The 122,825-nt window shown below is 43.6% G+C and overlaps 2 protein-coding genes, 1 long non-coding RNA gene and 1 pseudogene across 7 annotated transcripts; 2 read left to right on the top strand and 2 right to left on the bottom strand.

Annotated features, from left to right (window-relative positions):
- Window positions 1-2,600: 2,600 nt before the first annotated feature.
- On the top strand, window positions 2,601-35,135 carry LOC140721069 (uncharacterized). Of its 2 annotated transcripts, XR_012097314.1 has the most exons (4): window positions 2,601-2,746; window positions 7,321-7,493; window positions 19,949-20,079; window positions 35,031-35,135. It is a non-coding gene; the product is annotated as an uncharacterized lncRNA (long non-coding RNA). The 2 variants fall into 2 exon arrangements; XR_012097313.1 differs by lacking the exon at window positions 35,031-35,135 and having other exon boundaries at window positions 19,949-20,397.
- A 681-nt stretch (window positions 35,136-35,816) lies between these two features.
- LOC140721068 (uncharacterized) lies at window positions 35,817-121,542 on the bottom strand (annotated as a pseudogene).
- On the bottom strand, window positions 69,089-75,659 carry LOC140721150 (uncharacterized). 2 transcript variants are annotated; one of them, XM_073036029.1, is made up of 2 exons: window positions 75,606-75,659; window positions 69,089-71,463 (listed from the first exon to the last, which is right to left on the bottom strand). In XM_073036029.1, the coding sequence occupies exon 2, from the start codon at window positions 71,145-71,147 to the stop codon at window positions 69,942-69,944; it is 1,206 nt and encodes a 401-aa protein (XP_072892130.1). In that variant the 5' UTR covers window positions 71,148-71,463; window positions 75,606-75,659; the 3' UTR covers window positions 69,089-69,941. The 2 variants fall into 2 exon arrangements, with proteins under 2 accessions (XP_072892130.1, XP_072892131.1); XM_073036030.1 differs by lacking the exon at window positions 75,606-75,659 and adding an exon at window positions 75,183-75,226.
- On the top strand, window positions 81,927-105,618 carry LOC140721067 (uncharacterized). 3 transcript variants are annotated; one of them, XM_073035932.1, is made up of 3 exons: window positions 81,927-82,066; window positions 83,858-84,004; window positions 102,363-105,618. In XM_073035932.1, exon 3 carries the CDS (start codon window positions 102,769-102,771, stop codon window positions 103,735-103,737), a length of 969 nt encoding a protein of 322 aa, XP_072892033.1. In that variant the 5' UTR covers window positions 81,927-82,066; window positions 83,858-84,004; window positions 102,363-102,768; the 3' UTR covers window positions 103,738-105,618. The 3 variants fall into 3 exon arrangements, with proteins under 3 accessions (XP_072892033.1, XP_072892035.1, XP_072892034.1); XM_073035934.1 differs by lacking the exon at window positions 81,927-82,066 and adding an exon at window positions 82,354-82,441; XM_073035933.1 differs by lacking the exon at window positions 81,927-82,066 and adding an exon at window positions 82,499-82,643.
- Window positions 121,543-122,825: the final 1,283 nt, after the last annotated feature.

The raw sequence follows: 122,825 nt of genomic DNA on the forward strand, positions 1-122,825 counted from the left end.
GTTTGGGCGCCCTGCATGGTCACTACTGAGTAGCACCCCCTTTGGCAAGTATCACAGCTTGTGAACACTATTTGTAGCCAGCCAACAGTCTTTCAGTTCTTGTCCAACCTGAAGTAAACCAAACTGCACCCCTTTGTCACCACTGGGAATATCTGTTTCTGTCAAGGTAACATACAAATTGTTCACTTTTGCTAAACAACTGACAATTGATGAAGTTCCTGTGTTTTCTTCCATTAATGTTGCTGCCTTACAGCAAAACTAATCCTCTCACTGTGTCAGAATCAGTGATTAAATCAGACCACAAACACTGTGCTTTCATCCCTGCACGTTATAACTGGAACCATCTCACTGAGGGTCTGATGGAGACATGGGATCACATCTCCCCTGCTTCTGACATTTCAAATACCCTCAGAATGGTTTTCTGATTCAGTCTGAAGGTTATGGTACATTCAGCTCGTCGTCAGACCTGACAAACCATGTCTTCCCACAGCTGGTTCCACCTGTTGGTGTGTCCTCTTTCCTCCACCTCCAGGGAAGCTGCATCTCCACACAAACTCCTCACTTGAGACGACTGTCTGTACCCGTGACACAGGAAATCACATCACTGTCACTCTCCTGATACCGTGTCTGACCTGCTCACCTCCGGGTATCCTCCATCAACAAGCCTCTTCCTCAGTTACCATCTGTGAGATTATTTAAAAATACAATCACTGTAGAACGATCAATCAGACAGCTCCTGTACCCCTCCATCCCGGACGATGGTTTGCTGATTAAAACTCTCTCTCCTCAGCCCCTTCCCTATTCCCTTTCCCTTTGCAAACTCCAGATATGCCAGCTGATCCGAACCCACTGTGAGGACATTTATATCTCACAGGAGGATGTGTTGTTCTCTGATACAGAGGTCACTGACACCACCACTCAGCCGGCCGGGCAGCATCTATCAGAGAGAAAAACCACACTCCCACCCCACCCCCCGCATAAAACAATGCAATCAGAGGTTTATGATCATTTTCAATATCAAAAGATTGTCCTGACACAAACTGATGAAATGCCTCACAAGGAAACAAAATGCTGAGCAATTCTTTTTCAATCTGGGCATAACCTGTTTCTGGATCAGATAATGAACGAGTTGCATGTGCCACTTGTAGCCGTTCCTTATCATGTTATGATCATTTTCAACATCAATAGATTGCCCAGAGGGAATCGGAATGAAAATGTTTGGACACTGGGAAGTCCCGCTCGGAGCGGATAGTTCAAAGGTTAATTTATTATCAAAGCAGGTGTCCGTAAACAATTCTTGAGCTTTTTTTCTTCTCCGGGAAACCACGAAACAAAGAAAGAGCATGAAAGTCGTTCAGAGAGAAAAATCAAACTCCCACCTCAACCCCCGCATCAAAAAGACAGCATCCCAATCATCAAACCCCCAAAATCCACCCCTCCCGCACAAAAGGGAACAATATCGTCGACCGCCACCCCCCCACCCCCCAAAACAACCCTACCCCGTACAACTGCGGAGGAGCCGGTGTCACCAGTGTAGAGGCGGCCGCATCGGGAGCAGCGGACACAACGGGCGACCCCGGAAGATTCACAGGTGAAGTGTCGCCTCACCTGGAAGGATGTTTGGACAACGGAGAGAGTTCGACCGTCCGGCCCTTTCACTGTGACGCCCTGAACTCCACATCAAATCCGTCCAAACGAATCTGGGTGAACTTTAATGACCAATAAATATAAATCCTCTCAGCGATCAGCTGTCTGAGTGATTCCCTGACTCTGAGAGGAAGGGGTATCTATGGTCCACACTGTCAGGGTGTTGAGTTTACCAGGAGACAAAGACTGCAGGGACGAGAGGTTTTCTGTTGACTAATACACTGTGTGTGGACCCCGCTGACAATTCTGGTGTTGTGACCCGAATCGAGACAAACACCACGCTGCCCACTCCACCAACAACACGGCACAGCCGGACACATAACAGGGGACTTTACATCCCACAACACTGGATTCAGTGATGAAACCCGTGATTAATGTTGTTTTCCCACCGAAAAATCCATTAAGGTGCTTTTAAATACGAGCGCTCCCCCACAGGTGACGTCACACAGCTTCTCCCCCCCCCCCCCACTCGCCTGACGTCACACATGGGCTCCCCACACCGGGATCTGCCCTGATGGGCGCGGTGTCTTACGTCACCCACGTGCTGCTGTGCTCGAGCTTTATCGGTTTAACGGCCGGGCTAATAAATTAAGTGTTTATAAACATCGACTGATTTAACTGAAACCTGCACATTTCCTGTGTGGGTCTGAATTGTGTGTCGGGATGGGATGGGAATCGAAATTATAACCCTGAGAACTCTGTGACCTGGGGCTGGAGGGAAAGGGATCGGGGAAGATATGGAGGGAAAAACTAAATACGTGTTTGGTGTAAATATGGAAATAATATAGGGAAATAATGAAATAATTTGGGAAATGCGGCGGTGGGTCGGGCAGTATGTGAAGGGGGAGGAACAGTCACCGAGTCACGTGATCCTGTGTTACAGCGGATCGTCAGCATTTTCCGAGGCTCCGTCCAACGCCCGTGACGCAATAAGCAGATTGCGCATGCTCACATTCCCGGGAACGGCAGTGTTGTTTTTTCGTTCTTTGTGAAAGCGGGTCGGCGGTGAGATCGGGATCGGGAGGGGGTTCTCGCCCCCTTGGATGGGGAGCCGGAGACGGATTATTCTCTGCGGGGCAGCAGCAACAATTTCCCTTCGGTGAGTATTGAAGCCGGTCCCGAGCGGGGATGTCTGACGTTGGGTGGTGAGTCAACTTTCCCGAATTCAAACAAGATCAAGCCTGCAGATGCTGGAAATGCGAGCAACACGCACAAAATGCTGGAGGAACTCAGCAGGCCGGGCAGAATCTAGGGGAAGAATACAGTCGACATTACCGGCCGAAACCCTTCGGCAGGACTGGAGAATAAAAGGTGGGGGTGGGGAGGGAGAGAGAAACACAAGGTGATCGGTGAAACCTGAAGGGGGAGGGGATGATCTTTCCCGAACTGGCGGCCTCGCCTCGCTTCCTTCACAGGATCTGCCGGGGTCGGTCCGGGTTGTGAGACCTTCACACCGAACCGTCTGAGATGAGCCACCGCTCAGCCCCTGTTGTTCTGGTCCTATTAGCACGATGAAGTAAAACATGTTTCCATATTGTTACTGACAGAGAATTGTATAATTTGTGTTCCGTGTGTTATCTGAATGTACTTGCCTGTGATGCTGCCACAAGTCAGTGTTTCTCTGTCCCTGTACCTTCCCGTACTTGTGCACTTGGCAATAAATTCAACAGGACCTGAGAAATCTCAGTGAGATTTGATTAGTGATGATCACCTTGGCAGCTCGGTAGGTCGAATGTATGAGACAGTACACTGTTAAATGCAAAACCCTGAAGAGTGTTGATGATCAGAGGGATCTTAGACTCCAAGTTCATCGCTCCCTGAAAGAGTCCGCACAGATTGATCGGGTGGTTAAGAAGGCAAATGGCGTGGTTGTCTTTATCATTGAGTTCAAAAGTTGGGAAGTTATGTTGCAGCTTTATAAGATTAATTAGGCCACATCTGGAGTGTTTTATACAGTTGTGGTCGCTCTCATTCTCTGAAGGATATCGGGGCTTTGGAGAGGGCGCTGAAGAGGTTTACCAGGATATTGCTTGGAATAGAGGGCCTGAGCTATAACGGGAGGTTGGTCAATCTTATGTTGTTTTCTCTGGAGCCGTGCCGGCTGGGGTGAGACTGAATAGACGTTTATAAGATTACCAAAGGATTAGAAGCAGTGTCTCAGAAAGGCAGCGTCCATTATTAAGGAACTCCAGCACCCAGGGCATGCCCTTTTCTCACTGTTACCATCAGATAGCGAGGTAAAGAAGCCTGAAGGCACACACTCAGTGATACAGGAACAGTTTCTTCCCCTCTGTCATCTGATAGCCAAATGGACATTGAACCCTTGAACACGACCTCACTTTTAAAACATATAGTATTTCTGCTTTTTGCACAATTTTAAATTTATTCATAGAATAATAGGAAATCTACAGCACAGTACAGGCCCTTTGGCCCACAAAGTCGTGCTGACATGTCACTACCTTAGAAATTACTATGGTTACCCATAGCCCTCTATTTTTCTAAGTTAATTTTTCTCCAGTGCCGCCAGGTTCCTAACCAAAAATCTTTGAAAAGACCCTATCATGCCCACCTCCATAAACATTGCCGGCAGCCCATTACACCACTCTCCACCACTCTCTGACTAAAAAAACTCACCCCTGATATCTCCCCTCTACGTACTCCCCGGCACCTTAAACCTGTGCCCTCTTGTGGTAACCAATTCAGCCCTGCGAAAAAGCCTCTGACTACCCACACGATCAATGCTTCTCATAATCTTATATACCTCTATCAGGTCACCTCTCATCCTCCATCACTCCAAGAGAAAAGGCCGAGTTCACTCAACCTATTCTCATAAGGCATACTCCCCAATCCAGGCAACATCCTTGTAACTTGCCTCTGCACCTGTTCTAAGGTTTCCACATTCTTCCTGTAGTGAGGTGACCAGAATTGAGCATAGCGGAGTGTGACCAGGGTCCTATATAGCTGCAACAAAACCTCTCGGCTCCTAAACTCAATCCCACAATTAATAAAGGTCAATGCACCGTATGTCTTCTTAACCACAGAGTCAACCTGCATAGCAGATTTGAATGTCCTATGGACTCAGACCCCAAGATCCCTCTGATCCTCCACACTGTGAAGAGTCTTACCATTAATGCTATATTCTGCCATCATGTTTGACCTAATAAATTGAACAACTTCAAACTTATCCGGGTTGAACTCTATTTGCGACTTCTCAGCCCAGTTTTGCATCCTTTCAGTGTCTCGCTGTGACCTCTGACATCCCTCTACACTATCCACAACATCCCCAACCTTTGGGTGATCAGCAAATTTACTAACACATTGCTTCACTTCCTCATCCAAGTCATTTATAACAATTACAATGAGCAATGGTCCCAGATATACATATACTGTAATTTTTATTATTTTATTTTGTGTTTTTTTTTCTTCTATACTATGTACTGCATTGAAATGCTGCTGCAAAGTTAACAAATTTTACACCACATGCCGGTGATAATAAACCTGATTATGAATCTGTGTGGACAGACGATATATTTTTCCTGGGGGTTGAAATGTCTAATACATTTAAGGTGAGACGAGATATAAGCGGCAAGTTTGTCTTTTTCCACAGAGTGGTTGGTAGCTGGACTCTCTGCCTGGCGTGGGAGATCCCACCAGTCACGTGATCCTGTTTGCCCCTCCCATTTATCCACAGATGTACAATCTCTTCGCTCATGCTCACTGTCTCCGGTTGGGTGGTGTTTTCCTTTCTGCTCAGTACTGAAGCGGAACGTCTGCGGGATTGGGAAAGGGTCCTCGCCTCCTGGGTCAGGAAGCCAGGGGTCAGATCGGGAAAGGGTCCTCGCCTCCTGGGTCAGGAAGCCAGGGGTCAGATCGGGAAAGGTTCCTCTCCTCCTGGGTCATGAAGCCAGGGGTCAGATCGGGAAAGGGTCCTCGCCTCCTGGGTCAGGAAGCCAGGGGTCAGATCGGGAAAGGGTCCTCCCCTCCTGGGTCAGGAAGCCAGGGGTCAGATCACTGTCTGCAGGCCAAAGATATCGTTTTCCCATCAGTGAGTATTGAGACCGATCCCGAGTGGGGAGATCCAATGTTAGCTGTGAGTGCCGAACTGAGGGCCAATTACTCATTTATTTTCCAATTATCTGGGCTCTTCAAAAAAATGTGGATTTCACTTAATCTGCATTGAACGATCCAAACCAGGAGCCCAGGCTATTTATTTCCACAGAGTTGAAATGGGAGACCCACCAACAGGTCACGTGATGCTGTTTACTGCAGATCTACCCCGCCCTCTGGTTTGTGACTCAAGATCATGTGGTGTGTGGTCAGAGTCCCCGGATGTGAGGTGATGCTTCCTCCATGTTGTCTTGGGGAATCTGATGTTGGCCACTGAGTCCCTTTAACTTCCCTCAAATTGTCTCACTTCCTGAGCCTCCTCACATTTGTCCTTGAGCTTTATGGCTGTTGTCTTCTCCTGGATTGGGGTGGATGGGAAAGAACGACCCAGGTTGTGGGGATCTTTGATTTCACTACTCTAGGGGGAGAATGGTTTCTGTGATCTACTGATCTGGATCCAAAGGTCTCTGCCACTCCTTGCAGTCACGAGCAGAGCAGTTACTGTGCAAAGCATGAAGTGTCCAAATGGGAAACTTTCTATGGTGTGTTGATAAACAATTTGGTGAGGGTTCAAAGTATATATGGCAATGTTTTTGTTGTTTGTTCTAACTTTGTCAATTTAAGATCCTTTATGCAGTAGTGTGTACTATTTATTCAGTATCTGTGTATTGCTGGAGAACCATAATTGATCGTCCTTGCTTTCTGCTCCACCTGGTTCCATCTGCTCATTCCCTGCCCATCTTGTTCAACCTCTGTCCAGTCTCTCTCCCAACTTCAGTGACATGCATCAACTATCTGGGTCAACCTTGGTCCACCCTGTATCATACCTCTGCAATGATATATATCGGCAATCTTTCTTGTCTTCATTGTGAAGTATTCTTTCACACCTTCGTCCTCACTGAGTTATTTCCTGAATCAGTTTTTGTCAGCTGGAAAGTTAGAGGGTCATCCGGTACCAGTTCTGTTGTGCATTGGTGTGGGAGTGCTAGTTTTTGAACTGTGACTGGCTGACACACTGCATCATATTACAATCAGCAAAGAGTACTGGGAGAGTTGCTGCTTGGACTCTAGTCCTGTGTTGGCTTTGACTTTGGTTACTGCTTCTACAGATGGGGCTGAATGGTCGTCCTTCTGCAATGAAGCAGAAATTTCGAGCAGCTGGACATTGGTTGTGGGGAAATCCCCGATTGCACTACCCAGTATGAAATGGGAGGACAATGTGTGAGACTCTCAGGGTCGGTGAGTGGCAGATTAAGCTGTGTGATTCTGTGAGGTTGGGTCCTGGGATATCATAGTTTTTGATCCAGGTAAAATGGTCGCGAGGATCGAGCTGCTTGTGCTTACGAGGTGTTGAGCAAGTATTTCTGGTCTGGGATCAGATATTTGGTTTTGGAGTTCCTTTGGAAGCAATGACTGCCAGTCTGAGGAGAGGATGAGTTCCCATTCCATCCTCACAGGGACAGGTTATGAGTAAATGGGCAGTTCCATTTTTACAACAGTAGAAATAGACCCGTGAGTTTGGTGTTCAAACTGTGTTAATGTGCTTCATTATCTCTCTGGTTAAAGTGAGAACTGTGGTGAGAGGTTTATTGGAAGAAAAACCCCAACTGGAAGCAAACCACAGCTGAAGACGAGGGAACAGCAACAAGTGAACCAGCCCGAGGACTGAGAGCATAAACTGGAGAGAACAACTCTGAATCAACTGACTCGGAGTTCTCATTGATTCAGTCGGAAGAAAGGTTGGTGAGTCTCATTTACTCAGACACTGGTCCTTTAGACATTACATACTTGTACAAGGGAAGGTAGGATTTAGTTGGAGTGGGACTGAATGTGCCCAGAATAACCAGTTATGCTTCTGTCAGACACAGTTGCAATCAGTCCAGGTCTGGTAATGTGCTTCCAGCAGCCCAGCCCTTTAAGACCACTCCCATTCTGTCGAAGTCGAATCCGGATTAAGTCACTCAGACAGGAACAGACTGTGACTGTTCCCACCCAATCCACGAATTCCCCTCACACCACTGATATATCTGTCCAGATACTCCCTACACAAGACAGGCTGGAGCCAAAAGTTATTTACTATGACAGCCCCTGAAGACAAGTTACAAAATAGTCATAATGGCTTACACACACAGAACAGACTGTCTTATCTCTGCACATGAGTGCACAAGGAGATAAGCATCCTGAAACTCTAGCTAGCTACCCTCAAGAAGAAATATGGCTCAGCATGGCTTAGTACATCTGTTGATCATCAGCAGTTCCTTTCAGAAAAACAGGATGCTATTGTTTAACGAAGTGTTAACCCTTTTACAGACTTTATCATTCCCTCCTTTACAGAGAAAGCAACCGAGTGGAGCTTTGACTTCTCAGTGGGTATAACATCAGTAGTTACAACAATGAGAGGTACAACCATTTGGACATAATGCAATATCATGCCCCAAATATTACCGAACAGGCCTTCGAAGAGCACCATTTCGACCCTTCGGTGAACCCGAGAAAATCCTGCCCTACTTTCTTGATGCTGTCAATCTCCTTGGCAGTGTGCTCGGAGAGGGATGTAACATTAGTAGCCTCATCAGGGATATAGGCGCAGCATTCTGTGTCAATAATAGCACAGGTTCCCCCTTTCTCAGCTAGGATACAATCTAAAGCCGACCGATTCTGTACAACTGTTTGCCGGATTGCAATCATTTCAGTGGATATTTCTGTTACTTGGGCCTGTGTTCTGTCAGGGCCCCTGCAGTATTGTGGCCAGCTCCACAAGTGCTTGTAGACAAATTGATTATCTCTCGTGAATTCCTGGCTACTCCATAGGAGAGAAAAGCGATCATCCAAAATCATTCAGTCTCAGTTATTCCTCTCCGCTGCTGGGCACCTGCAGGAATGGCCAAGATGCATGTTTCCCAGTGTCGGAAGTTCCGTTTGGTGGGGGCCTGAGATGCCATCCCTCAAAACATTGACAGCCACAGTCATCTCTGTCTGGACCACAGTTCCTCACTCTCTTCCCCAGGTGTTATTTGAAAAAGCACAGACTGAGAGTTCCTCACTGTAGTTGAGCGGGATTACTGACATTTGAATCATACTTTTCCCATACTGAGGAATTTCGGCACAAACCCAGCAGGCCCCTGGTTCTACCTGCTTGGCCCAGTTGTGACAGAGAGACAGAAAGGTGTTAACATAGGGGCCCCTGTGTGCTGGGGTAAGCCCTCTTAAAGACATAAACACCAACACCACTGTTACGGTTTAATTGAACCAGCAGCTATAGTCCACACCTGGACTTTGGTTTTGATGTTAAAACCACTGTCTTTATTCGTATCTACTTATAATATAACAAATTAAGCAAAATAATCAAAAGTTTAAAAGTGTTATGAGTACACATATGTGTAAGTATAACTCCCAAACCACTCAGCTCAGGGAATACCAAGCTGAAAGATGGTAAAGTATGAAATTCAGTTCATCCACGGAATCAATGACGAGAGAGAGATATTTGTAATCCAAGGTGAATGTCAAGAGAAGGCAATTACGTTGAATTCCACAAATTCCACAGTGGTAAAACAGGATAACAGTCGCTGTAGGTCTTATTCGTCGTCGTTCTAAATCCACATACAAATTATCACCAGAAGTAGCTTATTGCAGGAGTACTGTCTTCAGAAGGAACTACCACCCAGGCAAAGGTTAACACACAGGTAGATTCCGCAAGGTACTCCCAATCCAGATCCAACACACAAAGTATTACCGACAGTGATTTCCACAGAATATCCCTTCTCACAAGTGGTTACCACATCACACACCCGAATCCAGCTAAGGGTTAACAAAAGTGGTAGCCACGAGATACTCCAACAAAATCCCCATTTGGATTATACGAATCATCACCAACAGTGATTGGTCACAGGGGTACCTCTTCAAGTGAATTACCACCCCCAGGCAAGGGTTAGCACAAGTGGTCATCACAGGATACTCCCAAACCAACAGATCGACTCCAATGGATCAAACAAAGCGACAATCACACATTCGGTATACACTGAATCAAGAATCAACCCACCCTTGTGGGCATAGGAGAGCCCAAACAGTGACCTTTGGCCACTAGGTCCTTTGTTTCGAACCTTCCATCTTCTTTCTTTCTCTCTGACTGACTGTGTGTCCTTGCTTAAACAAAACAAACTGTGAGCTATGTAAACACAAGCTGCCAGCAAGTGTAAACATGCTGCACGGTCAAATAGTTCCAGCCCTCTCTCTCTCTCTTTGTAAGATTCAAACAGGAGCCGAGAAAGCTGGCGGCTGACGTTACTCAGGCAATATCTCTCAAAATGACAGTCTTCTTTCTTTCTCTCTGGCTGACTGTGTTTGTGACTGTCTTTGCTTAAATAAAACAAACTGCGAGCTATTGTTACGTACCCCATAACTGGGTCACTTACCTTCCTTACGACTGTACTTCCTTAGAAGGTTGGCGTCATTCAATGTCTGCAGTGAGATGCTGAAGATGTTCTATAGGTCAGTTGTTGAGAGCGCCCTCTTCTTTGTGGTGGCGTGTTGGGGAGGAAGCATTAAGAAGAAGGACGCCTCACGTCTTAATAAGCTGATAAGGAAGGCGGGCTCTGTCGTGGGCAAAGTACTGGAGAGTTTAACATCGGTAGCTGAGCGAAGGGCGCTGAGTAGGCTACGGTCAATTATGGAAAACCCTGAACATCCTCTACATAGCACCATCCAGAGACAGAGAAGCAGTTTCAGCGACAGGTTACTGTCGATGCAATGCTCCTCAGACAGGATGAAGAGGTCAATACTCCCCAATGCCATTAGGCTTTACAATTCAACTGCCAGGACTTAAGAACTTTTTTTTAAAGCTATTATTAATGCTTTTTGAGTTAGTGATTTAGATGCATATCATATTATTACTGAGTTAAGTATTGTATGTAATGAGTTTTTGCTACAACAAGTGTATGGGACATTGGAAAAAATGTTGAATTTCCCCATGGGGATGAATAAAGTATCTATCTATCTATCTATCTATCTATCTATCTTACCAGCAAAGATACAGAGGTCCGCTGAAGTCTGATGGTACTATTTTTAAAAGTTTTTATTTATAAAGGGGCACAAAAGTAAGGTTAATACAAACATTCAGATAATATACGTCGTCACTACTCAATCTAAAGCGCGGGTATAGTAATAATCAACAATAAGAAGTAGCTCTGTCGTTTGTCTAGGGGTAAAAATATTGTCCGATAGAAATATCAAAGTCTGGAGTTCATGCAGGTAGCCTTTTGGGGACCGCTGGATTTCACGTGTTGGAGAGAGAGAGAATTTTTGGTGAGAAAATAAACTTGCCAGCCTTTTGGACTCAAATCGTTGAATCGGGAACGTGGGTTCCCCGTTGTCAGTTCGAAGTCCTTTTTGGTGTTATCAGCCACTCGCTCCCCAGGCTAGGGGAAATGAACCACACGTGGCTTCCGAATAGCTTCCCATTATCACGGGAGCGATGAGCGATGGTGTCTCCTTCTGGTGCGTCGCTAGGGTACTGCCTCCTGCAGTCCCCTTTTTATCTTGACTTGCGGAGTTGTAGATGTCAATCAAGGTAGGGTGATACAATCCCCACCCCACATTGCCCGAGGGTGTCCATGTAGCCATGATAGCTGGCACGTAGCATAGAATCGCAATCCACAAAGGTGTCTCCAAGAAAGAATGGTCAAATCCGTTGCGTTGTCTCTCTCTCTTTTCCTGGGTCCAAGACCCGAATTAATAGCGATCTTGCGATTCTCAGGAAGGAGGGGGCTGGTATCATAACACTATATAAACACAAGCTGTGAGCAAGTGTAAACATGCTGCCTAGTCAAATAGCTCTGCCCCCCTCTCTCTCTTAGTAAGAATCAAACAGGAGAATATTAGTTCTGGGGTTGATCAGGATTTGAAGGTCGGGTCCTAATAATATGTCAAAGCTCGTCACATTCGATTTCGGTCATTGTCAGGCCAATCCATATTATTTGTATTAATAATGTTGGCAAACTTTGTAAGCATTGGAGCAGTAAATCATTATTAATGGGTATTTGTCCCCCCAGTTTAAAGGCTTGGTCTCCTGTGAAAGTGCCATAGCAGGCCACAAATCACATCCAGGGTCATTATGCCAGACATGGGCTCGGAATCCCATGTTTCCCTATCAGTTCAAACTTTAGACTGATGTTCCTACCCTTCCCTCCTATCTGGGCCGGCCTTGGTTTGCTTACATTGTTTTTCCTGCTCTCGTTTTCGGCGCACATCCACCCATTCACGCTCCGCTTTTAGCGTCTCCCAACCTTTGGCATTCCTTCTGCAGTACATACCTCTATCCCTTTCTCACATGCATTATTCCTCCAACTTGCTGATAATATACTGTTCCACTTTAAAGGTATGTCACATTCAGAATTTTTTCCAGTTAGCCGAGGATTTCCTTCCACGCTGCTGTGCGGTGTTGGGAAATCATGTACAAGGCAAGTTACAGCAGTAGTTTGCCATTGCCTTCTGCTGGGTGAGTTGTTTTGTTCACCAGCTCTAACCCAGCACAGATGAAAGTGTGCAAGGGAGTCGGCTGGATTCGAACTCGGGACCTCTCGCCTCGAAGTCCAACGCTGAAGCCACTAGGCCATCAGTGGCATAGCTGACAAAGTTCCATTTTACATCTGCCTTTTCCTTCCATTCCCTTTTCAACAATTTCCACTTCTTTCCTCAGTTCTTTTTCCATATCAGATTTACTGCTTGTTCTCATGAGGTAATAACGCAGGCTCCCCCACCCCCCCTCCGTCCGTGGCCACATTTTGAGTGCTGCACTCAACATTTGAAAATCTTTTTCCTTGTCTGGAAAACTCTCACATAAAATTGTGTAGGGCTGCTCCTGGCACACTCGTATCAATCGACTGCAATTAACCGATTATCTCTAAGTAATTTATCGGGCACAAAGCCTCCTGCTCAATTAACAATCAGATAAATTTACCCGGCAGGCACCTCCTGCTTAATTGATGAATTTACCTGACTTGTCTGCTTCCTGCCCACTTAGTAAAGTTTACCGAGTACCGCCTCCTGGCCACTTAATAAATTTTATCCAATACTGCCTCCTGCCCACATAGTAAAAATTTTGCCTACCTCATACAAGTCTCCCGACAGATTTTTTTCCCGATCCTGTTAAGGTATGTGATCAGCCTTGGGCGAGGCACCGTACGTCCAAAGGAACTGACGGTGAGTGACAAATGTAAAATACCTATTGGGTACCCGGTCAGTCTCCACGGTCCCCAGAGTGGTCCAGATGCTTACTCAGCCCATCTGCTCGGTGCTCTGCATATTGAGATCCTGTTCGTGATGCCAAATGTTAAAGCTGAATCTGAATAAAACTCGAGAGAACAGCTTCTTATTGACACCACAGTTTATTGCACATTCTCCTGCAGGAGTTTGAGCTCCTGTTGTCAAAGGGAAGGCACGTAAGCACTGCCACCATCTGACAAGTTGACTGACTTGGGTTACAGCCGTATATTTATTCATAGTACACCCCATGCATTACTATTGCAAGATGTTATTTGAACTGGTACGCCCACCAAGTGTGTTGGTGCAAATCTTAATTACAAATCTTAATTGCAAATCTTAACAGAGTTTGCTATATCGAGGTTTTAATTATGGATGGATGTACTGTCCAGTCCTTATCAGTCATTCCCTTTGCAAGGCCCTGACTTAATTACAAACAGATGTTCATTCCTGTCCTTATCAGCGAGTCTTCCTCCCTTTACTCAAATGAGGGTACAATGTATAATGGTATCAACTAACAACAGTACAGTATACAATGTTATCAGCTCTCAATGTGTCTCTCTGCAAGCCACAGAGAACTGGTAATGAGCCTGTCCTGGCTAACCACTGAAGACAGTGTTTACTTCGGTTCAAATATTCCTATTCAGTCCCAATTATTCTTCTAGCCAGAGGTTACATATGTTCAAAATGAATTTTTTTATATATCTTCAATTCCTCAAGAGGGTTCAGGGGAAATATTTATGTCCAATATAGAAACTGGTGTTACCTGTGTGTATTGTGGCAATGCAAGAGGTGCTGGAGAATTTGCAAGTGGAAAGACTTGGAGTAATATTTGCAAATCTGACTTTTTAAAGCATAATTTAGCAAGCAAACCACATATGGACAATGTACAAAAGCTCTGGTGAGAAAATCCTTCATTACCCGTTACAGGCCTGCTACATAGGTTGTGAGAGAGTGCAGATGAATTTGATCGAACTCGGGAGATCAAAGTACTTATCAACAGTGATTTGCTGGCTGTGAAACTAATTACCTCTCTGTATAAAATTCACTATGCACATGTCACTGGGTAAAAAAAAATGCACAGTACATGATTTATGTGCACACTGGTCATTACAAATTAGAGGGGACATTGGTGGGAAGGTGGGGAGACCTCCAGTGTCCCTGATTCCCTCACCAACAAGATGTGCATCCAGCTGCAGCTTGTAACCCAGCACTTTAAGGAGTTGGAACTGGAAGTGTATGAATTGTGGATCATCCAGGAGTTGGAGGGGGAGATAGATATGAAATGAAGAGAGGTGAGTTACACACAAGGTGCAGGACACAGGAAACTGGGTGAGAATCAGGAAGGGGAATGAAGTTAAATAGCCATTGCAGAGTACTCTTGTTGCTATCCCACACAACAATAGGTGGAACACTTCAGAAACTGTTGGGGGGGTGGGAGGGTAGATTACCTGACAGAGAACAGTCAAAGAGGTGATAGTGAATTCATTAGTTAGGGGAACAGAACAGGAGGGGACTAATATCCTAGCAGTAAGGCTTGCTAGTGCTAGTGTGGGTGGAGAGGGTGGTGTGGTTAAAATAAGATGCAGGGGAAATGGGAGCCAGAATGACAGAACAGATAGTGGAGAGGGTGAATTGAATTGAATTGACTTTATTCGATACATCCTTCCTACACATGAGGAGTAGAAATCTTTACATTACATCTTCACCACAATATGCAATTTGTAATTAATAGTAATATATAATAGATAGTTTGTAGATAGGACAGTCAATATAACATTGAAATGCAATTGTATCAGCATGAATTAATCAGTTTGATGGCCTGGTAGAAGATAATGTCCCAGAGCCTGTTGGTACTTTTGCTGTGGTACCATTTCCTGGATGGTAGCAGCAGGAACAGTTTGTAGTTGTGGTGAATTTGGTCCCTGATATCCTTTGGGCCTTTTGACACACCTGTCCCTGTAAATGTCCTGAATAGTGGAAAGTTCACATCTACAGATGCGCTGGACTGTCTGCACCACTCTCTGCCATTTCCTGCGATTAAGGGAAGCACAGTTCTCATACCAGGCAGTGATGCAGCCAGTCAGGATGCTCTCAATTGTGTCCCTGTAGAATGTCCTCAGGATTTTGGGTCCCCATCCCCAACTTGTTCAACCATCTGTGGTGAAAGAGGGCCTGCTGTTCTCTTTTCACAACACAGCCGGTATGTACACACAATGTGAGATCCTTGGTGATGTTTATGCTGAGGAATTTAAAGCTGTTCACCTTCTTAAACCCAGATCCATAGATGTCAACAGGGGTTAGCCTGTCTCCATTCCTCCTGTAATCCACAATCAGCTTTGTTTTTGTGACAATGAGGGAGAGTTTGTTTTCTTGACACCAGTCAGATGTTGTTCAGACCTCAGACAGAGTCAGCAATCAAATGATTGAGCATAGTGTGATGAATGTGCTGAGCTGTGTATATCACAATGCAAGAAGCATTGTAGGAAAGCCCGATGAGCTCAGGACAGGGAATTATGATATTGTAGCTATTATTGGAATTTGGTTGCACCCAACAGTCTGAGGGATTTAGAGGAACAACTTGGTAGAGAGATTGCGGACCATGCCAATAAACAAAGGTTGATTCAGTAAGTGATTTTAACTTTCCATATATTGAATGGGACTCCCATACTGTAAAAGGACTAGATGGGGTAAAGTTTGTCAAATGTGCCCTTAATCAGTATGTTGAATCTCTGATATAGAAGTGAACAATAAGCTGTTAGGAAATGATCCAGGGCTGGTGACAGAATTTGTGATCATAATGCCATGAGATTCAAAGTAAAGATGGAAAAAGAGAGGTCTGGATTACGGGTTGAGATTCTAAATTGGAGAAAGGTCAATTTTGATGGTATCCGAAACATCTGACAAGTGTGGTTTGGAACAGGCTCATTCCTGGCAACAGAGTTCTTGTAAGTGGGAGGCCTTCAGCAGTGAAATTTTGAGGATGTAGAGATTGGATGTGCCTGCCAAAATAAAAGATGAAAAGTTACAGGTGCAGGGAACCTTGCTTTTCAAGAGATATTGAGGCCCCAGATATTTTGTTCCTCCAAATGCCTCAGACTGTTGGGTGATACCAAGATCCATTAATGACTACAATATCAGGATTCCACGCCCTGAGCTCATCTGGCTTTTTTTTAAAGTTGTCTGCTGTTGGTTTCTAAAAGATTCCCAATAGTCTTTGCTCTTTTGTTTGCCCTCTCTTTGGCTTTTATATTGGCTTTGGCTTCCCATTTTAGTCATGGATATGTCCTCCTGCCTTTCCAATGCTTCCACTTCTTTGAGATGTATCGATAACTCAGCTCCCGAGTTGCTCCCAGAAACTCCAGCCATTGCTGCTCCGTTGTCACTCCTACCTTTTCCCATCCAAACAAGTTTGGCCAGCTTCTCTGTCATAGAAACATGGAGAAGTTCAGTACAGAAACAGGATATTTGGCCCATCTAGTCAATGCCAAAAACATTTAAGCTGTCTAATGCAAATACCTGCACCGGGACCATCACCATTTTCACCTTCCCCACTTACCCATGACCTCTGGTTGTCATCCCACACAACTTCAGTGGAAAAAGCTGCTTGCATTTACCCTATCTATACCCTCATAATGTTGTATACTTCTAAGAAATCCTCAAAGCAGTGTACATTTTCCTTGTTTATGTTTCGAGCCGTTTTTAGGTGTATAAGATGATGAGGGGCATTGATCGTGTGGATAGCCAGTTTTTTTTCCCCAGGTCTGAAGTGGCTAACACGGGAGGACATAGTTTTAAGGTGCTTGGAAGTAGATACCGAGGGGATGTCAGGGGTAAGTATTTTACACAGAGAGTGGTGGGTGCGTGGAATACACTACCGGCTACTTGTGTGAGAGTGTTTCAGTTACTGTGGGGCCAGGCACCCATGCAGCTCAGTGGGAACAGGGAATAATACCAATGGAGACAGTCAAACTGAGCCAAGTCACAGATTGGAGATGGCAGAAGTGCCCCATTCTTAGAGAGACAGGAAGAGCATCAGAGCATTCAATGCTCATTCCAGATACCAGCACTGTGCCCAGTTAGAAGATGATTTCTCCATCCAAATTGTGTTGAACTTCACTGTAACAGTGTGATGTCAGTTCACACCTTGACAACTCAAGTGATCTGAAATGTTGTCCTGCACCCATTGATGGATTTTTAAAATCTTTTTACAGGTTACAAATGACAAGAAATTTGTCTACGGAAATCTCGAATATAGTTTTGCTGTCTCTGTCCAGATAATTAAGAAATGGAGCAAGGGATTCACTCGATCATCCTTCCTGCTCAGACTGTGGGGAGGAATTCACACGGTCATCTGACTTACTGGCATGTCCATCATTTTAATCAGGGGGGAAACCATTCATCTGCTCAGACAGTGGGAATGGATTCAGTCGGTCATTTCAACTGAATGTATATCTGCAAGTTTACACTGGGCAAGGCCATTCACCTGTGCTGTGTGTGAGAAGGGATGCAGTCAGTCTTCCCACCTGTGGACACACCAGTCAGTTCATACTGGGCAGAGGCTGGTCATCTGCTGAATTTATGGGGTAAGGATTCACTCGGTCATCTGTCCTAATGGCTCACAAGCGAGTTCTCACTGGGGAGTGGCCGTTTACCTGTTCGGACTGTGGGAAGGGATTCACTTGCTCATCTAAACTGAAGATCCATCAAAGAATTCACACTGAGGAGAAACTGTTTACCTGCTCAGACTGTGGGAAGGGATTCACTCAGTCATCTGAACTGAAGGTACATCAGAGAGTTCACACTAGGGAGAGGCCGTTCACCTGCTCAGTCTGTGAGAAGGGATTCACCACATCATCTCACATACTGATTCACCTGTCAGTTCACACTGCAGTGAGAGATTTCACCTGCTCAGTCTGTGGGAAGACATTCACTCAGTCATCTAACCTACAGAGACACCAGCAAGTTCACACTGGGGAGAAGCTGTTCACCTGCTCAGACTGTGGGAAAGGATTCACTCGATCATTCAACCTGCAGAGTCACCAGCGAGATCACACTGGGGAGTGGCTGTTCACTTGCTCAGACTGTGGGAAGGGATTCACTCAGGCATCTCACTTACGGAGACACCAGTCAGTTCACACTGGGGAGAAGCCATTCACCTGCTCAGTCTGTGGGAAGACGTTCACTCAGTCATCCAACCTGCAGACACACCAGCGAGTTCACACTGGGGAGAAGCCGTTCACTTGCTCAGACTGTGGAAAGGGATTCACACAGTTAGGTAGCCTACAAACACACCAGTTAGTTCACACTGGGGAGCGGCCGTTCACCTGCTCAGACTGTGGGAAGAGATTCACCACATCATCTCACCTAGTGACTCACCAGTCAGTTCACACTGCAGTGAGGGATTTCATCTGTTCAGTCTGTGGGAAGAGATTCACTCAGTCATCTAACCTACAGAGACACCAGCAAGTTCACACTGGGGAGAAGCTGTTCACCTGCTCAGACTGTGGGAAAGGATTCACTCGATTATTCAACCTACAGAGTCACCAGCGAGTTCACACTGGGGAGAGGCTGTTCACCTGCTTAGACTGTGGGAAGGGATTCACTCAGGCATCTCACCTACGGAGACACCAGTCAGTTCACACTGGGGAGAAGCCATTCACCTGCTCAGTCTGTGGAAAGACATTCACTCAGTCATCCAACCTACAGACTCATCAGCGAGTTCACACTGGGGAGAGGTCGCTCACCTGCTCAGACTGTGGAAAGGGATTCACACAGTTAGGTAGACTACAAGCACACCAGTTAGTTCACACTGGGGAGCGGCCGTTCACCTGCTCAGACTGTGGGAAAGGATTCACCACATCATCTCACCTAGTGACTCACCAGTCAGTTCACACTGCAGAGAGGGATTTCACCCGCTCAGATTCTGAGAAGGGATTCACTCAGTCATCTGATCTGCTGGCACACCAGTGAGTTCCACTGGGGAGAGACCGTCGACCTGCGAATATGGGAAGGCATTCACACGATCATCTCATCTATTAAAACACCAGCGAGTTCACACCACAGATCATCTGCTCAGGCTTTGGGAAGAGATCCACTCAACCGTCGCCACCAAGGCTGCATCATTGTGTTCCACTGGGGAGAGGCCGTTCACCTGCTGTGAATATGGGAAGGGATTCACTCAGTAATCTAACCTTGTAACACACGACCGGGTTCACATTAGGGAGAAAGTTTCAATAAGCTGTAGGCTGGATATTTTTCTATCCCCATTGCTGAATGCAACTTCGAGAGTGACTGGGGAATCTAGTACAAGAGGGCATGATGTAAGGTTTGCAGGGCGCCCATTCAGAACAGAGATGCGGAGAATTTTTTTTTGTCAGAGGGTGGTGAATCTATGGAATTTGTTGCCACGGGCAGCAGTGGAGGGCAAGTCATTGGGTGTGTTTAAGGCAGAGATTGATAGGTATCTGAGTAGTCAGGGCATCAAAGGTTACGGTGAGAAGGTGGGGGAATGGGACTAAAGGGCAGATTGGATCCACTCATGATGAAATTGTGGAGCAGACTCGATGGGCCGAATGGCCGAATCTGCTCCTTTGTGTTATGGTCCTGTGTGATTTCTTTCTCATGTGTGTTATTCCTGTTCCTCCTTCTGTCCAAGGTCGTGTTAATCTCAGTGGGTTTGAGTGTAAGTAGTTTTTTCTAAACTTGTCATTTCAGTTCTTACTTATCTTTGTAAATTTTACTGATTGAAATGGGACTAAGATATTTTCATTAAAAAAAGTCAATGTCGGTATTGATGGAAGTGTTTATTGCCTTTGTTGTATTTGTTAACTATTGAGCTCTGTTCGGCAGTTTTTTAAAGCCTTGAAATAAATTTTGTCAAAGGTTTTCCCAATATTGCACTACTTTCTGTTGCTTTTGCTTGTTGATTTTTCAGATACGTGGTTATCACGAGTCCCGGTGAAGGGTCATGGCCGGAAATGTTGATTCCCATCCATAGATGCTGCCTGACCTGCTGAGCTTCTCCAGCACTTTGTGTGAATTTCTCTCGATTTCTTGCATCTGCAGGTCTTCCTGTTTCCCAGATATTTATATGTTTAGTGAAATAACAAGCCTGGCGTGGGGTTGTGTGGCTCTGTTGGTAAAATATTAAATAAAATCATTAAATAAGAGGTGGCATAGGGTTGGGCGGTGTAGAATCTGTGGGTAGTATCAAGGAATAGCAAATGTACAAAAGACCCTGATGGGAATTGTATAGTGACCCCAAAACAGTAGTAAGTGTGTGGTCCACAAATTACAATGAGAGATAGAAAATGAGTGCCAAAAGGGCAATGTTACAATAGTCATGGGGGATTGTCATGCAGGTGATTAGGAAAATCAGGATGGTGTTGGTCTCAAGAGGAGGAATTCCTAGAGTGCCTACAAGATGCATTTTTTTTTAGAGCAGCTCGTGGTTGAGCCCACTTGGGGATCAGCTATTCTGGATTGGGTGTTGTAATGAACCGGAATTAATTAGGTCACTTGAGTTCAAAGAACCCTTCGGGATAAGTGATCTTAATATGATCAAATTCACCCCGACATTAGAGAAGGAGAAACTAAAGTCAGATATGAATAAAAAGAGAATTATAGAGGCCTGAGAGAAAAATCGGTCAAAATTGATTTGGAAAGAACACGGGCAGGGATGAAAAAAGAGCAGCAATGGCTGGAATTTCTGGAAGCAATCTGGAAGTGACGGGATATACACATCACAAAGAGGAAGATAGATAGATTGATAGATAGATACTTTATTCATCCCCATGGGGAAATTCAACTTTTTTCCAATGTCCCATGCACTTGTTGTAGCAAAACTAATTACATACAATACTTAACTCAGTAAAAAATATGATATACATCTAAATCACTATCTCAAAAAGCATTAATAATAGCTTTTAAAAAGTTCTTAAGTCCTGGCGGTAGAATTGTAAAGCCTAATGGCATTGGGGAGTATTGACCTTTTCATCCTGTCTGAGGAGCATTGCATCGATAGTAACCTGTCGCTGAAACTGCTTCTCTGTCTCTTGATGGTGCTATGTAGAGGATGTTCAGAGTTATCCATAATTGACCGTAGCCTACTCAGCGCCCTTCGCTCAGCTACCGATGTTAAACTCTCCAGTACTTTGCCCACGACAGAGCCCGCCTTCCTTACCAGCTTATTAAGACGTGAGGCGTCCCTCTTCTTAATGCTTCCTCCCCAACACGCCACCACAAAGAAGAGGGCGCTCTCCACAACTGACCTATAGAACATCTTCAGCATCTCACTACAGACATTGAATGACGCCAACCTTCTTAGGAAGTACAGTCGACTCTGTGCCTTCCTGCACAAGGCATTTGTGTTGGCAGTCCAGTCTAGCTTCTCGTCTAACTGTACTCCCAGATACTTGTAGGTCTTAACCTGCTCCACACATTCTCCACTAATGATCACTGGCTCCATATGAGGCCTAGATCTCCTAAAGTCCACCACCATCTCCTTGGTCTTGGTGATATTGAGACGCAGGTAGTTTGAGTTGCACCATATCACAAAGTCCTGTATCAGTTTCCTGTACTCCTCCTCCTGTCCATTCCTGACACACCCCACTATGGCCGTGTCATCAGCGAACTTCTGCACATGGCAGGACTCCGAGTTATATTGGAAGTCTGATGTGTACAGGGTGAACAGGACCGGAGAGAGCACGGTTCCCTGCGGCGCCCCTGTGCTGCTGACCACCGTGTCAGACCTACAGTCTCCCAACCGCACATACTGAGGTCTATCTGTCAAGTAGTCCACTATCCAATCCACCATGTGAGAGTCTACTCCCATCTCCGTTAGTTTGTGCCTTAAGATCTTGGGCTGGATGGTGTTAAAGGCACTAGAGAAGTCAAGGAATGTAATCCTCACAGCACAACTGACCCCCTCTAGGTGAGAGAGTGATTTGTGCAGCAAATACGTGATAGCATCCTCCACTCCCACCTTCTCCTGATACGCAAACTGAAGAGGATCCTGGGCGTGCCTGGTTTGTGGCCTCAGATTCTGTATTATCAGCCGCTCCATGGTCTTCATCACGTGCGACCTCAAGGCAACAGGTCTGAAGTCATTCAACTCCTTTGGTTGTGGTTTCTTCGGTATCGGGACAATACAAGATGTTTTCCAATGTCTGGGTACTCTTCTCTGCTCCAGGCTCATGTTGAAGATGCGCTGTAGTGGTTCTCCCAGCTCAGTCGCACAGGCCCTCAGTAATCGTGGGGAAACTCCATCCGGTCCAGCCGCCTTGCTAGTACAGATCTTCCTCAGTTGACCTTCCACCTGTGCAGCCGTAATCCTGGGCGTGGGCAAGGTCTCCTGTGAGTGGCTATTTTCCTGTGAGGGAAGTAAGCCTGGTGTGGATTTCTGCGGTGAGGATGAGATTGAGCTGTCGAACCTGTTGAAGAAGTTGTTCAGCTGGTTCGCTTTCTCCACATCTCCACTTATGTTCGCCCCCCGCTTTGCACCGCATCCGGTGATGATCTTCATCCCATCCCACACCTCCTTCATGCTTTTTTTCTGCAGCTTTTGTTCTAGCTTCCTCCTATACTGCTCCTTTGCCCCCCTTATCTGTACTCTGAGTTCCTTCTGAACTCTTTTAAGCTCCAACCGATCACCATCTTTAAAGGCCCTCTTCTTCTGGTTTAGGAGGCCTTTGATGTGACTAGTGATCCAGGGCTTATTATTTGGATAGCAGCGAACAGTTCTAACAGGGACAACTGCATCCACACAAAAGTTAATATAGTCCGTTGTGCATTCAGTGACCTCCTCAACGCCCCCACATAGCCCCCCTTGCAGTACATCCCAGTTAGTAGTACCGAAGCAGTCTCTCAGGGCCTGTTCAGCTTCAGGAGTCCACTTCCTAAAAGAGCGTGTGGTAGTGGGATGCCTCATCACAATTGATTTATATCTGGGTTGTAACAAAACCAGGTTGTGATCAGCTTTCCCCAATGAAGGCAGTGGGGATGCACTATATGCCTCCTCTACGTTTGCATACAGTAGGTCAATAGTCCTATTACCCCTGGTGTAGCAATCCACGTACTGGGAGAAAGCAGGTAGTGTCTTGTCCAAAGTCACATGGTTGAAGTCCCCTGTAATTATCACCAGTGCCTCAGGGTGCTGTGCCTGAAGCCTAGCAACAGCGGAGCTGATGACGTCGCACGCTACCGTTGCGTCGGCACGCGGCGGGACATACACATTCACCACAATGACGCTTGCGAATTCTCGAGGCAGGTAATATGGCCTCATACTCACGGCGATCAGCTCAATATCTCTTTCACAAACGGAGATCTTTGTACTCACATGCCCGGGGTTACACCATCTTTCGTTAATGTAGACAGCGAGTCCCCTCCTTTCTTCTTCCCACGCTTTTTGGCATCTCTGTCAAATCTTACCGTAGTAAAACCAGGTAATTCTACATTTACATCCGGGATGTTAGCCGTCAGCCATGTTTCGGAAAAACACATTAAACTGCATTCCTTGTATTCTTTAACATTCCTTACTAATGAGGCTAGCTCATCCAATTTATTTGGCAGCGAGTTCACGTTCCCCATAATGACCGAAGGAACAGCGGGTTTATAACGCCTCTTCATCTCCTTCCACTTATCTCTGCGCAGTTTTCCAGCCCTGGAGCCGCGGAACCTCCGTTTAATTTCGTTCGGGATCTGGATCTGTTGCGCAACACTGACTTGCACCTTTCTCAGCGCAAGTAGCTGGTTTCTCGAATACAACTTTCTCTCCATCTCAATATTAATAAATACCAAACATAACATTAAATAAATACTAAACATAACACTATGACTAAAAAAAGAAAGAAACAACCTAAAAAAGAATGATCAATTTATCAAATCTCGGGAGCAGCTGGAAAAGGCTGCCGCTCAGGTCGGCGCCGGAAGTAGTATTCTAACGGTAAGGTGACAAAACCGTAGCTACTAAGAGAAACCAAAGACAACATAAAGACCAAAGAGGGCACAGAACAAAAATTACTAGGCAGTTAGAGAATTGGGAAGTTTTAAAAATGAACAGAATGCAACCAAAACCATTAAGAAGTAAAAGATGGAATACATAGATGAGCTAGCCAGTAATATTAAAGAGGATACCATTTTTAATTTCAGGTACATATTGTGTAAAAGAGAGACAGAAATGGATATCAAACCACTGGAGAATGATGCTGGAGAGGGAATAATGGGGTGAGGGTGAAAGGTGATGGCTGATGAACTGAATAAGTATTGTACTCACTCTTATCTGTGGAAGGCACTGGCAGGAATATGGAAGTCCCAAATGTCAGTGGTCAGAATGTGTAAAGTTACGTTATTCGGGAGTAAGTAGAAGGAAAGGCAATGGGCTGTGATTTTCTTTTACTGGAAGGAGAAATCGATATTCATGCCTTCAGGTTGGAGCTACGCAGATGGTATATGATGTGTTTCTCTTCGACCCTGAGGCTGTCAAGTGGAGCAACTCCAGCCATTGCTATTCTGCCATCATCCCTGCTAGTGTCCCCTTCCAATCAACTTTGGTAAGCTCTTCTCCAGTGCCTCCGTAGTTCCTTTCACTCCACCAATAATAATGCATCTTGTTTTACCTTTCCCCTCTCAAAGTGAAGGGTGAATTCAGTCATGTTATTATCACTGTATCCACATGCTCCCTTTACCAAAAGCTCCCCAATCAAATTTGGTTCATTCCAGAATTAACTTTTCCCTAGTGGGCACAATTGCAAAGGGAAGGTAGGTCACATCCGGAATTTTCAACTTAGCAGGCGATTTCCTCTGACGTATTGGGAAATCGTGTGCTAGGCTAGTTACAGCAATGGCTTGCCATTGTTGTATTTGCCTTCTGCCGGGTGAGATTTTTTTTAAAGAGATCACCAGCTCTTAACCCAGCACAGATGGGTGCCGGCTGGATTCAAACTCAGGACTTCCCGCCACTGATGCCACTACGCCACCAGCCAGCTACACAATTCCAAGCTGATCTAAAAGGCATCTCATTGGTATTTTCCAAATTCCTTCTCTTGAGATCAAGCACCAACCTAATTATCACAATCTACCTTCACCCATCACACTCATGGACTATTTGTCTCACTCCCATCGGGGGTAAATACACAGCGTCCTCACCAGGACTACCAGCCTCTGGGACAGCTCCTTTTCCCAAGCAGTAAAGCTGATAAATATCTCTGCCCACTAACCCATACTTCCACAACACCAAACACCTCTACTTTATCATTTCCTGTCTGTCATCTTATATGCAGGCATCCTATGCCGAGCGTCACTTTATGGACATACAATCAGTCCGTGCACAGTATATAAGCTGTGGATATATGTTGTTACTGTTGTGTTTTTGTGCTGTATTGGAGCCGGAGTAATAATTATGTCGACCTCATTTACACGTGTCTGCTGGAAATGGAATTAAACAACCCTGAATCTTGAATAAACATTTCAGCAGGCTGCAGCGTCACATTTCTGTCTCTCAGCGTTATTGCGGCAGAGCGCCACCTGGTGACAATGGAGTCCACAAATCAGGGGGTCCTGTTATTGTGGTAAATCACCATCAAGTGGCAGTGTTGTCCACAAAAGGGAGAGGTTTACAGCGATAAGAAGGGGTGTAGGGGCTGGAAGCCAACTGCAAGTGGATGAAGTGCCAGAGATGCCCCAAACCACTCTCCTCACCACTAGTCAGGGTCCCAAACAGTCCTTCCATTTGAGGCAACTTTTCAACATCGTGCTTGTTGGGATCATCTACTGTTTTCAGTTTTCCAGGTGTGGCCTCCTCGACATTAGTGAGACCCGATGTAGTCTCTGCATTCTGCACTCTGTCCCAATAAGATTCTGCAGATGTTGGAGATGCAGAGTAACAGACACAAAATGTTAGAGGAAGTCAGGAGGTCAGGTAGCTTCTATAGAGGGGGTAAAGCCAAAGAGAGATTTCCTGCCGAGACCCTTCATCAGGATTGGAAGTGGGGAGAAGCCGGAATAAGATGGTGCGGGGTGTGGAAAGAGTCCAAGCTGGTAGGTGATAGGTGAAGCCAGATAAGAGTGAAGGTGAGTGGGTGGGGGAGGTGGGAAATGAAGTGAGAGGCTGTGAGGTGGTAGGTGGAAAATGCAAAGGACTGAAAAGAAGGAATCTGATACGATAAGAGAGCGGGCCATGGGACAAAAGGAAGTAAAAGAGGAACCAGAGGGAGACGATCCGCAGTGGGGAAGAGAGAAGTGTGGAGACAGAATGGAGGAGACGGGCCTGTGGGTTGATGAAAAAAAAAGGTAGAGGTAGAAGTTAAAGATGTCGATGTTCATGCCATCAGGTTGTAAACTACCCGGATGTAATATGAGTTGTTGCTCCTCCAACCTGACAGTGCACTCATCATGTTAGTTAAACAATGAACCGGAAGTGAGAGTGGATTAATAATTGTCCCCCGGATCACTATTAAATCAATCCTCTCTCACCTTAAACCGGTGCCTTCTGGTTGTTGATTCCACAAAAATGTGGTAAAAGAAAAGTAAACATAGAAAACGTACAGCACAATACAGGTCCTTCAGCCCACAAAGTTGTGAGGAACATGTTCCGACCTTAGAAATTACTGGGCTTACCCATAGCCCTCTATTTTTCTAAGCTCCATGTACCTATCCAGTAGTTTCTTAAAAGACCCTATTGTAGCCGCCTCCACCATCGTTGCCAGCAGCCCATTCCACGCACTCACCACTCTCTGTGTAAATAACTTACCCTTGACATCTCCTTTGTACCTACTCCCCAGCAACTTAAACCTGTGTCCTCTTGTGGCAACCATCTCAGCCCTGGGAAAAAGCCTCTGACTATCCACACGATCAATGTCTCTCATCATCTTATACACGTCTATCAGGTCACCTCTCATCCTCAGTCGCTCCAAGGAGAAAAGGCCGAGATCACTCAACTGCGCACATTCCCCATTTCTGTACACTCATAGTTTGGAACACCTGCATAAGGTCACCTCAATCTCCTGCACTTCAAGGTGTGAAGTCCCAACCTGCCCAACCTCTCTCCAGAACTCAGTGCCTCGAGTATCGGCAGCATTCTCGTAAATCTTTTCTGCACTTATTCCAGCTTAGCGTCCTCTTTCCTATAACTGAATACAATAATCCAGACGTGGATACCCTAACAATATCCTAACCCTAATGCAACCTCACCGGCCTCTTCTTCAGACCATGAGCCATGAGATATCAGACAGGGGCTGGTCAGTCAATCGAGTCTCCTCCGCCATTCGTTCCTGTCCAATTGATTATCTCTCAACCCCATTCTCCTGCCTTCTCCCCATAATCTTTCAACATCCACTTAAAATACACTCAATGACTTGGCCTCTACTCCGTCCGTGGCAATAAATTCTAAAGATTTACCACTCCCTGATTAAAGAAAATCCTCCTCATCTCTGCTCTCAGTGGATTTCCGATACATTGAGGTTGTGACCTGTGGTCCCAGACTCACACAGTATAGTGTGCATCTTCTTCAGAGCCACGCTGTCGAGGCCTTTCAATATTTAATAGGTTTCAATGAGATCCCCTCTCTTTCTTCTATACCAGCGAGTACAGGGTCAAAGCCGTCTAACGCTCCTCATACGTTAGCCCTTTCGTTGCTCATGAACCTGCTCCGGACCCGCTCCAATACGAGCACATCTGTTTTCGCAGGTTGTAAACTGCTCACAATACACCAAGAGCGATCTGACCAATGCGTTTTAAAGCCACAGAGTCACATCCTTATTCTTATATGCTAACATTACAGTTGTCATCCTTCATCAACACAATCTGCAAGCAAACCTTTAGGGACTCCTGCTCAAGGATTCCCAAGTACCTCTGCACCTCTGATTTTTGAATTTTCTCCCATTTATTTATTTTTTCTCTACGCTCTTATTCCTTCCACAATTGTACATGACCGTACATTTGCATACACTGTACATTTCCGTACATTTCATCCACGACTTCGTTGCCCGTTCTCCAAACCTATCGAAGTCATTTTGCAGACTGCAGCTTTACTCCAAACTATCTGTCTCTTATCTGTATCAACTGCAAAGTTCTGTGGATGCTGGGAATCCAAGCAACACAAACACAAAATGCTGGAGGAACCTAGGAGGCCAGGCAGCATATATGGGAAATAGTAAACAGTCACCGTTTCGGGCCGAGACCCTTCGTCAGGACTGGGGGGGGGGGGGGAAGATGAGACGTCAGAGGAAGAAGTGTGGGGGTGAAAAGGGTAGAAGAAGTGGTCGGTGATGGGTGAAACTGCGAGAGGGGGAGTAGTGAAGGAGAAAAAAACTTAGGATTTTATTTCCTTAACGATTCTCGAAAAATCATTGCTAACGCCTCCACATCTCTTCAGCCACCTCTTTCAGATCTCTGGGGTGTACACCATCTGGTACAGTGAACCTATTTATCTTCAGACCATCCCAAGAACCTTCTCCCGAGTAACGTAACTTCACACATTCAGTCCACTGACATCTGGTACTTCCATATTCCTGCCGGGGTCTTCGAGAGATAAGAGTGATGTACAGTACTTATTCAGTTCATCTGCCATCACCTTGCACCCCCAGCCCATTACTACCTCTCCATCATCATTTTTCAGTGGTTCGATATCCGCTTACGCCTTTCTTTTACACTATAATTACCTGAAGAAACATTTGGTATCCTCTTTAATATTACCGGCTAGCTCACTTAAGTGTTCCATCTTTTCCTTCTTAATTATTTTAGTTGCATTCTGTTGGTTTTTAAAATCTTCCCAATCCTCCTACATACTAGTGATTTTTGCTCTATGCCCTCTCCTTGGTTTTTATGTTTTCTTTGGTTTCTCTTATCAGCCACGGTTTTGTCACCTTAGCTTTAGAATCCTACTTCCTCTTTGTGATGCATAGAGATTTGAGGGGCGAAGAACATCTCAGACTGAACTGCAGTCAGCTCGACTTCTTTGGTCTGCAGAGAATTCAAGGGAAACCTCTTCGCCCACAGAGTGGTGACTATTTGGAACTCATTCACAGGGAGAGTGAGAGGTGAACAACAGGGGAGGATTTGTAAGATCTGCTGTGGAACAGAATCACTGGCAGGGTCCAGCCGGCCTGAGTTGACTCTCTGCTGTACAGTAGGTGTGTAATAAATTCACTAAGTACCGGAGACAGCGTTTAATATAGAACTGATTTATTTGTCACAGATCTAGGCCCATTAAAGGTGAATATGCAGCAGAAGATACTCCTCCCGTGCCTGGTGACCCGGGTGCAGAACTGGGTGTGGTGAGCAGCACCAATAATTGCAGAGTTCAGCACTGACAGTCACTCTCGAAATTGCATTCAGCAACGCTGATGGATAAATATTCAGCATGCAGCTTATTGAAACTTTCTCCCCAGTGTGAACCCGGTAGTGTAACACGCTGTAAGGTTTCACTGCTGAAGTAACGGCCCCTCTGTAATGTTTCGCTGCTGAGGTAATGGTTTCTCTGTAGCAGCAATGTTTAGGTTACGACTAGAGGATGTAGGGTTTTCCAGTGTGGGGCTATCCAATGACAGAAATATTCTTTCTTGTGAGTCTGGAAGAGAGATTTTCACGGGTTTTTGCTGGCGAGAGATGAGAAGACATGAATGGAGAGAGTGGCCCTTTTTCTTTTTTTCAGTTTGTTTACTAACCCTATAAGCAAAGTAAGAATTATAGAGCTCAATCGTTTAATTGCATATTGTGTATCGTTTGTTACTTCGGGGTACTGATCTGTAACATGGGACACATCACACAGCATTCACCCAAATGAGATTTCTTAAGTTTGGTCGGGCTGGAGGTGGGGGGGGGGGGGGGGTGGTGGCTATCACCCCGTATATTAAACTGCTCTACCCAGTGTGAAGTCGCTGGTGTCTCTGTAGTTGAGATGACCAAGTGAATCCCTTCCCACACATTGAAGCCTGAGTTATTCTTCTCCGTCGAGGCTACGCCGTAGGCTCTACGTAGCCGCGTACCCGACGCTGCAACCTGGGCTGTACCGTATGCTGTAGCCTAACGCGCACATTCCTAAAAATGCAACTACGCATCGCAGCGACGCAGACTGCAAGAACTGTGATTGGTCCACTTGGTAACAGCCAGTTTCCTTTTTTTTCAATCTTTTTATTAAGTTTCAAATTTAATAAGCATAGCAATAATATAATGATACAAAGAGATTAGGATTACATTAATGTCGGTTAACATGTAAAAGCACAGATTCCAAATGACAAATATAGTTTAACCTCCCAATCTCATAGCAACTAACCATGAAAGAGATATCATATCAGGAGAAAAAAATCGTAAACTAGAAAAAAAACACTAAACTAAAAAAAACAGACAAAATTGGGCTGTCATATTACAACGGCTGAAATTATTTGGCATTAACTCTGCTCCTCTGAACATGAACAAAAACTTATTACACAAGATTCGGAAAGGGTCAACTTACATCATATGAAAAAATTGAATAAATGGCCTCAAAGTCTCTTCAGATTCAACCGAAGGATCCACAGTACCACTCCTAATTTTTTCCAAGTTTAGACATGCTATGGTTTGGGAAAACCATTCAAATGTAGTAGGGAGATTGGAATCTTTCCATTTAAGTAAAGTAGATCTGATGGTTATTAATGTAACAAATGCAATTAGACGACAAGCTGACGAGGATAAATGACTATAGTCTATCACCGGTCCTCCAAAAATTGCGGTAATAGGATGTGGTTGTAAATCAATACACAGAACTACTGAGATAATATCTCAAAATACCCTTCCAATATTTTTTTTAGACGAGGACTTATCCTTGTACATATGAGCCCACCTTAAATTGCATGAAGGCATGTCTGACACACACTGAAGAGGTATTTTCTAGTTCCAGAACTTTCTCCCATTTCTGTATAGGTAAAGGTATCCCAAGTTCTCTTTCCCACTCATTCTTAATTTTATCAGAAGTATCTAAGCGTATTTTCATAATTAAATCATAAATAAATGATATTAAACTCTTCTGATCTGGATTTAAACTTATTTTTTTCCGTAACTTCAATTTGATGTGATATCAGAACGGAAGGCAAAATAACATTCAAAGGTTTCTAATCTGTAAATATCTGAAAAAGAGTGATCCAGGCAAATTATTTTTTATTAGAAAACTGTTCAAAAGCCGTAAAAGATTATCCATAAATAAATCACGAAAACATGATATTCCCTTTGTTTTCCATAAAAGAAAAGCTTGATCAATTCTAAATGGTTGAAAGAAAAAAATAGATGTCATAGAACTTGACAGTATATATTTATTTGGTCCAAAAAATTGCCAACATTGAAACCATATTCCTATTGTATGCTTAATTATTGGAATTACCATTTGCTTATTAAATTTAGTAAGTGCAAAGGAAAGCACAGCCCGTAAAATAGAAGCCAATGAAAACTTCGGTCGAGACTCCCGCTCAAGGTTCATCCAACTCTTGTGTGCAAAACGTTAAATATCGAATATTAATTCCCAATAATAAAATCTAGGATCCGGCAAAACCAAGCCGCCTTCCTTTTTTTGATTTCTGTAAATATTTCCAATATAACCTGGGATTTCTATTCTGCCATATATATGCAGAAATTTTAGAATCAATAATATATAAAAAAGTTAGAGATAAAAATTGATACCGCCTGAAATAGGTACTGATATTTAGGTAAAATAATCCTCTTAATAGCATTAATGGAACCAATCAAGGATAAGGATAATGGGGACCATTTAGTAAACAATTGTTTAGCATGATCAATTAAGGGTAAACATTAACTTTAAATAAATCGTTGTGCCTCTTAGTAATTTTAATAACCAAATAAATACAATAATCAGCAAGCAATCTAAATGGTAACTGTCTATAAATTGAGACTTGCATATTTAATGGAGAAAGCACACTTTTATTAAGATTCAGTTTATAAGCAGAAAAACTACTAAACTGAGCAAGTTGTGTTATTACTGCAGGAATGGATTTCTCTGGATTAGAAATATATAGCGAAAGGTCATCTGCATATAGTGATACTTTACGCGTCCCATTCCCATGAGTAACGCCAAATATACTGGGTGAATCACGAATAGCAATTGCCAAGGTCTCCAGGCTAATATCTTATAGTAAGGGTTTCAAAGGACAGCCTTGACTAGTACCTTGGAAGAGCCTAAAGAAAGGGGATCTCTGATCATTAGTGAAACAGAAGCCAAAGATATATGTTATATCAATTGGATCCAAGATATAAATTTTGGACTAAAATTAAGTTTCTCAAGAATTTTAAACAAATATTCCCATTCAAATGTATCAAACGCCTTCTCGGCATCGAGCGAGAAAACACGTTCTGGAGTCTTAGATAAAGTAGTCTATACAATGTTCATTAACCTCCAAACATTACAATGTGTATAATAATTTTTAATAAATCCTGTCTGATGCTCGGAGACAATTTGTGGCAGGCAATATCTTCAACAATCTAATTGCTAATATTTGAGAAAGGATTTTAGATTCAACATTCACAAAGATATCACAAATCTGATGCACATTCAGTGAGATTTTTATCATTTTTAGGAATTAAATAAATAGATGCTTCGTAAAATGTTTGTGGTAACTTACATACAAATAAAGCATCTTTAAAATTTTTTACCTAACCAGGGAGAAAGTAAATCGGAAAAAGATTTTAAAAATTCAGCTGTATACTCATCCCGACCACGTGCTTTACCAGAATTCAATGAATAAATTGCATTCTTTATTTCCTCTTCAGTAATGGGTGTGTCTAATACTAAACGTTCATCAACTGATAATTTCAGAATATTTAATTTCCTTAAAAATTCATGCATTATGGTAGAATCATCAGGAAATTCTGATTGGTATAAATTGGTATAAAATTCTTGAAAAAAATTGTTAATTTCATCATGGTCAACCGTCAAAGTACCATCCGTTTAAGAACCCTATTAATTTGAAGTTTCGCCAAAGCAGCTTTTAATTGGTTAACCAATAATTTACCCAATTTATCACCAAATATATAAAATGACCCTTAGTTTTAAGTAACTGATTTTCAATCGGGGATGTTAATAACAAATGATGTTGCATCTGAAGTTCAACTCTCTCTTTATAAAGCTTCAAATTGGGAGCAATAGAATATTTTCTATCAATTTCTTTAATCTTATCAACCAATGTACGTATTTCATTATTAATTTGATTCTTCAATCCAGCAGAGTGTGAAATAATTTACCCTCGGATATATGTTTTAAAGGCATCACGTGATATCCCACTGAAAATTTCTTCCGTTGAGTTAGCTGAAAAGAAAAAGGCAATCTGTCCTTTAATGAAATTAATAAAATTTAAGCCGTGAAGTAAAATAGAGTTGAACCGCCATTGTTTAGTACCAAAGGTTACATCAGTTAACTTAACTGATAATTTCAAAGGTGCATGATCGGAAATGGCAATTGTATCATATTCACAGGCAGTGACAAATGAAACTAATCGAGAATCAATAAAGATGTAAAGGAATCTAGAGTAATTATGATATACATGAGAAAAAAGAGAACTCTTTTTCATTAGGATGTAAAAACCTCCTAATTTCTAAAATTCCAGAGTCAACTAAGAAGGAATTAATAAAAATAGCAGATTTGTTTGTAAGTACCTGATTAGGCACAGACTTATCCATCATACGTTTCAGACAACAATTAAAATCTCCACCCATTATTACCATATATTCATTTAAATTGGGAAGAAATGCAAAAAAGTGCTTAAGGAATTCAGGATAGTCAGTATTAAGTGCATAAATATTAACCAAAACTAATTTATTGTTATAAAGTTAACCGGTGTTTAATAGAAGTCTATCATATTGGTCTGAAATTGTATCATAGTGAACAAATGAAATCTAGGAGTCTATATAAAAAAAAGAAACACCTTTCACCTTAGTCGATGAGTTAGAGTGAAACTGTTGGCATTTCCAAAACCTAAATAAGTGCTGATTATCCTCCTTACTCACATGTCTTCTGCGCAAAAATAATCTGAGCATTCAGTCTATGAAAAACTCTAAAAATCTTCTTCCATTTAATTGGATGATTCAAACCGTTCGTATTCCATGAAACAAAATTAATAATGACAAAATTAATTAATAATATCCATTTTCCTTAAATAAACAATGTAGTATGTAAAGGGTTAACCACAATGCATAGGAAACTCACGAATCAGGAGGAGGGAAAATAGTTTAAAGAGGAAACGGAAGTTACGACAATACAGACATTTTTGTAGTTTCAATTCAGCCCAAAAGAAAAATACTAGACTAAAAATAGCCCTACCACCCCACCCACAAAGACCGAACACCTGGCCAATAGACAGCCAGACAACTATCTAAGAACCTCCCTACCCCCGTCTCCCTTGAGGCAGATCTCCAAATTTAAAAAAATAAAAAACAAACCACCCATAGTCAAAATATTACAAGAGGAATGTCAAGCAGATGTTAGAGAAAAACAGCCAATTGCAGACCATTTTAAAAGAAAAGGTCTTAAAAAATGACACAAAATACAATCTTAATAATATTTCAAGAAAAAGGAAATAATCAGCATATCAAAGTCATAATGATTTTCAAAAGCAAACAATTAAAAATAAAAAAAGTAAAACAATGAAGGAAAAAGAAAGAAACTTTAACATGGAAACATCATAAACATCCGAATGTCAAAACACAGTACAACTGTAATCAACCCAAGGGCAAAGTTCTAAAGTGTCCAAATCTATAAGCTGGCTGTTAACTAATAAACCAGATACACACAGACATAAAGGAATGGTAAATTTCAGAGACATCCAAGCTCAAATGTTGATCTTCAAAACATTAGACATCTGCGTTCAAGCTTACCTCTTTGAGAAATTGTTTTGCTTCATTCACGGATTTAAAGCATTTGAATGATTTATTGGGCAGAGCAACCCTTAGGTGAAAGGGATATAACAATGCTGGACAAAGATTCCTCTGATATAATTCTGACATCACCATTTTAAAATGCAATCTTTCTTGCATCACCTCAGGACAAAAATCTTCAACAAAATGAAACTGAAGATTCTCATGCTCAGTAACTCCTTTCTGATGAGCAATCCGAATGAAGTGCTCCTTAGTATTCACATTGTGACATCGAAGAATTACATGACGTGGTTTTGGTTTCAGCGCCCGATGAGTGCGGTTGAGTGCAGGAAGGGAAGAAAATACCTCCGAGCCAAAGACCTCCATTAAGAATTTTTAAGATAGTACACAGGGCCCATATGTCCAAAGATAAATTGGCACATATTTTTTCCTAATATAAGCCCTATTTGTGACAGATGTAACACAAAAGTGGCTACTCTGACTCAACTGTTTTGTTCATGTGTTAAGTTTAAATAATTTTTGGTGGGATGTGTTTGGAATATTATCTAAAGTTATAGATGCGGATGTTCAACGTAATCCACTTACAGCAATTTTTGGGATTATTCCAGAGGAAGCATTTTATCTATTTGATTTTGACATTATATGCTGTTTATATGTTTTTTTATATTATCTACTTGTTAAACTCCTCTTCCAATTTGTATATTCTTTATTTGGAAACCAATAAAAAAGATTGAAAAATGCTCTTAGATGAAGCATTGAGAAAAAAACTGAGTAAGATCCCGGCTCTCAATGTCCTCACTGAGTCTATTATTCACAAATTCAGTCTGTGGCTTCGACTCTCCAAATCAGTAATCTTGATTTTGTTCTGCTCCAGGGTTTGAGTGGTTGAACTTCATTTCATTTCCAAAGAATTCAATTTGCGATCTCTCTGTTTCCCAGCTTTAATAAACTCTGAAATTTGCCGCTGCTGTTTTTCGTTCTTCTTTTCAAGTGTTGCCAATATACCTTCGCTCTCCTTTAACCATAATTCCAAGGTAATAAATCTTTTATCAAGTTCTTCATCCAAAAGATTCTAGATAGCCAGTAAAGTAAGTTGCAACTTTTTAGGCTGTTCAAAGACATCTTCTTTCTTTCCATTTTCACTGCCTTCTTCCTCTGTAAGCCATTTCAGTCGATTAAAATTCAAATTCAAACATATAAAAGTGTTATAAACACTTTGATAAAGATATTAAAGGGGTGGTAAGTAAATTTAAAATGAACGGAGCAAAGCTGGAATGCAACCTACTCCATGTAGCGCCTCCATGAGAGTCCTTCGCCTAATGTAGCCTAACGCGCACATTCCCAAAAATGTAGCTACACGTCACGGCAACACAGACTGCAGGTACTGTGATTGGTCCACTTGGCAGCAGCCAGTTTCCTCCTGTGCATTTCCTGTTGCTTTGAAGTTGGAAGGTGGACTACATCAAGGAGAGGTTAGGTGAGGTAGTCAGAAAATATGTACATGTGCACGACTCTTCATTGGCAGACAATAAAAACTTGAAAATGGCATCAAAATCGTGCAAAGAAATTTCCACCAACATTGCTTTGGACATCGCGGACTGCACAAAGTAATGGAAAAACTGCTCATTTTTCTGCGTTGCAGTAATTTCAATAGAAGTAACACTTCTGCAACATTGATTAGCTCCAACTCCAACAAGACGTAGTCAGCAGTCGCCATTGTTCCCAACTCAACATGAGTCAATTCAACACAGTAGCACAGAACCCCAACACCAACTAGCGTTTTGGCAGAGCGACGCAGACACACGAACTCACAAGTAGAAATGCTCACAATGGCATAGCGTCTATGCAGAGGTATAATTCAGGCTTCAGCAGGTGAACGGCTTCTCCCCAGTATGAACTGACCGGTGTGCTTGTAGGTGGGAGGACTGAGTGAATCCCTTCCCACAGTCTGAGCAGGTGAACGGCCTCTCTCCAGTGTGAACTCTCTGATGTAACTTCAGTTTAGATGACAGAGTGAATCCCTTCCCACAGTCCGAACAGGTGAACGGCCGCTCCCCGGTGTGAACTCTCCAATGTACCTTCAGTTCAGATGACCGAGTGAATCCCTTCCCACAGTCTGAGCAGGTGAACGGTCGTTCCCCAGTGTGAACTCGCTGATGTACCTTCAGTTTGCATGATTGAATGAATCCCTTCCCACATTCTGAGCAGATGAAAGGCCGCTCCCCAGTGTGAACTCTCCAATGTACCTTCAGTTCAGATGACCGAGTGAATCCCTTCCCACAGTCTGAGCAGGTGAACGGTCGTTCCCCAGTGTGAACTCGCTGATGTACCTTCAGATTGCATGATTGAATGAATCCCTTCCCACATTCTGAGCAGATGAAAGGCCGCTCCCCAGTGTGTACTCTCTGATGTACCTTCAGTTTAGATGACTCAGTGAATCGCTTCCCACAGTCCGAACAGGTGAACGGCCGCTCCCCGGTGTGAAGCCGCTGGTGAACCAGTAGGGTGTATGACTGAGTGAATCCCTTCCCACAGTCTGAGCAGGTGAACGGCCTCTCCCCAGTGTGAACTGACTGGTGGCTCAGTAGCTGAGATGACTGAGTGAATCCCTTACCACATTCTGAGCAGGTGAACGGCCTCTCCCCAGTGTGAACTGACCTGTGTGCTCGTAGCTGGGCTGACTGTGTGAATCTCTTCCCACAATCTGAGCAGGTGAATGGTCGCTCTCCACTGTGAATTCGCTGATGTATTTTCAGTTTAAATGACTGAGTGAATCCTTTCCCACAGTCTGAGCAGGTGAACGGCCTCTCTCCAGTGTGAACTCGCTGATGTACCTTCAGATTGCATGACAGAATGAATCCCTTCCCACAGTCTGAGCAGGTGAACGGCCACTCCCCAGTGTGAACTTTCTGATGTAGCTTCAGAAAAGATGACCGAGTGAATCCCTTCCCACAGTCTGAGCAGGTGAATGGCCTCTCCCCAGTGTGAACTCGCTGATGTTTCTTCAGATCAGATGAGCAAGTGAATCCCTTCCCACAGTCTGAGCAGGTGAACGGCCTCTCCCCAGTGTGAACTCGCTGATGATTCTGTAGGTGGGATGACTGAGTGAATCCCTTCCCACAGTGTGAGCAGGTGAATGGCCTCTCCCCAGTGTGAACTCGCTGATGTACCTTCAGATTAGATGAATGAGTGAACCCCTTCCCACAGTCTGAGCAGGTGAACGGCCACTCCCTGGTGTGAACTCGCTGATGAGCCATTAGGTCATATGACCGAGTGAATCCTTCACCACAAATTCAGCAGATGACCAGCCTCTGCCCAGTGTGAACTGACTGGTGTGTCCACAGGTGGAAAGACCGACTGAATCCCTTCCCACACACAGGATAGGTGAATGGCCTTGCCCTTTAGATGAAATGTCCAACTGTATCTATTCCCACTGTCTGAGCAGATGAATGGGTTCCCCACCTGTTTGAAATGACGGGCGTGCCAGTCGGTCAGATGATCGAGTGAATCCCTCCCCACAGTCTGAGCAGGAAGGATGATTGTGTGAATCTCTTGCTCCTCTTCTTAAGTATCTGGACAGAGACAGCAAAACTGGCGTGTTGTGTTCGGGATTCCCGTAGACAAATTCCTTGTCATTTTTAACCTGTAAAAAGATTTACAAAATCCATCGATGGGTGTAGGACAACATTTCAGATGAGATCACTTGAGTTGTCAAGGTGTGATATGACATCACACTGTTACAGTGAGGTTGAACCGAAGTTGGTGAGAGAAACTATCTCCTGACTGGGCACAGTGCTGGGATGGATGGATGGATGGATGGATGGATGGATGGATGGATGGATGGATACTTTATTCATCCCCATGGGGAAATTCAACATTTTTTTCCAATGCCCCATACACTTGTTGTAGCAAAACTAATTACATACAATACTTAACTCAGTAAAAATATGATATGCATCTAAATCACTCTCTCAAAAAGCATTAATAATAGCTTTTAAAAAGTTCTTAAGTCCTGGCGGTTGAATTGTAAAGCCTAATGGCATTTGGGAGTATTGACCTCTTCATCCTGTCTGAGGAGCATTGCATCGATAGCAACCTGTCGCTGAAACTGCTTCTCTGTCTCTGGATGGTGCTATGTAGAGGATGTTCAGGGTTTTCCATAATTGACCGTAGCCTACTCAGCGCCCTTCGCTCAGCTACCGATGTTAAACTATCCAGTACTTTGCCCACGACAGAGCCCGCCTTCCTTAGCAGCTTATTAAGACGTGAGGCGTCCCTCTTCTTAATGCTGCCTCCCCAACACGCCACCACAAAGAAGAGGGCGCTCTCCACAACTGACCTATAGAACATCTTCAGCATCTCACTACAGACATTGAATGACGCCAACCTTCTAAGGAAGTACAGTCGACTCTGTGCCTTCCTGCACAAGGCATCTGTGTTGGCAGTCCAGTCTAGCTTCTCGTCTAACTGTACTCCCAGATACTTGTAGGTCTTAACCTGCTCCACACATTCTCCATTAATGATCACTGGCTGCATATGAGGCCTAGATCTCCTAAAGTCCACCACCATCTCCTTGGTCTTGGTGATATTGAGACGCAGGTAGTTTGAGTTGCACCATATCACAAAGTCCATATCACCATATCTGGAATGATCATCAAACTGTCTGATGTTCTTCCTGTCTCTCTAAGAATGGGGCATTTCTGCCATCGTCAATTTGTGACTTGGCTCAGTTTGACTCTCTCCATTGGTATTATTCCCTGTTCCCACTGAGCTGCCTGGCCCCACAGTAACTGAAACACTCTCACCGAAAAAGCCGGCAGTGCATTCCATGCACCCACCAGTCTCTGTGTAGAAAACTTACCCCGACATCCCCTTGGTATCTATTTCCAAGCACCTGAAAAGTCTGCTCCCTCGTGTTAGACATTTCAGCCCTGGGAAAAATCCTCTGGCTATCCACACGATCAATACTCCTCATCATCTTATACACCTAACAAAGTTCTAAACATAAACACGGAAATTATACATTGCTTTGAGGATTTGTTGGACGTATACAAAATGATGAGGGAGAAGATTGGGTAAATAAATGCAAGCAGCTTTTTCCACTGAGGGTGGGTGGGATGACAACCAGAGGTCAGGGGAAAGTGGGGAAGGTGAAAATTTAATGGGAACATGTGGAAAAGCTCTTTACTGAAATGGTTGTGAGAGTGTGGAATGAGATGCCAGAACAAGTGGTGAATATGAGCTCAGTTTCACCGTTTAAAAGAAGTTTGGATGTGAGCCTGGATGGTAGGGGTATGGATTTTTTATAAAAAGGGCCCAAAGGATATCGGGAACCAAATTCACCACAACCACAAACTGTTCCTGCCGCTACAATCCAGGAACCGGTACCACAGCAAAAGGACCAACAGGTTCCGGGACATCACCTTCCACCAGGCCATCAGACTGATTAATTGATTTCTATGCTTTCTAGACTGTCCTATATACAAACTAATTATTATAAATCAATTTCAATTACACATTGCACATTTAGACAGTAATGTAACGTAAATATTTCTACTCCTCATCCATATGAAGGATGTGCATAATAAAGTCAATTCAATTCACCATCTCCACTATCTGTTCTGTCTTTCTGGCTCCCATCCCCCCTACAACTTACTTAAACCATATCAGCCCCAACCCCCACTACCTCTAGTAAGCCTTACCACTAAGATATTAGTTGCCTGTTGTTCTGTTCCCCTAACTAACAAATCCACTTATCAGCCCTTTGACTTTCCTCTCCCCAACAGTTTCCAAAGTGTTCCACTTGTTGTTGTCCGGGCATGGCCATTGGAGTACTCTGCGATGTCTATTTAACCTCATTCTCCTTCCTGACTCTCACCCAGTTTCCTGTGTCCTGCACCTTGGGTGTAACTCACCTCTCTTCATGTCATATCTTTCACCCCCTCCTACTGCTGGATGATCTGGAATTCACCCATTTCAAGATCCAACACCTTAAAGTGCAGGGTTACAAGCTGAAGCTGGATGCACATCTTGTAGGTGAGGGCATCAGGGACACTGGAAGTCTCCCCTCCTTCCCTCCAATATTCCCTCTAATTTGTAATAACCAGTGTGCACATGAATCTTGTACTGTGCATTTTTACCCAGTGACAACATGTGCACAGTGAATTATATATAGAGATATATTCATTTTCACAGCTGGCAAATCACGGTCAATAGGAACTTTGATCTCCTCTGGGTTTGATCGAGTTCATCTGCACTCTCACACAACCTATGTAGCAGGCCTGTAATGGGTAATGAAGGATTTTCTCACCAAAGCTTTTGCATATTGTCCATATGTGGTTTGCTTGCTAAATTACACTTTAAAAAGTCAGATTTTCAAATATCACTCCACTTCTTCCCACTTGCAAATTCTCCAGCAACTTTAGCACCAGCACATGCACACAGGCATCGCCAGTTTCTGGACTCTACATAGACATTTCCCCTGAACTCTCCCCCAATGACTGACGGTGGTGAACTCAGTGATGGCAATGCCAATGAATATGAAGGGAAGGGCAGTAGTCTGTCTCACTGGAGTCTGGCACATTTGTGATGTGAAAGCTACTTGTTGCCCAAGGCAAAGGTGCTTTATATCATTACGTACCCAGAGAGGATGGGACAAAACATGTTCTCACCAGTAGAAAAGTCCAGAGCAAGAGGAGGTAGAACAAGCAACACACACAAAATGCTGGAGGAACTCAGCAGGTCGGGCAGCATCTATGGAAAAGAGTACTAATGCTGAATTCCTCCAGCATTTTGTGTGTGTTGCTTAGATTTCCAGCATCTGCAGATTTTCTCTTGTTAGTGATTGGAGGTAAAACAAAGGCGATTTTCTCAACTGGTGATGTAAAAGACCTGATTTAGTTCCCTTTCTCCGAGTTCCTAATCCTTGCATTTAGATAGCTGGAGCTCAGCTCTGTCTGAGAGATCCATCGGTTCCCATTCCCTCCCCGGGGCCCGTGTACGGATCATGGGGTTGAGAGAGAGGGGAGAGAACAGGACTGTCCCGGGATTGCGGGTCACGGTGTCCGAAATTCACAGGAATTATTCCGAAGTTGACGTTTAAGATAAAAACATGGAGAATCACTCTTACCTGCAACCGACATTTTCAAAGCCTTCTGTGTACTGCGCGCATGCGTGAAACTCAGGGACGTCCTCAGCCTGATGTCTGTGCATTTCATCGGCGCTTTAGCGCCGGCGAAATTCTTAACGCATGGCCCTATGGGTAATCACGGTGCCATTAAACATTTCTGCAAGCACCGGTTCAATGTCCATATCTCATTTTTTTTCGTGTGTATAGAAAAATCTGCAGCTGTTTTAATGCAGAAAGCGGCTCCCGTAAACAATATACTCAATATCAACGTGTATCTAATGCCAAAGTAAAATGCAGATATAAAACACAGGAGATTCTGCAGTTGCTGGGAATACAGAGACGCACTCACACAAAATGCTGGAGGAACTCTGCAGTTCAGGTAGCAACTAAGCAGCGGAGTACACAGGCTAGGCATGCTGAAGGGGCTCGGTCCAAACGTTGTCTATTTATTCCTCTCCACAATTGTTGCCTGACTGTTGATTTCCATCAGTATTTTGCAGAAATTAACCACCTTTTTTTTTGATCAACCAGTTTCCAAATGCTTCTAATCTTTCTTTTATAGCCACATCCTGCTGGTCTGATTCCTCCTCCTCCTGGTAAACTCTAGACCCCATCTCTCTCTGGAGCCTCAAAGCCCTGACTCAGGCTGGCAACACTTTGGTTTCTGACTCTGCACCATCGAAGATTCACTCACTAGTCTGCTGTCAGACTTCAGAGGTGCATTATGTAACAAGACTGCAGGTTCTTTTACTGAGAGAGATCGAGAGAGAGAGAGAACGTCAAAATCACAGTGAGCTCATCGTCTTATTCAGCCTGGAGAAAATCATGCAGGAAATTCATGCAGGTGTATAAGATGATGAGAGGCATTGGTCGTATGGATAGCCAGAGGCTTTTTCCCCAGGGCTGAAACAGCTAACACGAGGGGGAATAGGTTTAAGCTGCTTGGAAGTAGGTACAGAGGAAATATCAGAGCAAAGTTTTTTAAGCAAAGAGTGGTGTGTGTGTGGAATGCCAGTGACGGTGGTAGAGGCGGATACAATCGGGTCTTTTAAGAGACTCTTAGTTAGGTACATGGAGCTTAGGAAAATGGGTGGCTATGTGGTAGAGTAATTCTAAGCAGTTTCTAGAGTAAGTTACATGGTCGGCACAGCAATGTGGGCCAAAGCATCTGTAATGTGTTGTAGATTTCTATGTTTCCATGAAATTTATGGGAAATCTCTTATCCCACGGAGAGGTGACTAGTTGCAACCTGTCATCATAGGGAGGGTGAGAGGGGAACGGCAGGGATAGATTTTCATATACTGATATGGAACAGAAACATGGGCAGGAACCAGATGGGCCGAATGGCGTTTCTTGTGTACATTGTGAGTGTGGCAGAGACAGTAAGTACCTGAGACACGGGATTTGATACAGAACTGATTTATCTTTCACAGATACACAATATTAAACTGCAGTCTAGTTTAAGGCTAACATCAGTAGAACAGACTCCCCCAATGCTCAGTGACCGGGGTTCAGTCCTGGGTGCAATGAGCAGCCACAAGAACTGCAGAATCTGACAGTGACAGTCCCTCATGAACCTGCAGCTGCCTTCAGTCACCGTGATGGTTAAACATTTAACACGGAGCTGATTTGAACTTCCTCCCTGATGTTGGAGCGCTCAGACCGAAGATGTAGGGGAGAAGAAAAAAAAAAGATAATAAAGTTGTTTGCACAGTTAGGGATAAACAGAGAGGAAGAGGTGGAGGGTTTCTTAAATGCATCTATTTTAATGCTAGGAGCATTGTAAGAAACGTAGATGAGCTTAGAGCATGGATTGATAACTGGAAATATGAACGGGTCTATCTATCTATCTATTAGAGAAACATGGTTGCAGGAGGGGTGTGATTGGCAACTAAATATTCCTGGATTTCGTTGCTTCAGGTGTGATAGAATTGGAGGGGCAGGAGGGGGAGGTGTTGCATTGCTTGTCTGAGAAAATATTACATCAGTGCTTTGACAGGATAGATTACAGGGCTCGTCTAGGGAGCCTTTTTTGGTGGAATTGAGGAATGGGAAAGGTGTAGTGACACTTATAGGGTGGTATCATAGACCACCTAATCGGGAGCGAGAATTGGAGCAGCAAATTTGTAAGGAGATAGCAGATACTTGTAGTAAGCACAAGGTTGTGATTGTGGGAGATTTTAATATTCCACACATAGAAACATAAAAAAGAGATGCAGGAGTAGGCCAAAGTGAATAATGTCACATTTATCCACATTAAATTGCATCTGCCTTGAATTTGCCCACTCACCTAACCTAGTCAAGTCACCCTGCATGCTCTTAGCATCCTCCTCACAGCTAACACTGCCGCCCAGCTTCGTGTCATCCGCAGTCTTGGAGATCCTGCATTTAATTGCCTCATCTAAATCATTAATATATATTGTAAACAACTGGGGTCCCAGCACTGAGCCTTGCAGTACCCCACTGCTGACTGCCTGCCAATCTGAAAAGGTCCCGTTTATTCCCACTCTTTGCTTCCTGTTTGCCAACCAATTCTCTATCCACATCAATACCATACCCCCAATACTGTGTGCTTAAGTTTGCACACTAATCTCCTGTGTGGGACCTTGTCAAAAGCCTTTTGAAAATCCAAATATACCACATCCACTGGTTCTCCGCATCCACTCTACTAGTTACATCTTCAAAAAATTCTATAAGAATCATCAGACATGATTTTCCTTTCACAAATCCACGCTGACTTTGTTGGATGATTTCATCTCTTTCCAAATGTGCTATTATCACATCTTTGATAACCGACTCCAGCACTTTCCCCACAGCCAATGTCAGGCTAACCCATCTATAATTCCCCGGTTTCTCTCTCCCTCCTTTTTTAAAAAGTGGGGTCACATTAGCCACCTTCCAATCCTCAGGAACTAATCCAGAATCTAAGGAGTTTTGAAAAATTATCAGTAATGCATCCACTATTTCTTGAGCTACTTCCTTAAGCACTCTGGGATGAAGACCATCCTGCCCTGGGGATTTATCTGCCTTTAATCCCTTCAATTTACCTAACACCACTTCCCTACTAACATGTATTTCCCTCAGTTCCTCCATCTCAGTCCCCTACTATTTCCAGAAGATTATTTATGTCCTCCTTCGTGAAGACAGAACCAAAGTAGTTATTCACTTGGTCTGCCATGTCCTTGTCCCCCATGATAAATTCACCTGTTTCCGACTGTAAGCAACCTACATTTGTCTTAACCAATCTTTTTCTTTTCACATATCTATAAAAGATTTACAGTCAGTTTTTATGTTCTCTGCCAGCTTTCTTTTATAATCTTTTTTCCCTTTCCTAATTAGGCCCTTTGACCTCCTCTGCTGGACTCTGAATTTCTCCCAGTTCTCAGTTATGCCACTTTTTCTGGCTAATTTACAATCCCTAATTTCCCTTGTCAGCAACGGGTGCACTACCTTCCCTGGTTTATTCTTTTGCCAAACTGGGATGAACACTTCTTGTAGTTCATCCATGCAATCTTTAAATGCTTGCCATTGCATATCCACCGTCAACCCTTTAAGCATCATTTGCCTGTCTATCTTAGCTAATTCACTTCTCATACCTTCAAAGTTACCCTTCTTTAAGTTCAGAACCTTTGTTTCTGAATTAACTATGTCACTCTCCATCTTAATGAAGAATTCCACCATATTATGGTCACTCTTACCCAAGGGGCCTCGCACGACAAGATTGCTAATTAACCCTTCCTCATTGCTCAATACCCAGTCTAGAATGGCCTGCTCTCTAGTTGGTTCCTCGACATGATGGTTCAGAAAACCATCCCGCACCCATTCTAAGAAATCCTCTTCCTCAGCACCATTACCAATTTGTTTCACCCAATCTATATGTAGATTGAAGTCACCCATTTATAACTGCTGTTCTTTTATTTCCACGCATTTCTAATTTCCTGTTTAATGCCATCCCCAACTTCACTACTACTGTTAGGTGGCCTGGACACAAATCCCACCAGCGTTTTATGCCCCTTAGTGTTACACAGCTCTACCCATATCGATTCCACATCCTCCAGGCTAATGTCCTTCCTTTCTATTGCGTTAATCTTTTCTCTAACCAGCAACGCTACCCCACCTCCTTTTCTTTCCTGTCTATCCCTCCTGAGTATTGAATATCCCTGGATGTTGAGCTCCTATCCTTGGTCACCCTGGAGCCATGTCTCTGTGATTCCAACTATATCATATTATTAATAACTATCTGCACATTCAATTCATCCACCTTATTACGAATGCTCCTTGCATTGACACACAAAGCCTTCAGGCTTGTTTTTACAAAACTCTTAGCCCTTATACAATTATGTTGAAAAGTGGCCCTTTTTGATTTTTGCCCTGGATTTTACTGCCTGCCACTTTGACTTTTCACCTTACTACTTTTTGCTTCTACTCTCATTTTGCACCCCTCTGTCTCTCTGCACTTGTTCCTATCCCCCTGCCACATTAGTTTAAATCCTCCTGAACAGCAGTAGCAAACGCTCCCCCTAGGACTAGGAGGAGGGACAGCCCTCAGTGAATCCTGTGTATGCTCCCTGGAAGCCTCAAGAAATGATAATGATCATGAATCAGGCCCCAGATAGAAAAGAAAAACCAGCTCAGTTTGCTCAGTGTGTCCTCAGTACTACACAAATGTTTAATGCGACTCCGCAAGATTTATTCGGTCTCTGCTGCATGATTCTCTCAGCTGTTAAGAGCAGAAATGGAAAACAGAATTGAGATACCAAACCTATCAGGAGTTACAGGCGGGAAACCATAACGAGAATGAACAGACAGACCAGATTATTCAAGCTTTGGAAAGGACTCTCCAGCAATCTGTAAACATCACTAAAGTACCTGAATGCAAACCTAAGCCTGGGGAATCGGGACCAGACTATTGAGAGTGATTTGTGGCCTGCTACGGCACCTTCGCAGGAGACCAAGCCTTTAATGATGGGAATCTGTCCCCCCAGTTCAATGCCCTACTGCTCCAATGCTTACCAACTAAGTTAGCCAACATGATTAAAACAAATAATACGGATTGGCCTGACAATGACCGAAATCGAATGTGACGAGCTTTCACATATCATTAGGACCCAACTTTCGAATCCCGATCAACCCCGCAGGGAACTAATATTAAAGGTGAATATGCTCAGCGGGAAGAAGGGCGCGAGCGGGCTATATCTGAGGAACAGAAATGGGAACAAAAACCTACCAAGGGACAGTGGGGACAACAATCAGTTTAGAAATTGACAAGAAGATGCTTCCAACCATGAGTGCCAACCCTCAGGAAGAGCCCAATGTAATATTGCTAGTTGCTGGAAATCCAGTTCGTTAATGATTAATATGAGGGCAACCACAACACTCTCGATCAGGAAATAGTATTGGAAAAGGGATTCCAGCTATCAGATGTGTTACGTACCCGTGACACGTGACGGTGGTACCCTTGTCACGTGACTGGGGTTGAAGGTATACTGGACATGAGGTAATGGTGGAGTGATGTCATTTTCCCGCCAGTAGAGGTCATGTGACAGGTTTTTTCTACAGGGTATAAAAGGAAGACCCACCCTGTCAGGTGGGGCAGTTCGTGGCTGGATTTGCCAAGATGACTTCATATCACTGTGTGATTTAATGTGATGATGCAGTTTAGTTAAAAATGAAGTTTTATATAATGCCTAAAGTTTAAAAGGTCAGAGCCAACGGTTTCTTTGTTGATGGAGAGTGAAGTTTGGAAATGCAAATCGAGAAGAATCGATCTTCGACGGTGGATTGATTTCGACCTTGATCCTCATTCGGAAGGATTTCGTTTACTATTCTCATGATAGTCTCCGCTGGAAATAGCGGGAGATTGAGAATACTGTGGAAGAGAGGTCCTTTTGAACCGTTATATTTAATAAGATTCGACGTGGGAGTTCGACGCTGGGAATCGAAGGACATCGACGTGGAAGAGAATTTAAATCGCTTTAAAAAGTCTCTCCTTTTAAAAGTACCGTGAGCATTTGAACTGTCGGCATATCGTTCTAAAGAACTGTTTTCTTTCAGCATATCGCTTTAAAGAACTGTGTTCTTTTCAATACTGCTTTAAAGACTGTTTGGGACTGCAAAGCTATTAAGGACTGTTTGAGCAGCTGAGCTCGAATCATTGTTTGAGTTTGTTTACTTTTGAAGGGGGTTTGTTATCAGTGTTTAATAAACGTGTTATTTGTTATGAAACCCTTCGTCTAACTCATCTATAATTATTGTTGCCTGAATACGTAACATAAATATGGGGGCTACGTCCGGAATTGAATTGTTTGAGTTAAAATGCTTTTTGAATTTTGAGTCGGTGTTTTGGTAACGGGGATTGCTCGATTTTTTTTGTTTGATTGGCTTGTGAGTGGTATTCGGCAACGATGAATATTGATGAGTTTCTGGATTCGCCAGTCGCTGATTTGTTAGCGAAGGTGAAAAAAACTGAAGTCTCTGAAATTGCGAAGAGGTTGCATCTTAAAGGGATTTTGCCAACTACATCAAAAGCTGTAATACAGAGAAAAATCGCGTCTCACTATGTGGCTTCGGGTGCTTTTGAAGAATCGATTTTAGAATCGTTTCCAATAAGTAATATGGAGATGCAGTTGCAAATTGAACAAATTAGGTTGGAACAAAGTAAAGCAGAGTTAGAAAGGTGTAAATTGGAAGCTGACCAGAAGAAGAGGGAGTTTGAATATGCAATGGTGAATTTAAGGTCTGAGAAACAGTCTTCTGATTCTAGAAAAACGTTTGTTGCTAGCCAAGAAATTAAATTGGTCCCTCCATTTAGTGAAACAGAAGTGGAAAGATATTTTCAACATTTTGAAACTATTGCTCGGATGTCAGACTGGCCGAAAGATAAATGGTCAGTGTTATTACAGAGTGTAATCAAAGGCAAGGCACAGCGAGTTTACACAGCTTTAACTGCTGCGCAAGCATTAGATTATGATATTGTGAAAGAAAATATTTTCAAATCGTATGAATTGGTCCCAGAAGCTTATAGGGAAAGATTCAGGAGTTTGAAAAAGTCTGTGGAAAAGACTTATGTGGAATTTGCCTATGATAAAGCTATGTGTTTTGAGAGATGGGTTTCTTCTAAAAATGTAAATGAGGACTATGAGACATTGAAAGAGCTGATTTTGATGGAGGAATTTAAAAGAAGCATTCCTGTTGAAGTAAGGACCTTCTTAAATGAGAGGGATACTGATAAATTGCAGGACTGTGCTAGATTAGCTGATGAGTATGTTTTAATCCATAAGAATAAATTTCCTCAGGGTAGAATTTTTAAGAGGAAAAATAATATGGAGACTCAAGGTAAATCAGAAATTAAATCAGAGGTTAATGAGAAAGGTAAGGAGGAAGGAAAACCTGTGAAGGAAAGACAGTTTGGTGTTATTTGTAACTATTGTAAGAAGCCTGGCCATGTAATAGCTAACTGTTTCAAATTGGAAAAGAAAGAGAAGGAAGCAGTTCCAGATGCTTGTGTGCAACATACTGAAGCACCTGTAAAGTTACAGGGTTTGGTAAACACAAATGAGGATTTGTTAGAGTCTGACCAAGTTAGAAAGGGATATGATCACTTTATAACTGAAGGGTTTGTATCCTTGAAAGAGGGATCTACTCTGGTGCCAATAAAAATTCTTAGGGATACTGGAGCTTCTCAATCACTGATGTTGGATAGTGTGTTGAAGTTTAATGAAGAGAGTGATACTGGTGAGGTAAATTACATAAGAGGTGTTGGAAGTGATTTTATGCCTGTACATTTACATAAAGTAAATTTAAAGTCAGGGTTAGTTACAGGATTTGTTAAAGTAGGATTACAGCATAGCTTACCTGTGAAGGGTATTTCTTTATTGTTAGGTAATGACTTGGCAGGTGGACAAGTTTTTCCTGAAGTGCATTTGACAATGGAGTCAGAGGAACCAGAGGTGAATTCTAACACAGATTCTTCTTGTGTTGTGACTAGAGCTATGGCTAAAAAAATTGATGTGCAGAATGAGGTTGTTACTCATGACTGTTCAACTCAGGATTTGAGTTTTGAGGATGTGTCAGAGACTTTCTTACCTTCGTTGTTTGAACAAGGTTCTGGGAGTAAGTTTGACTATGAAGATTTATCTCTGTCTCGGAAGGAGATGATAGCAGAGCAGAATAGTGATCCTGAGATTATAAAATTAAGGGAACAAGCTTTACTAGGTAGTGAATTTGAGAAGGTGTCAGTAGGATATTACTTGGAAAAAGGAGTGTTGATGAGGAAGTGGAGGTCGCCTACAATTCCTGCAAGTGAGGAATGGAATGTTGTTTATCAGGTGGTTGTTCCTAAAGTTTATCGGAATGAGATTTTGACTTTAGCTCATAGTGTGCCTTTAGGTGGACATCAAGGGGTAAGGAAAACTGTGGACAAGATTTTAAAACATTTTTACTGGCCTGGTCTAAGAAAAGATGTGGCGATGTTTTGTAAGACGTGCCATACTTGTCAAATTGTGGGTAAACCAAATCAGGTTACACCAGTAGCTCCATTACAACCTATTCCAGCATTTGGTGAACCGTTTTCTAAGGTTATTGTAGATTGTGTTGGTCCCTTACCAAAGACAAAAACTGGTTATCAGTATTTGTTGACTATCATGTGTACTTCGTCTAGGTTTCCAGAGGCAGTACCACTTAGGAATATAAAAGCTAAAACTGTGACGAAGGCTCTTATAAAATTCTTTACTTATTTTGGATTGCCTAAGGAAATACAAACTGATCAAGGTAGTAATTTTATGTCTGGATTGTTTCAACAGATAGTTTATAAATTGGGAGCTAAGCAAATCACTTCGTCTGCATACCATCCAGAATCGCAAGGTGCCTTGGAGAGGTTTCATTCTACTCTCAAGAATATGATTAGGACATATTGTGTGGAGAATGAAGGTGACTGGGATGAGAGTATAAACTTAGTTTTATTTGCAGTAAGGGAATCGGTACAGGTATCTTTAGGTTTTAGTCCATTTGAACTTGTGTTTGGGCATAGAGTTAGAGGACCTTTAGCTTTATTGAAGGAACAGTGGATTAGTAAGGAAGTGCATACTAATTTGTTGGACTATGTTTTGAAATTTAAGGATAGGTTACATAAAGCTTGTAGCTTAGCCAAGGAAAATTTAAAGTTGGCTCAGGAGAAAATGAAAACTTGGTATGATAAGGAAGCTAGGATGAGGATGTTTAAGCCTGGAGATAAGGTGTTGGTTTTTTTCCCAGTGCAGACAAATCTTTTACAAGCTAGATTTCATGGACCTTATGAAATTGTGTCTAGAATCAATGATGTGGATTATGTAATAAAAACTCCAGATCGCAGAAGGTCAACACAACTTTGCCACATAAATATGATTAAACCATATTTTGAGAAACAATCTGATACTGTGACTGTTGTGGTTAGTGAGAATGAGTTGGATTTAACTGGGAACATGATAGATGATTCATCTGACTTTCATTCTAAATCTAACATTGTTTCTGTTAGGTTACCTAATTCGACCATTTTGGAAAATATGGATGAGAAATTAGCACATTTACAGCTAGAGCAGAAACAACAGATGAAGGAATTGATTTTTAAGTATAAGGATTTGTTTCCAGATGTTCCGAGAAGGACTACTATAGCTTCACATGATGTAGATGTTGGAGATGCCAAACCTATTAAACAACATCCATATAGGATGAACATGGAAAAATGTGAACTTGCTGAGAAAGAAATTGAATACATGTTAGAGAATGATATTATTAGACATTCTAACTCGAATTGGAGTTCGCCATGTGTTATGGTGCCAAAACCTGATGGTAGTATTAGGTTTTGTACGGACTATAGGAAGGTGAATGCTGTAACGAAAACAGATGCATATCCAATTCCTAGAGTAGATGATTGTGTAGATAAAGTTGGAAAAGCAAAGTTCCTTACAAAGATTGATTTATTGAAAGGGTATTGGTGTGTTCCATTAACGGACAGAGGTAGAGAGATTTCTGCATTTGTAACTCCATCTGGGTTATATGAGTATAATGTTCTTCCATTTGGGATGAAGAATGCCCCAGGTACTTTTCAGAGGATGATTAATTCTGTGATTCAGGGTTTGAAAGATACTGATGCTTATATTGATGATTTAGTGACAGGAAATGATACTTGGGAAGCACACATTATTGCGGTGGAGAAATTGTTTGAAAAGCTTTCAAAAGCTAACTTGACTATTAATTTAGCCAAGAGTGAATTTGGACATGCTACTGTGACTTACCTTGGTTATGTTGTAGGTCAAGGTAAGGTAGCTCCTGTTCAGGCAAAAGTTCAGGCAATTTTAGAAATTCCCACTCCGACCGGGAAAAAAAACTCTCAGAAGGTTTTTGGGAATGGTAGGATATTATCGAAAATTTTGTAAGAATTTTGCTAATGTTGCCCTTCCATTAACTAACCTTCTGCAGAAGAATGTGAAGTTTGTGTGGACGGTGTTTTGTCAGGAAGCATTTGAAAAATTGAAAACAATGATATGTGAACAACCTGTGCTTAAGGCACCTGACTTTGAAAAAACCTTTTTCATTAGCTGTGGATGCTAGTGATGAAGCTGCGGGAGCAGTATTGATGCAAAGAAATGAGGGTGATGAGGTTGATCATCCGGTAGCATACTTTTCTAAGAAATTTAATAAGCATCAAAGAAACTATTCAACAATAGAGAAAGAATTGTTATCTCTTGTTTTAGCTTTGGAGTATTTTGAGGTATATGTTGGTACAACTCAAAAACCACTTATTGTTTACACTGATCATAATCCGTTAGTTTTTCTGAGTAAGATGAAAAACAAAAACAGAAGATTGTTAAATTGGAGTTTGATGTTACAAGAGTACAATATTGTGATAACTCATATTAAAGGTAAAGATAATGTGGTTGCTGATTGTCTATCTCGATGTTGAATGTACAATGTAATTTTTGTTTTTTTGGAGTGTTTTTTTTTATTGTAACACTCCTACTGTATTGTATATTGTGTATGTTATATAATTTATACATTTGTTTTTTTTTTGTAAGTAATTGTTAAAAATTTTTGTTCTTGACAGACCAAAAATGTTTTTTTTTGGAGGGAGGTGTTACGTACCCGTGACACGTGACGGTGGTACCCTTGTCACGTGACTGGGGTTGAAGGTATACTGGACATGAGGTAATGGTGGAGTGATGTCATTTTCCCGCCAGTAGAGGTCATGTGACAGGTTTTTTCTACAGGGTATAAAAGGAAGACCCACCCTGTCAGGTGGGGCAGTTCGTGGCTGGATTTGCCAAGATGACTTCATATCACTGTGTGATTTAATGTGATGATGCAGTTTAGTTAAAAATGAAGTTTTATATAATGCCTAAAGTTTAAAAGGTCAGAGCCAACGGTTTCTTTGTTGATGGAGAGTGAAGTTTGGAAATGCAAATCGAGAAGAATCGATCTTCGACGGTGGATTGATTTCGACCTTGATCCTCATTCGGAAGGATTTCGTTTACTATTCTCATGATAGTCTCCGCTGGAAATAGCGGGAGATTGAGAATACTGTGGAAGAGAGGTCAGTACCTTTTGAACCGTTATATTTAATAAGATTCGACGTGGGAGTTCGACGCTGGGAATCGAAGGACATTGACGTGGAAGAGAATTTAAATCGCTTTAAAAAGTCTCTCCTTTTAAAAGTACCGTGAGCTTTTGAACTGTCGGCATATCGTTCTAAAGAACTGTTTTCTTTCAGCATATCGCTTTAAAGAACTGTGTTCTTTTCAATACTGCTTTAAAGACTGTTTGGGACTGCAAAGCTATTAAGGACTGTTTGAGCAGCTGAGCTCGAATCATTGTTTGAGTTTGTTTACTTTTGAAGGGGGTTTGTTATCAGTGTTTAATAAACGTGTTATTTGTTATGAAACCCTTCGTCTAACTCATCTATAATTATTGTTGCCTGAATACGTAACAGATGCTACAATCACTCTGTCTGGGTTCGAAGGCATGGAACGTACGTATTCACGTACCAAGCCACCGCAGGTGGAATTCCAGGGGAACCAGTGTGAGGTTTCATTTACAGTCACCACCAGACGGGGGTGTAATCTTGCAGGGAGAGACTTGCTCTGTCTGTTGGAAGTCGAGATTCTTTGCACAGACAATGCTGTCACCCTTGACAGGTGAACAACCGACAGCTTCCCCAGTTTCCCAGCCCCAAGTGGAGGGCTCCATTCCTTCTGTCAGCAGCCGACCCTCATGTGACTCTGTGCTTTGACCCTACGGGGTGCGCCACAGAGGAAAGCCAATATTATGCACCCCTCGACGGACAGAAGTTCCCAGTCACGGTGATTAGACAGGTTAAAGGAAGAGACGGTATTGCATTACTGCCGAATTTCCAGATTTCCTTTGGCGACAGACAGAACTGGTAGTTCCCCATACCACCATTAGGGTTTGCACTAGGTTCAAGCCAAAGAGCCCAGGGTTCCTGGCCTACACCCTAACGAAACAAGCCTCCAGCACCGAGGGAAACTGGCAAGACTTGGCCACGGGTCTAGTCCAATATGGGAAGGAGTCTGAGGTGAAGACGGGATATCTGGTAAGACAACCTTTTAATATTGACCGATCCCAAGACGCTGTACCCCATCTCTGTGCAATTTCAGGCCAAGAGGTCTGTCGCACCAACTGCCCCCTGTCCGGATCACCACGAAAGAAGGACAGACTTTCCCATCCATTTAGCAATATCCCCTCAATCCCGAGGCAACGTTTTATGAGGATGGAAGCTCTTTTGTGGATCCAGCAGGATAACAATATTCTGACTATGCAATAGTGATGGACAGTGAAGTAATTGAACAGGCCTCTTTTGAAGCAGCTGTCTCCGCCTAGAAGGCTGAGCTGTTTGCTCTGACTCATGCCTGTATCCCAGCAACAGACTAAAGTGGGAACATTTACACAGACTCCCGTTATGCATTTGGAATTGTACATGACTACGGGGATCTCCGGGAACGTGGGGATTCCTGACTTCCTCTGGCCACCCCATTAGTAATGCCACTTTTGTAAACAACTTACTCAGCGCTCTACAGCTACCTCGAGTTTTGTTCTTCTCAGGGGGACGCCTCTGAGGAGGAGTGAAAACTGTGGTCCCAGATGGGGTGCCAGAAAGACCCCGACCTAGGTTTTTGGATCACCCCAGTGGGACAGGTTTGTGTTCCTACACAGTTTTTACCAATATTGGTCGATTAGATACATAATTGAACACACCTGGGAAAGGAGGGAATGGTTGGTAACCTGTACCCTGCACACCGGGTACGAGTCCCTTGCCAGGTGGACCTTTTTGTGTCTACAAGTTGATTTTATTGAATTACCTAGAGTACATTGCTATAGATACTGCTTAGTTATTATAGCTGTGTTTAGTAGATGGGTTGAAGCTGTTCCAACTACCAATAATACTGTTATGACTGTTGTGAAGGTATTATTACGGGAAATAATTCCCAGGTACGGCCTGCCAGAGACGCTGAGCTCTGACAATGACCCACAGTTCGTGATGAAAGTAAACAAAGGCGTATGTAATGAACTAGCTATCAAGCAACAATTCCACTGTGTACACCACCCACGGGCCGCTGGCACAGTGGAGAGAGCCAATGGCACTCTGAAGAGTAAACTGGCCAAACTAACAGTGGAGACTGGACTCACTTGGTTGAAGGTCCTACCGTTACCCAGTTCCACATGAGGGTTACCCCACAGGGGAAAACAGGGTTGTCACCAGCTGAAATCATTTATGGATGGCCCATGAAGACACCCTGGGGACTAAGACCTTGTGTACCATTGCTCCCAGAAAGTCTATCAGCAAAATTGGATATTCATACCCGAGGGGAAGACATGGGGAAATATATATGCCAACTAACCAAAATGTTCCAAGCATACATTCACAGGTATGACAGGCTTACAAGGAAGAGAACTACTCTGCAGAGAGGAGTGACTATCCCACCATGGAACCTGGGATTTTTTTTCCTGATGAAGAACTGAGATTAAGGGAATCTTGGACCTCGGTGGAGAGGACCATATCAGGTGTTACTGACCAGTCCCACGGCTGTGAAACTGAAGGGGCAATCTCGGTGGATACATCATTAGGCACCAAACATGTTACTGAAGGAACTGAGTAGAAGGTCTCTCTCGGACTAATGGGAATGTATTGGTTGTTAGTGGTGTTCATGTTTATGTCTTTGAGAGGGCTCACCCCAGCATCCGGGGGCCCCCATGTTAACACATTTCTGTCTTTCTGTCATACCTATGCCAAACAGGTAGAACTAGGGGCCTGCTGGGTTTGTGCTGAAATTCCACAGCATGGTAAAACTATGGTTCCAATGTCAGTAATCCCGCTCAACCAGAGTGAGGAACTCTCAGCCTGGGCTTTCTCAAATAACATCCGGGGAAGTGAGATGAGGACCTGTGGTCCAGTCAGAGATGACTGTGGCTGTCGGTGTTTTGAGGGATGGTGTCTCAGGCCCCCATCAAACGGAACTTCCTACACTGGGAAACATGCATCCTGGCCATACTTGTAGGTGCCCAGCAACCGAGAGGAATAACTGAGACTGATTGATTTTGGATGATCGCTTTTCTCTCCTATGGAGTAGCCAGGAATTCACGAGAGATAATCAATTTGGATACAGCACTTGAGGAGCTGGCCACAATACTGCAGGGGCCCTGACAGAAACACAGGCACAAGTAACAGAAATATCCACTGAAATGATTGCAATCTGGCAAACAGTCATACAGAATCGTACAGCTTTAGAGTTTATCCCAGCTGAGAAAGAGGGAACCTGTGCTGTTATTGACACAGAATGCTGCACGTATATCCCTGATGAATCTACTAACATTACACCCCTCTCCGAGCACACTGCAAAGGAGATTGACAGCATCAAGAAAGTAGGGCAGGATTTACACGGGTGCACCGAAGGGTCGAAATGGTGATCTTTGAAGGCCTGTTTGGTAATATGTGGGGCATGATACTGCATTATGTCCTAATAGTTGTACATATCTTTGTTACAATTACTGTTGTACACTGTCTTTACCCACTGATAAGTCAATGCTGTTGTCAGTTGCTTTCTCTGTAAAAAGTTACTGCGTTGTTGATAATGTAATGATCAAACGGAGGGAAGGATAAAGTCTGTAAAATGGTTAACACTTTGTTAAACAATAGCAGCCTGTTTTTCTGAAAGAAACTGCTGATAATCAACCGATATGCTGAGCCATGTTTCTTCTTGCGGGTAGCTAGCTAGAGTTGGAAGATGCTTATCTCCTTGCGCATTCACATGTAGAGATAGGACAGCTTCAGTCTGTTCTGTGTGTGTAAACCATTATGACTATTTTGTAGTTTGTCTTTAGGGGCTCCAGCCTGTCATGTAGTAAATATCTTTGGCTCCAGCCTGTCATGTAGTAAATATCTTTGGCTCCAGCCTGTCTTGTGTGGGGGTATCTGGATGGATATATCTGTGGTGTAAGGGGAATTGTTAGTCAGTTAGTGGATTGGGTGGGAACAGTCACAGACTGTTCCTGTTTGAGCGACTAACTAAGTAAGCCCCGGGTGCTTGGAATAAAGAGTTTGTACCGTACGGTCTCTGAGTGACTTTATCCAGATTTGACTTCCACAGAATGGGAGTGGTTTTAAAGAGCTGGGCTGCTGGAAGCTCATTACCAGACCTGGAGTGATTGCAACTGGGTCTGACAGAGGCATAACTGGTATTTCTGGGCATGTTCAGTCTCACTCCAGCTAATTCCCACCTTCCCTTATACAGGTATGTAATGTCTAAAGGACCAGTGTTTGAGTAAATGAGACTCACCAAACTTTCTCCTGACTGAATCAATGGAGTCTCCGAGTCTCTTGAGGCAGAGCTGTTCTCTCCAGTTAATGCTCTCAGTCCTCAGGCTGGTTCACTTGTTGCTGTTCCCTCGTCTTCAGCCGTGGTTTGCTTCTAGTTGGGCTTTTCTTCCAATAAACCTCTAACTTTAACCAGAGAGACAATGAAGCACAATAACAATAAAAAGGAGAACCAAACATTTCTAGTAAATGTTACTAAGAACAAAACGTTGAAGTCTGATATAATGATCTCAGTAAACATTTTTTTATTGTCACTCACACATCAGAAAACAATATGGGATAAGGAGGAGCCATCATTCAGTCAGGAACAGAATTAGGTGATCCGATCCATCTGGTCTGCCCCACCATTTAACCACAGCTGATTTTCATTCCAACACCATATTCCTGCCTTCCTCCTGTAACCCTGAGCTACTCAGCAATCATGAATATGTTAATCTCTGTCATAAATATACCCAAATGGCAGCTTCAACCAGCCTCTGTGGCAACAAATTCCACAGATCAGACATCTTCTGGCCAAATTTTTTTCTTCACTCAGTTTTAAAGGGAAGCTTCTTTATTCCGAGACTGTGCTATCAGATCACAGTCTAATGGAAATATCCTCTCCATGTCCACTGTATCCAGGCTTTTCAACATTTGGTAGGTTTACTTAACCAAACATCCCCCACCACCCCCATTGTCCCTCTGAACTCCATTGAGCACAGGTCCAAAACAATCAAATGCTCCTCATACATAACGCCGAACATTCCTGAGATTATTCTTGTAAACCTTGTGCACAACAACTGTACTGAACACATTTCTAGGAATAACAAACTAATTGGCACCAGGGTAATTTGCAGGGAAAAGTTGTGGTTACTTTATTGTTCAACTGTCACAGAGTGAGCCATTTCCACTTCCACATTAAAAACGGTACATTTCAGGAAACATAAACCAATCCAGAGTGAATGTAATAAAAAGAAATTGTAATTACCAAACTGCTCAGTATGTAAGGAACAGCTGTGGGGAGAGGAACAATCTTTACAATTCAGGTTTATAACATTTTGTCAGGATGACTTCAAACATTTTCAGTTTTTAGTGCAGATCTCCAGCAACTTGAGATTCTGCCGGATTTCCACTACTTTATCCAGATCTGACTTCCACAAAATGCGAGTGATTTTAAAGGGCTGGGCTGCTGGAAGCACATTACCAGACCTGGTGTGATTGCAACTGTGTCTGACAGAGGCATAAATGGTTCTTCTGGGCACATTCAGTCTCACCAACTATTTCCCACCTTCTATTGTACGGGTGTGTAATGTATAAAGGACCAGTGTTTGAGTAAATGAGACTCACCAAACTTCCTCCTCACTGACTCACTGGGAACTCCAAGTCAGCTGATTCGGAGTTGTTCTCTCCAGTTGATGCTCTCAGTCCTCGGGCTGGTTCACTTGTTGCTATTCCCACATCTTCAGCTGTGGTTTGCTTCCAGTTGGGATTTTTCTTCCAATAAACCTCTCACTGCAGGTCTAACATTAACCAGAGAGATAATGAAGCACATTAACAATGAAAAGGAGAACCAAACATTTCTGCTTAATGTTACTAAGAACAAAACTCACTGAAATTTAAACATTGAAGCCAAATATAATAATCTCAGTGAACAATCTTTTATTGTCCCTCACACATCACAAAAGAATATGGGATAAGAAGGAGCCATCATTCTGTCATGGTAATACATAAGACACAGGAACAGGATTAGGTGATTTGATCCATCTGGGCTATAAACGTGCAGGAGCAATGTGTGGTTAAGTGCCATGCTCAAGGATACAACGCACTGCCTGGCCTGAGGCTCAAACTCATGACCTTCAGATTGCTTAACCACTCGGCCATGTGCACATCACAGAAACCACTCTCCCCCCGAGACTTCCCAGTCCCTCGGTAAAGCAGGCAGTGAAATCAAAGATCCCCACAACCTGCAACGTTCTCCTTTCTCACCCACCCCAGTCCGGGAGAAGACACAACAGCCAGAAAGCTCAAGGACAAATGTGAGCAACCTCAGGAAACGAGGTGAGTTGGGGGAAGTTAACGGGACTCAGTGACCAATGTCAGATCCCCCAACACAACATAGGGGAAGCATCCTGACCCACCCGGGGACTCTGAGCACACACCACATCATCTTGCATCGCTAAGTGAAGGGCAGGGCAGATCAACAGTAAACAGCCTCACGTGACCTGTTGGTGGGTCTCCCATTTCAACTCTGCAGAAATAGACAGCCTGGGCTCCAGGTTTGGATCGTTCAATGCAGATTAAGTGAAGTCTACACATTTTTGACCAGCCCAGATAATCAGAAAATAAATGAGTAATTGGTCCTCAGTTCGGGGCTCACGGCCAACATCAGATCTCCCAGCTTGGGATCGGTCTCAATACTCACCGATGGGAACGCGATATCTTCGGCCCACAGACAGTGATCCCGACCCCTGGCTCCCCCACCCAGGAGGTGAGGACCCTTCCCTCAATCCCACAGATGAGCGGAAAAGAAAACACCGCTCGGCCGGAGACAGTGAACATGCGCGAAGTGAGTGTCACATCATCCAGAGGGCAGGGCCTCAGAAACAGATGCACAGCTGTTGCCCATCTGCTGTTAAATGGGAGGGGCAAACGGGATCACGTGACCAGTCGTGTCTCCCACCCCAGGCAGAGTTTTCCAGCTACCCACCGTTCTGTGTAAAGAAACAAACTTGCTGCTTACATCTCCTCTCACCATAAATATATTAGACATTTCAACCCCCAGGAAAAATAGATTGTCTGTGCACTCAGAATCAGAATCAGGTTTATTATCACCGGTGTGTGTCATGAAATTTGAAAACCGTGCAGCAGCAGTTCAATGCAATACATATTATAGAAGGAAAAAAACAAAATAAAATAATAAAAATAAACAACTAAATCATTTACAGTATATCTAGGACCCTTACTCTTTGTGATTTTGATAAATGACCTGGATGAGGAAGTGGAGGGATGGGTTAGCAAGTTTGCTGATGACACAAAGGTTGGGGGAGTTGTGGATAGTGTGGAGGGCTGTCAGAGGTTTCAGTGGGACATTGATAGGATGCAAAACTGGGCTGGAAAGTGGCAGATGGAGTTCAACCAAGATAAGTGTGAAGTGGCTCATTTTGTTAGGTCAAACATGATGGCAGAATATAACATTAATGGTAAGACTCTTGGCAGTGTGGAGGATCAGAGGGATCCTGGGGTCCCAGTCCATAGGACACTCAAAGTTGCTACGCAGGTTGACTCTGTGGCATATGATATATTGACCTTCATCAATCGTAGGATTGAATTTAGGAGACGAGAGGTAATGTTGCAGCTATATGTGATGCTGGTCACACCCCATTGTGCTCAATTCTGGTTGCCTCACTATACGAAGCATGTGGAAACCATAGAAATGGTGCAGAGGATATTTACACAGATGTTGCCTGGATTGGGGAGCATGCCTTATTAGAATAGTTTGAGTGAACTCGGCCTTTTCTACTTGGAGCAACGGAGGATGAGAGGTGACCTGATAGAGGTGTATAAGATGATGAGAGGCATTGATCGTCTGGATGGTCAGAGACTTTTTCCCAGGTCTGAAATGGTTATGAAAAGACAGCACAGGTTTAAGGTGCTGGGGAGTAGTTGCAGAGGAAATGTTACGGATAAGTTTTTTTACTCAGAGAGTGGTGAGTGTGTGGAATTGGCTACCAGCAACGGTGGTGGAGGAGGGTAGAATATGGTCTTTTGGATAGGTACCTGGAGACACTGGAGAAAAATAAAGAAATACTAGCTTAGAAAAATAGACGGCTATGGGTAACCATAGTAATTCCTAAGGTAGGGACATGTTGGCACAACTTTGTGGGCCGAAGGGCTTGTATTGTGCTGTAGGTTTTCTATGTTTCTGTGAATAAATTAAAAATCGTGCAACAAACAGAAATACTATATATTTTAAATGTGAGGTAGTGTTCAAGGGTTCAATATCCATTTAGCAATCGGATGGCAGAGGGGAAGAAACTGTTCCTGAATCACTGAGTGTGAGCCTTCAGACTTCTGTTCCTCCTTACCTGCTGGTAACATTGAGAAAACCACATGCCCTGGGTGCTGGAGGTCCTTGATAATGGACGCTGCCTTTCTGAGAAACTGCTTCTAATCCTCTGGTAATCTTATAAACGTCCATCCAGTCTCACCCCAGCCGGCACGGCTCCGGAGAAAACGACACAATTTTGTCCAACCTCCCGTTAAAGCTCAGGCCCTCTAATCCAGGCAATATCCTGGTAAACCTTTTCTGCGCCCTTTCCAAAGCCCCGACATCCTTCCGAGAATGGGGGTGACCAGAACTGTATGAAACTCTCCAGATGTGGTCTAACTAGTTTTATAAAGCTGCAACACAACTTCCCGACTTTTGAACTCAATGCTTCAACTGATAAAGACAACCACGCCATTTGCCTTCTTAACCACCCGATCAATCTGTGCAGTCTCTCTCAGGGAGCGATGAACTTGGAGTCTAAGATCCCTCTGACCATCGACACTGTTCAGGGTTTTGCATTTAACAGTGTACTGTCTCATACATTCGACCTACCGAGCTGCCAAGATGATCATCACTAATCAAATCTCACTGAGATTTCTCAGGTCCTGTTGAATTTATTGCCAAGTGCACAAGTACGGGAAGGTACAGGGACAGAGAAACACTGACTTGTGGCAGCATCACAGGCAAGTACATTCAGATAACACACAGAACACAAATTATACATTTCTCTGTCAGTGACAATACAGAAACATGTTTTACTTCATCCTGCTAATAGGACCAGAACAACAGGGGCTGAGCGCCGGCTCATCTCAGACGGTTCGGTGTGAAGGTCTCACAACCCGGACCGACCCCGGCAGATTCTGTGAAGGAAGCGAGGCGAGGCCGCCAGTTCGGGAAAGTTCATCCCCTCCCCCTTCAGGTTTCACCGATCACCTTGTGTTTCTCTCTCCCTCCCCACCCCCACCTTTTATTCTCCAGTCCTGCCGAAGGGTTTCGGCCGCTAATGTCGACTGGACTCTTTTCCTGGATTCTGCCCGGTCTGCTGAGTTCCTCCAGCATTTTGTGCGCGTTGCTCGCATTTCCAGCATCTGCAGATTTTCTCTTGTTTGAGTTCGGGAAAGTTAAGTCACCACCCAACGTCAGACCTCCCCACTCGGGACCGGCTTCAATACTCACCGAAGGGAAATTGTTGCTGCTGCCCCGAGAGAATAATCCGTCTCCGGCTCCCCATCCAAGGGGGCGAGAACCCCCTCCCGATCCCGATCTCACCGCCGTCCCGCTTTCACAAAGAACGAAAAAACACTGCCGTTCCCGGGAATGTGAGCATGCGCAATCTGCTTATTGCGTCACGGGCGTTGGGCGGAGCCTCGGAAAATGCTGACGATCGGCGGCAAAACAGGATCACGTGACTCGGTGACTGTTCCACCCCCTTCACATATTGCCCGACCCACCGTCGCATTTCCCAAATTATTTCATTATTTCCCTATATTATTTCCATATTTACACCAGACACGTATTTAGTTTTTCCCTCCATATCTTCCCCGATCCCTTTTCAGCCACCCCCAGGTCACAGAGTTCTCAGGGTTATAATTTCGATTCCCATCCCATCCCGACACACAATTCAGACCCACACAGGAAATGTGCGGGTTTCAGTTAAACCAGTCTATGTTTATAAACACTTAATTATTAGCCCAGCCGTTAAACCGATAAAGCTCGAGCACAGCAGCACGTGGGTGACGTAAAACACCGCACACGTGAGGGCAGATCCCGGTGTGGGGAGCCCATGTGTGACGTCAGGCGAGTGGGAGGGGGGAGCTGTGTGACGTCAGGCGAGTGGGAGGGGGGAGCTGTGTGACGTCACCTGTGGGGGAGCGCTCGTATTTAAAAGCACCTTAATGGATTTTTCGGTGGGACAACAACATTAATCACGGGTTTCATCACTGAATCCAGTGTTGTGAGATGTAAAGTCCCCTGTTATGTGTCCGGCTGTGCCGTGTTGTTGGTGGAGTGGGCAGCGTGGTGTTTGTCTCGATTCGGGTCACAACACCAGAATTGCCAGCGGGGTCCACACACAGTGTATTAGTCAACAGAAAACCTCTCGTCCCTGCAGTCTTTGTCTCCTGGTAAACTCAACACCCTGACAGTGTGGACCATAGATACCCCTTCCTCTCAGAGTCAGGGAATCATTCAGACAGCTGATCGCAGCGAGGAATTATATTTATTGGTCATTAAAGTTCGCCCAGATTCGTTTGGACGGATTTGATGTGGAGTTTGGGGTGTCACAGTGAAAGGGCCGGACGGTCGAACTCTCTCCGTTGTCCAAACATCCTTCCAGGTGAGGCGACACTTCATCTGTGAATCTTCCGGGGTCGCCCGTTGTGTCCGCTGCTCCCGATGCGGCCGCCTCTACACTGGTGACACCGCAGTTGTGCGGGGTAGGAGTGTTTTTTTTTTAGGGGGGGGCGGTCGACGATATTGTTCCCTTTTGTGCGGGAGAGGTGGATTTTGGGGGTTTGATGATCGGGATGCTGTCTTTTTGATGCGGGGGTTGAGGTGAGAGTTTGATTTTTCTCTCTGAACGACTTTCATGCTCTTTCTTTGTTTCGTGGTTTTCCGGAGAAGAAAAAAAGCTCAAGAGTTGTTTACGGATACCTGCTTTGATAATAAATTATCCTTTGAACTATCCGCTCCGAGCGGGACTTCCTGGTGTCCAAACATTTTCATTCCGATTCCCACTGGGGAATCTATTGATGTTGAAAATGATCATAACATGATAAGGAATGGCTACAAGTGGCACATGCAAACTCGTTCATTATCTGATCCAGAAACACGTTGTGCCCAGATTGAAAAAGAATTGCTCAGCATTTTGTTTCCTTGTGAGGCATTTCATCAGTTTGTCTCAGGGCAATCTTTTGATGTTGAAAATGATCATAAACCTCTGATTGCATTGCTTTATGCGGGAGGTGGGGTGGGAGTGTGGTTTTTCTCTCTGATAGATGCTGCCCGGCCGGCTGAGTGGTGGTGTCAGTGACCTCTGTATCAGAGAACAACACATCCTCCTGTGAGATATAAATGTCCTCACAGTGGGTTCGGATCAGCTGGCATATCTGGAGTTTGCAAAGGGAAAGGGAATAGGGAAGGGGCTGGGGAGAGAGAGTTTTAATCAGCAAACCATCGTCCGGGATGGAGGGGTACAGGAGCTGTCTGATAGATCGTTCTACAGTGATTGTATTTTTAAATAATCTCACAGATGGTGACTGAGGAAGAGGCTTGTTGAGGGAGGATGCCCGGAGGTGAGCAGGTCAGACACGGTATCAGGAGAGTGACAATGATGTGATTTTCTGTGTCACGGGTACAGAAAGTCGTCTCCAGTGAGGAGTTTGTGTCGAGATGCAGCTTCCCTGGAAGTGGAGGAAAGAGGACACACCAACAGGTGGAACCAGCTGTGGGAAGACATGGTTTTGTCTCCATCAGACCCTCAGTGAGATGGTTCCAGTTATAACGTGCAGGGATGAAAGCACAGTGTTTGGAGTCTGATTTAATCACTGATTCTGACACAGTGAGAGGGTTAGTTTTGCTGTAAGGCAGCAACATTAATGGAAGAAGACACAGAAACTTCATCAATTGCCAGTTGTTTAGCAAAAGTGATCAATTTGTATGTTACCTTGACAGAAACAGATATTCCCAGTGGTGACAAAGGGGTGCAGTCTGGTTTACTTCAGGTTGGAGAGGGTTGTGGAGTTTTGAAATCAATGCCTTGCATCGTTAATTTAGCATGTCCGGAGTGGTGGATCACACAGCACGGAAACAGGCCTATGGCCGGCCATACCTGTTCTGACCATCCACTCACTGTTTACACTGGTCCCATTTATCAGCACTTGGTTCATAGCCGACTGTATCTCGGCAGTTTCAATGCTCATCCATTTCGGAAATGTTGTGAAGGGACCTGCCTCCACCACCACCTCGGGCAGTGTGTTCCAGATTTCAGCTACCCTCTGAGTGAGAAGTCTCTTCCTCAGATCCCTCTAACCCTCTTCATCCTCTGCTTAAATCTATGCCCTCTGATCAGTGACACCTCTGTCCCAGGATCGTGGCCGATATGGGCATCAGTGAGGCCTTTGATCCGGTTCACATGGTAAGTTGCTGTGGAAAGTCAGACCACACGGGATCCAGGGAGAGCTGGCTCACTGGATGCACAGTTGTCTTGATGGTAGGAAGCAGAGAGTGATGGTGGGAGGCTGTTTATTCAATCCGAGGCCCCGGCCTAGTGAGGTTCCCCAGGGTTACACCACATTGCTCTCATTATTCATTGATATTTAATTATATTTGCATTTGCAGTTTGTTGAATTCTATGCTCCACTTGATCTTTCATTGATCCGGTTATTATTCTAAAGATTTGCTAAGTGTTCCTGTAGGAAAAACAATCTCAGGGTTGTATGTAGTGACATATACGTAGTCTGATAATAACATTTACTTTGGACATCAACTATTATTGTCAACTGGATCAATAATTTGGTTAAGAATGTACAGGATATGGAGAGTAGGTTTGCAGCAAGTTCAATTACATTTTTCTGAAAGATATTAAGTATAATCTCTTCACTCTGTTTCCCTCTCTGCACTCAAACACCCCCTCCCCTTACTGTCTTCCCTCTCTGCCCCATCCTCCCTCTCACCCTGACATTGGACATACGTTCAGGGTGAAAGTGAATTATTTTTGGGGAATCTGAAGGGGAATTCTTCACTCGGAGGTTGGTGAGAGTGTGGATTGAGCTGCCAGTGGAAGTGGAGTATGTGGGTTTGATTTAGACACTAAAGAGGAATTTGGGTGAGGACGTGGATGGGAGGTGTATGGAGGCTCTGGTGCAGGTAGTTGGAACCAGGCAGTAACAACAAAAACAGGTCAGCATGGACTAGAAGGGCCTGTTTCGGTACGGCTGCTCTCTGTGACTCGAATAATATTCTCATTTGTAATTTCCACAGTCAGTACTTTGCTACTTATGAGTGAACCCAGAAATTTACTCAAACAAGAATTGAAAGACTCTTGGCTGGCGACAAAAAGTGTTCACAAGCTGTGATACTTGCCAAAGGGGGTGCTACTCAGTAATGACCATGCAGGGTGCCCAAACTTTTGCTTCGGGCCCTTTTCCGTTTTTGTTATTTTGAAATATGAAAAGATGGAAATAAAAGTGTAATCTTGCTTAAAATATATTTAAAAATGTGTCATCTTTAACTTTATGCCTTTTGTAATCAGGTCATCGTTTACTCGCTTAGCTATTCACAGTAACAGAAATTTTGAACAGGGGTGCCCAAACTTTTGCATGCCAGTGTATATATCCTGTGCCTTCCAAAAATTCCAGACATTGCTGTTCTGTTTTCATCCCGGCCCATGTTTTTTTAGATCAATTTTGACCAATTTTTCCCTCGTGCCTCTCTAATTCTCTTTATTCCACCTGACTTTAGCTTCTCCTTCTCTAATGTCAGGGTGAATTTGATCACATTAAGATCACTTACCTCTAAAGGTTCTTTGAACTCAAGTGACCTAATTAATTCCGGTTTATTACAACACCCAATCCAGAAAAGCTGATCCCCAAGTGGGCTCAATCACGAGCTGCTCTAAAAAAGCATTTTGTAGGCATTCAAGGAATTCCTCCTCTTGAGACCAACACCATCCCAATTTTCCTAATCACCTGCATGACAATCCCCCATGACTACTGTAACATTGCCCTCTTGGCATGCATTTTCTATCTCCCATTGTAATTTGAAGACCACATACTTACTACTGTTTGGGGGTCTCTGTACAATTCTCATCAGGGATTCTTTTTTACATTTGCTGTTCCTTAATTCTACCCACAGATTTTACACCTTCCAACCCTATGCCACTTCTTTCTAATGATTTTATTTAATATTTTACCAACAGAGCCACACAACCCCACTACCAGCTTGTTCTTGGCTTCTTTCAAGAAACATATAAGTATCTGGGAAACAAGAGGACCTGCAGATGCTAGAAATCTAGAGAGCCACACACAAACTGCTGGAGGAGCTCAGCATGTCAGGCAGCATCTATGGATGGGAACCAATATTTCGGGCCAAGACCCTTCACCAGGACTCTTGATACCCACATATCTGGAATATCAACAAGCAAATAAAATAGAAAGTAGAGCAAAATAGGGAAAACCTTTGACAAAATTCAGTTCAAGGCTTTAAAAAGAACTACCAAATAGAGCTCAGTAATTAACAAATACAACACAGGCAATAAACACTTTCATCAATACTGACATCGACTTTTTTTTAAAATAAAAATATCTTGGTCCCATTTCAATAAGTAAAATTTAGAAAGATAAACCAGAACTTAAAAAAGCTTTAGAAAAGACTATTTACACTCAAACCCACTGAGATTAACACTACCTTAGACAGATGGAGGAAGAGAAATAATATACATGAAATAAAAAATATCACAGAACAGTCAGATAAAACTTCTAGGTATATATATTTTCATCAAAAATGAACTGGATTCAGCACTCCATGTGTGTATATGCAATTGTGATAAGAAATACAGACCGGAAAACTTAAATGAGAGGCCAACTCAGAAAAATGAATCATCACTATGGAAGGAAACATTAATCAGTTGAACGAGTATGATCCTCCATGGGAGACATCCCAACGATCTGAGCAGATGAGATGGTGACAAAATTATACATTAATCAATACATTATTTCAGATAGGACAATTCATAATAACCATCCGGATACAATATTACAAGATAAACAAGCAGGAACAACTCCCTTAATAGATAAAGCATTTCCCAACACACACATGTTCCTCGACCAGTGGAGCACTTCACCACAGGTATTGTTCGTGTCATCAGTCAGACAAACAAAAGATTTTCTCTGTCAAACAGCTTCAAAATGTTTCTACTCTGACATTGCCACGCCCCACTTCTGATTTCCTTCTCCTCGACTTCTTCACTCTGCAGAAAACTCAAAGGAAACCTCTTCACCACAGAGTGGTGTCTGTTTGGAATCCGTCACCACTGGATGATGGATCCAGTGGTGGATCTCACCATCCAGGGAGAGCGAGAGATGAATAACAGGGGAGGATTTAAAAGGACTGTCGGGGAACTGAATCACTGGCAGCGTCCAGCTGGCCTGAGTTGATTCTCTACTGTACACTAGGTGTGTTATAAATTCAGTAAATACCAGAGACAGAGTTGAAAATAGAACTGATTTATTTGTCTTAGACCAAGAATATTAAACTCCAGTCCCATTAAAGGTGAATGTGCAGCAGAAGAAACTCCTCCCATACCCAGTGACCAGGGTGCAGGACTGGGTGTGGTGAGTAGCAGCAATAATTGCAGAGTTCAGCACCGACAGTCACTTTCAAAATTGCATTCAGCAACGGTGATGGACAAATATCCAGCTTGCAGCTCATTGAAACTTTCTCCCCAGTGTGAACCGGCAGTGTGTCACAAGTCTTACATGCTGTAAGGTTTCACTGCTGATGTAACGACCTCTCAGTAATGTTTCCCAGCTGAGGTAATGGTTTCTCAGTAGCAGCAATGTTTAGGCTATGACTAGAGATAACAGGGTTTTGGAGTGTGGGGCTGTCCAATGACAGAAATGTTCTTTCTTGTGAGTCTGGAAGAGTGATTTTCATGGTCTTTTGCCAGGGAGAGATGAGAAAATGCAAATGGAGAGAGTGGGCCCTTTTTCTTTTTTTTATTTGTTTTCTTTACTAACCCTCTGGTCAAAGTAAGAATTACAAAGCTCAATTGTTTAATCACATATTGTTTACTGCTATTTCAGGGTACTGATTTGTAGCAGGGGACACATCACACAGCATCCATCCAAACGAGATTTCTTAAGTTTAGCCAGGCTGGGGTCTATCACCCCTTATATTAAGCTGCTAGCTGAAGTGAGAGTTACGCAAGGATAATTCACTGAGTGAATCGCTTCCCACATTCACAGCAGGTGAACGGAATCTCTCCAGTGTCAACAGTGATACACATTTGGTGGATTTGGCTGAGAGAATTTTTTCCCAAAGTCTGAGCATGAAATCGGCCTCTACCCAGTGTGAACTCGCTGGTGTCTCTGTAGTTGAGATGTCCGAGTGAATCCCTTCCCACAGTCTGAGCAGGTGAACGGCCTCTCCCCAGTGTGAACTCTCTGATGTACCTTCAGTTGAGATGACGAAGTGAATCCCTTCCCACAGTCTGAGCAGGTGAATGGCCTCTCCCCAGTGTGAACTCTCTGATGTACCTTCAGATGAGATGACATAGTGAATCCCTTCCCACAGTCTGTGCAGGAGAACGGCCTCTCCCCAGTGTGAAATCGCTGATGTATCTTCAGTTGAGATGACGAAATGAAACCCTTCCCACAGACTGAGCAGGTGAACGGCCCTTTCCCTGTATGGGCTGACTGGTGTGACAGCAGGTGAGATAACCGATTGAATCCCTTCCCACAGTCTGAGCAGGTGAACCGCCACTTCCCAGTGTGAACTGACTGGTGTCTCTGCAGGAAAGATGATTCAGTGAATCCCTTTCCACAGACTGAGCAAGTGAATGGCCACTCCCCAGTATGAACTAACTGGTGTCTCAGTAGGTGAGGTGACAAAGTGAATCCCTTCCCACAGACTGTGCAGGTGAACGGCCTCTCCCCAGTATGAACTCGCTGATGTACCTTCAGTTGAGATGAGCAAGTGAATCCCTTCCCACAGTCTGAGCAAGTGAACGGCCGCTCCCCAGTGTGAACTCGCTGATGTAACTTCAGTAGACATGACTGAGTGAATCCCTTCCCACAGTCCGAGCAGGTGAATGGCCTCTCTCCAGTGTGAACTCGCTGATGTACCTTCAGTTTATATGACCGAGTGAACCCCCTCCCACAGTCCGAGCAGGAGAACAGCCACTCCCCACTATGAACTCGCTGGTGAGCCATTAAGGTGGATGATTGAGTAAATCCTTTCCCACACTCTGAGCAGGTGAACGGCCTTTCCCCAGTGTGAACTGACTGGTGTACCAGTAGGTAGGATGACTGAGTGAATCCCTTCCCACAGTCTGAGCAGGTAAATGGCCTCTCTCCAGTGTGAACTCTCTGATGTATCTTCAGCTTAGATGACGAAATGAATCCCTTCCCACAGTCTGAGCAGATGAACGGCCTCTCCCCAGTGTGAACTCGCTGGTGAGCCATTAGGTCAGATGACCGAGTGAATCCCTTCCCACAGTCTGAGCAGGTGAACGGCCTCTCCCCAGTGTGAACTCGCTGGTGAGCCATTAGGTCAGATGACCGAGTGAATCCTTTCCCACAAATTCAGCAGATGACCAGCCTCTGCCCAGTGTGAACTTGCTGAAGTACCTTCAGTTGAAATGACCGAGTGAATCCATTCCCACTGTCTGAGCAGGTGAACTCCCATGTAAAATGACGGGCATGCCAGTGAGTTAGATGATAGAGTGAATCCCTCCCCACCGTCTCAGCAGGAAGGATGATCGTGTGAATCCCTTGCTGCACTTCTTAAATATCTGGACAAAGACAGCAAAACTGGCGTGTTGTGTTTGAGATTCCCGTAGACAAATTCCTTGTCATTTTTAACCTGTAAAAAAGATTTACAAAATCCATCAATGGGTGTAGGACAACATTTCAGATGAGATCACTTGAGTTGTCAAGGTGTGATCTGACATCACACTGTTACAGTGAAGTTCATCCCAAGTTGGAGAGAGAAATCATCTTCTAACTGGGCACAATGCTGGTATCTGGAATGACCATCAAACTCTCTGATGCTCCTCCTGTCTCTATAAGAATGGGGCATTTCTGCCATCTCCAATCTGTGACTTGGCTCAGTTTGACTCTCTCCATTGGTGTTATTCCCTGTTACCACTGAGCTGCATAGGCTGCTGGCCCCACAGTAACTGAACACTCTGACGCAAATAACCTTTGTTAACATGCAGATGGGAATCTCACACAAATGTCTGGAAGCGCATTTCACGCACCCACCACTACCTGTGTAGAAAACGTACCCCAAAATCCCCTCGGTATCTATTTCCAAGCAGCTTAAAACTATGCCCCCTCATGTTAGCCATTTCATCCCTGGGAAATTTCAACCATAGAAACATAGAGCATTACAGCACAGAAACAGGCCTTTTGACTCTTCGTGGTTGTGCCGAACCATTTTTCTGCCTAGTCCCAATGACCTGCACCTGGGCCATATCCCTCCAAACCCATCTCATCCACATACCTGTCCAAGTTTTTCTTAAATGTCAAAAATGAGCCCACATTCACCACTTCATCTGGCAGCTCATTCCACACCTCCACCACTCTCTGAGTGAAGAAGACACCCCAATGTTCCCTTTAAACTTTTACCCCTTCACCCTTAACCCATGACCTCTGGGTTTATTCTCCCCTGGCCTCAGTGGAAAAAGCCTGCTTGCATTCACTCTATTTATACCCATCATATTCTTATACACCTCTATCAAATCACCCCTCATTCTCCTACGTTCCAGGGAATAAAGTCCTAACCTATTCAACCATTCTCTGTAACTCAGTTTCTCAAGTCCCAGCAACATCCTTGTAAACCGTCTCTGCACTCTTTCAACCTTATTAATATCCTTCCTGTAATTAGGTGACCAAAACTGCACCCAATTCTCAAAATTCAGTCTCACCAATGTCTGATACAACCTCACCATTACATTCCAACTCTTATACTCAATACTTTGATTTATAAACACTAATGTAACAAACCTTTGGCTATCCACACGATCAACATCCCTCATCATTCTATAAAATTAAAAAAGTCTCTAAACATAAACAAGGAAATTACACATTGCTTTGAGGATTTGTTGGAAGTATACAAAATGATGAGGGAGAAGATTGGGTAAATAAATGCAAGCAGCTTTTTCCACTGAGGTTGGGTGGGACAACAACCGAGGTCATGGGTAAGTGGGGAAGGTGAAAATTTAACGGGAACATGTGGAAAAGCTCTTCACTGAAATGGTTGTGACAGTGTATAATGAGATGTCAGCACAAGTGTTGGATATGAGTTTGGTTTCACCATTTAAAAGAAGTTTGGATGGGAGCCTGTATGGTAGGGGTATGGCCGGCTATGGTCCCAGTGCAGTTAGTTGCATTAGACAGCTTAAATGGAAGCATTGGAAAGTCAGGAGGACACAACCATGGCTGAAATGAGAAGCCAAAGCCAACATAAAAGCCAAAGCGAGGGCAAACAAAAGAGCAAAAACTATTGGGAAGCTTTTAGAATCCAACTGAAGACCACTAAACAAAATGTCAGATAAGCTCAGGGTGTGGCATTAATTACTGTACTCATTAATGAGTCTTGGTTGCACCCAACAGTCTGAGGCATTTAGAGGAACAAAATATCCGGGGTCTCAATATCTCTTGAAAACCAAGGTTCCCCGCACCAGTTACCTTACAACTTTTATTTTGGCAGGCACATACAAACTCTACACCCTCACTTCTGAAGAACTCCCACTTATAAGTACTCCTTTTCTAGAAAAACAGCCTGTCCTAATCCACACTTGTTAGATCTTTCTGATACCATCAAAATTGACCTTTCTCCAATTTAGAATCTCAACCCATCGTCCAGCTCTCTCTTTTTTCATATTTACTTGGAATCTTATGTCATTACGATCGCTAGATACAAAGTGTTTCCATACACTAATTTCAGTCACTAACACTGGATCATTTCCTAACAGTTTATTGCACACTTCTACGTTAGGAATTCTACATCCAGATTAAGAGCACATTTGACAAGCTCTTCCCCATTTAGTCCTTTTACAGTATGGGAGTTCCACTCAATATATAAAAAGTTAAAATCGCTTACTATATCAACCTTTGTTTCTTAGCACAGTCTGTGATCTCTACAAAGTTTGTTCCTCTAAATCTCTGAGTGTTGGGTGCAACCAAGTCCCAATAATGGCTACAATATCATAATTCCCTGTCCTGAGCTCATCGGGCTTTCCTACGATGCTTCTTGCATTGTGATATACACAGCTCAGCACATTCATCGCACCATGCTCAACCATTTGATTGCTGACTCTGTCTGAGGTCTGAACAGCATCTGTCTGGGTGTCTAGAAAGCAACCTCTCCCTCAATGTCACAAAAACAAGGGAACTGGTTGTGGATTACAGAAAGAATGGAGATGGGCTAACCCCTATTGGCATCAATGGATCTGGGGTTGAGAGAGTGAACAGCTTTAAGTTCCTCGACATAAACATCACTGAGGATCTCATGTGGTCTGTACATACCGACTGTGTGGTATGTGGCCGTATCCACATATGGTACGTATATGGTATTTATCCACCACCCCCCCAACGGTTTATAAAGTGGTCTACCTGTTGTTGTAGGAGATGGCCCCAAGGCTATTCTGCGATGGTTGTTTAACCTCATTCCCCTTTCTGACTCTCACCCAGTTTAATGTGTCCTGTACCTTGGGTGTAACTCACCTCTCTTGATGTCATAACTATCACCTCCTCTGACTCCCAGATGATCCAGAATTCATACATTTCCAGCTCCAGCTCCTTAAAGTGCAGGGCTACAAGCTGCAGCTGGATGATATCTTGTATGTGAGGGCATCAGGGACACTGGAGGTCTCCCCACCTTTCCACCAATGTCCCATCTAATTTGCGATGACAGGTGTGTCAAAACACCTTGTGCTGTGCAATTTTCACCCACTGACAACAAGACGTGCACACTGAATTTTAAATAGGGTGGTATTTCTTTTAACAGCTAGCTAGTATTGTATGTAGTTTTGCTACAATAAGTGTATGGGACTTTGGAAAAGATGTTGAATTTCCCCATGGGGATGAATAAAGTATCTATCTATCTATCTAAATCACTGTCGATAAGAGCTTTGATCTCATCTGGATTTGATCGAGTTCATCTGCACTCTCACACAAAATATGTCGCAAGCCTGTTGCAGGTTATGAAGGATTTTCTCACTAGATCTTTTGCACACCCTCCGTATGTGATTTGCTTGCTAAATGATACTTTACAAAGACAGATTTCCAAATATCACTCCACTTCTTCCCACTTGTAAATTTTCCAACTGTAATCGCCACAATACTGTAACACCAGTTTCTGTATTGTACATAAATATTTCCCCTGAACCCTCCCCCAAGTGACAGATGGTGTTGAACTCAGTGTGGCAATGCCATTGAACATAAACGGAAGGGCAGTAGTCTTTCTGTCTCATTGGAGTCTGGCACATTTGTGATGTGAAAGCTATTAGTTGCCCAGGACAAAGGTGTTTGATATCATTATGTGCCCAGAGAGAATGGGACAAAACATGTTCTCACCGGTAGAAAAGTGCAGACCGAGAGGCGGTAGCTCAAGCAACACACACAAAATGCTGGAGGAATTCAGCAGGCCAGGAAGCATCTATGGAAAAGAGTACGAATGCTGAGTTCCAGCATCTGCACATTTTCTCTTGTCTACAATTGGAGAAAGAACAAAGGTGATTTTCTCAACTGGTGATGTAAAAGATGTTTTTTTTTCCCCTTTCTCATTTAGATAGCTGGAGATCAGCTCTGTCCGAGAGATCCATCAGTTCCCATTCCCTCATCAGCCGGAAGCTCCCCGGGGCCCGCGTACGGATCGTGGGACTGAGAGAGAGGGAACAGAGCAGGACTGTCCCAGGATTGCGGACTATGATGTCCAGAGTTCACAGCAAATGTCCCTCAGTCGGTGTTTCAGATAGTAGCCCGGAAAATCATTCTTACCGTTACCGATCATCCGGAGGTCCTTTGTGTACGGCGCGCATGCGTGCTATTCGGTGACGTCATCGACCTTGATGCCTGCGCATTTGATCATTGCTTCAGAGACAGCGAAATTTTAAACCCAGGGGCTTATGGGTAATCGAGGTGCCATTAAACGTTCCTGCTAGCACCGGTTTCATGTCTACACCGCAGGGTTTTTTCTGTGTAGAAAACTTAGTAACTGTTTTAACGTAGAAAGCGGCTCCCAGAAACAATATACTCAACATCAACAGGCATTCCATTTATCTAATGCCTCTCGGACAACCCTCTTACAAAGGCAGATATAAAACACAAGAGATTCTGCAGTTGCTAGAAATACAGACACACAGACACACACACACACACACACACACACACACACACACACACACACACACACACACACACAGACACACACACACACACACACACGCACACACACACACACACACAATGCTGGAGGAACTGTGCAGTTCAGGTAGCAACTAAGCAGAGGAGTACACCGTCTAGGCATGCTAAAGGGGCTCGGCCTAAACGTCTATTTATTCCTCTCTACATTTGTTGCCTGATCTGTTGATTTCCTCCATATTTTGCAGAAATTAATCACCTTTTTTTCAATCAAACAGTTTCCAAATGTGTCTCATCTTTCATTTGTAGCCACATCCTGCAGGTTCAGTTTCTCTTCTTCCTCCTCCTTGTAAACTCCAGGCCCCATCTCTTTCTGGAGCCCCAAATCCCTGACTGGCAACTTGGTTTCTGACTCTGCTCCATCGATGATTCACTCGCTAGTCTGCTGTCAGACTTCAGAGGTGCATTGTATCAACCCAGCAGTTCGAAGCAAAGACCTTTAAAATTGGTGAAAATGACCCAAAACGTTGAAAAGAGCGGAGAAGAAGGAGTTTAACCAACTTCGTCCGGAGCCCTGAAGAACGTCACAACCACAGTGAGCTCATCGTCTTATTCAGCCTGGAGAAAATCATGCAGGGAATTCATGCAGGTGTATAAGATGATGAGAGGCATTGGTCGTGTGGATAGCCAGAGGCTTTTTCCCAGGGCAGAAAGGGCTAACACGAGGGGGAATAGGTTTAAGCTGCTTGGAAGTAGGTACAGAGGAGATGTCAGAGCTAAGGTTTTTAAGCAAAGAGTGGTGTGTGTGTGGAACGCACTGCCAGCGACGGTGGTAGAGGCGGATACAATAGGGTCTTTTAAGAGACTCTTAGATAGGTACATGGAGCTTAGGAAAATAGAGGGCTATGCGGTAGGGTAATTCTAAGCAGTTTCTAGAGTAGGTTACATGGTCGGCACAACATTGTGGGCCAAAGGGTCTGTAATGTGTTGTAGATTTCTATGATTCTATGAAATTCAAGGGAAATCTCCTATTCCACGGAGTGGTGACTAGTTGCATCCTGTCATCTCAGGGAGAGTGATAATGGAATGGCAGGGATAGATTTTGATATTCTGATATGGAACAGAAACATGGGCCAGGAACAGAATGGCCGAGTGGCCTCTCTAGTATACACAGTGAGTGTGGTAGAGACTGTAAGTACCTGACACACGGGATTTGATACAGATTGATTTATCTTTCACAGATCCACAATATTAAACACCAGTCTAGTTTAAGGCTAACATCAGCACCAGACTCCTCCAATGCTCAGTGACCAGGGTTCAGTCCTGGGTGCGATGAGCAGCCGCAAGAACTGCAGAATCTGACAGTAACAGTCCCTCATGAACCTGCAGCTGCCTTCAGTCACCGTGATGGTTAAACATTTAACACGGAGCTGATTTGAACTTCCTCCCTGATGTGAAGTTGCTGGTGTTGCAGCAGCTGGGATGATTGAGTAAAACTCTTTGCTCACTCCGGACAGAAATGTGGCCTCTATTTATTGTGAACTCACCGGAGCATCACAAGGTGGGTTAACTGAATGAGTCTCTTCGCACACACGGAGCAGATGAACGGCCGCTTCCCAGTGCGAAGCTGTTGGTGTATCTGCGATGGCCGACTGAATCTCTTCCAAAATGAGAGCCAGTGAATGACATCTCACTGCTATGACGTCATGGCGATGTATCCAATCAGATCACGGACATGGGCACGTGCTCGGGCTCTCCTTGGAGCGAGTGGGGCGCTGTCTTCTCCAACATCTCCGCCTCCACATTCAAGGTGGCATTCAAGCGCTGGTGAACTGACAGATACAGCGGAACTAACGAGCAATCACAAAGCAACTAATGTGTTTGTGATTGCCATACTCAAATCTTTTGACTTTTCTAAACTGTTAAAAGTTTACAAACCACGTCAGTCGGTGAAGGACAACTTTTCAGTTCAGATAATTTTATTCGTCATGGTGCCTTCTGAGAAAAACACTGTCACAACTCAAAACAATTTGGGGGGACAAGACTTCATCTTCTAACTGGCCACAGTTCCGGCATCAGGCACAATATCAAACTCTCTGCTTCCCTCTCTGTATCAAAATGGATCATTCCTCCCCTTCATCAGTCTGTGACTTGGCTCAGTTTGTCTGTCTCCTTCGCATTCTGAGCATGCGCCACACACCTACTGAGATCACATTTTATTTACACGGCTGTGACTAGAGACTTTCTGATTATTATGTCCCTCCTGGCATTTGACGGTGGTAAACTCAGAGTCAGCAATGGTATTGAACCTCAGGAGTAGGTGATTAGGCTTTTTCGTTGGAGATGATAAACTGCCGGTAGTGTGTGGCTGGATGAGTGGGCCGTTTTCAGACTGGAAGGAGGTAGCGTTTGGAGTATCCCAGAGATCAGTCCCTGACCACAGTTGTTCACAGTTTAATGTCCTGGCGGAGGCAGCGAGATGTGAGATGTCCCAGTCTGCTGGTGACGCAGAAAGAGTGGAGTTGGGGGAGGGGAGGCTATTCACATGCAATTTCGTAGCTTTGCAATCAGTACATAGTGCACTGTGGGGCTGCAGTGGCGGGTTCCAATCTGCTAATTAAATTTGTTGACGACACTACATTGATCGGCCGAATCCCAAATAATAACGAGGCAGCCTACAGAGAAGAAGTCATCACCCGACACAGCGGTGTCAAGAAAACAACCTCTCCCTCTTTGTAGCGAAAACAAAGGAGCTGGTTGTCTGGTAGTCTGGGAATTACATTTACACATATATACACTTAACACTGTTAACTTTATTTCGTTAAGTTACTATATTATAAGTAGATACTGATAAACAGAGAGTTTTTACCATCAAAACCAGACTCCAGTGTGAACTCTATTGTTGTTGGTTCGTTTCTAAAACGTCACAGTTCGTAACAACAGTTTTATAAAACTAGTTAGACCACATCTGGAGTGTTTCATGTAGTTCTGGTCGCCCCCATTCTCGGAAGGATGTCGGGGCTTTGGAGAGGGCGGGGAAGAGGTTTACCAGGATACTGCCTGGATTAGAGAGCACGAGCTATAACGAAAGTCTGGACAACAGTCCAGTTCAGTTCAGAAATCAAAACAGTTCAGTTTCCTTCTGTGGTTCCAGAGCAGAAAATCAGTCTGTCTAATATTTCCACGCAATTAAAATGGGGAATTTGTTTATTCTCATAACGTACTGAGCTGCAGTGATAACTTTGCCTGACGTACCATCCACACAGATCGATACATTACAACAGTACATTGAGCTGATATACGACAGAACAATAACTGTAACAAAGCATTATGGCTGCAGAGAAAGTGCAGTGCAGATAGACATATGGTGCAGGGTCACGTCGAGTTACATTGTGAGGTTGAGTCCATTTTATCATTCATTTGGATTATAACCACAGACATGAAGCCGCCCTTGAGCCGGGTGGTTCGCGCTTTAAGGCTTTTGTATCTCTTCCCCGATGGGAGAGCGGGTTTGCAGCAAGAATGTCCAGGTTGTGAGGATCTTTGAGTACATGGCCTGCTTTTCCGAGGCAGGGGAATTGTAGGAAGAGTCCATGGAGTGGAGGCTTGTTTCTCTGATGTTCTCTGCTCTTGTTCCTTGCAGTCATGGGCAGAGCAGTAGCCATACGAAGGAGTGAAGTATCGACAAGAAGCTCAGAGACCTCGGCCTTCACCCTGCCTTGTGCAGCTGGATCCTGGACTTCCTGTCCGATCGCCGGCAGGTGGTAAGAGTGGGCTCCCTCACCTCTGTCTTTCTGACCCTCAGCACACACACCTCACAGGGTTGTCTCCTTGGCCCCCGCCTTTACTCTCGAAGCACCCATGACTTGTGTCGCCACCCACAGTTCCAATCTGCTAATTAAATTTACTGACGACACTACACTGACTGGCCTGATCTCAAATAATAACGAGGCAGCCGACAGAGAAGAAGTCATCACCCCGACACAGTGGTGTCAAGAAAACAACCTCTCCCTCATTGTGACAAAAACAAGGGAGCTGGTTGTGGATTTCAGGAGGAATGGAGACAGGGACCAAAATCATCATTTCCAAGTCTGTTATTGATACAAAATGTACATTATAATATTGATCATGACACAATGTATTTTAGATACTGTTAATGACATAAAACATGTTTATAGATTGTTACTGACAGAGAATCGTACAATTTGTGTTCCGTGTGTTATCTGAATGTACTTGCCTGTGATGCTGCCACAAGTCAGTGTTTCTCTGTTCCTGTACCTTCCCGTACTTGTACACTTGGCAATAAATTCAACAGGACCTGAGAAATCTCAGTGAGATTTGATTAGTGATGATCACCTTGGCAGCTCGGTAGGTCGAATGTATGAGACAGTACACTGTTAAATGCAAAACCCTGAACAGTGTTGATGATCAGAGGGATCTTAGACTCCAAGTTCATCGCTCCCTGAAAGAGACTGCACAGATTGATTAGGTGGTTAAGAAGGCAAATGGCATGGTTGTCTTTATTAGTTGAAGCATTGAGTTCAAAAGTCGGGAAGTTATGTTGTGGCTGTTACGAGCCTGCGGTCGTACTGTGACTGTTTCTTTAAGAGCGCCGGCGTGAGGAGGCGGGGCTATGACGTCAGTCACAGGCTGACAGCGCTGACTGTGGACTGAACCATAAGAGAGAGAGAGAGAGCGATCTGCAGACAGGCAGTCGGCCAATCTAAAGAGAGAGAGAGAGACTGGAAAAGCTGATCGCTTCAGTTTGTCACAGCTGAGGCTTGGAACTCTCCTCTGCCCACAGGAGTGGGTTGATCATCGGTGCACGGAACCACAACGAATGTGTGTGGCTGTCACTTCGTATAAACCATAGGAGTGGATTTTGGAATATCTTGTGTTAACCCTTGCCTGGGTACGTTGTGTGGCAACCCCTGGAAGACGGTATTCCTGTGACAGGTCACTTTCGCTGATAACTCGTATGTGGACGGATTCAATGGATAAGAACTTCGTCGACGGTTATTTTGAAGTAACGGCCTTTTCTCTACGTTTCACCCTGGATTACAAATATCTCTTTCCCATCATTTATTCCGTGGATTACTGAACTTTCCTACTTTACCATCTCAAGACTCTGAGCTTTGTTCCCTCACGTTCGATAGTCTGGAATTATATTTACACATATATACACTTAACACTGGTAACTTCCCTTTATTTCATTAAGTTACTACATCATAAGTAGAAACTAATAAAGAGAATGGCTTTAACATCAAAACCAGACTCCAGTGTGAACTCTATTGCTGCTGGTTCGTTTCTAAAACGTCACACTTCGTAACAACAATTTTATAAAACTAGTTAGACCATATCTGGAGTGTTTCATACTGTTCTGGTCGCCCCCATCCTCGGAAGGATATCAGGATATCGGAGAGGGCGCAGAAGAGGTTTACCAGGGCACTGCCTGGATTAGAGGGCATGAGCTATAACGAGAGGCTGGACAAACTTGTGTTGTTTTCTCCAGAGCGGCGCAGGCTGGGGTGAGACTGGATGTACGTTTGTAAGATAACGAGAGGAATAGATAGAGTGGACAGACGATATATTTTTCCTGGGGGTTGAAATGACTAATACATTTAAGGTGAGAGGAGATGTGAGCGGCAAGTTTATTTCTGTCCACAGAGTAGTGGGTAGCTGGTTCTCAGTCTGGGGTGGGGGGGGGGGGTGGGTGGAGAGAGAGAGAGAGAGAGAGAGAGAGAGAGAGAGAGAGAGAGAGAGAGAGAGAGAGAGAGAGAGAGAGAGAGAGAGAGAGAGAGAGAGAGAGAGAGAGAGAGAGAGAGAGAGAGAGAGAGAGAGAGAGAGACCAAAGCCGTCACGTGATTCCTTTGCCCCCTCCCATTTAACCGTAGATGGGCAGCATCTGTGCATCTGTTTCCGAGGCCCCGCCCTCCGGACACTGAAACGATCGCTTCGCGCATGCCCAGCTTCTCCGGGCGGACGGTGTTTTCTTCTCCGCTCATTGCTGAAGTGGGTCGTCTGTGTGATCGGGGAAGGCTTTTCGTCTCCACGGTCAGCATCCCTGTCTGCTGAGCGAAGATATCACTTTCCCATCGGTGAGTATTGAGACCGATCCCGAGCGGGGAGATCCAATGTTGGCCGTGAGCCCCGAACTGAGGGCCAGTTACTCATTTATTTTCCAGTTATCTGGGCTCGTCAGAAATGTGTCCCCTTCACATAATCTGCATTGAACGATCCAAACCAGGAGTACAGGGTGTCTATTTCCTCAGAATTGAAATGGAAGTCCCGCCAACAGGTCACGTGAGGCTGTGTGCCGCAGATTCGCCCCGCCCTCCGCTTTGTGACGCAAGATCACGTGGTGTGAAGTTGGCCGCTGAGTCTCATTAACTTCCCCGAACTCGCCTCGTTTCCTGAGGCTCCTCACATTTGTCCTGGAGCTTTATGGCTGTTGTGTCTTCTCCCGGACTGGGGTGGGTGAGAAAGGAGAATGTCCCAGGTTGTGGGGATCTTTGATTTCACTGACTGCTTTACCGAGGGACTGTGAAGTCTAGTGGGGAGGATGGTTTCTGTGATGTGCTGATCTGGATCCAAAGGTCTCTGCCGTTCCTCACAGTCACGGGCGGAGCAGTTACCATGCAAAGCGTGAAGTGTCCGGATGGGAAACTTTCTATGGTGTGTTGATAAAAATTTGGTGATGGTCAAAGTATATATGACAAAGTTCTTTTTGTTTCTTCTAACTCTGTCATTTTCGAATCTTTTATACAGTAGTATGTATCATTAATTCAGTAGCTGTGGTGTGTTCTGACATCTCCGGACCGGCTTTTCCATGTTTACAACAGTAGGACTAGACCCGTGAGTCTGGCGTTCAAACTGTGTTTGGAAATTCCCCCACCCCTCACTGTCACCAGTCTGTCACTCGGTGGAAATCAGGCAGAATCTCAAGTTGCACTAAAAACTAAATGTTTGAAGTCATTCTGACGAAACGTCATTAACCTGAATTGTAAAGTTTGTTCCCCTCCCCGCAGCTGTTCCTTACCTGCTGAGCAGTTCTGGTAATTCCACCTTCTTTTTATTACATTTAACCTGGAAATTGAAATGATTCGATCTGTGATAGTAGAACAGTAAAGAAAGCACAACTTTTCCCTGTCAATTATCCTGGAACCAGCTTGTCTGTTATTGCTGGAAATATTTTCAGTACAGTTGTTGCTAACGAGGTACACATGAATAATCTCAGGAGTGATCGGCTTTATGTGTGAGGAGCATTTGATGGGTCTGGGCCTGTGCTCAATGGAGTTCAGAGGGGTGGTGGGGGGATGTATGGTTAAGTAAACCTACCGAATGCTGAAAAGCCTGGATACAGTGGACATGGAGAGGATGTTTCCATTAGACAGAGAGCCTGTGATCTGACAGCACGGTCTCAGAATAAAGATGCTTCCCGTTAAAATTCAGTTGAGATTTTTTTTTTTCATTAGGTGTCCGAAGTGTGGAATTTGTTGCCACAGAGGTTGGTTGAGGCTGCGATTTGGGTATATTTATGACAGAGATTAATATATTCATGATTGCTAAATAGCTTCAGGGTTACAGGAGGAAGGCAGGAATATGGTGTTGGAATAAAAACCAGCCATGTTTAAATGGTGGAGCAGATCAGATGGATCAAATCACCTAATTCTGTTCCTTATGTCTTACCATGACTGAATGATGGCTCCTTCTTATCCCATATTCTTTTGTGTCATGTGAGGGACAATAAAAGATTGTTCACTGAGATTATTATATCTGCCTTCAACGTTTAAATTTCAGTGAGTTTTGTTCTTACTAACATTAAGCAGAAATGTTTGGTTCTGCTTTTTATTGTTAATGTGCTTCATTATCTTTCATGTTAACGTTAGACCTGCAGTGAGAGATTTATTGGAAGAAAAACCACAACTGAAGATGAGGGAACAGCAACAAGTGAACCAGCCCGAGGACTGAGAGCATCAACTGGAGAGAACCCATCTGAATCGGAGATTCCAGTGATTAAGTCAGGAGAAAGTTTGGTGAGTCTCATTTACTCAAACACTGGTCCTTTAGACATTACATACCTGTACAAAGGAAGGTAGGAAATAGTTGGAGTGAGACTGAATGTGCCCTGAAGAACCAGTTATGCCTCTGTCAGACCCAGTTGCAATCACTCCAGGTCTGGTAATGTGCTTCCAACAGCCCAGCCCTTTAAAACCACTCCCATTTTGTGGAAGTCGAATCCGGAGAGAGCCTCTCATAGACTGTATAAGTACAAACTCTTTATTCCAAGTACCTGGGGCTTACTCAGTTAGTCACTCAAACAGGAACAGTCAATGACTGTTCCCGCCCAATCCACTAACTGACTAACAATTCCCCTTCACCACAGATATATCCGTCCAGATACTTCCCACACAAGACATGCTGGAGCCAAAGTTATTTACTACATGACAGGCTGGAGCCTCTAAAGACAAATTACAAAACAGTCATAATGGCTTACACACACAGAACAGACTAAAGCTGCCCTATCTCTGCGCATGAACACACAAGGCGATGAGCATCCTGAAACCCTAGATAGCCTGAAACCCTAGCTAGCTACCCTCAAGAAGAAATATGGCTCAGCATGGCTTAGTACATCTACTGATCATCAGCAGTTTCTTTCAGAAAAACAGGCTGCTATTTTTGAACGGTGTTAAACCATACTTCATCATTCCCTGCTTTTTGATTGTTACATGAGCAACAAAACAGTAATTTTTTTACAGAGAAAGCAACCGAATACAGTTTTGACTTCTCAGTGGGTAAAAATGGCATACAACAGTAACTATAACAATGATATGTACAACTATTAGGCCATAATGCAATATTATGCCTCACATATTACCAAACAGGCCTTCGAAGATCACCATTTTGACCCTTCAGTGAACCTGTGTAAATCCTGCCCTACTTTCTTGATGCTGTCAATCTCCTAGGCAGTGTGCTCGGAGAAGGATGTAATGTTATTAGACTCATCAAGGATATAGGTGCAGCATTCTGTGTCAATAATAGCACAGGTTCCCCCTTCTTAGCTAGGATAAAATCTAAAGCCGTAAGATTCTATACGACTGTTTGCCAGATTGCAATCATTTCAGTGGATATTTCTGTTACTTGGGCCTGTGTTTCTGTCAGGGCCTCTGCAGTATTGTGGCCAGCTCCTCAAGTGCTTGTAGCCAAATTGATTATCTCTCGTGAATTCCCGGCTACTCCATAGGAGAGAAAAACTATCATCAAAGATCGCTCAGTCTCAGTTATTCCTCTCCGCTGCTGGGCACCTGCAAGTATGGCCATGATGCATGTTTCTCAGTGTAGGAAGTTCCGTTTGGTGGGGGCCTGAGATACATCTGTCAAAACACTGTGTCTGTCAGGGCCCCTAGTTCTACCCGTTTGACATAAGTGTGACAGAGACAGAAAAATCTTAACTGGTTGCTGGGGTAAGCCCTCTCAAAGACATAAACACAGACACCACTGTTACGCACCTGTAACGGTTTAAATGAACCAGCAGCTATAGACAACACCTGGAGTCTAGTTTTGATGTTAAAAGTGCTGTCCTTATTAGTATCTACTTGTATAACAACTTAAGCAAAATAATCTAAAGTTAAAGGTGTTATGAGTAAATATGTGTAAATATAACTCCCAAACCACTGAGCTCAGGGAATACCAAGCTCAAAGTCTTGAGATGGTGAAGCATGAAAGTTAAGTTCATCCACGGAATCAATGACGAGAGAGAGATATTTGTAATCCAAGATGAATGTCGAGAGAAGGCAATTACATTAAATTCCACAAATTCCACAGTGGTAAAACAGGATAACAGTCGCCGTAGGTCTTATCCGTCGTTGTTCTGAATCCACATACGAATTATCATCAGAAGTAGCTTATCACAGGAGTACTGTCTTCAGAAGGAACTACCACCCAGGCAAGGGTTAACACACAGGTTTATTCCGCAGGGTACTTCCAATCCAGACCCAACACGCAAAGTATTACCGACAGTGATTTCCACAGAGTATCCCTTCTCACAAGTGTTTACCATATAGCACACCCGAATCCAGCTAAGGGTTAACAAATGTGGTATCCATGAGATACTCCAACAAAATCCCCATTTGCATTATACGAATTATCGCCAACAGTGATTGGTCACAGGGGTACCTCTTCAAGTGAATTACCACACCCAGGCAAGGGTTAGCACAAGTGGTCCTCACAGGACACTTCCAAACGAACAGATCCACTCCAATGGATCAAACAAAACAACAATCACACATTCGGTATACAATGGATCAATAATTAACCCACCCTTGTGGGCATAGGAGAGTCCAAACAGTGACCTTTGGCCACTAGGTCCTTTGTTTCGAACTTTCCATCTTCTTTCTTTCTCTCCGGCTGACTGTGTGTCCTTGCTTAAATAAAACAAACTTTGAGCTATGTAAACACAAGCTGCGAGCAAGTGTAAACACACTGCATGGTCAAATAGTTCCAGCCCTCTCTCTCTCTCTTTGTAAGAATCAAACAGGAGCTGAGAAAGCTGGTGGCTGACATCACTCAGGCAATATCTGTTAAAATGACAGTCCACAGCAAGAAACCGAGAGGTTCATCACTCTCTACTATCAACCAATACAATTTCCTTTAGTCCGAGAGAGTCCTTCTACTCATTTCCTTCAGTAACACGTTTGTAGTCTGTTCGATATATCCACCGACATTGCCCTTTCAGTTTCACAGCTGTCGGAGTGGTCAGTAACACTTGATATGGTCCTCTCCACCGAGGTCTGAGTTTCCCTCGATCGCAGTTCCTGATCAGGATAAATTCCCATGTTCTATGGTGGGATAGTCACTCCTCTCTGCAGGGTAGTTCTCTTCCTTGTAAGCCTGTCATACCTGTGAATGTAATGCTTGGAAAATTTTGGTTAGTTGGCATATTTATTTCCCCATCTCTTCCAATATCTAATTTTGCTGGTAGGCTTTCTGGGAGCAATGGTGCACAAGGTCTTGGTCCCCAGGATATTCTCATGGGCCATCCATAAATGTTGTAAACTGGTGACAACCCCGCTTTCCCCTATGGGGTAACCCTTGTGGAATAGGGCTAACGGTAGGACCTTCAACCAAGTGAGTCCAGTCTCCGCTGTTAGTCTGGCCAGTTTACTCTTCAGAGTGCCATTGGCTCTTTCCACTCTGCTAGTGGCCCGTGGGTGGTGTACACAGTGGAATTGTTGCTGGATAGCTAGTTCATTACATACCCCTTCGTTTACTTTCACCATACAGTGTGGGCTATTGTCAGAGCTCAGCATCTCTGGCAGGCCGTACCTGGGAATTATATCCCATAATAATACCTTCACAACAGTCATAGCAGTATTAATGGTAGTTGGAATAGCTTCAATCCATCTACTAAACACATCTATAATAACTAAGCAGTATCTACAGCAATGTACTCTAGGCAATTCAATAAAATCAACTTGTAGACACAGAAAAGGATCCACCTGTCAAGGGAGTTGTACCCGGTGTGCAGGGTACAGGTTACGAACCATTCCCTCCTTTCCCAGGTGTGTACAATTATGTATATAATCGGCCAATATTGGTAAAAACTGTGTAGGAACACAAACCTGTCCCACTGGGTGATCCAAAAACCTATGTTGGGGTCTTTCTGGCACCCCATCTGGGACCACAGTTTGTGCTCCTCCTCAGAGGCGTCCCCCTGAAAATTACGTACCTCCCACATGTCCTGCAAACCCGTTCTGCTTTAGTCATGGAGGGTTGCTTGACGGGAACGCGAGGAGGCTACAACTACTGAGGATTGTGCCGCACTTTTCACTGTCTGATCTGCTGGAGCATTGTGTTTAGTGACACAGTCGGACATGCGTGTGTGGGCTGCACATTTAATAACAGCCAGAACTCGAGGTAGCTGCAGAGCGGTGAGTAAGTTGTTTACAATGGTGGCATTGCTAATGGGGTGGCCAGAGGAAGTCAGGAATCCCCATATTCCCAGAGAGCCCCGTAGTCATGTACAATTCCAAATGCATAATGGGAGTCTGTGTAAACGTTCCCACTTTAGTCTGTTGCTGGGATACAGGCACGAGTCAGAGCAAACAGCTCAGCCTTCTGGGCAGAGACAGCTGCTTCAAAAGAGGCCTGCTCAATTACTTCACTGTCCGTCACTATCGCATCGTTTCCCTGCTGGATCCACAAAAGAGCTTCCATCCTCATAAAATTGCTTCGGGCTAGAGGGGGATATTGCAGAATGGATGGGAGAGTCTGTCCTTCCTTCACGGTGATCCGGACAGGGGGACAGTTGGTGCGACTGACTTCATGGCCTGAATTTGCTCAGAGATGGGGTACAGCGTCTTGGGATCGGTCAATATTAAAAGTGTGTCTCACCAAATGTCCCGCCTTCACCTCAGACTCCTTCCAGTATCGGAGTTGGACCGCAGCCAAGTCTTGCCAGTCTCCCTCGGTGCTGGAGGCTTGTTTCAGCAAGGTGTAGGCAATGAACTCTGGGATTTGGCTTGAACCCAGGGCAAACACTAACAGTGGAATGGGGATCTCTCCAATCATCATGACTGGGAACTTCTGTCCCTCGAGGGGTGCATAATATTGACTTTCCTCAGCTGAGCACCCCGTAATGTCACAGCACAGAGTCACATGGGGGTCGACCACTGGCAGAAGGGGTTCAGACGCAGTGGAGTCCAGATTAAATGCCCACCACTGGGAGGTCAGAAATTGGGGAAGCTATCAGTTGTTCACCTGTCACAGGGTGACACCATTGCCTGTGCAGAGAATCTCGACTTCCAACAGACAGAGCAAGTCTCTCCCTGCTGGATTACACCCCCGACTGTTATGTGAATACGTACGTTCCATGCCTTCAAACCCAGACAGAGTGAATGTTGCGTCTGATAACTGCAATCCCTTTTCCGATACTATTTCCCGATTGAGAGTGGTTGTAGTTGCCCCCATATCAATCATAAACGGATCTGGAATAGCAGCAACTGTCAATATTACATTGGGCTCTTGCTGAGGGCTGGTACTCATGGTAGGAAGCATCTTTGCTTGTCAATTTCTAAATGGGTTGTTGTCCCCACCTGTCCCTTGGTAGGTTGTTGTTCCCATTTCTGATCCGCAGATATAGCCCGCTCGCATCCTCCTTCCCACTGAACATATTCACCTTTAATATTCTTTTCATATCTTTTTATTATTATTATTATTCAAAAATAGCACAAGTGCATCGAAGTAACAACACTTACAATGCCTCATAAAAGAGGAATTTATCTTGAGGATTGAAAATTTTGTGAATTAAACTAAAAAGAAAAGTGAGGGGAAAAAAGAAGGAACCCATTGGAGGTACAACCCCAGAGCCAAGCGTCATACAAAAAGCTTCTAAAAATAAACATCAAACCACCAAAAAGAAAGAGAAGATATATCAAAAAAATTTACATTTAGATCGTGGAGGAAATCTATCAGTTAACTGAAATGATAATAATGAGCAGATGATCCCCATCTTTTCTCAAAATCAAATAAAGGTACAAAGGTTCGACTTCTAATTTTCTCCAAGACACAGCATCACCTGAGAGAGCCATTGTGACAAAGTAGGAGCTGATATATCCTTCCATTTCAACAAGATGGCCCTCCTAGCTATCAATGTAACAAACATGTTGGTCAGACACAGAAATACCATGGATATTTTGAGGAATTATTCAAAAAGCATAGTTAATTTATTAGGTTGTAAATTGATTCTGAGTGCTTTAGAAATTGTCGAAAGACTGACTTTCAAAACTGTTTTAATATAGACATAACCAGAACATATGTGTCAGTGTGGCTATCTCATTTTTACATCTATCACAATACTTGTCAACATTGGGAAATATTTTTGGAAGTCTCTCCTTCGTCAAATGGTAATAATGTACAATTTTAAATTGAATCAGTGAATGACTAGCACAGATCGAAGAAGAGTTAACCAGCTTCAGAATCCATGTCCAATCCTCCCATATAAAAGGGAAATTGAGTTCCTTCTCCCAATCCTGTTTAATCTTAAGTAAAGGACGCTTATCCCTTTGTAATAATAAATGATAAATTCTTCCAATAGAACCTTTCAACAAGGGGTTCATATTCATAATAGTATCTGACAAATCAGCCCTCCAATATGTAAGGAAAATACTTAAATATTTTTGTAAAAAATGTCTAACTTGAAGATATTGTAAAAAATTTGAATATAAGAGAGAATACTTATCGACAAATTGTTCAAAAGACATCAATCTGCCTTCTTTAAATAAATCCAAAAAATAATTAATACCTTTATTTTCCCAAAGTAAAAAAAAATTGGAGCACTCCAAGAAGGTTTAAAAAGTAATTATGGTAAATTATACTACAAAGTTTAACTTTTTTACGATTAAAAAAAAATTGCGGAACTGGTTCCAAATTTGTAAAGAGTGCTTAACCACAGGATATAGGTTTAAATTAGCAACTTTAGCTAATTGTATAGGTAGAGTAACTCCTAATAACGAAGTTAAATAAAACTGTTTCACATCTCTCAGTTCCTGGTCTACCCAGATTGGCTGTTCATTCTATCAACCCAATACAACCAGAAGGACATACCAGAAGTTAGCAGCCCAATAATACATTCATAGATTAGGCAAAGTGAGACCACCATCCTTTTTTAACTTTTGCAAATGACATTTACCAATTCTTGATCTTTTATTATCCCAAATAAAAGATAGAATAATAGAATCAATCCGATCAAATAACTTCTTAGTAAACAAAAACAGGAATATTCTGAAATAAATATAAAAGTTTTGTTGGGCGGAAGCAGACACTTTGCTTGCTTCCTCTGGAATAATCCCAAAAATTGCTGTAAGTGGATTAGGTTGAACATCCACATCTATAACTTTAGATAATATTCCAAACACATCCCTCCAAAAATTGTTTAAACTTACACATGACCAAAACATATGAGTTAGAGTAGCCACTTCTGCATTACATCTGTCACAAATAGGGCTTATATTAGAAAAAATATGCACCAATTTATCTTTGGACATGTGGGCCCTGTGTACTATCTTAAACTGAATTTAGATATGGCATGTGCAGATAGGTGAATTATTGACTAAATAATAAATTTTACTCCACTGATTATCTGAAAGTGAATGTTGAAGTTGTACTTCCCAGGTGCGTTGAACCCTGTCATTAGGCGACATGCGAGCATTCATTAACTGTTTATAAAGGATTGCTATGAATTGTTTTTGAAAAGGTTTAAACTGAAAAATAGCATAAGCCAAATTTAAAGAGCAGGCTGAGGGGTAAATTGGTAAAAAATCACGTAAAAAATTCCCAACCTGTAAATATTTGAAAAATGTGTATTAGAGATATCATATTTGTCCATTAACTGTGAAAAAGACATTAAACACTCTTGTAAAAACAAATCTTAAAAAGTCCACTAAAGGAGGAAAATTGGCTTTATAAAGATCCTGATATTTTTTAGTAATTATAACACCTAAATATCTAAAAGAATCCATAACTTTAAAAGGAATATTATCATATATAGAGACAGATTCATTTAAAGGAAGTAATTCACTTTTACTAAAATTTATTTTATATCCTGAAAGGTCTCCAAATTTGTCATATAATTTTAGCAAAGCAGGAATAGATTATTCAGGCTTGGATATACATATCAATAAATCATCAGTGTAAAGAGAGATCTTGTGCATGGCCTCATTCACAAAAATCCCATGAATATTTTTGGCTTCACAAAGAGCAATAGCAAGGGGCTCTAATCTTAAGTTACATAACAAAGGACTTAATGGGCAACCTTGGCTTGTCCCCCGTGATAGCTGAAAAAAGGAGACCTACAGTTATAGTGACAACAGTAGCAATAGGAGCTTAATATATCATTTTAATCCAATTATTAAAATTAATACAAAAACAAAATTTTTCTAAAGTATTAAATAAATATTTCCATTCGATTCAATCAAATGCTTTTTCAGCATCCAAAGATATAAGGCATTGTGGAGTTTTAGAAGAAGGTGAATGTATACTGTTAAATAATCTCTGAACATTTGAGAAAGAAAAATGACCCTTTATAAAGCCTGTTTGATCTTTAAAAATGACTTTACCCAAAATAATCTCCAATGGATTGGCCATCATCTTTAAGTAAATCTTAGCTTCAACATTCAATAATGAAATACGTCTGTTTGAGGCAAAATCAAAAGGATCTTTATCCTTTTTGAGAATTAAAGAAATAGAAGCTTCATAAAAAGTAGAGGGTAAATCACTTTTCACAAAAGATTCTTTAAACATCTCCAACATATATGGAGAAAGCAATTTTCCAAATTTTTAATAAAATTCTACAGGATAACCGGCAAGTCCCGGGGCCTTACCAGTTTGCATTGAGAAAATAGCTTTATGAATTTTGGATTCAGTAATTTAGGCATCCAGAGTTTTTTGATCCTCAACAGAAATTTTAGGAAAAGCAATTGTTCGTAAAAAAAAAAACATTCATTTCAGAAGAGTCCACTGGACATTGAGATTTATAAAGTTCAGTATAAAAGTCTTGAAAAATCTTATTAATTTCTTCATAATCCCGAGCCAGGGTACCATCTTTTCTACGAATTTTCAGAATTTGCCTCTTGACTCCAGCTCATTTTAATTGAGATGCATGTAGTTTATTATTTTTATCTCCAAACATATAAAATTGGGTCTTTAACTTAAGTAGATAACCTTCAATTGAATGAGTTAATAATAGGTTATATTATGATTGAAGTTCCACCCTTTTTTTAAATGTCAATATTAGGGGAAGTCACATAGATATTATCTAAATCTTTAATTTGTTTTGAAATTTTATCTAATTTTGCTTTAGTCTGTTTTTTAAGTTTAGTTGAATAAGAAATAATCTGACCACATAAAAATGCTTTGAATGTATCCAATATAATTAATTTAGACATACCTCCTATATCATTAAAAAGTAAAAAATTATTTTATCTGGCTTTCGATAAAACTAATAAAGTCAGAGCTTTGCAATAAAGTCTGAGACATGTGCCATGGTGGACGGCCAAAAATGTCATTGTCAAATTCAAAGGACAAACTCAAAGGCGCATGATCAGGTATAGCAATAGCATCATATTCACAGTTTTTAACATTAGGCAAAAGACAGGGATCAACTATAATATAATCAATCCTTGAATATATTTTATAAACATGGAAAAAAAAGAATATTCTCTGTTATCAGGGTGTAAATGCCTCCATAATTCGATCAACCCAAAATTGGTCAAAAAAGAGTTAATAACTGACGCAAAATGATTTGTAAGTTGTTGATTAGTTGAGCTCTTATCAATCATAGGATTTAAGCAACAGTTAAAATCCCCACCCATTAACAACATATACTCATTTAAATCTGGCAGTAAAGCAAATATTTTTTTTTAAAAAAAGCAGGATCATCTAAATTAGGACCATACAAATTAACCAGAACAACCTTTCTATTACAAATCACTCCTTGAACAATTAAAAATCTACCATTAGCATCTGACTCAATATCCTCTTGAGTAAATATATTAGATTTAATAAAGATAGACACACCCTTAGTTTTGCTCTGAGAAGTAGCATGGAGTTGTTTTCCATTCCACCAGCGAAAAAATCTATTCTGATCTCCTGCCTTGATATGCGTCTCCTGAGCAAAAATTATATCAGGTTGGAATCGATTAATAATTTGAAGTCTTTTTTGTTTAATAGGATAATTCCAACCACGTATATTCCAAATTATTACATTAATCCATTTAACTGCCATACTATAATTTTATTCTTATTTACTTTATACATGCGCAGAACACATACCAATACGGGATTATCAAAGATGGCAGTGATGAAGAATAAAGCCATATAGAAAACACACATGCTCCAGAACCACCCAATGGGGAAAAACTCCTAACTCTAAACCCACCCACCCTCCCAAAAGCCTAAAAAAAAGGCAAGTGAACTAAGATAGATGCGAAGACATGGGCCACTCTGCCTCTCATCTCTGCCTCCCCCCAGCCAGTACATAAAATAAATAAAATGACCTTGCAAGAAAGACAGTAAAGTCTCAACAAAGGAGTGTTTACATTCTATCATGTGTTAAACAGAAAAAGAACCAAAATAATATAATCTCTTAGAGAGAAAAACCAGCCCCATCTTAAGTTTAGCTTTAAATCCCTAAGAAAACTTTAAATTCAGTTACAGGGCACTATAATAAAACAGAATAAAAAAAGTTAATAGTATACTTAACTGAACTAAATTGATGGAAATATTAATTAGTAAAATCATTGTAACTTAACCCTCTCAGATAAATATATAAAAAGAAACCCTGCTGGTAGAAAAAAAACTACCAGTTAGTAATTTAAGAAACAACAAAAAAAATTCAAACCAAATATTGGATAAAAGGAACAAATCCTTTTATCCTCTTTTCTCAGTCAAATATGTAATTAACCATTTAAACAGTCAATCTTGATCCGTAAATCTTCTTTCCAAAAAAAAAATCCAATAGGATGTAATGATGAGCAGGTTTTCTTTTCTTCTTTTATTAATTTGTCAATGAAATATCCAAATAGCCTTCATATATCTTCTTTTTGTAGTGTGAGTAATATACAGATAATCAAACAGCTTTCCAGTTAGTTCATTCAGTAGTAACGTCAGTGGCAGTGACAGGTATAGCCTGGACAAAATCCAGCTCGACTTTTGGGTCAAAGAAAGTACATGGGGAAGAATTAGGAGGAAAAACTTTCATTCTTGTCGGGTAACTCAAAGAGGGAAATCGTTTCTTATCATATGCTTGTTTCATTACCAAAGCAAATCTTGCTCTTTGTTCCATTACTTCTTTTGGATAATCTTCACAAAAACGGAGCTCAGACTCATTGAATCTGAAAACTCTGTTTTTTTGCCTGTTGCATTATTTGATCTTTAATTTTAAAGTGATGAAAACAAGCCAAAATAAATATTGGTCTGGTTGAGTCTTTAAATTTCGAAGTAGACAGCCTGTGTGCTGTTTCAATAGCAGGTAGATTCATGCAGATTCTTCCCACTTCTCGTAGACATAGACATATCACTCTCCTTCAAGAATCAGCAATTAAAAATTTGAAATTCAAAATTTAAGCTGTGGGCGGGAGAGAAAACTAAGAGCAGCACAGAATTAGTGCTACTCCATCGACAGACAGAGGGACTTTCCATTCACCTGTACTATTAGTTCCCTTCGGGGCTGATTGGCATTCGAAAGCCCTGTTCCAATGATATGTCAAAGCTCGTTGCATTCGATATTGGTCATTGTCAGGCCAATCCATATTATTTGTTAATGATGTTGGCTAACTTAGTTGGTAAGCATTGGAGCAGTAGGGCATTAAATTTGGGGGCCGGATTCCCATCATTAAAGGCTTGGTCTCCTGCGAAAGTGCTGTAGCAGGCCACAAAACTCATACAGGGTCGATATGCCAGACACGGGTTCGGGATCCCGTGTTTCCCCATCAGTTCTAAATTTAGACTGACATTCCTGCCCTACTCTCCAATGTAGACCGGCCTTGGTTTGCGTACATTGTTTTTCCTGCTGTCGTTTTGGGCGCCCATCCATCCATTCACGCTCTGTTTTTAACGTCTCCCAAACTTTGGTGTTCCTTCTGCAGTACTTACCTCTATCCTAGTGGTCGCCAACCTGTCGATTGCGATCGATTAGTCTACCTTTGAGACTTTCGCAGTAGATCCCGAAAAAAAAGAAAAATAAATACACAAATACTGTTGAGAGATTGTTTCCGGATTGTGGGGTTTTAGTTTCATTCTTTCTACATGCGTGTAACTACACAGTGTCCCCAACCACTGGGCCGCGAGGAAACAACATGAGTCAGCTGCACCTTTCCTCATTCCCTGTCAGCCCACTGTTGAACTTGAGTGCACGCGAGGTCATCAGTCGCCTAACTGCAGTGACACCCTCATGCCAGAGATCACCAGTTGGCCTCGGGCGGCCGGTGGGAAGTGCCGTCACTACTGGCCTGGAGTGCTGCCTCTAAACCGGTTTAGCACACTGAATGTTTGTGGGGAATCCGGTGCTAAAATATTCGCAGACGACCTAATTCGGGCTCAGCGTTTCATAGGTATCAGAGCAGCTACCGTGCTGTGATCTACTGAAACAAACTTTTGTCGGCTGATAGGTCCTACTGGGGGGGGGCGGGCTCGTGCCCTGTCACACTCCTTGCTCGGTCGGTCACTCTCTCCGGACTGTAACTGCCACTGCCCCGGCACAGGGACCTCCGGCCCTGACATTGTCCTCTCACCCGACCCACGACCAACCAAACCAAGCCAAGGCATCTGGCGGCGGGCGGGCAGGAGGCTGTCCAATGAGGCAATGAAGCCCTCAAAACTGCTTCGGTACCCTGAGTCCAAGCACCCTGCACTTAAACGCAAATGTGTTGAGTTTTTTCAGCGGAGAAAACGTGAGCAGCGCGGGACAGAAGCTAAGTGCCGAGCGCCACAAAAACTAAATTACGGAATAGACTGGACATAAGGAACTTATGAGTATCGCTGTATTCCTATTGTGTTTAAAACCCCCACCCACCCCATCCCCTGTCGGCCGGTCCGCAAGAATATTGTCAATATTAAACCGGTCTGCGGTGCAAAAAAAAGGGCGGGTGCCCCAGTGTTTGTACATTATTTCTACTTCCAGGTTGTGGGGTTTTACTTCCGGTCTTTTCTGCCCTGGTGCGCATGCGTGTAACTAATTGATCTGGGTCGATCTTGCATTTTACTAAGGCCAAGGTTGGGGATCTTGGGCTTAAAATGGTTGGTGACCACTACTCTATCCCTTTATCACATGCATTATTCCTCCAACTTGCTGATAATATACTGTTCCACTTTAAAGGTAGGTCACATCCAGAATTTTTTCCAGTTAGCCGAGGATTTCCTTTCACGCCACTGTGTGGTGTTGGGAAATCATGTACAAGGCAAATTACAGCAGTAGTTTGCCATTGCCTTCTGCTGGGTGAGTTGTTTTGTTCACCAGCTCTAACCCAGCACAGATGAAAGTGTGCAAGGGAGTCGGCTGGATTCGAACTCGGGACCTCTCACCTCGAAGTCCAACGCTGAAGCCACTATGCCACCAGTGGCATAGCCGGCAAAGTTCCGCTTTACATCTGCCTTTCCCTTCCATTCCCTTTTCAACAATTTCCACTTCTTTCCTCAGTTCTTTTTCCAAATCAAATTTACTGCTTGTTCTCATGAGGTAATAACCCAGGCTCCTGCACCCTCTCCCATCCATGGCCACATTTTGTTCCCCAATTTCTTATTCAGCACTGCACTCAACATTCACAAATATTTTTCCTTGTCTGGAGAACTCTCACACAAATTGTGTCGGGCTGCTGCTGGCCCACTTGTATCAATCGACTGCAATTGACCGATGGTCTCTAAGTAATTTATTGGGCTCAAAGCCTCCTGCTCAATTAACAATGAGATAAATTTACCCGGCTGGCACCTCCTGCTTAAATGATGAATTTACCTGGCATGTCTGCCTCCTGGCCACTTAGTAAAATTTTGCCTACCTTATACAAATCTCCCAACAATTTCTTTCCCGATCCTGTCAAGGTATGTGATCAGCCTTGGGTGAGGCACCGTATGTCCAAAGGAACTAACGGTGAGTGACAAATTTAAAATACCCATTGGGCTTCCGTTCGGTCTCCGCAGTCCCCAGAGTGGTCCAGCTGCTTACTCAGCCTGTCTGCTTGGCACTCCCTATATTGGGATCCTGTCCGTGATGCCAAATGTTAAAGTTGAATCTGAATAAAACTCAGGAGACCAGCTTCTTATCGACACCACGGTTTATTGTGCATTCAAATGCCTGCAGGAGTTTGAGACCCATTTGTCAAAGTGAAGGCACGTAAGCACTGCCACCTTCTGACAAGTCGAATGACTTAGGTTACAGCCGTATATTTATACATAGTACATCCCATACATTAATATTGCAAGATGTTATTTGAACTGGCACGCCCACTAAGTGTGTTGGTGCAAAACTTAATTACTTAGATAACAGAGTTTGCTAAATGGTTTTAATTATAGATGGAAGTACTGTCCAGTCCTTATCAGTTATTCCCTTTGCAAGGCCCTGACTTAATTACAAACAGATGTTCATTCCTGTCCTTATCAGTGAGTCCTTCTCCCTTTACTCAAAAGAGGATACAATGTATAATGTTATCAGCTCTCAATGTGTCTCTCTGCAAGCCGCAGAGAACTGGTAATGAGTCTGTCTTAGCTAAACGCTGAAGACTGAGTTCACTTCAGTTAAAATTCCTATTCACTCCCAATTATTCTTTTAGCCAGAGGTTACACAGGTTCAAAATGAATTTTTTTATATACCCTCAATTCGTCAGGAGGGTTCAGGGGAAATATTTATGCCCAATATAGAAACTGGTGTTACCTGTGTGTATTGTGGCAATGCAAGAGGTGCTGGAGAATTTCTAAGTGGGAAGAAGTGGAGTAATATTTGCAAATCTGACTTTTTAAAGCATAATTTAGCAAGCAAACCACATATGGAGAATATGCAAAAGCTTTGGTGAGAAAATCCTTCATTACCAGTTACAGGCCTGCTACATAGTTTGTGTGAGAGTACAGATGAACTCGATCAAACCCAGAGGAGATCAAAGTACTTATCAACAGTGATTTGCTAGCTGTGAAAACGATTACCTCTCTGTATAAAATTCACTGTGCACATGTCACTGAGTTAAAAAAAGTGCACAGTACATGATTTATGTGCACACTGGTCATTACAAATTAGACGGAACATTGGTGGGAAGGTGGTGATACCTCCAGTGTCCCTGATGTCCTCACCTATAAGATGTGCACTCTGCACGTTAAGGAGTTGGAACCTGAAATGGATGAATTCCGGATCATCCGGGAGTTGGGGGGGGTGATAGATATGACATGAAGAGAGGTGAGTTACACCCAAGGTGCAGGACACAGGAAACTGGGAGAGAGTCAGGAAGGGGAATGAGGTTAAATAGCCATTGCAGAGTACTCTAGTGCCCATCAAACACAACAAAAGGTAGACCACTTTAGAAACTGGTGGTGAAGGGGATTACCTGACAGAGAAAAGTCAAAGGGGTGATAGGGGATTCATTAGTTAGGGGAACAGAACAAGAGGGAACTGATATCCAAGTGGTAAGGCATGCTAGTGCTAGTGTGGGTGGAGCGGGTGATGTGGTTAAAATAAGCTGCAAGGGGAATGGGAGCCAAACAGATAATGGAGAGGGTGAATTGAATTGAATTGACTTTATTAGATACATACTTCATAAACATGAGGAGTAGAAATCTTTATGTTATGTCTCCATCTAAATGTGCAATGTGTAACTTATAATAGATAGTTTGTACATAGGACAGTCAATATAACATCGAAATGCAATTGTATCAGCATGAATTAATCAGTCTGATGGCCTGGTGGAAGATGATGCCTCGGAGCCTGTTGGTCCTTTTGCTGTGGTACCATTTCCTGGATGGTGACAGCAGGAACAGTTTGTGGTTGTGGTGAATTTGGTCCCTGATATCCTTTGGGCCCTTTTTATACACCTGTCTGTGTAAATGTACTGAATAGTGGAAAGTTCACCACTACGGATGTGCTGGGCTGTCCGCAACACTCTCTGCAGTTTCCTGCAATGAAGGGAAGTACAATTCCCATACCAGGCAGTGATGCAGCCTGTCAGGATGCTCTCAATTGTGTCCCTGTAAAAAGTCCTCAGTATTTTGGTCCCCATCCCCAACTTTTTCAACTATCTGAGGTGAAGGAGGTACTGCTGTGCTCTTTTCACAACACAGCCGGTATGTACAGACAATGTAAGGTGCTTGGTGATGTTTATGCCGAGGAACTTAAAGCTGTTCACCTTCTTAACCCCAGATCCAGTGATGTCAATAGGGTTATCCTGTCTCCATTCCTCCTGTCGTCCACAATCAGCTCCTTTGTGTTTGTGACAATGACGGAGGGTTTGTTTCCTTGACACCAGTCAGATGTTCAGATCATAGATAGATTCAGCAGTTAGATGGTTGAGCTTGGTACGATGAATGTGCTGAGCTGTGTATATCACAATGCAAGAAGCATCGTAGGAAAGCCAGATGAGCTCAGGACAGGGAATTATGATATTCTTGCCAATATTGGGACTTGTTTACACCCAACAGTCTGAGGGATTTAGAGGAACAAATTTGTAGAGAGATTGCAGACCATGCCAATAAACAAAAAGGTTGATTCAGTAAGTGATTTTAACTTTCCATATATTGACTAGGACTCCCATACTATAAAAGGACTAGATGGGGTAGAGTTTGTCAAATGTGCCCTTAATCAGTATGTAGAATCTCTAATATAGAAGTGAACAATAAGCTGTTAGGAAATGATCCAGGGCTGGTGACAGAATTTGTGATCATAATGCCATGAGATTCAAAGTAAATATGGAAAAAGAGAGGTCTGGACCATGGGTTGAGATTCTAAATTGCAGAAAGGTCAATTTTGATGGTATCAGAAAGGATCTGACAAGTGTGGTTTGGGACAGGTTGATTCCTGGCAAAGGAGTACCTGTAAGTGGGAGGCCTTCAGATGTGAATTTTTGAGGATGCAGAGTTTGTATGTGGCTGCCAAAATGAAAGTTGAAAGGTAACTGGTCCAGGGAACCTTGCTTTTGAAGAGAAATTGAAGCCTCGTATATTTTGTTCCTCTAAATGCCTCAGACTGTTGGGTGCTACCGAGACCCATTAATGACTACAAGTCATGATTCCACGCACTGAGCTCATCTGAATTTTTTTGTTGTCTTCTTTTGGTTTCTCAAAGTTTTTGTTCTTTTGTTTGCCCTCTCTTTGACATTTATGTTGGCTTTGGCTTCTCATTTTAGCCACAGTTGTGCCCTCCTGTCTTTCTAATGCTTCCACTTCTGTGGAATCACTCAGGCCCCGAATTGCTCCAGAAACTCCAGCCACTGCTGCTCAATTGTCACTCCTACCCTTTCCCTTCCAAACAACTTTGGCCAGCTTCTCTGCCATAGAAACATGGAGAAGTTCAGTAAAGAAAGAGGCTATTTGTCCCATCTAGTCAATGCCAAAAAAGCATTTAAACTTGCAGTGCGATCTGGACCAGCTGGCAAAATTGTTTGAGAAATGAAAAAGGAATTTAATGCAGACAAGTGTGAGTTGTTGCACTTTGGTCTGACCTACCAAGGGAGGTCGTTCACAGTGACTGGTCAGGCACGCAAGAGTGTTGTAGAAGAAAGGGACCTCTTGTAGAAGAAAGTCCTTAATTCACTGAAAGTGGTATCACAGTTAGATAGAGACGGAAGGGAAGATTTTAGCCCAATGGCCTTCATGAACAAGAGTACTGACAACAATAGATGGATGTTATGTTGACTTGTAGAAGACATTGGTGAGGCCTAATTTGGAGTACTGAGTGCAGTTTTGATCACCAACCTACAGGAAAGATGTAAGGACTTTGAAAGAGTTCAGAGAAAATTCACAACGATGTTGCCAGGTCTGGAGTACTTGGGTTATAAGGAAAGATTGAACAGGTCAGGACTTTATTCCATGGACTGTAGGAGATTGAGGGGAGATTTGATTGTGATAGAGGGGCATAGATAGTGTAAATGCAAGCTGGCTTTTACCACTGAGATGGGGTGGGAGTACAACCAGAGGCCATGGGTTAAGGGTGAAAGGTGAAATGTTAAGGGGAACATGAGGGGAATCTTCTTCACACAGACGGTCATCCGGGTGTGGAATGAGCAGCCAGCTCAAGTGGTGCATGCAAGCTCGATTTCAACATTTCAGAGGTTCATGTAGGTACCTGCATGGTAGGGGTATGGGAGTGGGAAGATTAAGTAGTTCAGCACAGACTAGATGGCCCAAAGGGCATGTTTCTGTGTTGTAATTTTCTACAAGAATGTGAAATATTACAAAAATTCACTCTGTCTTTTTAATGGCTGTGCGGACCAACCATTCACCTCAACAGGAATTTTTTATATGGCATTAAAACTGTGGCACTTTAAGTTAATAATACATAAAAGAAAATCCCAGATGCACATCAAGAAAGACTAATTGCGTGAGACTGTTTTTGTTACTGTGGGGCCAGGCACCCATGCAGCTCAGCAGGAACAGGGAATAATACCAATGGAGAGAGTCCAACTCAGCCAAGGTACAAACTGGAGATGGCAGAAATGCTCCATTCTTATAGAAACAGGAAAAGCATCAGGGAATTGATGGTCATTCCAGATACCAGCACTCTGCCCAGTCAGGAGATGATTTCTCTGTCCAACTTGGGTAGAACCTCACTGTAACAGTGTGATACCAGATCAAACCTTGGCAACTCATGTAATCTCATCTGAAATGTTGTCCTAAACCCACTGATCGATTTTGTAAATCTTTTTACAGGTTAAAAACAATAAGGAATTTGTCTCCAGGAAGTTCAAACACAGCACACCAGTTTGGTTGTCTCTGTCCAGATATTTAAGAAGTGGAGCAAGGGATTCAATCGACCATCTTTCCTGCTCAAACTGTGGGGAGGGATTCACTCGGTCATTTGACCAACTGGCAACCCGTCATTTTACACAGGAGAAAGGCTGTTCACCTGCTCAAACAGTGGGAATGAATTCACTCGGTTATCACAATTGAAGGTACATCAGCAAGTTCACACTGGGCAAGGCCATTCATCTGTTCTGTGTGTGAGAAAGGATTCAGTCATTCTTCCCACTTGTGGACACAACAGTCAGTTCACTCTGGGCAAAGGCTGGTGATCTGCTGAATATCTGGGAAAGGATTCACTCAGTCATCTGACCTAATGGCACACCAGCATGTTTACACTGGGGAGAGGCTGTTCACCTGCTCAGTCTGTGGGACGGGATTCACTCAGTCATCCTACCTACATAGACATCAGCGAGTTCACACTGGGGAGAGGCCATTCACCTGCTCAGTCTGTGAGAAGAGATTCACTCAGTCATCCCACCTACATAGTCATCAGCAAGTTCACACTGGAGAGAGGCCATTCACCTGCTCAGAGTGTGGGAAGGGATTCACTCGGTCATCTCAACTACTGGCACACCAGCAAGTTCACACTGGGGAGTGGCCTTTCACCTGCTCAGAATGTGGGAAAGGATTCACTGAGTCATACACCTTACTGGTACATCAGCGAGTTCACACTGGGGAGAAGCCATTCACCTGCTCAGAATGTGGGAAGAGATTCACTCAGTCATCCAATCTACAGAGACATCATCGAGTTCACATTGGGGAGAAGCCATTCACCTGCTCAGTCTGTGGGAAGAGATTCACTCGGTCATCCAACCTACATAGTCATCAGCAAGTTCACACTGGGGAGAAGCCGTTCACCTGCTCAGTCTGTGGGAAAGGATTCACTCGGTCATCTCAACTACTGGCACACCAGCAAGTTCACACTGGGGAGTTCCTTTTCACCTGCTCAGAATGTGGGAAAGGATTCACTGAGTCATACCCCTTACTGGTACATCAGCGAGTTCACACTGGGGAGAAGCCGTTCACCTGCTCAGAATGTGGGAAGAGATTCACTCAGTTAGCCAATCTACAGAGACATCATCGAGTTCACATTGGGGAGAAGCCATTCACCTGCTCAGTCTCTGGGAAGAGATTCACTCGGTCATCCAACCTACAGAGACATCAGCAAGTTCACACTGGGGAGAAGCCGTTCACCTGCCCAGTCTGTGGGAAAGGATTCACTCAGTCATCCCAAATACTGGAACACAAGTCAGTTCATAGTGGGGCGTGGCCATTGTTATGAATCCCTGGGTTTCGTTTGCTGTGGACTGTCATTTTAAGAGAGAGAGATTAAGAAGGTGAATCAGTCTGACTTGCAGCTTGTTTACATCGCTCGCAGCTTGTTTAGTTTTAACCGAGGACACAGACACTCAGAGTCAGACGGAGACGAAGGAGGTAAAATGGAAGGATCAAAACAAGGGAACTAGTGACCAAGGGTCACTGATTGCAATTTTCCTATGCCCACAAGGGTGGGTTAATTATCGATTCAGCGTACATCGAATGTGTGGTTGTCACCTCGTTTGATCTGTAGGAGTGGATCTGATTTGGGATATCCTGTGGAGACCACTTATGTGTTAACCCTTGCCTGGGTGTGATGTGGTCATTCATTTGAAGATGATACCCCTCATGACAAGTCACTTTCGGTGATAATTCGTATGTAGATTTGTAAAGATGACAGATAAAATCTACAGCAACTGTTCTCTCATTTTAACACTGCGGAACCTGTAGAACAGACAGACAGACAGACGTACTTTATTGATCCTGAGGGAAATTGAGTTTTGTTACAGTCGCACCAACCAAGAATAGTGTAGAAATATAGCAATATAAAACCATCAATAATTAAATAATGATAAGTTAATCTGTGCAAGTGGAAATAAGTCCAAGACCAGCCTATTGGCTCAGGGTGTCTGACACTCCGAGGGAAGATTAGAAAAGATTGATGGCCACAGGCAGGAATGACTTCCTGTGACGCTCAGTGTTACATCTCGGTGGAATGAGTCTCTGGCTGAATGTACTCCTGTGCCTAACCAGTACATTATGGAGTGGATGGGAGTCATTGTCCAAGATGGCATGCAACTTGGACAGCATCCTCTTTTCAGACACCACCGCCAGAGAGTCCAGTTCCACCCCCAGAACATCACTGGCCTTACGAATGAGTTTGTTGTTTCTGTTGGTGTCTGCTACCCTCAGCCTGCTGCCCCAGCACACAACAGCAAACGTGATAGCACTGGCCACCACAGCCTCGTAGAACATCCTCAGCATCGTCTGGTAGATGTTAAAGGACCTCAGTCTCCTCAGGAAATAGAGACGGCTCCGACCCTTCTTGTAAACAGCCTGAGTGTTCTTTGAGCAGTCCAGTTTATGGTCAATTCGTATCCCCAGGTATTTGTAATCTTCCACCATGTCCACACTGACCCCTTGGATGGAAACAGGGGTCACCGGTGCCTTAGCCCTCCTCAGGTCCACCACCAGCTCCTTAGTCTTTTTCACATTAAGCTGCAGATGATTCTGCTTGTACCATGTGACAAAGATTTCCACCATAGCTGTGTACTCAGCCTCATCTCCCTTGCTGTTATTGGAGTATAAAAGTATAAATTTACCAAAACTATGAAGTCAGTTTTGAAACGTGCCATTTGATTGAAACTGCTATTTGATATGCATGGGTAGAAGAATGAAAACTTAAGAATGTAGAAGACAATAGTATGTTAATGAGAGGTAGCTAAAGAACTAAAGAAATGTAGATTAGAACATTGGTCAGTTCTGAGATTGCTATTTGCTATGCATGTACCCAATTTAGTAGCAGACTGAAATCCTAAGAATGTAGAAGACAATAGTATGTTAATGAGTGGTAGCCAAAGAACTAAAGAGATGTAGATTAGAACATAATTAAGTCACATAATCCTAGGACTATTATTTGCTATGCATGTATCCTAAAAATGTAGAAACAATGGTGTGTTAATGAGAGGTAGCTAAGAGATGTAGATTAGAACATGATTAAGTCAATGGGTAGAAACAATAGGGACATGATGTACGTGAGGTACGAGTAATACGCAACTATAGATCGATTACATATGCTAATGCAACTGGACCAGGAGACTGCTATAAAACATGCTGTGTCCGAGGATCGGGGGGGGGGGGGGGGGTGGGGGTGGGGGCAGTCAGCGATTAGCTCAATGACTGTCTCAGCTTTGATTTGCAAATTAAAGTTTAACCCTTCTTGAAGAATCTTCTGCATCTCTTGGTCATTTGTGGGGCACAAGAAACCACGACAAAATTGGCGACCAAGGCAGGACCGGATAGAGACCTGCGGAAGGGAAACGGCAGATTGGGAACGCTTCCCAGTCCTCTAGGGACCCCCACAAGGCTAACAGAATTAAGGGTGCACCCAAACAAAAGGTAAGTGCTTTTCGCGACAATTCGGACTAAGAATTCTGTTGGCTTTGGGGAGGTCTTGGAGTCTCAGAAGTGTGGAACCACTGTCGAAGGGTCTCTCCGGTCCAAAGAATCTGGCAGAATTGGGGGTTAACAGAGGAGGCTCAGAGGATTGATCAAGAACACTGCAGTGAGGGTAAGTACAAATGTTAATAAGAAGTTAAGAAAAATTCCACGTGGTGTTGGTAAATCCCTGTGGGTACCGCTTCGTATGAAACGAAGGGCTGAACGGGCAGGGAAAGGAAAATAGACTAGGCGTAGAATTAGAGTAAGTTTAGTTACGAAAAAGTCCACGTGGTGTTACAGGAAGACAAAGTCCACGTGGTGTTACAGGAAGACAAAGTCCACGTGGTGTTACAGGAAGACAAAGTCCACATGGTGTTAGACTAGGAAGACAAAGTCCACGTGGTGTTAGACTAGAGTAAATAATATTATCCAGTAAAGAAACTGTGAATCTCTGAAATACCTTAAAAAGAGCGAATAACATGACAGGTAAAGGAACAGCAGTAGAGATTCTGAGCAAAAAATTCCCGTTAATTAAAAATGAGATCACAAAAACTTAAGAAAAATGGGAAAAAAGAACCAAAAACCTGGTCACAAAGTGGCCAAGAGAAGGAACGTTTGATGTAAATTTGTGCGAAGAAATGGAGGGACTAATAAAAAATTACAAACCAAAAGATAAATCTAAGAAAAGAGGGCAAAAAAGAGAACGAGAAGTGGAAGTGCTAAAACTCTTCAGAACGGAGGGGGAAAGGCTGAGGAGGCTGAGGATTGATTACAAGCGAGGAAAACACTAAGGTGCTGGAGAAACAGCCTGTCAGAGAGAGAGAAGGGTACGGTGAGAAGCTGGCTTCGGCTCCGTACCCGGATGCGAAAGAAACAGAAAAACCCCCTCCCTATAATGAGGAAGGAACCCCTAAGCAGTGCCCCCTGCTGACGGTAACAGTAAACATGCAGGGAGAAGTACAGGTTTGGGATAATGAAGAGGAGAAAGAACAATACGGGAAGGAAAAAGCGGCGATATGGCAGGAGATACAGGCAGAAAGGATAAAGATAGAACAGGTACAGAGAGAAATGCAAGAACAGATTGAACGGATGAAATACTTGAGAGAGGAAAAGGAGTATGAGGAGTATCGGTTATACCATAGAAATAAACAGACTAGAAAAGAAAGTGACATCGGAGGAGCAAGAGTTAAGTGGAAAGAGAGAGGATACGAGAATATGTGGGGAAAAGGTAGGAGGCAGAAACCTAGAAGAGAAGAAGGAGCCAGTAGGGGAGCGACTTGCGGAAGTAGAGAGAAAGCTAGATAAGTTACTGAAAGGGGATTGCCAGGAGAGATGCGAAAAATACTCTAGGGGCCAACCAAGTATTGAATCAAGACAGAAAGGGAGGACTGCACAGGGAGACCGAGGGAAGAGCAGGACCCCGGAGACATTTGTGTGGGAGGCAGTAAAGACATACCCTGAGGCAGTTGGGGAGTCAGGTGAGGAGGAGAGCCGGGGCAGGTGGGAAGAAGGAGGAGGAAGAATGATGCCGTTGTTAGTTAAAGGATCAGGACAAGTGCAGTATATCCCTTGGGGATCCCAGGACCTAGAAGGGCTGAAAAACACTCTGCGCAATTTACATGAAGGAGCAGGGAAATGGATTAGAGCCTTTGAAGAAGAAACAGCGGGACGATTATTGGCTATGGGAGATTGGAAGGCACTGTTGATAAGGTTGATTGGAACCTCCAAATTTAACGAACTAATGGAAATGGCTGGCATAGTAAATGCGAACGACCCGAGAACTGATGGAGATGGGTTTGACAGAGTGAGGCAGAGGGTATGGCAGGTCCTCAGAAAGCTTTATCCACCTAAAGTGGACCCCAAAGCCTTAAAAGGGGATCCACTGGGAGACACTGAAAACCCAGCAGCCTACATAGAAAACCAGTTGAAAAGGTGGAGACTGGAGACTGAGCAAGAGTCTTTGGATGCAATGTCTCCACAAGTAAAATCCAAATTGGAGGAAGTCGTTGGGCTGACGTCAAAGACCCCACAAGAATTTAGAGACCACGTAGTCCATGCGGTTGAGAAATACCGGAAAGACAAACTAAGGTTGGCTGAGCAGCAGGAAGAGGTGCAAAGAAAGTTAATACAAATGCAGCTCGAAGAACTCAAAAAGAAGGAAAAAGAGAAAAACAAAAAGATGCTGCCAGCAACCACCAGTTCGAGTACAGCCATCGAACTGGACAAAGCACGGTTATATGGAGGGACCGATCATACTGTAAGACAAGGGCTGGAAAACCCCATGCCAATAAATGTCTTTGAGGGAGCATTCCCACAAATGCCCTATCAGGAACAGACTAACTTCAAACAGCCCAGACAGGACTGGAAGTCCCAAGGAGGGGGACAGAGGAGCTATGGGCAAAGGGGACCAGTGAGGAAACAGTGGGAAAGAGAGGTAGAGAGATTGTGCTGGGAATGTAATCAGCCAGGCACATGAGTAGAGATTGTCCGTTTATACTATGGCCTGTCACACACCAGCAGGAACCGATAAGAAGGGAACTAAAGTTTAGCCAAGGACCAGCCCCCACAGGCCCAAGCGGACCTGTGGACCCCTATGCGAGGTATTAGGGTGCCCTGAGAACTTGAGTGGAAAGGGACATTACCCAATGATAACAAGGGAGGCAGATGAGGAACCATTGTTCAGGTTATGTTAGAAGGGCAACTGACACCAATGATGATAGATACTGGAGCCACGTACACTTGCGTACAGCCACAGTATGCCCTTCACCTTCCCATGTCAGGAAAGTTTATTAAGACGGTAGGGTACTCGGGGAAAACACAGTTGACACAGTGCACGGCTCCAGTGCGGTTGAGAATGGGAAATAAAGAAATTGTTTTGCCGGTGATAGTATTTCAAGGAACTCCGATTAATTTGTTAGGCAGAGATGCCTTATTGAAACCGGAATTAAAATTAGAATGCACCAGAAATGGGCTGAGTGTGAAAAGAGCAGGGGCTCAATTGATAGTGCAAGAAGACAAGAAGACTAATGTCTTTTGGATAGGAGACATCACAGATCAGATTCAGGAAACCTGGGAAAAATGGAAAAAGGGCGTGCAGGCTATATTACTCAGGGCTGTAATGCCCAAATCTGAGCTACATTGTACAGTGATTTTTGACGAGACTCAGAACAGGGAGTTAGAGGAGAGATGGCACCTGGAGGTATGTACCCAACAGCACCTGGAAGGGGGGGGGGGGGGCTGTGATAATTGCAAAGCAAGGGGCAGCTTTACAAGTTAAGTGGAACACCTTTTTAGAAAAATGGTACAGGATACCGGAGGCTGCGCCCCACGTAACGTTATTGGTAAATAAGGGGTATCAGTCTAAAGGCTTAGGCCCTTTAGTTAAGAGTGCTGAAACCGTAACAGTGTGGAGGAAAATCACGCCAGAGGTGTGGAGATCAGAAGACAACAGTTGTATTAAAATAATGGTAAGTGTAGATATGGTAGGGACAGTGAGAGAGGTCGAAATAACTCCCCAACCACACATGCCCTTGCTGGGAAAGGAAAGAGGCCAGCAGAAAGATAAAAGGTTAGATGAGTTGCCGTCTATTCTGTGGTCACAGCATGACACGGACGTAGGGAAAATAAAAACAGCTAGTCCGGTGGAAATAAGGCTGGAAAAAAGGAGCAATTCCACCCAGGAGACCACAATACCCACTAAGACCAGAAGCAGAAGAGGGAATAGCATCGACAGTGCGGGGGTTGCTTGAAATAGGAGTGCTTAAAAGAACAAACAGTCGATGCAATACCCCGTTGTTGCCGGTATTAAAAGCAGATAAATCTAAGCGGAGATTGGTGCATGATTTGCGAGCGATAATGATGTGGTAGAGGACTGGCCAGCGGTAGTCCCCAACCCACACACGCTTTTGACTAATGTTCCACCAGAAGCAAGTTACTTTTCAGTGATTGATTTGTGTTCGGCTTTCTTCAGCATTCCTCTCGCCGATCAGTGTCAGTATTTGTTTGCATTTACTTACAGAGGTGCTCAGTATACCTATACCAGAATGCCGCAAGGATTTAAACATTCACCACACATTTTTAATCAGGTATTGAAGGCAGACCTAGAGGGCATACCATTGGAAAGTACATTGTTACAGTATGTGGATGACCTGTTGATTTGCTCCCACAGTGAGGAACAGTGTAAGCAGGACACTATAACTCTGTTAGAGAAATTAGCACGCAGAGGACATAAAGTATCCAAAAAGAAACTGCAATTTTGCATGCAGCAAGTGGAATACTTAAGCAGGGTAATATCCAAGGAAGTGAAGGCGATAGCATCAGATCAGATTGAGGCAATAACTAAGGCCCCAAAACCCCAGACTGTAGGGCAGATGATGACGTTTTTGGGAATGGCAGGGTACAGCTCAGATTGGATAGGAGATTATGCTGAGATTGTGGCACCTTTGAGAAAGATAATGAAAGAAGCAGGAATTACAAATTTGAAGAACGGCTTACAGTGGAATGGGGAGGCGGAGATAGCTTTCAATACTATTAAGCAGGAATTGCAGTCAGCACCAGCATTAGCTTTGCCTGACTACGAGAAGGTTTTTCATTTGTATATATCCAACGGACAGGAGGGTTATGTCACAGCGGTTCTAACACAAGAGACAGGCACAGGAAAAGCAAAGCAGCCGATAGCATACTACAGTACGAGACTAGATGAGGTGGTACGGGCGTATCCACCCTGTTAACATGGATTGGCGGCGCTGTACTATGCATATGAAAAGGCATCATCTGTAAGCCTGAGCTATCCTGTGACTCTGTACACACACCACAAAGTAGCAGAATTGCTAGAAAGGGGAAAATCTATGCTGACGCCAGCCAGGATAGCAGCGTATCAGATGCTATTGACATTTCCAGACATAACTATACAGAGATACACTACCAGTAATATAGCCGATTTTGTCCCTTTGGACTATGAAGGAGAACCCCATGATTGTGTAAGGAAGACGATGGCATTTGCCAAATTGAGAGCAGATTTACGGTCAGAACCACTAGAGGAGATAGATAAAAAGGTTCTGTTCGTAGATGGCTCTTGTTATAGGGATTATGATGGAAATCACGCAGGATTCTCAGTGGTGCAGTAGGATCAGTCGAGCTATATGATTATTAGGATGGAGTCCTGTCCCCAACCGTGTTCCGCCCAACTAGCAGAACTCAAACCCCTGACAGCTGCATGTGAAATGATGAAAGGTGAGAAAGTAGACATCTATATTGATTCAGCATATGCTCACGGAGTATGCCATTTGTTCGGGGCAGTGTGGAAGCAGAGAGGTTTTAAAAAAAGTAGCAGAGATCCCATACAACATTGTCAGCAAATTCTAGACTTGATAAAAGCCATAATGAAACCTAAAGCATTGGCTATAGTAAAATGCCAGGCACATAAAAAGGGAAACAATGTAATAACAAAGGGAAATCAAGCTGTGGACGAGGCAGCTAGAAAAGCGTCTGGATGTACGTCAGTCGTCATTGCCCCCCAGGTAAGCCTAACTCCAGAACCTGATGTAGAGGACCTAATTGAAATACAAGGTAAGGCAACTTTGGCAGAACAGACAATGTGGAGAAAAAGGGGGGCCAAGCAGAACCCGGAAGGCTTGTGGAGCACGGAAGACAGTTTGTTGGTAGCGCCCACCCCTCTACTGACGATTCTGATTTCAGAAGCGCATGGGATGGACCATTGTGCAAGGGGGGAAGTGATAAGGAAAATAAAGAAGGATGGTTTTTGGTCACCTTATTTACAGGCTTCAGTGGACTTTGTCTTATCACAGTGCGAGGTATGCGCACAAAATAATGCTCGGAAGGGAATTACAACCCCAATAGGTCACATTCCTGTACCTGAAGGACCATTTAAACATCTAGTGATCGATTACGTAGACATGATAAAGACAGTGAGAGGTAAAAGATACATGCTGGTAGTAATTGATCGATTTAGCAGATGGGTGGAGGTGGTACATTCAAGAGATCAAGGGGCATAGACAGTGGTAAAATTTCTGACAAATAAAGTGATCCCAAGGTTTGGAATACCTACAGAAGTTAGCTCAGACAATGGTTCAGCTTTTATCCAGAAAGTGGTCAAACTGGTACTACAGGCGCTGAGGATAAAGCAAAGATTTGGATGTGTATACCACCCTCAGTCGCAGGGCATGGTAAAGAGAATTAATGGAACCCTGAAAGCCAAACTAAACAAAATTTGTGCAGACACTAAACTTAATTGGGTCAATGCTTTACCGTTAGAATTGATGAGTTACCGCATGCAAACTAATCGAATAACATGCCTGACACCGCATGAGATGCTCACTGGGAAGCTATCATACCTGTGATAGGGGTAAGCAAAAATGTTGAATGGATAAACTATATATACTACAATCAACAGAGATTCATCAACTACATCGATGATGCACTGGAGGCCTTAGGGCAACAGCTGGATGCAACTAGCAGGGTGACGTGGCAAAACAGACAGGTACTATATTGGCTTTTGGCAGTGTGTAATGTTTGGAGAACAATGCTGCACTTTCATACCGAACAATACTAGCCCATAAGGGTCTTTCACCAGAGCAATGAATAAGTTAAAGAATCTGCGGACGGAGGTCAAACAGAATGCAGGATTTGAACATCAGTTCTTTGATTGGTTGGAAAGTAGACTCGGAGGATGGGGAGCATGGCTGACTAAAATAGCAATAACTGTCAGTATTATATTGTTGAGCTGTGCGCTTGTGCTGTGCTGTTTTCTTCCTTGTCTCAAATCTCTTGTAGTGCGTGCTGCAACCAAACAATTTCCAATGCTCGTGGCAATTACTGAAGCAAGATTAGTGGAGAAAGAAACACCGAAAATGTATCGTTACAGCCTACAACACCTGCAGGATGAACAAGAGCAAAACAACAGTGTGGAAGTAAATTGTAAGGGCTTCTGAGTCTTTTTCCCTGTCTCAGGTACAGAAGGACAGGTTTTTGGCTCAGCGGCCCAGGGTAACAGGGAGAGAATACTTTGAGGTCTTGGCGCAGAAAATTATAGTTTAACCCGAGATTTGGGAATAAGTGCTTGAGTTTATTGGGGCTTTTGTGCGCAGACTCTTTGTCTTTTCTCTGTGTGAGACCCTCTGGGTCTCAAAGGGGGGATATATTGGAGTATAAAAGTTGAGATTATTTGATGTGTAACCAAAACTATGTAGTCAGCTTTGAACCTTGCTATTTGCTATGCATGTACCCAATTTAGTAGGAGAATGAAATCTTAAGAATGTAGAAGACAATGGTGCGTTATTGAAGGTAGCTAAGAGATGTAGATTAGAACATGATTAAGTCAATGGGTAGAAACAATAGTGGCGGATGTACGTGTGATACGCAACTATAGACCGATTGCATATGCTAATGCAACTAAGCCAGGAGATTGCTATAAAACATGCTATGTCCAAGGATCGGTGGGCAATCAGCGACTAGCTCAATGACTGTCTCAGCTTTGATTTGCAAATTAAAGTTTAATACTTCTTGAAGAATCTTCTGCGTCTCCTGGTCGTTTGTGGGGCACGAAAAACCACGACAAAATTATCCAATGACAGAAGTGTTCTTTCTTGTGAGTCTGGAAGAGAGATTCTCATGGCCTTTTGCTGGGGAGAGATGAGAAGACGTGAATGGAGAGAGTGGGCCCTTTTTCTTTTTTTTGTTTTCTTTACTAACCCTATAATCAAAGGAAGAATTATAAATCTTAATAGTTTAATCACATATTATGTACCATTTGTTATTTCAGGTGTCACACAGACGCAAACCTATAAAACTACCAGCAACAATTGAACACACTTGGAGTCTGGTTTTGCAGTTAACAAACACTATTTAATTGGTAACTACTAATAATAGTGAACTTAAACCAGATAATGCTAGGGTTAGCAATGTTATGCATATATAGGTGTGAATACAGGTTTCCCCCGGTATCTGAAGTTAGAGCGTTCCTATGAAACCGTTTGTAAACCGAAATGTCATGAAGTGAAGAAGCAATTACCATTAATCTAAATGGGAAAAGATTTTGGACGTTCCCAGACCCAAAGAATAACCCACCAAATCATACCAAATAGCACATAAAACCTAAAATAACACTAACCTATAGTAAAAGTAGGAATGATATGATAAATATACACACTATATAAAGTAGAAATATTGTATTTACAGTGTAGTTTCACTGAAAATCGGGAAGATAGTGAACTGAAATTGATTTGGAGAGAAAAAAAATCGGCACATGCACAGCTATGCACGTACACACATGCGTACACAACTGCCGCACAAGGCTTCACGGTCATGGTAGTCTTTTTCGGGGTAAACTCACATATAAAGGAGGCATCATCTTTATCGTAAAAGCGAAAATCCTCTTTGGTCAGCAAAAACAGGTACTAATGTAGGTCTTTCGTAACAGTGAGCTGTCGTAAAGCGAATGTCCGAAAAATGGGGGTCACCTGTATATAAAATCCAAAACCTCGGTGGTAAACGACATAGTCTTACAATGATGTGGTAGATTCAATTTAGTTCACAAGATTGGGGGGGGGGGGGGAGGAGGGAGGGAGGGAAGGAGGGAGAGGGAGATGTAATCCAAGTAAACAGGTGTTGTCGACCTTTTCCAATGCCCATCAAATCATCCAAGTTAGCCAGACGTGACCAACTCAAGAGCACCTTTTCAAGAGAAAGTCTACCAACCCAGGCAAGGGTTAGACTCACCGGTAGATTCCACAGGGTCGCTCTTACACGCACTAACAGCCACAGATCGACTCTTCTTTATCGATCCTCAAATCCCACCCTGCTAGAAAGTCCAACTGGCAGAAACTTTCATCACTAGCCTTTGTGCATCCGCGTGTCCTGCGAGAAAAGCAGTTACGTGTGTTTAAATACCGTTGTGCTGAACACCAGCTGTCCAACATGTAGCTCCGCCCCCTCTCTCTGTAAGAAGTCGCTTGCTTGTTCTGTGTCAGTAAAGGATCATTCTGATCTTGCTTAACCACAGAGAGCCTAAACATTAGCTGGTCACCATAGCAACCCAGCACTTCTGCAGAAATCCAACAGCATGTCCAAAGTCAGTCTCGGTTCTCTTTGCATTATAAAGAGATAGTCCATAGAAAGTATGAACCCCGGGGCAGATTACACAGGGGACACATCGCTCAGTATCCACCCAAACGAGATTCTTCAGTTTGGCCAGACTGGGGTGGGGGGGCTATAACCCTCTCTGTTAAGCTGCCAGCAGAACTGAGAGCTACATAAGATTAGATGACTGAGTGAATCGCTTCCTACATTCACAGCAGGTGAACGGCCTCTCCCCAGTGTGAACTCAATGATGCACACTGGTTGATTTGGCTGAGAGAATCTTTTCCCAAAGTCTGAGCAGATCGGTCTCTACCCAGTGTGAAGTCGCTGGTGTGCCTTTAGGATGGATGACTGAGTGAATCCTTTCCCACAGTTTGAGCAGGTGAATGGCCTCTCTCCAGTGTGAACTCGCTGATGTACCTTCAGATGGGATGATGAAGTGAATCCCTTCCCACAGTCTGAGCAGGTGAACGGCCTCTCCCCAGTGTGAACTCGCTGATGTATCTTCAGTTGGGATGATCAAGTGAATCCCTTCCCACAGTCTGAGCAGGTGAACGGCCTCTCACCAGTGTGAACTCGCTGATGTACCTTCAGATGGGATGACGAAGTGAATCCCTTCCCACAGTCTGAACAGATGAACGGCCTCTAACCAGTGTGAACTCGCTGATGTACCTTCAGATGGGATGATGAAGTGAATCCCTTCCCACAGTCTGAGCAGGTGAACGGCCTCTCACCAGTGTGAACTCGCTGATGTATCTTCAGATGGGATGACGAAGTGAATCCCTTCCCACAGTCTGAGCAGGTGATTGGCCACTCTCCGGTGTGAACTCCCTGGTGTGCCTTCAGTTGAGATAACTGAGTGAATCCTTTCCCACAGTCCGAGCAGGTGAACGGCTTCTCTCCAGTGTGAACTCGCTGATGTATCTTCAGATGGGATGACGAAGCGAATCCCTTCCCACAGTCTGAGCAGGTGATTGGCCACTCTCTGGTGTGAACTCCCTGGTGTGCCTTCAGTTGAGATAACTGAGTGAACCCTTTCCCACAGTCCGAGCAGGTGAACGGCTTCTCTCCAGTGTGAACTCGCTGATGTACCTTCAGATGGGATGAGCAAGTGAATCCCTTCCCGCAGTCCGAGCAGGTGATTGGCCACTCTCCGGTGTGAACTCCCTGGTGTGCCTTCAGTCGAGATAACTGAGTGAATCCCTTCCCACAGTCCGAGCAGGTGAACGGCTTCTCTCCAGTGTGAACTCGCTGATGTACCTTCAGATGGGATGACGAAGTGAATCCCTTCCCACAGTCTGAGCAGGTGAATGGCCTCTCTCTGGTATGAACTCGCTGATGTACATTAAGTTGAGGTAACTCGGTGAATCCCTTCCCGCAGTCTGAGCAGGTGAACGGCCACTCTCCGGTGTGAACTGACCGGTGTTTCAGTAACTGATTTGATGAAGTGAATCCTTTCCCACAGTCTGAGCAGGTGAATGGCCTCTCCCCAGTGTGAACTGACTGGTGTCTCAGTAAGTGAGCTGATGAAGTGAATGCCTTGCCACAGTCCGAGCACGTGAATGGCTTCTCCCCAGTGTGAATTCTTTGATGTACCTTCAGTTGAGATGACTGAGTGAATCCCTTCCCACAATCCGAGCAGGTGAACGGCCTCTCCCCAGTGTGAACTCGCTGATGTATCTTCAGTTCAGATGAACGAGTGAATCCCTTCCCACAGTTCGAGCAGGTGATTGGCCACTCTCCAGTGTGAACTGACTGGTGTGTCAGTAACTGATATGATGAAGTGAATCCCTTCCCACAGTCTGAGCAGTTGAATGGCCTGTCCCCAGTGTGAACTGACTGGTGTCTCAGTAACTGAGATGACTGAGTGAATCCTTTCCCACAGACTGAGCAGGTGAACGGCCGCTCCCGAGTGTGAACTCGCTGGTGAGCCATTAGGTCAGATGACCGAGTGAATGCTTCCCCACAAATTCCTCAGATGACCAGCCTCTGCCCAGTGTGAACTGACTGGTGTGTCCACAGGTGGGAAGACCGACTGAATCCCTTCTCACACACAGAACAGGTGAATGGCCTCGTCCCAGTGTGAACTTGCTGATGTACCTTCAGTTGAGATGACCGAGTGAATCCATTCCCAATGTCTGAGCAGATGAATGGGCTCCCCCCATGTAATCTAACGGGCATGCCAGTTGGTCAGATGATCAAGTGAATCCCTCCCGACAGTCTGAGCAGGAAGGATGATCGAATGAATCCCTTGCTCCACTTCTTAAATATCTGGACAGAGACAGCAAAACTGGTGTGTTGTGTTCGAGATTCCCTTAGGCAAATTCCTTGCCATTTTTAACCTGTAAAAAGATTTACAAAATCCATCAATGGGTGTAGGACAACATTTCAGTTGAGATTACTTGAGTTGTCAAGGTGTGAGCTGGTATCACACTGTTACAGTGAAGGTTAACCCAAGTTGGAGAGAGAAATCATCTCCTGACTGGGCAGAGTGCTGGTATCCGGAATGACCATCAAACTCTCTGATGCTCTTCCTGTCTCTATAAGAATGGGGCATTTCTGCCATCTCCGATCTGTGACCTGGCTCAGTTTGACTCTCTCCATTGGTATTATTCCCTATTCCTGCTGAGCTGCATGGGTTCCTGGCCCCACAGTAACTGAAACACTCTCACACAAATAGCCTGCAATCCGTTCCATGCACCCACAACTCTCAGTGTAAATAAAGTTACCCCTGACATCCCCTCTGTATCAACTTTCAAGCACCTTAAAACTATGCTCCCTCACGTTAGCCATTTCAGCTCTGGGGAAAAAGCCTCTGGCTATCCACACAATCAGTGTCCCTCATCATCTTATACATCTGAAAAAGGCTCAAAACATAAACAAAGATATTATACATTTCTTTGAGGATTTGTTGGGAATAGACAACATTATGACAGTATAGATAGGGTACAAGTAAGCAGCTTCTTCCACTGAGGATGGGTGCGATGACAACCATAGGTCATGGGTAAGTGGGGAAGTGAAAATTTAATGGGAACATTTGGAAAAGCTCTTTACTGAAATGGTTGTGAGAGTGTGGAATGAGATGCCAGCACAAGTGGTGAATATGAGCTCGGTTTCACCATTTCACAGTTTGCTTATAAGGAGAAGGTGTGAGTGGAGGATGCTATCACGTATTTGCTGCACAAATCACTCTCTCACCTAGAGGGGGTCAGTTGTGCTGTGAGGATTACATTCCTTGACTTCTCTAGTGCCTTTAACACCATCCAGCCCAAGATCTTAAGGCACAAACTAACGGAGATGGGAGTAGACTCTCACATGGTGGATTGGATAGTGGACTACTTGACAGATAGACCTCAGTATGTGCGGTTGGGAGACTGTAGGTCTGACACGGTGGTCAGCAGCACAGGAGCGCCGCAGGGAACCGTACTCTCTCCGGTCCTGTTCACCCTGTACACATCAGACTTCCAATATAACTCGGAGTCCTGCCATGTGCAGAAGTTCGCTGATGACACGGCCATAGTGGGGTGTGTCAGGAATGGACAGGAGGAGGAGTATAGGAAACTGATACAGGACTTTGTGATATGGTGCAACTCAAACTACCTGCGTCTCAATATCACCAAGACCAAGGAGATGGTGGTGGACTTTAGGAGATCTAGGCCTCATATGGAGCCAGTGATCATTAATGGAGAATGTGTGGAGCAGGTTAAGACCTACAAGTATCTGGGAGTACAGTTAGACGATAAGCTAGACTGGACTGCCAACAAAGATGCCTTGTGCAGGAAGGCACAGAGTCGACTGTACTTCCTAAGAAGGTTGGCGTCATTCAATGTCTGTAGTGAGATGCTGAAGATGTTCTATAGGTCAGTTGTGGAGAGCGCCCTCTTCTTTGTGGTGGCGTGTTGGGGAGGAAGCATTAAGAAGAGGGACGCCTCACGTCTTAATAAGCTGGTAAGGAAGGCGGGCTCTGTCGTGGGCAAAGTACTGGAGAGTTTAACATCGGTAGCTGAGCGAAGGGCGCTGAGTAGGCTACGGTCAATTATGGATAACTCTGAACATCCTCTACATAGCACCATCCAGAGACAGAGAAGCAGTTTCAGCGACAGGTTACTATCGATGCAATGCTCCTCAGACAGGATGAAGAGGTCAATACTCCCCAATGCCATTAGGCTTTACAATTCTACCGCCAGGACTTAAGAGCTTTTTAAAACCTATTATTAATGCTTTTTGAGATAGTGATTTAGATGCATATCATATTTTTTACTGAGTTAAGTATTGTATGTAATTAGTTTTGCTACAACAAGTGTATGGGACATTGGAAAAAAGTTGAATTTCCCCATGGGGATGAATAAAGTATCTATCTATCTATCTATCTTAAAAGAAGTTTGCCTGGGAGCCTGGATGGTAGGGGTATGGAGGGTGATGGTCCCGGTGCAGGTATTTGCATTAGACAGTTTAAATGTTTGTTTGGCATTGACTGGATTGGTTAAATAGCCTGTTTCTGTACTGAACTTCTCCATGTTTCTATGACAGAGAAGCTGGCCAAACTTGTTTGGAAGGGAAAAGGTAGGAGTGACAACGGAGCAGCAATGGCTGGAGTTTCTGGGAGAATTCAGGAGCTGAGTGATCGATACATCCCAAAGAAGTGGAAGCATCGTAAAGGCAGGAAGACACTACCATGGCTGAAATGAGAAGCCAAAGCCAACATAAAAGCCAAAGAGAGGGCAATCAAAAGAGCAAAAAACTATTGGAAGCTTTTAGAAACCAACAGAAGATGACTAAAAATAAGTCAGATGAGCTCGGGGGTGGAATTATGATACTGTTGTCATTAATGGGTCTTGGTAGCACCCAACAGTCTGAGGCATTTAGAGGAACAAAATATCCTGGGCATCAATATCTCTTGAAAACCAAGGTTCCCTGCACCAGTTACCTTTCCACATACAAACTCTACACTCTCAAAAATGTCTCTTCTGAAGGCCTCCCGCTTACCAAGTACTCCTTTGCCAGAAAACGGCCTATCCCAAACCACACTTGTCAGGTCCTTTTGACAGCATCAAGACTGACCTTTCATCCCCTCTGTTCTGTTCCCCTAACTAACGAATCCCCTATCACCCGTTTGACTTTCCTCTGCCAGGTAATCCCTCCCTCCCCAACAGTTTCTAAAGTGGCCCACCTGGCTGTTGTGTGGGATGGCAACAAGAGTACTCTGCGATGGCTATTTAACTTCATTCCCCTTCATGTCTCTCAACCAGTTTCCTGTGTCCTGTACCTTAGGTGTATCTCACCTCTCTTCATGTCATATCTATCACCCCCTCCAACTGCTGGATGATCCAGAATTCATCCATTTTTAGCTCCAACTCCTTAAAGTGCAGCTGGACGCACATCTTGTAGGTTAGGGTGTCAGGGACACTGGAGTTCTCCCCACCTTCCCACCAATGTCCCCTCTAATTTGTAATGACCAGTGTGCACATAAATCTTGTACTGTGCATTATTTTACCCAGTGACGACATGTGCACTGTGAATTTTATATAGAGAGGTATTCATTTTAACAGCCAACAAATCACTGTGTGTAAGAACTGTGATCTCCTCTGGGCTCGATCCAGTTCATCTGCACTCTCACACCATGTCGCAGGCCTGTAACGGGTAATGAAGGATTTTCCCACCAAAGCTTTTGCATATTGTCCATAAATGGTTTGCTTGCTAAATTATGCTTTAAAAAGTCAGATTCCCAAATATCACTCCACCTCTTCCCACTTGCAAACTCTCCAACAACTTTTGCATCACCACAATACACACAGGTAACACCAGTTTCTGTATTGTACATAACTATTTCCCCTGAACCCTCCCCTGGGTGACTGACGGTGGTCAACTTAGTGATGGTAATGCCAATGAATATGAAGCGAAGGGCAGTAGTCTGTCTCATTGGAGTCTGGCACATTTGTGATGTGAAAGCTACTTGTTTTCCAGGGCAAAGGTTTTTGATATTATTATCTTCCCTGAAAGAATGGGTCAAAACATGTCGTCACGGGTAGAAAAGTCGAGAACAAAAGGAGGTAGCTCAAGCAGGCCAGGCAGCATCTATGGAAAAGAGTACTAATGTTGAGTTCCTCCGGCATTTTGTGTGTGTTGCTTGGATTTCCAGCAACTGCAGATTTTCTCGTTAGTGATTGGAGATAGAACAAAGGAGATTTTCTCAACTGGTGATGTAAAAGACCTGATTTAGTTCCCTTTCTCCGAGTTCCTAATCCTTGCATTTAGATAGCTGGAGCTCAGCTCTGTCTGAGAGATCCATCGGCTCCCATTCCCTCATCAGCCGGAAGCTCCCCGGGCCCGTGGGGCTGAGAGAGAGGGAAGAGAGCAGGACTGTCCCGGGATTACGGGTCACGCTATGCGGAGTTCACAGGAATTGTCCCGAAATCGCTGTTTAAGACAGTCGCCCCGAAATATTCGCTTACCTGCGTCCGACCCGGCAGCCGTTTTCCAGAGGCCTTTTGTGAACTGCGCGCATGCGTGATATTCGTATACGTCATCAACATTGACGCCTGCGCATATGATAGATGCTTCAGCGCCGGCGAAATTTTTAAACAATTACTGCAAGCACCGCTTCTATGTCCATACTTCAGTTTTTTTTTGTATATAGAAAACTCAGCGGGTGTTTATAAACAATATACTCAATATCAAAGTATATCTAATGCCAAAGTGCAATCCTCTTACAAAGGCAGATATAAAACACAAGAGATTCTGCAGTTGATGGAAATACAGAGACGCACACACACAAAATGCTGGAGGAACTCTGCAGTTCAGGCAGCAGCTAAACAGAGGAGTACACAGTCTGGACGTGCTGAAGGAGCCCGGCCTACACGTTGTCTATTTATTCCTCTCCACATTTTCTGCCTGATCTGTCGATTTCCTCCAGTGTTTTGCATTTTTTTCAATCAATTTCCAAATGTTTCCGATCTTTCATCTGTAGGCACATCCTGCTGGCCTGATTCCTCTTCCTACTTCTCCTCTTAAACTCTAGACCCCGTCTCTTTCCGGAGCCCCAAAAACCCTGACTCAGGATGGCCACTCTTTGGTTTCTGACTCTGCTCCATCGAAGATTCACTCACTAGTCTGCGGTCAGACTTTAGAGGCGCATTGCAACAACCCAGCTGTCTGAAACACGTCCTCTGTAATGAGTGAAAATGTTACAATGATGTTCAAAAGAGCAGTGAAGAAGGAGTTTAATATTCTGATATGGAACAGGATCAAGGGCAGGAACCAGATGGGCCGAGTGGCCACTCTAGTGTACATTGTGAGTGTGGTAGAGACAGTAAGCACCTGAGACACGGGATTTGATATAGACTTGATTTATCTTTCACAGATACACAATATTAAACACCAGCCTAATTTAAGGCTAACATCAGCAGAACAGACTCCTCCAACGCTCAGTGACCAGGGTTCAGTCCTGGGTGCGATGAGCAGCCGCAAGAACTGCAGAATCTGACAGTAACAGTCCCTCATGAACCTGCAGCTGCCTTCAGTCACCGTGATGGTTAAACATTTAACACGGAGCTGATTTTAACTTCCTCCCTGATGTGAAGTTGCTGGTGTTGCAGCAGCTGGGATGATTGAGTAAAACTCTTTGCTCACTCCGGACAGAAATGTGGCCTCTATTTATTGTGAACTCACCGGAGCATCACAAGGTGGGTTAACTGAATGAGTCTCTTCGCACACACGGAGCAGGTGAACGGCCGCTTCCCAGTGCGAAGTTGCGGGACTTTTGGAAATAGTGAAGGATGTTGTCACGCTGAATAAATC

Source organism: Hemitrygon akajei, unplaced genomic scaffold (genome assembly GCF_048418815.1).
Source record: "Hemitrygon akajei unplaced genomic scaffold, sHemAka1.3 Scf000050, whole genome shotgun sequence".
In the NCBI taxonomy this organism is placed as follows: Eukaryota; Metazoa; Chordata; class Chondrichthyes; order Myliobatiformes; family Dasyatidae; genus Hemitrygon; species Hemitrygon akajei.

Excerpts from the sequence above, each read along its gene's own strand:
- LOC140721150 (XM_073036029.1), bottom strand. The coding sequence starts at position 71,147 with ATGGCTCACCAGCGAGTTCACACTGGGGAGAGGCCGTTCACCTGCTCA.
- LOC140721067 (XM_073035932.1), top strand. The coding sequence starts at position 102,769 with ATGGCACACCAGCATGTTTACACTGGGGAGAGGCTGTTCACCTGCTCA.